The sequence below is a fragment of the Falco biarmicus genome, chromosome 3, assembly GCF_023638135.1.
Source record: "Falco biarmicus isolate bFalBia1 chromosome 3, bFalBia1.pri, whole genome shotgun sequence".
Taxonomy (NCBI): Eukaryota; Metazoa; Chordata; class Aves; order Falconiformes; family Falconidae; genus Falco; species Falco biarmicus.
Window position 1 is genome coordinate 54,917,328 of NC_079290.1, and position 107,025 is coordinate 55,024,352.

Genomic DNA, 107,025 nt, shown 5'->3' on the forward strand with positions numbered 1-107,025 from the left:
CCAAAGTTGTATAACGTTAGAATCTGTAGAAAGTGTAGAATCTTTTGATTGTTTCATGTCCTTTCTGCAAAGCAGAAGAAAATGAGAGGAATGGTGTTCTCTCTGAGGTTAAAATGAAAGGTAAACCTGTCATACAGGCAAGTGCTAGCTTGTCTATTGCCTATTAAAATAATCGTTTATGCATAGGATTTTAAGAAACTACTCTAGGGCCAGTATTTACCACCTTTGATCAAAAAATGTATTATTACTGATCTACTGTGTATAGGAGACTTGCCTAATATAAATATCATGGTGCTTACGTTCAAATTATGATAAAAAATGTTGTTTGACTTTTCTGAAGCTTTCAGAGGGTGACAACTCTTCTTACTTTTTTATTTCAAAATTTATTCTCCTATTAACCAGCAGATAAAAAAGTACAAATACTGTAAGGTTGCAGGTATTAATCCACCAACATATCAAAAAATACTGAAAAAGTATTTGGATTAGATATATTTGTTGTTTTAACAACCGTCACCCAGCTCTAGATAAAGCCTAAGAGATGGGACAGCCCTTCAGAGAGCATCCGTAAAACCAGAATTCAGCAGCCTGTCCCTCGGGTGGGCTTCTGAGCAGGACAGCAAAGAGGGGTAGTGACATTTGGCCATGGCATTAGGGAGAACCTTCATGAAAGCTCAGTGTTCATTGCCGGAAAACATGAAGAAATGAGGACCTGACAGACGTCCTCAATATGTAGGTGGTTTTGTAGCCTTTGTGTGTTACTAGTACTGCTGCTGAGACCTGAAATTCACAACATGACTTCCCAAAATAGTACCAGGCTTCTTGGACCTCACATTGCTTAAGAACCGGCAGAGAGATACCCCTGCAAGGGGCAATCTTGTTCTTTTGGGTGGCCAAAAAGCCTCTGGGCTTGTACTCTCTGTACAACAATATTTCAGCTATGCCAGTAGGTGAGAATGATTATAAAAATCCTGGGTGGACAGGTTAGCCCATGAGCATCCCATCATGTGTTTCTGCCTGATATAGCACCAGAATCATTTTCCCATGAGGTTTTGGATGTGGCCAAAGCCAGGAAGCACAGCAGGCAGGTTCAAGCAGATTTCCTGTCCATGAGTGCTAATTAGTGCTGCTGACCTCAGTGGGACACCAGGATTTTTCTAGTTTATTCAGCAGCATGTGAGGTTCTCTCTACCTGGCCCTAATTAGTGCAGGCACTAGTGGCCAAACTGGTATTCAGAAGACAAAATCCTGTCCCTCCCTGTTTGGGATCTGACGAGCTCATTTGAAGTGATGGGTTAACAAATTGAATCTAGAACTTCCTTTCAAATACAGTGCCTGTCCCAAAAACATTACAAGTTAATCCAGATACTTCGATCCCTTTAGCTTCACAAAGCTCCTGCAATCCTGCCTCTCCACTTTACATATGACTGAGATTCCTCAGTACTTAAACACCAGTACTTTCTGATGGAACTTTAGAGAACATTGCTAAACATTTTAGTGTAAGCCAAGCCCAATATATCTTGCCGAACAAAAGTAAAGCTTTAAAATTTGGGAACTTCAGTGAAAATAGAGCTAAAATGATTAAATGCTGTATCTAGAGTTGGGCAGAACTGCTGCAAATGCAGTGAAATAGTGGGAGCTTTCAGCAGAAGGATCCTGAAAGTCACATCTAGCTAGTTTTAGAGGGAAAAAAATGTGGTACAGAAGATGTAAAGCACAGAAAGGATGTATTTTCCTTCACTCTTCTACCAGTGTGCCAGAAAGACCAAAGGTCAGGTTTTCAGGAGAACACTGTGTTCACTAACTCTAATTTAATTATCTACCTAAGCAGCCATGTTTGCAAATGGCTAAGCACCAAGCTGCTCCCATGGAAACCACATCAGGTGCAAGCATGTTTAAAGGCACATCTGGCTTAAATACCTATACAACAGTTTTCGAATGCAGAGACCTTCTAATATTTGGGATTATTGGTTCTGAGAACTCGAAGAAATCAGCATATGAATTTCTTGCAGCAGTTCCTAGTGGTTCTTTGACTCTTCTAAACTTATTGCCAAAGAGGTGGAAAAACTGGCTTGCATAAGATTTGGATGGTGATTTTTTTGATAAAGAAATCTTGAGAGGAAAAGAAGTCAGTAATTTAGAGACTCATCCAGAAACCCAAGTCAGGTTACCAGCTCAGCGCTCATAGACAAGTTTTTTCTGGGAAATCCCAGGAGTGCCAACCACCATCTTCAGAATAAGAAGTCTATCTTAAAAATCACAGGGATTTCTTCTTCCTAAAATTACAAAACTGTGGTTCTCCACCTGATTTCCAGGTTTTTACAGAGCAGTAATTCAAGGTTTCAAATTTGTCTTCCAAACACTCATTTCCAACCCCTCCATTTCCAGCATACGGAGGAGGAAACTCCAAACGCACTGAGTATCATGAGGCTGTGAGAATTGGCAACCCTGTTATCAGGGTGTTGCTATCAAGGCCAAATCCATAGGAATGACCTTGAAATAAAGGCCCTATTGTCTCTCACCTGCTCTTCAGTCTGTCCAACCCCCCCAAAACTTGACAATTGGAATAGGATGCTGGGCTGTTTGGAAAGAGATTAAATTGTTCACAGCTGCCTGGGAATTAACAAACTTCCTCCTCTTTCCGGTGGAATGCAGCATATTTCTGAGCCAGGTGAAGGATACCATGTGAGGTTCTTGGAGGACCTGGAGTTGGCACAAAGAACAGCATTTTCAAGTCTGCACATATATCTGAGTTACCAGGGCTCAATAATAATTTTCTGGCAGATTAGTCCTGCCCTACAGCAGGTTTCTATGATCACTAAAGCCAGAAAGAAAGCAATGGGTCTGGATTTCACACTTTATATCCTTCCACACTGAAGCTTTGATTTTATAAACTGCTTTTTTTCCTTTGACACCAGTCAGCAAGAGCGAGTCAGAGAATACACAGGTAAACAGCAGAGTAAACTGTAGGGACGGGTCATTAACAGGCCAAGTGACACACTCATAACTTGGAGGATATCATTCAGAATAACTTGATAAACCTTTGCCAAGATTGCTGATGGAGAGACTGTGCACTGCAAATTGCAAATGTGACCTTGTTTTGTCCAAGGCAAAAGAAGAACTTACAGGGTTTTTCTTGTTTATTTTAACAGGGCTCATTGATCCTAAAACCCAGGGTCTTTATTAGCAAATAACTACCTGCTTGTAATTAAATAATTCAGTCCATGAATGTGCAAAGTGTTGGCTCTGAGGGCTTTAAAATGATTTTTCTTTATTTGATGACACCTTTAGTTCTGTGAAAAGAAACTGAATTTTAGCCTTGATCTTCAAATAAGGAAACATGGAATGAAGCCCAGCTTAATCTTTCATGGATGGGAAAAGGCAAGGCTATTCAAAGCAAAGTACAACTCGGGGATGGACAAAAAATTTTGCACTTAAGCATTCTTAACAGTTGTAGAAGAGTTTTTTTTAAATGCCAAACTCTAACAATATACTGATGCTTACAAGCTGTTAGAAGGTATTTTTCATCTGTTTTAGTATTAGCTGCTACTGAAAAAACAAGAGGTACATCCAATGCATCCAGTCTTTCACTAAACTGTGTAAGTTTTCTTTATCTTAACTCTGAACCATTTCAGGTTTTTCTACTTCTCCAGGCTTTACTGTCTATAACTTAAAATACAGGTGCAAACTGCAAAGAGACCTTTCAGGTCTCTTTTACTTCATGGCCTCTGGCTTTAAACCTCAAATGAAAGTCCTGACAATATCCTGAAGATTTCCCCACAATTTTTACCTGAAATCCCATACACTAGCAACATTTAGTTTATGAGAGGCCTTTTGCATAAAGGACCGGTCAAATAAAAATCAGTATGCAAATTTTCTTTATCTATTAATATTCTACCACATGTTCTACCACTTTTTTCTTGCTATGAATCAAATCACTCTCTGATAAAGGATGTGACAGGGGCTGGCAGTAAACGTGCTATACCTTTTTATCCCTGTACTCTTCTTCCATATGACCTATGAATTTATTCCCTTCTACTCAAATGCTGCTTTACAAGTGAGTGTAACCTGTGATGCAGATCTCATTTAGATGGTTTCTGTGTGTTCAGATCTCAAGGGATAACTAAAGATGCTTTAGCATCTCACACATAGAGAAGGGAATGTGGCATTCTATTACTAGGGCCAGAAAACATCATGACCAGATAATGTTTGAAAAGAAAATAGGTGCAAAAATTGCACAGGTCAGATTTGCAAACTTCATATGAAAGAAAATGGAGGGAGAATGAAGGGGAGGCGTACAAAAATTAAGAGAGTTGTGTTTAATTTTAAGTACTGCTTCAGCAACAGAAAGGTGGGTCTGGGTGACAGCCAGAGAAGGGCTCTGACACTGTTTTAACAGTATGGTTACACCCTCTGTGGGCTTCGTTTGAACTCACTCAGTTTTAAAGTTGCTTAAACTGGGTTTGTGTCAACCCAGCTGAGATAACTCAATTGAGAAAAGAAAATCCAAGTAGACAGACCATTGGTACTGGGGGTTTTGCTACATAAATACCTGAAAAGGAATTTCCAAATTCACTATGACACAGACATAATACTGGTGGAAAAGGGGAATAATCAGTTTATTTCAGTCACTAAGTCAAAACAAAAGTATATTGACAGTGAATTCATGGTATAAAGAGGCTTTAAAGCCACTAGCTGATGGTCAGTGGAAGATTCCTTTTGCAGGCTGCACTGAAGGCCAGCTGTTGCCCTATCCCTTAAGGACCCCCAGCTCTGAGAAAAGCCTGGTGTGAGTAAGTTGTGCGTGGTGTAAAGCCCTACCTCTGGCTCTACACGGCAATGGGCGCTCAGCATACCTCATGGCAACACAGAAGCTTCAGGTCACGCAGTGGGGACAGAAAAAGCAAACGATAAAATCATGCAGAACAGAAACAAGGTGGAAAGTGCATTTCTTCAGAATCTCATTACATTACATTTTCATTAAATTGTAAGAACTCCGGTTTTTTTCTTGCTTTTTTCTTAAAGGAATGTTTAAGGAGCCTTCTCAGCCAGACCCTGTTGTCATATAACACTCACACCTCCCTGCATTTCTAAACTTCTTCCAGGCCAGTGTGACTTCCAGCCTGAACTTTTAGTTCAAAATAAAGTTTTATAGGAGGATTATGGACAAAAAGTAGGATTTCAAGAACTACATATCCAATACAGCATTAATTTATGTAGTAATTAAGTATTTCGTAGTACTAAAAACACTGTATAAAGTGAAAACTTGTACTTACACAGACCTACACCACCTATAAACAGGGCTTTGTGGTTTCACAGGGATCTCTCTTTGGAGGTTCCCTTCTTGAGTTACTGGATTGGTCCTTCTAAATTTCCCTCCCCTCCATGTAGAATGTATGGACCCAGCTGAAAAGGACTAAAAACTAACTTAAATTGTCAGCCTGGATGGAAAGAGCTCTTTCTCTCCATACAGGATAAATGTTACGCAATTAACATGCCAGGTTGCTCAGTGTCAGTAGTTCATAGAAATGACGACAACTGCTACAGCAACTATAACCAGCTACTGCTGTGCCACCCGGACCAGCCAATTTGTTTCAAGTGCCCTCATCACCACAGAAGCAAAAACAAACATAAACTGAAACACAGCTAAATAAAACATTAATATATCTCCTGGCAACTTACCTCCAGCACATTTTAAAAGACCCTTGAAATCTTTATGCAGTGCAATGCAATTTATTACCTGTCTCTCTCCAAGCTGTCTGACAACATAGCTCTTCTATATTTTTGGAAGCAAAAATGCTCCAGCTGCTTGACTCTGAAAATAATGATAATTCCTGAAGTCTTGACTTTTAATTTGCCAAGCAGTAAACGCATGCTTTCTTACAAAGATGATGACTCAGTTTTTCTCTGGTTTGTTTTGAAAAAGGAGCAATCAGGAAACAAATCATGGCCTCAGCAACAAAAATATTGCTTTTGTAAAAGAAAAAAAAAAGCAGTCAAGTGACTAACGGCAAATACCTGTGGGGAAAAAAAGTATGAGCATACTTTGGAAATGCGCTTTCGATTGGCACTGTGGAGCTTCATGAGGGGGCTGGTTTGATGCTACCTTCACGTTTCACAACTTGTCAATAGCAGCTGGTGCTTTGATATGAGCAGTTACCGCTAACATTTCATAATATGACAATCTAAGAGGTGAAATAGCTTTTGTATTTTAAAATTCATTAAGAAGAGCTGCAACTTAGCACTGATGGATTACTTTCCTAAATCAATGTCTCCTCTGTTGAGTTATATAAAACCATTTAATTGCCATGCAGACAGGAGATGCTAACTTGAAAAAGCAAAATTTAAAATAAAAGAGATTTAAAATCTATTATAGCACATTATATGTCAGCATCAGCTGTCCCTAGTATCAAGAAGTGATGGAACAACTAGAAATATCATATACACAAGTAAAGGAATAAAATTAAAATTGAATTAGCATTTTGAAGCCACAGTTCTCAAATGCTAAAAAAGCTTATCTCAAAACTGCATGTTTCTGGGTGGGAGAAGGATTTCTAGGACATGCTTTTTTCCTAAGTGAATTTTCCAAGAGTCCTAGTGTTATTTGCCTTCTAGTTCTGTAGTGTCAATATAGATTTCTCATACCAATTTCGTCATAGCCTGCTTCTACAGCGAGAATATCTTGTGTTTGGAAAACATATTAACACATTTTAAGAACATGTTTATTGCATTTAAACTAACAGTAAAAGTATACATGGAGAAAATGTCATTTTCTTAAAAAGATGCCATGTGGTCAGCCTTAGGGTTAACCAACAAGGTTGTTTTAAGCACTGTTTTTAAAAATATTTTCTAGGTGCCTAGACTGGATCCTGGGGAGCAACTGGGAGAAACCCAGTGGATTCTCTTTGCTTCTTGGCTTTTGGGGGATATTCCAGTTTACTTCCTAATGAAGCTTCATGATGAAACACCTACCAAGAAACACCAAACCAGGAAGGCTTAGGTGTCTGTAAGTGAAATAACCTCTTATAGAGGCTACAGAAGTAGCCTATGTTAGTCTGAAGGAGAATAAGGCTGTGGAGACCTTTAGCACAATAGTCAGGTTGTCAAAGAGCACAGCTCTAGCAGGCTCTCTGCTTGCCAGGAAAGAGATGAAGGGCCAGGGGGAAGAATAGCTTAAAAAAGAAGTGAGGAAAGGCCTGAAATTATTTGGTAACATGGTTACAAGCATTACCTCTATTGTAAAACAACTGATTCATGGAGAAGGTTTTTTGGGTTTGGTTTTTAAGCTGGAATGTTTATTCTGTGGTGTATGAACTGATCTCCAGGTATACAGAAGGAAGGATAATCCAGTCCAGGGTTGCAACCCTAGTGGGGCAGGTGCATCATTAGTGTTCTGTGGGTATTACATCTTCTTTACTGACAGCAGTAATAAAATGTATTCTCCAAGTGTGGACAGGACCTATATGAGAATCAGCCAAAAACCTTGAGTCCTAGAGGAGAAGCTGTCTATGCCTGCACGGAGCTCTCAGCAGGATAAAACTTTGATTAGTGACATGGAGGGTGGAGTGGATGTAAGTTTAATGTTATTATGCCAGCTTGCATTAGACAGCCTTGTGCAACTCTGGCAGTTTCGGAATGCAGTTTGATTACCTTGTCTAGCTTGAGAGCCTGAACAATAGGATTTAAACTTCTGGAATACACCTGACTAGGCTAAATCTTATCTTTAGGAATGTAGGCAGGTAAGTTAACATATATATATATATGATTAATTTTCATATACATATATATACACATACACACACATATATACAGATAGGTTATATAGGTATATATACACCTTAAGCGGGTGGCTTCCCAGTTCTGGGCACCTGCAGCACACTGAACACCTCACTTGCTACTCTCTGAATTCCCCCTGGCTGCTGAGGTGCTTCCAATTGATGTGTGTAATATGGATGCTTCGTATACATTTTTCCCCTCCAACCTCACTGCAAGTTCTTTATGTCCTTTATACTTACTAGTAGTATACTGGGCTCCATATTCATCTCCAAGTCTGTCAACATAGTTCACCTCCTGTAATCAGGAAATGGTGATTAAATGAACATCCAAGTACAGAAGCTGTCAACCTGGTGTTCATCTTTTCTAAAGTTAAAAACCCCAAATGTTCAACTACCTTTTGCACTTATGTGGCTCTGAAAAGCTCTTCTTAAAAAAAAGAAAGTGGCTTCGTCTCTCCTATGATCTGAAGACAGAATCAAGTTCAAAGGTCAATACCAATCACGTCATGTTTAGCATTTATGGGAACAATAAAGAGGAAAAAAAAAAAAAAAAAGATCTCCGTTGAGAAGGTGTGTGCTGCAAGCTCTGCGGTTCTCTGTCTTCTGGGGTGGGTTGCTACAACTCCTAAAAGGAGCTTGTCTGGGGCGTTTGGATTTTAACCACAATAAGGCTTTGCTGCTTTTAGCTATGGTTCAGCATCTGGTCCATCTCGTTGGAAGCTCTTTGAGACTTTGTTTCAAAGTTGCAGATAGGGTATGACAGGGGAAAAATGTTATTTATATCCTCTTTATGTGCATAGGAAAAAATTATCTAGAATGAATATATATATGCCATTGACCTGAGCGGGAACATAATCCGCTCTCAAACTACAGAGTGAACACAACTTCTTTAGTGCGTGCAGCGTCTTTGACCTCCGTGTAATTACTTCAGGCTTACATCAATATAACAGTGCCGGGTTTCTTTTCAATTATTTTCTGGGAGTGGCAAGCTCTCTGCCCGGAGTGCTTATTTGTTTCGAATTGGCCTAATTTGCTGAACAATTTGCGCATCCTTTCTCCGGGATCCCACGTTTGCCCGGACGGCAAGGGCTGGGGCTGGGGCTGCCCCAGACCCCCGGTCCGTGGCCGCCGGCGTCCGCCCCGGGGGGCAGCCCGGCACCGAGCCCCCTCCAAGGCAGCCACAACGGCAGAGGCCCGGCACTGAACTATTGCCTACGGATGAGTAAGCAGCAAATGTGGGTTATAACTCCGGCCAGCAGCTCTGCAATTAAGGCGATAATTTCAGGTGTAGCCAGTAGTTGTAATGAATATTTATTTCAACGTACCAAATAAAAGAAATGGCCCGGTTGGGCGGCAAGGGGAGGTCTGTGGGTATTTGGTTTGTGTAGTGCGGGGAGCTGGCAAGGCACGGCACGGCTGCTTCGCCCTGTCCCGGGTGGGACAGGGCTTGTGCCCTCCGTCCGGAGCCCATCCCGGCAAAGGGCCCTTCCCGGGAAGGAGGGGCGAGGCGGTGGGCTGCGGCACCGCTGGGTACGGCTTCCCCGGGGCAGAGCCGGGCGGCGGGCAGGGGCTGTACGGCGGCGCGCACGGGGTGGGGGGCGCGGAGCCGACGGAGGGCAGGGCTGGGGCTCCGCGCCGGCTTCCTCGGGGGCTCCCCCTCTGCGAGACACCCCACAGAGCGGCCTCGCCGGGTCCGGCGGCTCCGGACCCCGTGCTCGCCGGCGTGGTTGCGGGAGACCCCTCGGTTTTCTCCCCGCCGCGGAAGGGGCTATCTGAGGGGGAAGCCGGGCGCCCGGGGAGGCAGCGGCGGCACGGGGGGCCGAGGGCCTTCCAGCTGCCCTCAAGGCTGCAGCCGCAGCGAGCCAGAGGGCCGCCCGCGGCGCCCGGCAGCCCCCCGAGTGCTAATTTCTCCCTCTCTGCAGCCAACCTCGCCGGCGCTCCCGCAAGCGGAGCGAGCGCCGCGGCTACCAACTGGCTCTTCCCGGGCGGGCTCCGAGCCGCACGGATGCAAAGCCCCGCGCAGCCGCCTCCTCCCGAGCCCCTCGACCGAAATCCAGGCGCCTGGCTAAAGGTGCGAGGCCGGCGACGAGCGGTGCCGCGGGAGCCGGGGCCGCCCGCGCTCCGGTAGCATCCTGCCGGGCTAGAGCCGTGCTGCCGGACAAGCACAGCCCGAGTTTTTTGGGTGGGGTTTTTTCTTTCCTATGCTTGTTTGTAAGTTACTGTGAAATGAGGACGTGCGAGGGTCCAGGAGGTGCGAGGCGTGCCGACCTCTGTCCCAGCTGCTTGGTGGCAGTCGGTCGCCACCGAGAGCGCCGCTCCGCACACAGAGTGCCTTGTTATTTTGGGGTTTTTTGGGGGGATGGGGAGGCGGGACGGGCGCCGGAGGCGGGGGGGAACCGCCGGGCCGGGCCGTCCGCCCCGGCCCGGCGGGTCCCCCCACCCCCGGCGCCCATCTCCGTTGCTCGACGGGACGGACCCGAGGTGAACGGCGGGCGCGGTAAGTACCGCTCCCTTCCCCGCGGTTCCCCCTTGGCGCGGCGCAGCCTCCTCCCCATCCATCCCAACCCCTCCCGCCCCTTCCCCGCCGCCGCCACTGGGAGCGCGGCCCCTTTAAGAGCCCGGCTTTGCCTCCCGGTAGCTGAAGGTCATTAAAACACAAAAGCGCTCCAGCGCTGCGGTCCAATATAGCGCATGCGCCCTGCCCGAGGACTGGCAGGGAGACGGCAATATGGCGAGAATGCCTGGCAGCGGCGGCGGAGAGTGGAGCGGCGGCGGGGGAGGCGGAGGCGGCGGTGGGAACAATGCGGGGGACCGGCCGCCCGGCCGCGGCGTCGCCCCCCGCCCGCACCGCTACTGCAGCGCCGGCGAGGAGGAGGAGGGCGAGGAGGAGGATGAGATCCAGGAGGTGCAGATAACGGGGTACGAGGAGGAGGAGGAGGAGGAGGACGGAGCCGATGGGGGGCTGCTGCTGGACGAGGAGGAGGAGGAGGAAGAGGACATGGGTCTGGAGTGGGACGGCGAGGAGGAGACGGAGCCGCTGCCGCCCGCCCCGGGCCGTACGCCGGGCGGCAGCGGCGTCGGCGTCGGGGCGGCCCCGGGGGGCGCTGCGGCGGCTGCCCCGGGGGGCGGCGGCGGCGGCGGCCCCGGGGGGACGGTGGAGGACGCGGAGCTGGAGGCGGCCCTGCTGCTGCAGCGGCCGGAGCGGGCGCGGCTGAGCGAGAACACGCGGCTGGCCACCCGCTACGCCGTGCGCATCTTCCGCGAGTACCTGAGCGAGAAGGCGCAGAGCCCCGACTTCGAGACGATGGACAAGGGGGCGCTCTGCCGGGTCCTGCGCTCCTTCTACGCCGAGGCGCGCTCCAAGAGCGGGCAGCTCTACTCCAAGTCCTCCCTCATCAGCATCCGCAGCTCCCTCAACCGCTACCTCAACGAGCCGCCCTACTGCCGCACCCTCGACCTCACCAAGGACCCCGAGCTCCGCGCCGCCAACCTCACCCTGGCCGCCGTCATCCGCAAGCTGGAGGAGCAGGGTGCCGGGCCGGTGGTGCAGAAGCAGGCCATCACCCCGCGCCGACCTCCGCAAGCTCTACACCTGCAGCGTCTTCAGCACCCAGAGCCCCTTCGGGCTCCTCAACAAGGTCTGGTTCGAGACCTGCATGTACTTTTGCACCCGGGGCCGGGAGAACCAGCGGGAGCTGGAGGAGGACTCCTTCGGGCTGGCCGTGGATGAGGATGGGCGCAAGTTTGTCTACTTCAAGGCGCTGGGGCCCTACCACAAGTCGCGCTCGTCCTCCTGGAGCAAGAAGCGGGCGGAAAGCAGCGATGAGGAGAACCTGCCCCGCATGTATGAGACTGGGACTGAGTTCTGCCCCTATGCCAGCTTTGTCAAGTACCTCTCCAAGCGCAACCCCCTCTGCAAGGCCTTCTTCCAGCGCCCACGGGACCACTGCAGTGAGGGCGATATCACCTGGTACGAGAACAAGGCCATCGGCAAGAACCTCCTGGGCACCCGCATGCAGATGCTCTCCAAGGCAGCCAAGCTCTCCAAGACCTACACCAACCACTGCATCGGCGCTGTCTCCATCGCTACCCTCAACAGCATCGCTGGCATCGGCACCAAGCTGGAGGGACCACAGCCACCACACCACCACCCCCCTCACCACCACCACCACCACCACCTCCTCCACCACCCCACCGGCGGGGGCTGCTACACCCCTGCTGCCCTGAATGGTGGACCACGGGCCCGGCCACCCGCCACCAACCCCTATGTGCTGCCCAAAGACGGTGATGCTGCGCCAGTGAAGGCAGAAGTGGCCGCGGTGGCCCCGGCCAAGCGGGCACTCTACGAGGCAGTGTTCCCGGCGGGGGCCGCAGCCGGTGGTGACGCATGCGGACCCTCCGCCTCCCCCAAAAGATTCTGCCGCCGCCCCGCTGAGCCCCTGGACGCTGCCGCGCCTGCCGTGGTGGTGGTCTCAGTGAAACACGACCCCCTGCCTCACCTCCTCCCCGAAGCCAATGGGCACAGAAGCACCACCTCACCCACAGTAGTTTCACCTGCTATTGTTTCCCCCACACAGGTAACTGGAAAAAGAAAAAAGAAAGAAGGAGAAAAAAACCCCAAACAGGTGGCACCCCTGCACCCTGTCCCACATAGCCCCCACTGCACCCCTCCTTTCTTCCCCACCGCTCCCAAGGCTGGCCACCGATACACACTGCCAGCCCCGGGGTGCCTCCTGGGGTGACTCACTGTTCAGGCACCCAACGAGCCCTGTTGCGAGTTATCCAACTTCCTCGCCCCCCAGTTTCCTCACCCCCCCCCCACCCCCGCCACCGGTCTGGTGGCCACTGGCTTGCCTGCGTGCCGGTGGGTCAGATGCGAGAGGTGCCTGGGTGCTGCCATGCGCCCCCTCGGCGGCAGCACTGATGGCTGCCCTGCAGGCTCTCTCTTTCCCTCCTTTTTCTTTCTTTCCCCCTTTTTTTCTTTATCTTTTTGCGGGCGATGTGAGTTACGGGCCAAAATCGTAGATAAGGGCATCAGGTATCATTAGTGTGTGTGGTGTTCTTGATGTGCTAATGAACTATTTGAATAACCTCAAATGCAGGAAACGGCCGGGAGAATACTCAATTACACACTAGTAATGAGGGTGTAATTTTAAACTTCAGAAGTTAACAAGAGGGTTAATATGGCAATTGCATTCATCTTGTATTTGTTTATTTAAAATTGCTCTGTTTCCTGGCAGTGATCCTCTTCTTTTTTTTTCTTTTTTTCTTTTTTCTTTTTTTCTTTTCTTTTTTTTTTTTTTTTTTTTTTAATAAGGCAAATTGGCTTTAGTTGCGTTAGTTACCATAGTGGCGAAATATACAGTAAGAGCACAATTAAACGGGTTTAGGTGCAGCTGAACTGTGGAACGAGCCCAAGTTCATTAGATGTGTTGCGTTGAGGTAAAGCAGTCTTGTCAAAAACGCGGTTGAGCTGTGCCTTAATGCGTGCCTTGGGGACCCCTTCTGCTGTGCGCCGGCACAGTGCTGGTGCCTGCTCCCCATCCCCTCCGACAGGACCTTCATCTTGGGGTGTCTGAGCGCCGGAGCTTAATCACTTCAATTAAAGACTCGCTGCACCTCTGCAATTGGCTTGAAGTTTGGATGTCATTCTAACTCAGTCTGTGAAGCGTATGCAGTTGCGTTGCGCCCCATAAAATACCACGTTTCAGGCAAGAACTTCACTGCTGGCTGCCCTGCACGGTTACAAAACTCTCCTGACATTCTTGTGTCAAGTAATAACAGGGATCGCGGCTGTCAGCCCCAGAGCGCGGCGCTGGGCGGGCACAGGTATATGACATGCCTGAGCTGTTTCCCAAGTGGAAATACCAGTTCTGGACAGACTGACCCTTTCAAAGAGTTTGCCAGCTAATCAACCCGCCTGAAGGCTGATTGGGGGGAGGGAGAGTGAGGCTTCCAGTGAATGCCTGCATAAACCTCTATGTTCTTTAGAATACCTGTGACCTCTCCTTTCTAGCAGGGGCTTTTTTTTTTGGACCACTTCAGTGCAGTACTGTGGTTTGATCTCTTGCTGTGCGTATCTGGTGTCTCTGAATGGCTTAGAGGCTTGATTATGTGCAGATAATGTTTTTGTTCTAGCTCATTATTTCAGGTATAAGCTGGCGCTCTTCGCTGTATTTAACCCTAGACTCCTCTTTGCCTCACTTTTAATGACCTTGAAAGTAATTTTGAAACTTCAGGCATAGTTTAGCACTTTTAGGGCAGCAGTGCACACGAATATGGGAAGGGGAAGAGCAGTTCTGATCCAGTTAGCGGTAGTGGCGTATGCGTGCCTTTAACCTGTTAAATGAGGTGTCTTGGTACCTTCAGTCACCAGGCTGGAGACCTTGATCTCTACCCCAGCCCACAAATCTCTTCACACTTGCATAAAGCTTAGGCGACGAGAAATCCAGCTGCTGTACTGTTTGTTGCAGAGCTGTGCTTCCTATGTGAAGCATTTGGAGCTGTAATTCTCATTAGTGGCGGACTGTGGGGAGAAAAGGAGAAATATCTGAAATAGATTACAGAGTACACAGGCATGCGCTGTTTTCTTAAGTGTATCAAGAAAATGAGCAATCAGCAAGGATACTAGACAGTGTGAGGTTTTTGCAGCAATTACATGGAAGTGTTCATTGCCGTTCACAGTTTAATGAGCAAAACAAGCTGCCCAGCCACTTTTGTAGTTGAATCTTGCCTTTTCTTCAAAACTCATTAATTTAAGTCTTTAGGAGAAGGAAAATTCTCTATTTTTTTTGTCTTTTTAATTGCCGATTCTTGTCATCAGTTTTAACTTACACACTTTTTCTGGGATGTGACAAAACGAAAAAAATACAGGCTGTGGAACAGATTTCCTTGGCAGAATGTTAATGCTAAACTTTCTCTCCTTAGCTACATTTTATAATAGTTACACTAATCGAGGTTCAGGGCATTTCCTGGGGAAATTAATGACTGGCTGGGGTTAATGGCCCAAGGCATTGCCTGAAGCCATCGACTCTCCCAGCCAGTCATTAATCCCCAGGAAATGCCCTGGCCTTCAATCGTTATTGCTTAATTATAAACAAAGACTTTCCAGGCCATTTTACTGAATGCATCTCATCAAGTAACGTGACACTAAATTCCGCTGTTGACAAATATTACTGATTCCTGGAAGACATGAAAGTCCTAAGTTTGTCGTTTATTGGTTGTCTTTGTAATTATTCTTCCAGGGAAGGATTTTGCTGACCTCATGAACTTGGTGAAAAAATGGTAGTGTGATGAGTGGTTTTCTTAGCATCTCTATACTACGTGCATGCATGCCCCCCCCGCCTCCCCCCCCCCCCCCCTTCCCGTTTTTATAGCATTGATAGCATTAAGCAAGGTATGGAAAAGGTTAAATGAGGGCACCAAATGGGATATCTTCGATTTGCAGTGGCTACAAACTTTAGGTGTAAAGAGTCTGAGCGAGGATATTAGTTTTATGCTTGTCTGTCGTGGTTGCTGCCGCCTTTTGTTTTAGCAAGATGTCTTTTCAACACTGGGTTTGTAGGAGCCTCCTCCAGAGCTAAGGAAAGGTACATTTAACATACTGTCTTGATCCAGCTATTGTTTTAGGTTGCAACCTTGAGACCAGCATTTATAGCAGGGGTCCTCACACTTTTTAACCAGGGGGCCGGCGCGCGGATGCAGTGGCAGGCAGCCATCTGCGGCTGCTTGGTTTCCCCCCACAACCCCCGGCGGGGGGTGGGGGTGGGGGTTCTGTAAATACCGGGGGCCGGATTGAGGACCCTGGGGGGCCATATCCAGCCCGCGGGCCATAGTTTGAGGACCCCTGATTTATAGCGTGTATTTTAGAGCATACAGCACTGTGCCACCATGGCACAACTTTCTTTTCAGTCCTTATTTGCTCTGAACTGTAGCAATTTTCCTGCTACTGACAGCAGTACTTCAGTTCAAGCTGATGACAGAGGGATGTAATTTGGCTGTTGTTTGTCTCTCACGTTACTGAAAGATGAACAATAGCTAAAGTTTAAGCTTTTGATGCTACAATGTGATGGTGGCTGTTGAGATTTATAGATGTGGTACATGCTGAACTTCCTACAGTAGTAATAACCAAAAATAGGTGTAGGAAAATACTGGCAAATGCCATGAGTGAGGAGAGTTGGCATGTCATGTGAAAATGCTTCTGTTACATTGGTTCTCTAGCTCAGTCAGGTTTCTCTGGGCTGCTTGTAAAGAGTTTCATCAGCTGTTATCTACCAAACACTCCGTCATTAAAACATGAGCCACGTGCATTTGTCTTAGCTGTTCCAGGGAATCCTTAAACATTTTTTCACTCGTGCTTTAAAGTCAGAGCTGCCCTTTCTGTTTTCTTTTTATCTGGCACATGTCTCTTCATTGCCTTCTGCTCTCTTTGAAGGGCTTGCTTTGACCAGAACCAGAAATCTACTTCTGGCTGCAGGTTTTGCAAAAGGAGGCAAAACAGTAGCACATGACAAATACAAGTAGACAGCAGGCACAACTGAGAACAAATCAAAGTAACTATTAAGTTACTCTAGCTCTTTTTACTCTTTGTTTTTGGAGGTGGATAAGAATCTTTCTACTTGATCCTTGATCTGGGGACATCCTGCACTTCCATAAAATGGCCACAAAAAGGGCTTCCGTTCTGTACAAATATTTGTAGTACTCTGATCAGAGTCATCGCTAGACTTTTTCCAAGTATACAGAGTAGGAGAACTCATCAGACAGCTTCAGGGAAGGGTGCTTAGGATGGCAGCTTTAGGATGCTAGGCTTTATTTCGATACAGATAATAGATGGGGCAATATCCTTATCTTAAAGGCTTAAAGTACAGTAGCTATTAAGACTGATGACTGCTAAGTGCCTTGTTAGTTCTTGTGACAGTACTTCTGTTGATCTAGTTTCAGAGGTTAGTACTGGCTGCCCTACTGCCTAGTTAGTGCCATCCTCTTTGATTAATGGATTATCCCAGGCTGCGAGAAAATCCAGGATTTACTTAGTGTCTTATTTAAAAGAATCACTGAGGCTGAAATCTTAAAATGTGAAGGTTAAAAGAACTTTTAACCTACAGTTAAAGAAACTACCTACCTTAGAGGCTACTGTTTGTTTCTTTGTGGTTGTTTGTGTTTTTTTTTAGTGGGAAAGGTTTTAGTCTTCTGCTAAGTTAGAGATGTGTAAAGTGATTAACTGTAGAAGGGACCTATTGTACCTGACAGTCATCAGAATTGCTTTGAAATCATCGGGAGGCAGGGGATAGGTTAGCAGGGGTGTCAAATATGGTCCCCAAAGACAGCTTTCTTATCAATCTCCATAGCGAAACACATGAATCCTGGCTATTGCTCTCTTCTGTAAAAGTCAGTGTTGTTTGTAACTAAGTGCTTCTAAAGATCATTGAACAGAGATGGGTGTTTTTTTGAAGACAGTAGGATATCCCGGGCTATGTTCCTTATAACTAACATGAGGTTTGGTAGGCATGTGAATGTTTCCCAAGATGAGTACAAGAAAAGCAGAACAGAGATTAAGCTTAGTGATCTCGTATACAGCTTTGGGAGCAGTGTATGCACTGGAAGGAATGAAGGGAACTGCTTGTTCTGTCCTAGACTGAAGTTTGTCCATTTTGGATCAGCTGTTGGGGAGGAAATTGATTTAATGTGACTCAGGAGAGTGTTTTACAGATGTGAGAATGGTGTTTCGATACACACGTTTAGAATTGTGGTTATGAAGTTTAAAGTCCAATACTGTCTTTGCAGGTCCTCTTAGTTGCATTGGCATGATATATTGGAGGTACCAAATTTTGTAACTATTTCAGATGGTGATTTCTTCCACTATTACTTTCATTTTCAATATATTTTTACTTTCTAGAAATTAAACTCCTTTCATTTGGTTGCATCATGTGAGCTAGTCTGAAAATTTCCTTGGTCCAGCCTTCGGTGACGGTAAGAATGCAAGAGGCGATCCATTTTGTATAACTCAAATGAAGATGACCTTTTTAGTACAATTGGGAGGAAAAAACAGCATCATTGAAGCACTGCTGTATTTTGACACTTTAGAAAATTCTATTGAATCTGAAATGACTATGTTGGTACTATTCCTCTGTGCACATCAAAGATAAAATGCACAAATGTAAAGGCAGCAGAGAGCTGCTTTTTTTTTTTTTAACAGAAAGTCTTCTGTGATTATCCTGTAAAAGATTTCCCATTGCCCACTGCTCTCCTTCTAGAGAGCAAGAGATCAGAAACTGTTCAGTCTAATTGGTGAGTCTGTATGACAGTGAGCTGCCTTATTTCATGTATGGTGTAGAAATAAATGAGTGCTTAAACCCTTTGAAACACACCACTACTGCAGAAGCCATAGGCTGTAATTAAATTGAATGTGGGGTTGTATTGTCTTGTGCCCTTGGCTATAAACTTGATAACATACCATGGTACACCCACTATTGTGTTAGAAGCTGGAACCTAATTAGCGATGTTGTAGATTTTCAGTCACTTTCGAAGCCCTTCTGTTCATCTTTTTCCCCGTGTCCTCTCTTTCTTATTTTGTTTTTCTGTTTCTGAAGCAATAAATGCACCCTTCTTTTCAGAAGGAAATCATTAAGGGCATGTAGCCAAATATGTATGTGCAAGATAATTTTTTATCCAAGGGACAAGTGTTGGTAACTGCATTTTATCTGATGTAAAAGAGATTTATTAGTGTTGTGATAGTAAAAATATATAATCATGTTTCCAGGGAATGCTTTCTAAGTTTCTTCCAGGCATTTTTAGGGGGGAGTGAGGAAGGGGTTGAAACGTCTCATAATACCTTGATCTAAAAGTAACATTGGAAGACATGGGATTGAATTCTGTTGTGGTTGTTTTTTGGGGATTATCCACAAGGAAAAATGGCTCTTCTGGGCTTTTAGAAATTCACATGCTTTTGCACTCAGCCAGTTTTATTTAGTTGATCTGAAAACCTTCAAACTTGCTAAAGACTTAATCCCTAATGAGAACGAGTGCCTTTGATGTGTTCTTAATGCCATTTTTAGTTTGGGAAATAATCAAAGTTGTGGTGCACAGATGCAGGATATACATTTTAATTGCTATGCTTACCTATGCATCTCTATACTTTAGGACAGATCATTTTAATTGAATTGAAATTTAGTGAAAATTTTAAGCCCTATTCGCTTTACCAATGTATGAAAACATTTTTTTCACTGTGTACTTAGGGTACATCTGCTCCGTATAACAGTCCTGTGCATGGATACCTGAGCTAGCACCTCCTCGGGACTTCTGACTTGCTTCATGTGGTAGCTGGAGTGGTGCACTGTGCTGATGTCATTTGCGGTGTTTGTGGTACTTAAACTGCGTGATGTGTTATCATGTAGCTTTTGGCAAGGGGTATTTGCTTCTCTTCAGTGACACTAGCAGTGTGAAACTGATTTTTCTCCTGTAATACTCTCCTGGTTTTCCATTGGGGAACAACAGGAGTCCAGGAAGACAAGGCTGATGGGATCTACAGGGAGGAATGGACTATAAATCCTGTGGTGAAGCTTCCCCAGGGTGAGGGTAGGAGAGGAGGTTTGAGAGTAGTTTTTTTGGTAGTGGGGGTAGCTCATGGGGGTAGGTAGAATGTTTGGTAGGTGCTGTTCAGGTAACACAGGCTGGAGGACTTGTCCTTGCAAAAGGAGGGCAGAAATCTCATAGGAGGTGAGGGGTGAGGATGAATTTTGGCTTTCCTTCTATTTTCTTGTCCCAAAGATCTTGTGGAGGTGCCAGGGTGATTTCTGAGCTGGCTTCTCTCTAACACAGTGCTTCATTTCACCCTCTTCTTAAAGTGCCCAGGAACTGGGTCTGATGATGCTGTCATTTGTTTTAGTTTGGTTTCGGTATGGAGACTGAAAGGAAGAGGATGCTGTGTAGCTGGGACTCATACTTTGTAGCTCCAGTGAAGGTGCCACAGTTCTTGGCTTCCCTGCAAATCAGCACCTGTGTACGCTGTTAGTACTTTCGCGTGTCCATCAGAAATGTGATGCATAAATGAATGACTTCCCTAAAACATTGTATTTTAAGCTCTTTTTTTTTTTTTTTCCATATGTGTGTTTATGTTTAAAATTAAGGCTTGCTGGGGAAATTTCAAGAGCAATTTCTCAACACCCTTCAGCTGAATCCTGAGCTTTTACTCACCGTAGTAGTATATGTAGCTGATTTTTTCACCATTATTGGTTTTTCTCTCTGTGTTTCTAGAGGCTTCAGAAGTGGCAGGGAGAGGTTGATCTGAAGTGAGGACAGCATACTGTGTCTGATGCTTTGACTATGAGTTATTAAGGTCCAGTGTAGTCATCCTGAGCTCTCACTCTGATCCAGGGTTCCTGGTTGCGAAGCCTGTGCTCGCTTTGCCAGTCTGAGCTGGTTGCGTGGGTGAGGTATCCGCAGTGCACCCGAAGGAGCAGCGCCGAAGCTCTCAGGTGCAGTAGGAAATCATCAGCGGTTAATTACCGAGCATCCTCTGGCTTAAGTCTCCCCTGGAGAAGCAGCAGCGGAAGCCTGTGGTGTGTCTGGCCAACATGGGGATGGGAACATGGGGTATGTGGGTTTAGCACGAAAGAGGGGAAATCCGGTCGTGTTGCCCTTCTCATCTCAGCTCTGCTTGGGGTGGGTTGAGACTGTTTCCTCCTTGTGCCTGAAATGTGAGGAAGAGGAGGAACGAGGAAGGTGAAGTAGGCTAACATAGCTTGCTTCCTTCCTTCCTTCTTGCAAGGGCTGGCTGTTACCTGTGACGTGCCTGATAAATTCCTTCTGTTGAAGTCACCCTCCTCAGAAGTATGTGAGTCATCCGAAGTGCTGTAATTAAACCCGTATAGTTTTGATGCCAGATTAGGAGGACCTAACTGTGAGAGTTGGATTGACAAATTGGAAAGTGTAAATGGGAACACAGATGTAACAGGCAAACCTACAGGTGTAGTATGAACAGTGTGAATGTCAGATAAAGAGGGGAAACTGCTTGATTTGGTTGCCTTTCTGACTGTTTCCCAGTGTTTCGAACAATTTTGTGATGAGCGGTGCTCATGTAAAGGATGCTTGTGTGCTCTTCCTCCTTTTCTCAGATACGACAGTGATAGCAGCTGCAGTTGTTTATTACAGGAGTTAGCTAGAAAATTATAGCAGACCACATTTGTGGTGATCGGGAGATGATGCCTTGTGTACGCTTTCATCAAGTTTATCAGTACTAGTTTCCATCTTGGGTTTAGAAAACATGTTGTCTTTTTCTTGTCCTCATAGCACTAGTTTCTGGAAGCTCTCCCTGGACTGTTGCAAGAGCAGGTTCACAATTCTGTTCAATTCTTCAAAATGCTTTTTAAAGAGGGGGAAAATATAAGATGCTCTAAGCATGTGGATTTTGGCAAATAACCTGTTCAGAAAGAACTGTTTAGCCTTTTAGTATATTTTACACTTTTTCTGGTCTCTTAATTTGGTAGTGCTGAATCTTGCTGAGTTTCTCTCTTTGAAAATACAGTTTATCTGAAAGAAAATTGAAGCCCCTCTCCCTCTGAAAATGCACACTAATCAGTGACTGGCAAACTTGGGAGTGGAAAAATAACTTCTTGGAGGCAAAAGGGATAATGTGAAGCTCTGTGGTCCATGAAACCACGTGAGGAGAACTAAGTTCTCTAGAACTGGCTGATGTTTGTAGGAATATGATTTCTTTCCAGCACAAACACTTTAGAAAGTTACATTCTTTAGCAGGGATGGCAATGCAAATCCGCCAGCCTTTCACTCTGACTCTTTTGCCCGAGTACTGTTTGAAAATAAAATGGGCAGAGTGGGACAAATGTGGTTTCAGTGTCAGACGCAAAAAAAAAAAACTGCTGCAAAATCGGCTTTCTGAAGCTGCTGCCAATCCAAAGCAGTATGTGTAACACAGTTACAGTTTGATTTTTAAAAAGCAGAAACAACTTTAATTCCTTTCAGAACTTTGTAGTTTTGCCTTCCTTTTAGGGTTTTTGACACACTTGCAAAGCAGCCTTATTTCTGGTTTTATCTTTGCAAGTTACCTTTTTGGGGAGAATGTTAATGTGTTAATTTTGAAATGCACCTGCATTTGTCAGCTGGTTTGAAAAAAAAAAAAAACCCAAACATTATGAGTCTTTCTGATAGGGCATTCAGAAGACCTGAATGCAAATGTTTCCACTGAAAGTACTTTTAGATACAAGCTTTTCCCTTCAGTTTTATGTATTGAAAAGCATCAAAAGTGAGGAAGTAAACAAAAATAAAAGCTAAGGAAAACCAGGTTCATTGTAACTAGCAAGTACAAATGTGTCAAAATGGATTTTGAGTTTAAAATGTACAATGAATGACTCAATACTAAATACAATAATTGATATGCTGATGCATTGTACTGGTGTATGGACATAGCACTACACTACTATGTAAATGTGTGTATGTACACTACTACGTATCCCCATGGTACAGAGGAGAATTCAACACGTCTTTGTTTTTTAAAGTTTACTATGATAATTCAGTAGGAAAAGAAGCCTCCTGTCTGTGCTAAAGTGGAATTTTAACCAGTCTGTTTTCCTCACACGGTATATTCATTTCTGAACGGCTAATAGATATCTTCAAGATCATGAATATAATAGTAGGCTACATTTGTAGAACAGGATAATGATGTGGTAGCAACTGTTGCTCATGTAAAGTGTATGGCAGACACTTTCAGAAGTTTGTGTAGTGTTTTAATTGTTGAGAGGTATCAAAGCATCAAGTCAAATCCATATCTTTCTAGGAAAAGATATAATAGCTGATAATTTATATTTTTTTTTTAGATTTTGCAAGCCCATGTCTGAATTTTTGCTAAAACAGCAAAACACACTTACCCCCTTCTGTGCTTAGTAACTTAGCTGAATATTCTTATTAAGGCATTTCTGTTTCTGTAAAATGCTGGATGGATTCCACTGGACACTTGTTCTGCCGCAGGGTTATGATCTTACCGGTTTTACTTGCTGTAAAATGCTCTGGTGTGGTTTTTTTTCTGGCATTCTTCTGTGAAGATTTCCAGTGACAGCTGCAACAACTACGCAGCTACCCTTACCTTCACAGCAGCGTCCCCTCGCACTGCGCGTGGGGTGGCAGAGTCCTGCGTGGCCCTGTCCTTCTTGCGAGAGGTCGGTTCGGGCTTCAGCACAAAGGAACGGTGCCGCTGGAACCGTGACCGTGCAGCGCTGCCGCAGGAACGCTGGGCACTGCTGCTGGCAGCCCGCGCCTCTGGGCTTCTTGGGTCTTCTCGGGCTTTTCTCCAAACAAGAAGACTGAATACTGCAAGGCAAAACTGAAATTCCTCATCCGTTCCCCCCCAGTTCTTTTGAAACCTAAAAGCTTCAACACAAGCCCCAGTCTGAAAACCCTTTGTTCTCTTTAACATTAATGACAGTGGTCTGAAATAGCTGTTGCCTCCTTTATCTGAAGGGAGTAGATTTTTAGGAGGGGAGGAGAGGAGAGCAGAGATGGGCTTATGAACCTATCCAGACGTCAGAAAGCAGGGGTTAAATAACTGTAGTAGCAGGGTTTTGAAGGCAGAACATACGAATTTTGTGAGAAGGAAAAGATGTGGAAATAAGTTGAAATGGAAAAGAAGGGGAGGGAAAGCAGGGTGAGCAAACTTTACCAGCTATCTTGCTACAGCACATCAGTTTGGAAACTAGATGAATTTCTGTATACAAATGTGCTTCTGCCAGATTAGTTCAATGGATTCAAGGGGTGGGAAATAATGCTTCTGTTTGGAGAGGGGCTAAAATTGGAAGAAGAAATTAGGATTAAAAAAATTCCTTCTCTTCTAATGCTAAATAACAAATGTAGTAGGTACACTGAAGAAAGATTTGATCAAGGAACAGACAGACCCAGAGGGATGGCAAAGAATAATTGTGGTTTTTTTTTTTTTTCTTTAGAGTAGAAATGCTAGAGGAAAATGTAAAAGAACACTGAAGGGGTGGGGGGGGGCAGGGAGTCTTGGTTTTCTTCAACTTTAAAGTTAGTTAAAAGAAAATTATTATGACTTAATTTAAGTACGTTGTATTATTGCCTCATATGGAAACGAAAATCTAAAGATTTTTTTCCTTAACCTTAAAAAATGTGACATTTAAACCAGTGGTTTCCTGTAGAGTTTTGTATCAGAGTAAGCATTGGTTCTTGGATATGTATCCCAAAAGAAAACCATTTCAGCGCTGTGGTAAAACAGCCTCTAAGCATTGTGTTTATTTTTATGCCTAATGGACAATAAACTGGTTTCCTCAAGCTACTTGAAATACTCCTTGTAAACTAAAGTGTCCGAATCAGTTTCTCATTCACATCTTATTAAAACTCAGTGAGGAAGTTGGGAAAACATGTTTTTGATCAAAGCGCTGTATAAACTAGTCATCTACTCCATTAATTTTCAAGCTACTTCATAAAATTTCTGAGCAGAACCCCGGTGGATTCCTGCTTTCAAAGACAGCTTCATCCCACCTGGATGCTAAACAGAGAGAGCAGCTCCGCTGCGTGATGGGGAGGCACGTGGGAAGTTTTCAGGGTTTAGAGGAGAGGAGACAGTTGGAGAGTCTTTTTTTTTTTCCCCATGTCTATCTGACTCGCAGTTTCCTAGTGGAATCCTGAGTTTGTTGAAGTATTTCCATGAATAGCTGTCTGCATCCGAAATGACTTGTGTATGCTAGTCTATTCTGTGTGCACTAGTGCCTGTATTTCTATTGTGTGGTCAGTTCATGTTACATATGACGACCTTAAATGCCATAGTGGCATGTTTGATCAAAACACATCTTTTTCTCTAAGGAAACAAATATAGGGTCATATCTCTGAGAAGTCAGGAATTTCTCATTGGTTCTGGTGGTAGGTGGCTGGATGCTAACTTTCAGTAACCCATTCTTGAGAAGAAGTCGTGCTGCTATCATATTGTACCCCACTTTTTCATAAATATATTCTAAACTTCTATACAGGCTCTTTTCAGGTCTGTTTCTATGAAGTTTCTGCCTCTGCATCTTAATGATAGGAGACCTCAGATCAGTATTTACAGCGTCTGCTTCCAAGCTTTATATATGCAGCTACATCAAGATACATGGTTACGCACTTTATAAGAAACTTATTCAAGAAGTGTTCACCTGATGAACAATATCTGCTTGTTGGCAGTGGTAGGGGGATACTTTGAGCACTGTTGTAAAAGCAGTAGTATTGTGTTTTGGAGAAACGGTCAAATTTGCTGGCTTTGTTTTGACTTGAAAATTAAACCTCTGTTTTATTAGGGGGTGGAGGGGTGGGGATGTATGTGAGAAGTGGCCACCACAAGATAAAGCCTCCCTGGAGCAAGCACTGTGCAGCCTGCATGCCAGCGGGACAATGCCAGTAGCGTAAGAAGTTGTGCTGCAAGAGATAGGCGATGGCAGTGTTGGAGATGAGGTACCAGCTGATTAAAGGCTATAAGGAGGAGACAGGCTACATGGCTGAAAAAGCTAGTAAAAGGTGTTAGTCTGGTTGCACCAGCATTCTAACCTGAGACTGGGGCAGAAAGTCCTCATCTTAGTAATGGAGAGTGGTTAGCTGTTCTTAAAGCGTTTGCTGTTTGGTTGGGTTTTTTCGGTGACTTGTGCAAGAATTAGTCTCAGTCTGGATCCTAGTGGACAAGTATCCTGGCAGTGCAGGCCACCAGAGCTGACACTGATTGTCACTCCTGTTGGCAGTCTGAAGATGAGGCGGGGGAAGAGCTGCCCTCACCCCAGAGGTGAGCTCCTGACTGTCAGGACAGGCTGATGGCCACGTGAGAAAGCTGGCTCTGCCAGTGGTACACTTGCTGTCTGGATGGTCTGCTGGGCTGTGGATGTGATGTTATCTAAAAGTAGCAGACTCCTGTATCAATTTAAGTGGAAAAACAAGACTAATGGCCAGTTTTGCACTCTCCGTGGCTCTCAGTGATTGTGAAAAATAGCAGTTTGCTTCTCCATCCTCCTGGCTTTACCGTCTTCTTCATATAACTGAACTGACTTTTACTGATGGCATGTTGTGTCTAATCATTTCTTAATGAAGCAGATGAGTATATCTTATTTTATCCTGCATGAGCTTCTTTTTGTCACTCGTTCTTGTTTCCCTCCACTCTGTTTCTGCTCCAGGCAAAAATTATTTCCAGCTGAGAAGGGCTGGATGCATGTCATTCCAGAGCAATTGTAAATGACCCTACAGATTCGCTACAGATTTCCCCTCAGTGCACACCCCCGTTTCTCACCTAGAATTCATGCAAGAAAGGTCATATGGGGCCAGACCTGAGGGGTGTCTGTCTCCGTACCCCATCCCTACATCAGTGGCCAAGAGCAGATGTCTGTTGAAGAGAATAGGATTGGACAAGTAGGTGATGCTTCTCGTGTGGGTGTTTTAAAGATGTGTGCCAAGTCCCCCTCTGAAGTGTAAGTGATGTGGCAGAAGGACATTAATCATTAAAAAGCAGCTATTAACACAATCACGTTGGGTCTGTGGGATGAATGGACCTTTTTGCATTTTCCTCTCAAACTGTTTTGATGGGAATGTTGATTACAGACAAGGTAAACTTGTTTGTACTTCATTCATTAATAACAAACTATAAGCTGCCCTGCCTCCCCTCCCCACAGGCAAGGCACTTGAGGAGATGCCAGGCAATTAAAGTACTTAAGACAGTAATTACAGTCAAATATACAACAAAAATAAAATCACTGCACATGATTTTTTTTATGCTTGGTTTTGTTCTCTGCATTTATTAAACCACAATTCTTGCCTCACAACTGAACAGGAATCTCTCAACTGGTAATACCAAAGTGTGTGACAAGCTTGCTTTGGTTCAACAGGGTATTTAATAACCTCTTTGACGGTCTTATTGCTGAATTCTTCACAGCTCTGAAACTCCTGCTTTTTAGATGGATGTTGGTATATAAAGCTCCTCAGTCTTGGCACTGATCATTAGGGAGGTTGTACCAACGCTCTCTTGAAACTGTTCCTTTCTTGCTAGTTTTCTTATTGTACAAGGAGTAGCATCCCTCCAGTTACCGTGATGCTTAGGAGGGGAAAACTGAAGTAGGCTGAGGTGTTCAGTTAATAATCCATAGTTGGCTTCAGATATTTAAATATTTAAATTTATCTGATGCATTTTAAACTTCAGAAATAAGTGTACACAAACTGGACTGGTTGTGAACCTATTTAATGAGTTAGCATCCTGCAGTATAAACTTGCGTGTATGCCAGCTCGACACATTTTTAAGTGAAATTCACAGTAACTTCAATATTCCAGATAAAGTACACTTTAAAAAGACAGAAACTTAGCTGTAATGAGATCCAGCTGGTGCGCATAAACCTTTCACATTACATTACATAATTAAGTTGGTAAGTAATGTATGGGGAAAAGTTCTTGTTGCTTATTCTTTTGTGTTGGGAGTTTTACAAGGCTGTATAAATACTCTGAGTATGTAATGGTGGAAATGCAGGATTAAAAAGCAGGAGACGTATGGTAGATGTATGGTAGAAAATGTCATAAATGAAATGTGTAATATTACCCTTTCATTATTTAATATTAAACAACTGAAACTTGACAGTGTTCTGCATGTCACCTGCATTACAATAGCTCTCCTAAGAACAATTTCCAATTGATTGATTTGATAAGTGGGACTAGTTTAAAGGTAGATAGTTTCATGCTGTAGGATATCAGAGCATGGATTCCTTCCGAGTAGTGTTTTGACTGGTCTTTTTATTTGGTAAAATCTACATCGCTGTGGTATTCAAAGCAGGGTACGGGCTCACGGACTTCTTACCATAACTTAACAACCTGTTCTCCTTTTAACAAGCTGTAATTACAGAAACATAAACTACATCTTCATTTATTTTGATGGTAGAGTATGGGAGAGGAATGTGGGAAGGCATTCTTTGTGCCACCATCAATTTAGTTGCCTACCTTGCAGTTGTTTCATAAACATCCTAGAAAGCTCCTGAAAATACCAAATGTGGAATGTGCCAAAATGGTTAAAATGCAAGACATTGTCCTCTGACAGACAAGCCCTGGCAAATCTCTGCTTGATGTTACTGCCCTCAGCTGTCCGCCTCCTTTGCAGAAGGCTTTTGCTCCCTTGCAGAGTCAGCAAAAGGTACCATGTGCCTATGCTTCAGCAGCTGCAGCAAACCTTGGTCAAGGGATAATTAATTTTTGGGTGCTGTCCTCATCACCAGCAGTTTGAGTTGCCATGTTTAGTCTGCGCATTGGAACACAGAAGGCATGGGCATATGGTCTGTTCTGCCAGCTCTGCAATGAGGGTGGTAGCCTTGGGGAGAGGAGTGGTTAAAAAAGAGCAGTCCTAAATGGCACAGCTATTTGCTGCATGATGGTGAGTCTGAGCCCTCAGCTGTCCTCATTTAAAGGGAACGGTCAGGCAGGTATCATAATGTATTTAAAGCTTAGGCTGTTGTTCTTGTCTCTGCCCACTAAATGTTAAAATGACAGTCTAATTTCAAGATGTTGTTACCAATGTAAGTCTATTGACCTTGGGCTGTTCGGGGAGGGCAGGTATTGTGGGGTGATTTCCATAGCAAAGGTATATTACGCTTAGGCTCCCTTCTACAGAAGGGAAACAGAATCTTTAATAGAAATAAACTTTCACTTGCCTGAGATTTATTCAATGAGAGGTGAAAGGAACATTCAGAATGTAAGTGAATAACAAATATCTTTTGGTTTTGTGGGTTTGTAAGTTCCCATAAATCAGTCAGCAAGTTCCTAGTTGTGACAACCACATGTCCTGTGTTCAACGCTCCAGCCACCGCAAAACTCAAGTGAAGAGTGGAATCAACCCATAATAAGAGTGGCAAGCCAAATGAGTGGCGTTAAAAAAACAGGGTGCTGTCTTGCAGATTTCTGACAATTTTTGCAGGCTGTCAGTACTCCGACAGACTCTTTAAAATCACCTCCCTTTCCCCTATGGGTCCCCACCTTGTCCCTTGCTACTTGGTAAAGCAGCAAGCAAAAATCCATTGTGGGACTTTGCAGGAGGAAGAATGGGCTGAAGGCCTTTGAGGGCTTGTTCATCAGGATTTGACTTGGCTCAGTATTTTGTGATCCTTGTTTTTAGGGAAACACGTTAATGAGCATTTCTTGTAAAATGTGGAAAAGGAATGGGTTAAAGGTTGAAGCAGTGTTGATGAGTGATTTTCTGTTTTTCTCTCTCTGCTCGGGGGGGCTGAGGTCCCCGGTGCTCCTGGCCAAGCCAGCACAAGGAGTGGGGCTGCACTGCTGGGTGACTGGTCTGTCCCAGGGTTTCCAGCAAGGGTGAGCCCTGGACACGCAGCCCGGTGCCACCCAAACATCCCAGATTAAAAAAATTAGGATAGGAAGCATTGCTGCCCAGCAGCCTCAGATTGCTTGACAAGGCTGCGCTTCAAGACTGCTTCTTGCTGACTATAGGACTTGTGAAGAGCCGACGGACCTGCCAAAGCGGTGGGAGCAGTGGTTGAAGGTGCTGGCAGTCTGTGAGCACCCAACACCTTGTGTGCTCCTACTGGGTGAAGTGGCCTCACTGGGGGCGAGGTGCGAGCCCCCCTCGGCCTCGGAGCAGCCCATTCCAGTGCTCTGCCGGCCTCTCTCCAAATGCTGGCCTGAACCAGCCCTGCTTGGCCTGAGATCCAGTGGGCTCACAGTGCAGCAGGAATAAGAGGCACTTTGTTCTCCATTGTAGATACACTGCAATTAAACTCGGTAGTCATGAGGCTAGACTTACTGCTGTGCTCTCGCTGTTTTGCATTGCACAACAGTACAAACATCCAGAGAGCAAGTGAATTTGATCTGTTTCCTAAGGATTGTGAAATTCTCCTTCTGTATAAATTTGCTGGCTGAATTTTAAGCATGATTTATAAAAGGAGCCTTTCCTCTTACAGTAAACATGATTTCCTCTCCTGTAGGATTGTAAGACAAATGTCCTTAGTCTGCAAGGTAACTTTTTCAGCGTTCTATCCTTAACGTGGTTTTGGCTCATCTTCCGTGCTGTACGCTTACTAACTGAAGCTATTTAACTGAGATGCAAAAGAAAAATACTGTTTCTTCAGCATTTGGACCAAATTCTGGCTTATGAGAAATGAGGCAGGCATTTGGTTTGCACTGTTCAGAAGCTTTCTAAAATCCTCTGAAGTGTGCTGTGGTTCTTATTTCTGATTCTTTTCCTCCGTCTGCTGTTAAGTAGACTTTCTTTTGCTAATCTGCTGCCTGAAATACTCTTTGTTCAGGAAAGCAAGTCTCTTTCTGTTGTAATCAGGGCTAGGAATTCAATTCAGCTGCAGGGTCACTCTTGGTGCTGTAGAGTTCACTGACCATGTTTTGCTTCTGGCAGTCCTAGCTTTGGCCCCTTTACACAGATCAATGCCAGGCTAACCCCATTTATTGCTACTACTGAATCAAAACTCTGCTTCTCCTATTTAATTTAGCTCAAAATAGACATAATGCAAACAAGCGTCAGCAGGGCAAAAGAGCCAGAAGAAAGGGAAGAAGAAAAAAATGCACTCAGGTTGTTGGTTTTTTTTTTTTTAATTAAATATACCAAATGCTGCCAGGCTTCAGATGGGATGAATTAGTTTGCACTGTATTGTTAGACCCTTTATAAAAATCAATCATCATCATTGATTCTCATTTGCACATGAGTATTAGAGTTTATCTGGTTGTCTTCAGTTCCTTTTTTGTGTTTAAAACCATTTCTGATGTAACTGTTACTACTTAAGGTGAGCCATGCATTCAGATTTCTTCTGGGTTTCTTAGTCCCAGATGAATCTCCTGGTTTGCTTCACTGTGTCCCTACTAGGTGAACCTCCATCCTTATTACTAGACGCTTTCCACCAGTTACCACAGCGTCAGCCTCCGAGAAACTTCCGGATTTGCTTCTGGTCAAGTAAAGTTGCTGTCAGCAAGAGTGTATTGTTCTCGGTGAAGCGACTTGGTGCTGACCATTTCATAAGGCTCATTCACCGTGAGATGGGTTAAGAGGTTTTGTTACAGCAAGTGTGTGGCAGGTGAGATTCCTGTGGCTATCAAACCCTGTGGCTGCAATGTAATTTCTTTCTTCTGTATCTGTGGCACACCTCAATATGAGAAAGTGTCAGGATCCTCACGACTTTACTTGCAGTTTAGATGACAAGACCTTCATGGCGTGGTTGGCGTCCAGCCACCTTTCCTGACCAGGGCTGGAGTTACAAATTCCTCTCGCCACACCTCATTCCACACTGCTTGTCAAATATGTGGAATAAGGCGCACACATACCCTCACCTGTTGTTGTCCTCTGGACTGAAGCTCTGTCATTGTGCAGGGCAGCACAGGTGGAAATCACGAGGTTTAGTGTTTCTATTGAAAAACAAAATGATCTTGCCATGCATCCCTCCACTCCACCCCTTCTGTTGCCAAACTATTCCCCTTTGGTTCTTCAACTCCAGAGTGGTATCCAGCAGAAATCACTCAGTCGAGTGTGTCTGTAATGGCATGGAAGATGGCTGCCATGAGACAAATCTGTAATTCAGGAATTGTTGCTGAAGCAAATATCTGCTACCTTCTACTAGATGATCACCATAAGATCCTCAAAACCTTTCCTGTTTGTTTCAAATGCTTTTTTATTTCTGACATTACAAGTCATCTGTTCCTGAAGGCAAGCTTTTTGAGTATTTGTTCCAGAGGGGAGACCAAAGCCTGTCATCTTAAATGTTTGTTGTTTTGTGTTGGGTTTTTTTTTTAATTTCACAACCCTTCTCCCCACTCTTTTAGATTAAATGCTGCCTTCTTCTTCTGTCTGCCCTTTTTCTTGCAGAGCTTTGTGGTTTCAACAGGGGATGCTTCAGTTTCCCATTCCCAATATGTGCTTTGCATCTCTGTTGCTGCCTTCCCTTGCCTCTTTCAGGAATGGTCGTGCTTCAGCCTCTCTGCTTTCCTCCCCTTCCATGCCAGAGAGGGAGCTGATGGTCTCCTGCACTGCTTCTCTGGGCAGGAGACAAGCACCAAGTTAAGACAAGAAGCTCTAAGACCTTCCTGATGTTCTCCTCAAATTTACCTTGTTCCAGATAAAATCCTTTGCAGATGTTATCTTCCCAGACTTTATCTGGAATTGGTTTTAAAGACTTGGGATGTGTCCCTGTGTATCATTGTCCCTTTATCTGCTCCTTTACTTGTCAGTTCCGCCTTTTGTGATGTTTTCTTCCACTTTTCAGGTCTCTACTGGCACGTGGTGGGGTTTTTGCATGTGATTTTTAAAATTACTGTGTCATCATAGTGGATATTTTCTCTACCTGACATCTTCACCTTCTTATACTTTTGATACTCAAATTCCTCTTTAAAGAGTTGTTTGGTTTTTTTAGATACTTCCCGATCTTGTACTCTTGATCCTTCTTGAAAGTTGTTTTTTCTCCATTGCAGAAGTCAGGTGTAGTTCAGAGTAGTTAGTTTGGACCTATAGAGGATGTTTCCCCTTATCGGCATGGTCTTACTTGTTATTACTACTCAAGATACTCAGTGGGTTTATTTTTTCTAGCTTTAGTTAGGTGAAGTCTTCTGCCCCTTCCACACCAACTCAACAAAATATTTCAAGTATTATTTTCAATGAGGATAATTTCATATAAAGCTTGCTGCCTCATCAACAGTTAAATTAGCCAAGCCTCTTGGCAAGAGCCCTGTTAAAGAACAGCCTACCGAAAGAGAAATTTCATACCTAAATGCTTATTCCATAGTGGTTGGTCCAGCTGTGGCAAGTGACAGTGTGTGACTTGGGTTGTCTCATTTCTCTATGTTTTAAAAATGAAATAACTGTATTTTGTTTAGCTTTCATTTTCTTTGTGAACCTGCCGTTTGTCTTTTTAATTTTGAGCTGTCCCTCGGAATCATCTAATGATGTGACTCTTTGTCGGTTTAGGTGTCATAACACAACTATATATGCTATCAGTTTATCTTAATGCATCTTTATTTTTTGCTTTTCAATTTTACTGAAATGTGTTGTACATTAGAGGTAATAAAAGCCCATAGCTAGAAAAAGTGAGATAGAAGTTTCTTGTTGATTGACAGACGTAGTCTTTTCTGCTTCTTTAAACATTTTTTTAGGTCCTTTTGTTGTCCAAGCACTGGTGCTTTGCATGGTAGTAATGAAAGAGAAGCACAAACGCAGACTTAGAAGCAGGTCATGCCATCCAGAGAAATGTATATTGTATAAGATTTCATCCACTAATTTAAGATTATGTGTGTAGTCTGTTGTGGTGTTGGGTCAAGTAAAAGCCTTCTAGTAAAAAATTAAGAGTTTGCTGAGCTAATTAGCAGAGGTCATTCTGTCTACAACTAGATAGTGGATTGCTGCTTCGTGGGGTTGGTGGTGGCAATGATAGCTTCTGTTAGCATATAAGCACGTGGTTACATATGTTCAGGGTTAATCCAACCTTGTGGGCAGAAAACACTAAAATTAGCTGCCAAATGGATGTTTTTATCATCTGAGGCACAGTGACTATTTGGAGATACCCCTACAGGTCTGAAAATAATAATACTAATACTAATAATCACAATTGTATTTCTTAGCCTTGGTTCCTAAAGTGTCTTTTACACATAATGGAATCTAATGAACCATATCTAAAATATGCTTTGTTCATGTGCCATACGGTCATCGTCTTGCCAAGCACTCTTCTTGCCTTCCAGAGCAGACTCCTGTGTTCTCCTTTCCTCAAATTCTGCTCTTCACACTAACAGAAAAAAATTGCCATCAACCCCCACAGTTCCTTTTCTCCCTTAATCCCTAAAAGATTTCCCAGCATTTAAGAAAACGTCAGACACCAGAAAAAAGGTAAAACGAACTAAAAAACCTTAATGTGGTACTGCATTGAAGGAGCCTTTTGAATTTAACCACAGCTGTATTTAGCTTAATTCAGGACTTCAGCCCCTTCGTACCAGCCACCAAAAAGCATACCTACTCCCCTGAGGGATTTAAAATCCAAAGATGGACACTTTTTATACAGGGCGGGGGTAAGGAAGTATCTGGGTCACTGATAGTTTTCGGTTCAGGTCCTGTGCGCCATGTGGATAGCCCATTTCCAGAGCTCTGGGGAGGCCCCTGTCATCGCGTACTGCCTCGTGTGTGTATTTTTAGCAGGAGGCAGTATCCTGTCCCCGCATAGGGAGCACCTCTGTGGTGTTATGCTGCCCGTCCTGAGGTGTTAAGCAACCCATGTGTGTTTTGAAATAGCTAATGATAATGTGATTTTTCTCATGATAGTGTTCAGGCTTTTTTTGTTCTCCTGCTTGTTATGAAATCTGTAGGCTGATAATTTTAATGGGACTTACAAGAGGAGAAGACAAAGTCCCAGCTGGCCCTGGAAATGCATGGGAGCATGGTAGAGCCGAGTAAACGCTCCCTATTGCAGTCCGTCTTAACAAGGTCTTCAAAAGAGCCTGTCATTTCAGTAAGTTCAGCTTTTACCCTTTCCTCACGCTGTCCTCCCACTTGGCAGTCTCTGTCCCTCTGGTGGGGTTTCAGTAGATGATAATTTTTGAGAGAGAGGGTCGTTGCTTTGCTAAGTTCAGCTTGGGAGTCCTGCTGAGAGGGAAGGTGGATGGGAGGGAGGAGGAGAACCCAGCAATGATGCAGGTCTCCTGAAAGTCAGTCCTTTTTGCCCACAGTTGCATTTATACTGGATCAAGGGATGTATAATTTAAGATTACGATTTCACACCTTTCACACCATATTTCTGATTCTGGACCAGCCTGAACTGTAGCTGTCAGTTGCAGTTCTGTTTGCATCTTCATCATAAATTAGGTAATTACAAATGTATGGCTTTAAAGCCCCTTTGTGCCTTTTTTCTGCAGTTAGGTTATAGATGAAGCTGTCTATTGGTTTTATTGTCTAGTCTCATAATTACTAAGTGGACACAGTGTCTTCGAAATGATGATTCTGTCTGAGAATATTTTATTATTGGTTGCTGCAAGAAACATCCGGAGAGTGCTTAGAGCTCTTGTGTTTACAGCATTTCAAAGACAGGGTTTTATTGGACCCTTATAATTTGCCCCTTTTTCCTCTTTATGTGGCAGGAAGAGCTAATAGAGGCTTTCTTGTGTCTGTCTTAAGCCTGGTAAGGTAATTCCAGATATAAAATTCTTCAGATAGTCCAAAGGTGGGTTTTTGGTTGTTTGCATGTTCAGTCTGAAGTAGATAACGTTCTGTTGATATGTCCAAAAACACATCTTCTCTAGATGGGCCAGTATTATCTTCTTCTGCTCCCAGGCAAATTAATAAACCAAATTTTAAAAGTGCAGAGGAAAGCAGGCGGCTGGCTGATTCAAAGGGAGAGGCTATGTTTTTCATCACCACTCTTTCAAAGCCTCTCTGAATCAAAAGAACCATTGGATTGCGAAGGCAAGACCTATGCCACACCAGAAGCTCCCAGTTCAGCAATTTTCCCAGGGTAAAATTATAACTCATGTTTCCTCAGCACAGGCTGTAACTGGCAGCGTTCCTTCTACTTCTAAGGGTGAAATTGCTGGGGGGGGAACAGACATCTAATGTGCCTCTGGAAGTTTTACAATGGGTGTTAGCCTCCCTTTGTGGAAAGGTAGATGTTCTTCTGGAACATACCCAAGGGCAGGTGCTATTCAAACTGGAGTGTAAATTAACTTCAAATAAGGCAGTACAGGCTTATTTTTGTTCAGTTTGTGAGTCAAATCTAAAGAAGAAAAAACCATTTCTCAAATTCTGACAGTTCATGATGATCTTCCAGTTATCCCACTGAAGTCTGCATTCTTATGGGTCTTTAAAATCTTCAGATAGGACTGCAATTCAAGATGTTAATCTTTATTCATGTATTACTGATAGGATCTTAACTCGCAAACAAAACAGACAGATTTTAGCAATGCTTTTCTTTTTGGTGTTGCTTCTCACCAGAAGATTGTTGGACAAATTGCAAACTCGGTCCAAGAAGAATGTAACTAGTTGGTTTCTTTCCCACTCAAATTTTGACACCATCTTTAAGGATTTGTTTAACTTTGCATTCAAATTGTACCAGCATGGTTCTGGCAAACAGAAGTCCTTTCCTTCTAAGCTCAGGAGGGAGTGGTGTTTTTTTCTTGTCCTTTTCTTATGTAAAAACTCTTACAAAATATGTGCGGAGGGCCTCCTAGAAGTGGATAAAAGGCAACAACACTTGAGAGAGAAATCCGACTAAAAATCACCTTGTTAATATATCTCAACCTACAAGATGTCCACCTGGGAACAGCTGGAAGATTGATTCCATTGTTCAGAGCTCCCCGATCCCTTCCCGTGTCTGTTCCTGGTCTGAACCCCAGGTACGTGCATGGGGTGGAGGTGGCTGTTGCACACCTGCCTGCACTGGTGCAGGAGATGAGCTGGGAGATCCCCCATCCCTCACGGAGGCAGCAGGAGCTCTTAGCTGCTCTGTGCTGGGCGATTCCCAAGGACTGGGGAAGCTCCCCGAGCAGCTGCTTCTTTTAGGGAGAAGGTATAGACTCTGGATGCAGCCCTGGAGTACGTAGGTACATTTATCTGCAACGGTGCTGGCAGGCCACACCTCTAGCGGCAGGGATGAAGTGGTCCAAGGTATTTGGATCAGTCGCTGGAATGAATGAAGCTTTGTACAGAGGAGAACTGGTCTGTCACCTCTGTCCCTTGCCAAAAGGTGAAACTCCCTTTGTGTGCTTGCTTTCCTGTGAAGTACAGGTAAATTCATGTTGTCTCTGCTACCTGAGGTTTGATAGAGGTAAGAGACAACGAGTGACCTATTTTCCAGGTTTAAAAGAAAGTAAATGAAACTGTCCTCGGGGCAGCAGAAGCAAAGACTTCTGTATCAGCTGTAGTGTTGTAGGCAGGGCTGCCAGACTGCTGAAGGTTCTTCAGATCTGGCAGCCGCTTTCCCAAGGACTGCTCATCTTTTTAATAGGGTTTTGGTTTTTTGGTTTTTTTGTTTGTTTTTTTTTTAAAGTGTCCACAATGACTGCAGCAGAAGGAGTTATGCTTCCTTCTGGTCACTCCTAAATCAATTTTATTGCTAGTTTGAGTAGAAGCTGGTGCAGAACAGACCAGCTTCTGGTGGAGAAAGTAGCCTGAAATGCCAGGTATCCAGTCCGCTCCTCTCGTAGGATGCCATTAAAGCAGCACAGCAGGTCTGTTGACCTTTGATCTGATGTCCTGCGTTTAAACACTGCGTCCTCCAGCATGGTTAGGGGATGTTTTTGCCTGCTGCATCCTGGGGTAAACACCCTGTGATTATACAGTGTCAGGTGGGCAGTGGTGTGCTGTGCGGTAATTGAGAGCAGCTTTCAAATCCAGTTTTGCTTGTAAACTAAATGGCTGCTTTTACCAAGCGAGGATCGAATCAGCACATCTGAAGACCATAGAAGTCATCTGTTTCCATTGTGAAACCCAAAGTGGCTAGTGGAAGTGTATGTGTTTGGGACTAGTGAATCTGGGCTGGACCCCCAAGTTATGTGTAGAATTTTTATTTTTTTTTAATAGTGCAATGGGTTGGAAATACACCAAAGATCCTGCTTGTATTAAGGGCTTAAGTCCGATCCTGTGTTAGCCACATTTACCACTTGCTTTACCAAAGCAGATGGGATGTGTACAGCAAGAAACGGGTAAGCAGTGCAGAACAGAGCTTCACTTGCAGGACTTGATTGTAGTAAATGAAAACATTTGGGCTGGCCTCAGCACTGCTTTCCCAAAGAAGCAAGGGGCTGAGTTAATCTCCCGTAAAGAGTACAAATTTATAGGATATCTTGGGGGAGGTATTAAACTTTTGTCTGCAGTTTCAAGGCTTAGGGGAATCTCCAGAGGAAGTTTATAAGGATTTGAGAAGATACGTCCTGTCTCTGTCAACTTGACCTATTCCAGGTTTTGGACTCACCTTTACTGCTGTAATGGTATAAGCACGGGTCCTCGTTTGACTCCTCCCTTACCCCTAAATCCTTTTTCTCCAGGTAATTAGACATTTTTCTTATGGCCTCAGTGGCCAGTTTCTGAGGAAGGTATGGTTAATGCTGTTCTGCTGAAGTCAGTTGTGCTCTGCAGACTCAGCTACTGGGCACTGGGATTCTCAAAGTGTCTTCAAGCTCTTGTCCCAGGGCATTCTTAACTGTCCTGCATCTCCAGGTAGGCAGCTCTCTCCATCCAGCACAAATACCTTGCTTCCTTCAACCCCTTGCCTTGCATTTGGTTCTCTGCACCTGTGGCATTTGTTCTAGGTCCTGATCAGCTCTGATGAAATCCCAGCAAGGCTCATTTTACCGAGGAAATGCAGCGACGATCTCTCCAGCACTTGCAGTGCTGAGCGGCGCCAGCATCAAGAAGAGGAGGAGGCTGTGAGTAGCCAACATGCAGGATGTGGAGCAAGGGACCCCCGTCTCTAGGGGCTGGATCGGTGCTCCACCCCGGGGCCAGTGCCTCTGTGGGCCAAGGAGGATGTAGCAGTTAAAATTGTCCTGCAGGTAAGTGCTCCCATCACCACTCCTGTAGCCACTCTAGTGTGACAGGAGGTCCATTACCACCTTTGTAGTCTTGATCTGTGTGTGGACTATTGCAGGATACAGAAGACAGCCTAGCACTGTTCCTGGCACTTCCAGGAAAGGGTGTCAGCCAGGTTTTAGCCAAGGTTCTTTTTCATGATGGCCTATACCTTACAAACTGACTACAATGGACCCCTCTGCGTACCTCTGCCTCTCTCAGGCAGCCTTGTGGCACCTGCCTTTCTAAAATACGTTGCTGCATGTGGTTCTGCAAATAGCAGAGTGCTGCAAGCATGGCACTTGTGGTGGGCGTAGTTAGCAGCTGCTTGGGATTACTAGTAGGTCTTCTGCTGTGCTTGACTGCCTCAGCATCTCAAGAACACCTTCCTACTTCTCAAGCTCTCAGTTGTATTTGACTGTCTTGCATAGGATTATTTGTCCTTCTGTCACATATTGACAGGCATTCAGGATTTAAAATGAAGCTTTTCCTCCAGAGGTCTAACATAATAATTGTAGTACTACTGCTGAGTCTCAGAGGACCTGGTGTCTTGGCTTACTGTGGCACTGCATTGCAGCTGATAGTGTTTTGGGCCTGTTTCTCATATGGCACTCAAACACAATTGTTTTGGAGTTTTCCTTTATAAACATAATTCGTAATGTTTGGAGTCAGTAATCCTAAAGCTTGCAGCTGCAAGGGAAAGAGCAGTCGGATTATATTGATGAAAGGCAAAACATGACAGTGCATCAGCATGTTTTCACTGGGGAAAATGATGTGCTATTTCTTTGTTTTGCAGACCCAGTGGCACCAGCACCGCCATGTCCTCAGAGAGATATTGGCCATCGGTGTATGGGTGAAGAAGCAGAAGAAAGGGCACGGATGTGCTCACATGTAAAGACCTTTTGCCAAAGATCTCAGCAACTTCTTTGTGCTTCTGGGCCCTTCAGAGCAAAGGAGAAGAGAAGGCATCACAAAGGCACGCATGTCTCAAGAGACCAAAATGCAGCTTGCATGCTCCATGTTGTGCACATGGTCATCTTCAACCACCTTGAAGGGCTCTGAGGGGCCAGCACAATGTGGTGTCATCTGTGGATGGAGCATACCACAGCCATAGCCAGAGAATTTGGTGTGAGGATATCACCAGCCCATAGAGCTGCCAGGATTTTCCCCTTCCAGCAGGACGAGCACCTGGGCTTCCTGGACATGTAGCTCTGTACCTCTGCCTGCTTGCTGCACCTTCCAGAAGTGCTGTTTGTACTGTACTGGTGTTGTTTATGTGGAATAAACACTTTCTCCAGCCTCTTTGTTGTGGCGACTGTTTTTGCTGAATTGAAAAAAAGCAGGGGGTACTTGTTTAAGCATTGTGGTGAGACATGATCGTGATTATTTTTTTAATCTTTAATGAAACGTTTGTTTTGAAAAAGTGCATCCTCAAAATGGGGACACTTCTATGGGAGCCAAACCTTAGAGTAGTCCTAATGTTCCTGGTTTGGATGCGGGACTTGAACTGGGCTTGCCTGTATCCCGCAAGCACCCCTAAGCATCAGTCTGCTGTTTATTTCAGTCGGGTGCGTAGCTCTCCGTGACACTTGAGTGATTCTGCTTTGTACTGAAGGGAAAGGGATTTGTCTCCAACTTCTGAAGTTTTTTCACTGTTTGGATTCATGCCCCATCTAGTGGGATGTATGTGGTCAGAGGAGACTTCTCTGCTGGAGGTGGCTGATGAGGGTGTGCTAACTGCTGTTGCTAGCTGTTCCTGGGCACCAAGGTTTTGTGAGAAGAAACATCTCCCTCATGGCTTTCTGTTGTGAAAAAAAGATAAGGAATACAGAGAGATTTTATGCTTTAGAATGAACAACTGCATGATTATTGTTTCTAATGTCTCAACTAGGTAAGACAAGCTTGTCCTCCCCTCCCCTCCAAAAGTCCAGGAGAGTGTGAAATATGTAACTTGGAGTTTCTCAGCAGTAATAATTGCTTGGACAGTGACAGGGAGCACCTGGTTTGTTTGGAATTTGATACAAAGGGTAGAGCTACAGCATACTGAGTAGCGCATATATATCTATATATACATATATACATACATCTATATCTATATCTATATATATACTCCTGCTTGAGCTGGACTGGCTGACAGGGAAGATGTTGGCTATAATAACCCTAGCCAGCAATGTCTTGACCTGCAACCTAAAATGATCCCCACAGTCCAGTGAATCAAATAGATGTTTTGTACTTGAACATTGGTCCTCCTGTGAGCGAGATGGGGTTGTCTTGTAGTGACGTGGTTTTGTCAGGGTTTCTGGCTTAAGAAGGGAACTGAAATGACTTTACTCAAGACCGCAGGGCTTGCCTAGAGCAGAAAACGAGAAGCAGGTTCAGACATACTGGGAAGGCCTAGGCCTATAAGCTGCCTGTTGTTGAAAGGCTCCTTCAAATAGCAGCAGCAAAGTGGAGGAGCCCCGAACTTCTCCAACAGAGCTGTGTTTCTGTGTGCTGAACGAAAACTGAAGTTTTATGTGACCTAAATGCCTTGAACTTGCCTAGAGCACAGATGTTAGCACTTTAGAGTATGTAATCTCCGTAATGCATTCATTCTGATTGGAACTCAGAACTCACGGAGTTTTTTAGAAGTTATTGGGGGAAAAAAAAGTATCATTGAATACTAATAATGATATTTTTTACGGAGTATTTGAATTATTTTGGTGCACAGGAACTGTTGTAAAACCTGGGATTTCCTGTTCCTATTTAATTTTTTGTAGGGTAAACATTAAAAAGTTTGAGAAGAAAAGGTACCGAGTGAAAAATGGGCTGTTGACAGATTAGGAAGGTCACTGCCAATCCAGCCTGTGCTTTGTATCCCACTTGTGAATGAAGTTGGTGCAGTTCCTGAGGCAGACAGCCACCTCTGTGATCTCCTGCGTGGGAACAGCCATGGCTGAGCTATAAACTCTGGGTGCAAGTCTCACCTGCCTGACACCAAGCACACCATGCTTTTGGAGAGCTTTTTGATTCTTCTTGTTGTCAGCTGTTCTAGATAGCTTGCTGGATCCCATTGAGTTCGGTTTCTATGACTCCTTTCTTTCCTCCAATTGTTTTGAAGGATTTATATTTGTAATCACTTCAGGTAGTAGAAGCTTAATATACCAGCAGTGCCTTGTTCTGACCACGTTTTACCTAAGCTTGTTCACCTCCATGTTTGCAATAATCCAACACAAGCCGTGTATTTCTGCAGAGAGGCTATTTGCCCCCGTGTTGTTCTTTCCATAGCTGAACCAACAGAGTGATTTAACTAATGCAGTGATTTAACTCTGATCTGTTAAATGTCTGAGTGGTCTTAATGCCATACACACTGGATGGTGATCTGTGCTGTGGCTGCGCTAGTGGGTTGTGACACATAAAAGAAACTGGGTTTTTTAAGCACCTGGTTCTCTGAATCCTATTTCTGCTTTAATTTCTCTGGGGCAGCTGCAGTAGAAATACCATTGCCTAATTTTAAAGTGGTCTCTAAAACAGTAGTGAATTGGTTTAATCCGGGGAAATGTGCTTTGTGAGCTAAGGCTGGAGCAAGGTTAGCATTACTGTATTTAATATCTAAACATGGAGCAGATGGGCATCGTTCCTTAAGGCACAATAAATACAGGTAACTTGAAGGGGAAATGTTGAAAAAGAGGAAGGTGAAATAAGATAGCAAAAGGTTCTGTTAGAAAGTGTTTATTTCCTGGGAGTTTTAGTAGGTAAACTGTGTAAATGGCAGCTTGGTTACACCTCGTTTTTGGAAACTGGTTTCCTTTTCTTATGTTTGTTGGGGGGTTTTGTGGTTTTTGGTTTTTTTCCCTTGTAAAATGCCCATGGTCCTTTGACCTGTCTCCCATCCTGGCAGTGATGTTTATACTACACATTCTTCTACCGTTTCATGCAGCCGGCACTATCACAGCTATGCTGAATGAGGTCCCAGCCTAACTACAATATTAACCCTGCAAATCTGTTCATTTTCTCCTGAGCAGCCCCAGGCAGAGTATACAGGAGAATGTGTCCAATTGAAAAACTATTACAGACTCGGTGGTGCTGCAGTGTGCTAAATTGCAACAGGGCTGTGTTTTTCTGCCAGAGAGGATTCGGCTAGGGGAGGAGGTGGTGTCTGTCTCATACTAGTTGCAGATTTTTTTGTTTCAGTCTCAGCCTTCTTTGATGATTTTTTCCCCCTCCCGAAGTGTTTGTCTGCTTTTAAGCACTGAAATGTGTTGCCTTCCTCACACCTGCTGCTGTCCTCCCGCTGATCGTCCAATGCATTTTTTCCCACCCCTTTGGTTTGCGTCACTCCTTGCATTCTTACTTCCACCTTTCCAGATACAGTTTTTAATTTTTTCTTCATTATTTTACTAAATTTCATACTGCAGATCAGTAGCATCTTGGGTGGTGGTTGTACCACATAGCATTTATAGCAGACATTAGTTTTGCATAGCGTGTGTACCTTATTTTGTCTGGACTTGTCTTCATTGTGCTGCAGGCACCTCCTCAAGCAATTGTAGTGATTAAGCGTGGTATTTCTGCAGATTTATATTAACTTCTGCTTAAAAAGAAAACGAAGTAACCCAACCCTCCCCACCCCCAACGTCTAAACTAGATGTTTTTCTTCATCCTCTTCATTTTTATCAGGATTTGACCTAAACTTGCTTTTGTGTATGAAGGAAAATTAGTTAAGTACCTTGTGGTTTATAGATGCCTTTTGTTACACGTTACTTGGATTTATTGTGCAACATTGTCCCGTAAATCATTTCAGTTAGACGTTTACCTGGCTTGTGTTGCCTTTAAGGTTTGAGTCTTTTAACAGCCGTGAAAAATGGAGAAATTATGTTTTTGGCAGCGGAGGACTTTGCTGGTCCGAATACCGGGTAACATTGTTTCACGGCCATGCTGTGCTTCTGTAAGGTTTTCTGCCTGGCTCTGTGGAGATGTTTACAAGGAATCCATTACCTTTTGCAGCTGAAAGACGTGTCGAAAGAACAAAGAGAGTTTTGTGATGAAGTGTATCTGACTTCTAGCTGCTTTGCTTACCTTTTAAATGTAAAAACTGGTAATTTGCAAGGGCTTTTAGTTCTCAGGGCATCCCTGTAAGATTCCACCCCGTGTGGAGCTTTCCTTCAGTCGAAAGCGGGGTTGTCTCAAAACCGCTCTGAAATGCATTTCTATTTTAATCCCCCACTTTGAATGCAGCCTGCCTTACTGGCTCCAGCGGATCGCCCTGCCCTGCCCCACCCACCGCGCGCGCAGGCTGCGTCTGCTGCTCGCTGGCGTTACATCTCTCCCTTTGTGACTAAAAGTTGGTTTCATCAGCAAAGCATCGGCTCCCGCTCTGCTCTCCGAGCTCGCCTGCCTGGGGAAGTCGCTCAGACCTGCAGCCTATGCGGGGCACGCGGGGGCATCTGTCGCCATACGTATAACTTTTAAATGGAAAATGTCTTTCTCAAAGGCTGTCGATGTCCAGTGGTCTGCAGTCCATGAGCAGTTGACTAGTCCAGGTGTTTCTGCTTCTGTTTCCGTGCTATGTGAATTGGGAATTCGAGAGAAGAGTGTGCAGGATGGAGGAGTTGAGGGTTTGTATTTCTGTTCTGGCTGTACGGCAGTGATGGAGGGCTTGGGAAGGAACAGAAAGTCTACCTGGGGCCGTCTTAACTAAGGAAAACAGGAACTGTTCTTGAGCTTTCTGTCTGCAGCTCTTTCTGTCAGAGCCTTTATCAGCTCTTAAATTCAAGAATGACCTTTTTGTTTGGTATGGATTGTCTGTCACAAGCAGTGTTCAGGAGGAACTTGCTTTATTGCACATGATTTCTACTTTGTGGTTTTTATCACTGCATTTTGCCCCACTTATTTAAATAGTAGCCAGTTAAGACTCTCAGAGCTGGATTGATTTGAAAAACTTGCCAAATATTTGTCTGTGCTTTACTAAGATAAAAGTCATAATCTGAGGCTTGTGAGATGGTGCTGTTGACTCAAGACTTTGGGTTTCTGTGAGGTTTTTAAGGAGATCATTAACCCAGGTCTATCTCTTCACAGGACAGTCGGCCCAATATGTCAAGACCTCTCATCACTAGATCCCCTGCATCTCCATTGAACAATCAAGGCATCCCCACTCCAGCACAGCTCACAAAATCCAACGCACCAGTTCACATTGATGTGGGTGGGCACATGTATACCAGCAGCTTGGCCACGCTTACAAAATACCCCGATTCCAGGTAACTTTACAAAGCTTCTTCTGCATGTCTTCGGCAACTCCTTCCATTTCATGCTTGGACGTCCTGGGGCTGTCTTAGAATGATAAATTTAGTTCCTTTTGTTTCAAAATCAAATTAGGCTTCTTTGTTTGTAGGAGGTTAGACTGAGTTTCCTTTCCCTGCTTCGCTATATTTCAGACAGATGGAACTTCTGTAAATCCCTGTGTGTATGTGCTAAACCAAAGTTGATAGTAAAGAGCACTTACTTTCTGCCACCTAGAATTGTGGGTTTATGCCAGGGCACGCATCCTGTGGTTTATTACATTCAAAAACTGTAGCCATACTGCATTTAAGTCCCAAGGTGGGGGTGTTGGGGTATTTGTTTTGTTTCTTTTGGAGCAGTAAGGGCTCTCCTGTACTGTCAACAGGTAATCTCGGATATGTCACTTGAGGTGAAGGCAAGGTTGAATGTAACAAAATATAGGACAGCATAAACTGAACACTTTTTATAGAATCTTAGGATATTTCAAATAATTAGGCTTTTAACTCTGGCCTTCTGAATGAAGCATTCATCACTGTGATAGCTTACTGATATTAAGCAGTTAGAAAACTTCTGCATGCATGGGCAAATAGTGTATGTACAGCGGGTGCAATAAGAGTGCAGCTTTGAAAAAACAACAGTGCATTGAACACAGTGTGTGCAGGAATTACATGGTGGTGATGACAGATAAGTACTGTAGTGATGCTGTAATTCTAAGAGCTGGTTATCAGTTAGCAGGTGTTGATTGTGTCCGCAGTGTTAGTCTGTACCTTGTCCTTCGCCACCCAGTCCTGCTCTAGAGGTAAGGTAGTGTTATCTTTGTGGTCTTTACACCATTTGAGGGGGTAGTTTTGCATTTCTGGATCCTGTAGCTCTGACTTGCCCTTCCAAAGAGTACCAGGCACACTTCATGGGATGTGATTTTGTCCTAAGCATGGTTTCACTAGCACTACTGCCTCTGCAGCATTGCCTGTGTAGGTTTAGGTGGGACTGGAGTAGTGCTTCTGACACTAGGAGCTGAGAGGGCTAGAGGAAGGGAACAGTAGATAAAAGTGTATGAAAGAGAAAGAGCTGGGCACATGGACTTTCTTATGACAACCTTCTCAAGGAAGGCCAGGCAGAGGGAACTAATAGAGGAGTGCCAAAGCACAGGCCTGCCAGGAGAGATTGAAGAAGTTTCTGGAAAAGCTTGAACTGTTCTTTGAAAACCAAATCTATCGTTTTGGGGAATTTTTTTTAGCACCTGTTTGTGTTCAGCTACTAGGAGTTGTGATTACTTAGCTTTTTTTTTCAGTAGTTGGAGTAGTGATGGTGTCTGAAACTGTTGTGTATGCAGTATGAGAGGCTGCTGCTGTTAATACATGCAGCTTCTGTTTTCATGTTAAATTCACTGGACAGAATATTACTTTAAGTGAAGAAATGCTAAAATGTCTTTCATAAGTGTGTATGGCGGCAGTGGAATTTAAGTTTAATGTATTCTATGTTCAATTGAGCCATTGTAGCACTTGAAAGTGGAAGCTATGCCTGTAGTATCAAAGCCTGTTTAATAAATTAAACATTTTAAAGCTCTTCAAACATAATTTAAAGAAAATCCAAACTCTGAATTATAGTCATTCTGTTTCAAGTTGTTCTGACATGCGTTTGTGTTTCAGTTCTGACAGTAAGTGTCTTTTGAACCCCTTGATGAGTGAATATTTCCAGCATAGCTGTTAGAACCTGGAATTCCCAGCCACTTCCAGAACTTGATAGTTTTAGGTGGTTTTTTTTTTTAACATTAGCAGCTTCAAAAGAGCAATTATTAAACTCCTTTGGATGTCAAGACAATGGCATGAAGCTATAATGCAATCACGATGCAGTCATTTGGATTTTGTCTGTGAAATTTTTACCTTAACATTTTTTTTCCAAGCGGAGAGTGTGTGTGCACGTGTGTACATCTATATCTATATCTATATCTATATCTATATCTATATCTATATCTATATCTATATCTATATCTATATCTATATATATATGGTGAGCACTGGGTACAAATTATCCAGTAATATTTGGACCTTAACACAAATTGTTCTTTGGGACCTGACGCAGTCAGTCCATGTCTACGGTCTAACTTTGTTAATTAAGCCAAGGTTTTGGTCGACATTGCTTGAATGTTTCTTTTTCTGCCAATATCATGTGTGTGAATGACATGAAATCTAAGGCAGGGTCTCATTGATATCTTTGGGCCAGCTGAAGACTCCTGAGGCTTACTGCCATACAAAGTACTGTCTATGAAAAATAAGGTCTTGATTATCTTGCCTGAAAGAGCACTGCTCCAGGGATGAGTCAAGGCATAGGTTGCAGGCTCCAGCATCTAACAGGTTGAGACATGAAAGTCATTAGGTTTCTGACTCGTATTACATGTAGTCTAAGGGCTAGAAGCCTAAAATGAACCTTTCATCTGTGGGCCAGGTACCAGAGTCATCTTTCTTTGTGAGATTGAAAGGGTGATATCCAAACCAGCAGCTCTGGAGTCACTGTGACTTGCTGCTGTGAAGGAGACCTATCCTGATAGAGCAGTCTCAGCTTTGAAGCAAGTGTACTCTTTCTTCTCTTTTTGGGTTTAATAGCACCTCATCTTGCACCTCTCTATTTTCTCCTTCCTGAACAGTAGAGTAGGAATTGGAAAGAGTACTTTAAAAAAGGGTTCCTTAAATTATATCAGGTAAAGACTTGTAGCTTGCAGGGCTCATTTCCCATAATTCTTTTGTTAGATCCCTCCGCCTGGTCTGTGCCTTGATATGTAACGTGCCTACTGACACATATCTATTTATTCCTCCAAAGAAACCTAGGTGCAGCTATAAAAGTGCCTGGCTACTGATGCTGGGTCCCTGCCTTTTGCTATGGAAACACCACTGAGAGCTTCTCTCAAATGCTCTTGTGACTGAAGGAATCAGAGCCTGTCTGTGTTTTGGCCAAAGGCTGACACAGTGAAGCAATCCCAACAGACAAGCAGTTTATCTAACAGATGCTTTGAATTGACTATTCCTAGAATTTTAAATTCTGAAGCTGAAATAATGCTGAACCCCTCCCTCCCCCAATTAATTTAAAAATCTACTAGCATAGAAATCAAAGGAGCCCAGTTATATTCCAGACCAGGGAGAAGCTACTGTTTTCACAAGGAAGATCCCGTGTTATTTTATGTCATCAACAGGCTTCAGGTTCTTCCAAGACACCAATGAGACCATGCCTCAGACATGATCTCATGCAGCTGAATAATACAATTTGCCAGACTTAGGCTTCAAGAAGAGGCAATTTCAATCAGTATATCTACCAAGAAGAACTAATGTAAGGTCAGTCTGCTGAAAGAAATAGTAATTTTCTTTAAATGCCTGAAGAGAGGGCAGGTGTCCTTCTGTGCAGCTGTCGAAGACCGTAGACCTTGATGCATACACCCATATACAGATAATTCCTCCTGATTTTGAGTTGCTGACTGACGGTTATTCATATGTCCATGTGAATGGACCAAACAAATAATTTCTATTCTGTGAAGTCTTATGGTTTTGGAATTTGTTCTGTTTTGAACTAGGTCATGACCTCCTCTTCTCAACAGCCTTTAGTTTAAGTTACCAGATTTGCAGGATGATGCTTGCCAACAGTTACCTGTTAAAGATTTGGGTGCACTATTTTTTTTTTATTTATTTTGGTTTTGCAAGTGAAGATTTTAAAAAGTAGGTTTGCTTTCCACTGCCCAGAAAAAAACTCAATTTTTTTATTCCAGGGAAGACAGATACAAGATGAGGGTCTGCTAAAGGAGCCTTTCTCCCCAAGAGCTGAGGCACATGCATGCTGTCCCGTTGTTCCCTATGGTCACCAGAGAGTCTGAGGAAAATGGGTTGAGGTTTTAGCATTTATGATTATGAGTAGAGGAGGCGCAGGCCTGTTAGTTCTGATATTTGAACCTCAGCAGCCTACTCTTCTTCTTGCAGTGCATTATCATCTTGCAGTAGGATGGAACCCTTTGCTTGGGGTCGGCATTCCTACATCTCTCAGCCTTAATGCTGTCTGTATGGCATCTACCGAAAATTATTGTGCACCAGGCTAAGGCAACCTCAACTGACTATCAGAACTAAATGGGAAGATGTTTAACTTTGATCATATGAGCATCAGCTGTCTGATATCTCTGATATCAGCAATATCAGCAGTGTCGTCTATCTCATACGCTCAAAGCATCTGGATCATTAATAAGTTCTGTCCAAGTCATCTGGTACAAATATTTGCATAACCCCATGGTATTTGATTGCCACATCCTGTATTCCCACCACAGAATGGGAAAATTTCATTAAAACCCTTGTACTTCTTTGTGGACCCTTTTGGAGATATCTGTGTTGCTATCTTACATCTTGAGTTACTCCCTGCATATGAAGATGGATTCTTTTTACATGTTATTTCACAATACTTCCAGATTTCTGCCCAGGGCTGTTTCAGGTTTTCATATGAACCAATCCATTCATGTCCCAGTTTTCTTACCCAATCTTCGCCCTCAGCCCTCAGGGAAATTAAATTTCACACACTTGGATCCAGTTAGGACACTGGTATTTTTTGGTTGGTAAGGGTTTCCTTTGTATCAAGAGCACAGAATTACTTAGGAGAGTGCCCAGAGTATCCTTGGCTTTTTTTGACAGTTTGTGAGCGAGACTTACCCTTCATGGGTTACGTAGGTAGATCTCCAAGGACATGCTATGAATTAGGCAGGTTAGGACTGTTCACCTGTTTCAGAGTTTTGGCATTTTGTGGTCTGCAGACTGTCCTCAGTTCCAAAATAAGACACCAACGTGGCCCTTAGTTCAAACTTGTGCATGTTGCCACACCATGCTGGAGACTTCTGGTTCGGTAGGAGATGGGTTGTGATTAGGGTGTTCTGTGCTTTGCATAGGGCTCCCTTTGTAACATCTCCACTAGAGCAGCTCCATTGCAAGTTTCGTACTCACCTTGGATAGTATCTCTCAAACTGCTGTAAGTGATGCCAATTGTTTAAAGAAATAAATCCACAGTTTTCTAACTAATGACCATTTGGGGATTTATTAATTTATTTTTTTTTTTTAAGGAAAGACTGACAGAGTGGGTGTCAACTGTATCTTTATGTCCCCTCTCCTTGTTTGGATTCATTTTTCTGAAATGTACATCTCTACCCGTAGAGGTATTTGGTGAGCTTTCTAGAGTAGCAACATCAAAGCCTGATGAGGTGGTAGGTCTTAAATCACTGCGACACTACAGTAGTTAGACTACAGTAGGCTTGCACCTTCTGAGAAGAAACATTGGTTGCAAGTTGTAAAGAGCAGTCTTCCTTGGGAGTTTTCAGTATTGCTGTATACTAGCTTCGTCTTCTGCGTTAGCATGAATGATCCAGATTGCAGATTTTTAATACTTTTTAACGTTCTGGCAGAGGAGGAAAAGGCAAAAGAGGTTGGCAGAGGCTCAGTTTAGTCTTCATTACCTATTGGCTTGCTTATCTAGTTATTCACCTTTTATATTTTGTCATTTGATTGCTGCATGGTCGTGTGGCAAGGGTGAGGGAGGGCTTGGGACAGGGAAATACACCGACTGTCTTACTGCTGTGCTGTGACCCAAGATAACTGATTTAACTTTGAACTTTGGTTGCTTCCTACCAAGGTTAACAAAAAAACAATTTGTACAATGCTTTGGGATGATGATTGAAATTTTAAAAGATTACTATCTTTAAGCATAAATATTTGTAGATGCCAGTAACTGAGACAGAAACAGTTGATTGTGTTGGTAATCATCAGTAACTCGTATGTAAAAGTAAAAAATGAAATGTTGATTCATAAGGACCAGACTCAACGCAGTTAGGCATTACAGTTGTTTTGGCTGATGTAACCACATATACAAACTTGGGAGAAAAATAGAAACAACTGTGAGTGACAGTGTCCTTTACGTCTATTTCAAGAAATGCAGAGAATTTACACAACTGGTATTGAAAAGAGAAATACTTTGTAACACACATCTGTCAATAAAGAGCAATAAAGGTATTTTCTGGTCCTGGCTGAACCAAGATTAATTGTATCTCTTAAGTGTGTATATTGAACTTAGGGTATATATTGACCTCATTTTGCCTCAATTAATGATCACCACACGTCAGTCATCACTGTTGCCTCAGTAGAAGTGAGTATTTTCTGAATCTTAGTCCTGTAATGTGTCTGACTTGCAAGGTCAGCAAGTCATTGCTGTTGCTTGTGGCTGGTGACTAGGTGAAAGAAATAGCACGATCAGATTAGCAGGTTCTCACATCATGTGGTCAGTAACTGGTGGTGAGTCATCACTGAAAGGGGCCACAGAGTTGATGTCTTCCTGTTCCGAATGTCAGTGAAAGTGGTTTTGTGTATTATTTATTTGGAGGATCAAAACCAGTGTTTTGTACTTGTTCAATGCTTTTATACTCGAATGTGTAAAATGACAGCACAATCAAGATAGTGGGTTGTTAGGGTACCCTGCACATACGCAGACCCAGAGAAAGTAGATGTGCAGACTTGATATCACAGGGGTTCATGCCATGCGTAATTATGTCTGCACGGCTGTGACTGTATAGATGGAAACACTCAAGGGATTAAATGTCTACATTCAGGAGTGTTACAAAGCTAAAGGCTTCAGCTCCTTATTTCTGAGTCTAGTAGTCCTCTGAAGTAACAAATGTTTTTCTTGAGGGGAAAGAAAATCCTTGTCATCAGTATGTCTCACAGATCCCTTTCCCAGTAGGTTTATGTGAGGTTATGTGGGCTGGATCAACCTGTAAGTTAGGAAGAGGGAAGTTGTCAAGAACTAGTTGAAGGGTCTGTGCTCTAAGAAATTCTTATATTGCAAAGGCTGCATGATGCCAGCTCCGTGGATGGAAATTTGTCAATGAGAAAGTTTGGTGGTGTAGTGTTTGCACTTTTCTACCCAGTAGCACGGCTGCTTAAACCAGGCTGAAGGCATCCAAGCAGTATTTCTCATTCTAACTGACCAATACTTGGGAAGGAAAAAAGGAGTGCTGAGTCTGTGGATCTTGCTGATCTGATAAGGAAAAGCCCATTAGAAACTGCGGTGGTGCTGAAGTATTCTGCTTTGAACCATAGTCCTGAGGTTCAGTGGTTTGTTTTGCCTTTTGCTGTACTCGGTCATTGCGCTCAGGAACCTGTCTATGTTAGCACTGGGTTCTTGTCCTGCTCCCACATAAATTCTTTGTACTTCATTGGTCTTTCATAAATTGCAATGTAGCTGCTAAGCAAATTGGCATCTAGTACGGACATAATTGCAGAAGTAAACATTTGGCTTCCAGTTTTACCGTCAACACCCGGCCATCTCTTGGGTGTGTTTGGAGCTTTAGGATATAGATTCCAATTTCTGGCTTACTTCTTTCTGGTAATGATCAGCCTTCTGGCTGGGTTTCACATATACAAGCCTGCTTGCCATTTGGGGATATATTTGCAAAGGTTGCATAGGAAAGGGTGAAAACTGCTTAGGACCCAATGATTATCTGCATTCATTTTAATGCAAATACTGCATAAATGCTGTGTTGGCCCAGGAACATCACCAGTTCCTGTTACATGGGCATTTCCTCTAACTTAACTGGTCTGCATTTTATTCAAATGTCATCACCATACAACTGTCATCTGGCAAGCCTTATTTCTCCTTTGTCTTTTGTTCTCAATCATTCTTTCCTCTTAGTCTACAACTCTCAGGATGTTGCTGTCTCATTGACTCCCACCCTTCAGTGTCTTTCTTCTGGCCCCTTTCCACTCTGAGCATTGACCCTACTTCCATCATCTGAATTCCCTCATTGTTTTGTCTTCATTTCTTTTTCATCTACACTTTTCTGTCTCTCTTGGAAGGAGTCAGAGCTCACAAAGGTCACAAGTGATCAAAGATCCAGGCACATTGCTTGCTTGCTTGTTCTCTTCTCCCCACACATCCTTGGTTTCTGGCTGCTGTTAATGGTGAGCTTTCTTTAAGTAGTTAAGCAGCCAGCGTATTTTATAGATATCTCAGATGATGCTTTCACCCTTAGAGACATGGGTTGAAAGGATGCTCTAAGACTCATTGATATTGATCTCTTTCATTGAGTCGAGTCTTTGAATCAGTAATGAAGTAAACTATTTCCAGCTGTGATGTGTATATTAGCTTGGGTCTGTAGGACTCTTACAGCACAGTTGTCTCTGTATCTCATTTGGACAGTTTTCTAGGCATTTTCAGGGAACTTTCTGCCTGCTTCAGGGAACTGAGGCTCCTGCAACAGTTTGAAAGCATTTAATCTGAGCTCATAGCTACTTCTCGTGGCACACTTTGTAGAGACACACTTTTAGGAAAGCAGTGGGCTCACAGTCACCTTCCCACCCAGTATTTCCACTGTGTAGTGCTATGTGCATAGACACTTGGGCTAGCTCGGGTGCTCAGAGCAATATAGCGCAACACTCCACCTGGACTCGTTTGTCCTGCTTCTAGCTAACTCAGCTGTGCTGCTTCTGGTACCCAAGCTAATTACTGAAGACTGATCTTTTATATTTCTACACACCACTGCATTTTGCAGAACAGGCACTCTGTAAAGGAGAGCAACACTGGCAATTCAGTTTCTGTGAATCAAAAACTTTCTGTTTGTGAAGGATAAAAAAAGGTGGAAGGGGAGAGTAATAGAAAGATTCAGGGGTTTTGTTCATGAGATGAGATGCTTGAGCATAGCGGTGTGAAATGCAATGGGCTATACTTCAGTACTTCATCAATTTATAAAGATTAATTCTACCTCTTAGACCCCAGTGGGGGTTTCATGTTAAAATGTGACATGCCTATCAGTCAAATGGTAGACGTAATTGTTCTTTAAGTGACCTATTAACATCCTATTCCTTTTTAATTAAAAGTTGTGTTTGTGTTCTCATGCAGGCCATATTTGAACAGTAAAAACTCCTTTCATACAAGGCGTGTTGCAGGCAGAGAGCTGTCACAAACTGTGTGACACACATGTGAAACAGGAGGAGTGATTGAAGTCCCAGTGCAGCAACATGTGGCTTGCCTTCGGCTGCCGCTGACATGGAGGGAGATGGAGGGATAAGCAGCATCTCCCAGGACCACACCCAAACCCTTTGCATTCCTTGCCTAAGAAATGTCTTGTAGTTGCTTATTGTGGCATAGAAAGTTATAATATACAGCATTTGCCATAAGTGTGTCACTTCAGAGCAAATGATGGATTACGTTCTTCCACACCCCAAAAGTTGTCTTTGTGCTGTAATTAAAAAATAAATGTTGCAATGTTGAATTGGAAATATTTTCTTCCATACAATGAATTTGTTTTGTTAGGTTGCCTGGATGTAATTGCAACAATGTCAGTGTATTAAACCCTTGTCACAGGGTAATGGTTTCCTGCCGCTACGCCAGTGCCAAGGACTGCTTTGCTTAACAGCTCTGTTGCTGTTTATCAGCAGTAGCGATTATTTTGCTTCTGCAAAACTTTTTTTTTGCTTACTTCGTTCCCTGTGTGCATACTATAAATTACAGTTCTGTGCGAATGCTAACCACAAATCCTAGACAGTAGGAAGCACTGCCATGCCAGAGAGCAGCTCTGCTGGGAGCTGGTTTTAGGTTCACCCAAACTTGTCAGCGATCTGAGGGGGGAAAAAGGTGTTCCAAACCATGAAGGACTGCTGGGCCCTTTCTACCATTGAAAATTGATCCCTCTTAAACAGTTTAGAGGGCCCTCGGGGTCTTACAGCTTACATAAAAAATGAAAGCCCTTCCTGTCTTAGAGCAGCGCAAGCAGTCAATACAAAAGAGAAAAATTATCTTTTAAGTGTATCCCATTGAATCCATTATCTTGAGGGCCCATGTGTGATGCTTCATCAAAGCATCATCGTCTTGGTGATACATAGGAGAGAGGGTGAGGTGGCTTTCAGGGGATTTCAGAGAAAATGCTGCAGTACTGTCAGTGCCACAGGACAGGCTAAATGTGATACAAGCCAGAAAATGAGAGTTGCAGAAAAACTGATCTGTTCCTCCTTATAACAAATTGAATTCATATTTTACATGTTTGAAACAAGCAAATTGTTCAGGAAAAGTTTTCAATGTTTCTTTTGTAAGTATGAAAGTCCCGTTGGACATCTCACACAGTAATTGCTTTGCTTTTGATCAGAATACGAACTTTCAGATTTTTTCTGCATTACAATAAGAAAGAGAATAAAGGAGGAAAGAAAAATCAGTGCTTGTACCATCAATGCGTTCTAGCCTTGTTTTGGGAGGTAGTGAAAGGACTGGATTGATATATCATGAGTGATTTGGTGTTGAATTTCTGGTTCTTGTGAGCGAGTGTCAGAACTGTTAGTTTTTAAACACTGAATTCTTCAGTCTTTTGCATGCCAGTGCTAATGTTTTGTATGTTTTTCTTAGACTAGCATGAAAGGAAGATCTTTGATTTCTGTTGTTCTGAGTTGGCAGTATTTACTTAACAGCATAGTGGTGTTTGCCAGATCATGTGGTTAGGAGCTGATCTTTTGCTGTCGGTGTTTCCTTACTCCAAATAAGTAAGGATGTTGCTCTTTGACAGATTATATGCAATAAAATGGAGAATAAATCAGATTTGTTGCCAATAACCAGTAATATCGATAATTCAGAAGTGCTATTGAAAAAATGCATTTTTGGGGGGCAAAAGGAAGAATGAAGAAGCAGTATTTTTGAATGGAGTGGTGTTGTCAAACACACATCCTTTGGGGTATCTTTCATTTCCTTTGGTGAAAGGTTTGCTTAAATAAACTGAGCAGTAGGCAGTGGGTGTGTGGCTTTGCACAACAACATACACCCAGCTGCTTTGCTGGCCAGGGTGATCCTAAAGGCAGAGCACTGTCAACATTCCTAATGGGTTATTACCCAATAACGCACACCCTCCAGTGTCTTGGGACTACGAAACACTTTTTACCTAGCCTTCCTACATGAATAATGAAGCATTTCAAATATTCATCCAATCACAGTCAGCCTCTCTCTTGACTAAGGGTTGCCAAATGCAATTGGACATACTTCTGACATAGAATTTCAGGCTATAGCTCCGTTGGAAGAGTTTAGTCATATTTCTCAACTTCTGGGAAGAGATGAGATTAACGCCGTGATGGTAATTTCTCCAAGCTCAAAAGCTATTGTTTGTTTTTGCTATTAAATTCTAGTTTACCAGCAATATAATTCTATAGTTTTAGAAAACTGTGTTTTATTTTAAATTTATACTTGTAGTTTGTCACATGAAACGGCTCACATTCTGTTTGAAACAGTAAGATGATTGGCTTGCTCTCAAAGTGCTGTGGATACACCTGCACATCACTGAAGTCACCACCAAGCATATGAAATGCAGTTAGCATGTATACTTTTGAAATATGTAGACTGTATTTGTTTTCCTCTTCTAGTTTTTCAAAACATTTTGCTGCCCATCATGATTGTCTCCTGACATGCCAGTGTCTGACTTTTATATAGGTTTTTCTCATGTCTTGCTAGTGTACTCAAAACCAACATCCTCATCCTTTGCAAAATATTAAGGTTTAATTTTACTTTACTAGCTTCTCCTGTGAATAAGTTCCCTTGAATGCTAATCTCCCCTCTGGCCTCCCAAAACCTGATGAAGGTGTGCCATGCTCCTGCTGGTGGAAGTTGCCAGCCCCTCTGCAGTAACGCCGCAGGGAGTCACGCTGGCTCCAGCGTGCTGCCTCAGAGGAAAGCCCCGTGCCAGTGTCTGTCTTTTTGGTGCAAAGGAGATACACAAGTGATGAAGTGGTGGGAAATGTTGTTTTAGGAAGATGTAAGCTGGAGGAATGGTGGCAGGAAAGATGCCTCACTGCTTGTATTTCGCCCACGGAAGACCTAATTTGCGGGAAAGGGAGAGGAGAAAAACTGCTGCTTTTATGTTGCTGAAGCGTATTTGGAGGCTCCACTTTTAGCGGGCATTCTCATTTTCCCAGTTTCTAATATTGCTGTCTTATAAAGCTGGGCCTTGGGCCATGCCTTTCCTACCAGCCTTTTCTTGCTTAGTGGCTGATCGCAGTAAATTCATCAGCAGAGCTACAATTGCACTTTTCCCGCTTCTGCTTCGGATTAATGGTGTAGCTCTCCAAAACTGAATGAATGGATGCTGCTTTCCAGACTGCAGAGGTCTGGTTCCAGGTGTGCATTTAATTCCCTGCTTGGGAAGAAGGATTAAAAGCCTTCATCAGGTTTGTTTCATGCTTCTCTCTTTGGTAGGCTTAACGAAAGGAGGGCTGAAAGGATGCTATTCGAAGTCACTGCTTGTCTGGTATCACTGCAAGACAAAAAGCATTGGTTTAAAAATAGAAACAGCTAGTATGGCTGTAACTTCCAGTTGTGTTTAGCTTCCATGTGGGTCCCTTTATTTCCTATTAAAATGCTAAGTAGTTAAATCAGAGGTGTGAGTCCTTCTTCCTTCCCTTTATTAATGAAGTCCTGGAAACATGACAAACATGAAGGGCCCTAGGAGTGCTGGCGAACGTGTAATAGGCTTCTGTAACATGCAAAAAGCATAAAGCTGGTAGCACAGCTCTCATTCAAAGAAGAAAAATCAGTCATGTTGTTCTTCCAACCTGTCCCCAAGCCTGCAGAAGCTCTGCCTGGGCATGCCAGGCTGTTCCCCATTGGGACAGGTTGGCTGCATCTCTTCTGGGAGCATTTCTTCCAAGAGTCCTTTCTGTTGCTAGGAAGGACTGTGGGAAGGATTCTGTCCTTTGACTTTGCATGCCTGAATATTTTTCTTTGCAACATGGTTCCGCTGAGAAATGTGAGCAGTGATGAGAGCTTTATCAGCTGGAAATTGCAGAGGCTGTGGACAGAACAAAATAAATGGGGTGAGGTCCCCAGAAAACCCAAAAACCATTGTCAGTGAAATCTAGTCCTGATAAAGTTCAAGTTTGTTGTAGTGCATGACTCATTAAATGTACGTCTGAAATGAGGGCACTTCCATCATAACAGAGAGAGTTTATTTTCCTCATTGCCATCCTAATATTATTCTGCTGTAGTAACAACTGTAGTGGTGGAGTGGGTTGGAAGGGTGGATAGTGCAGGGGAGAGCCGGTCCCCCGTGTAAGAAGTGACTCCATACAGTTCAGCCAGCAGGAACGTATTCCTGTCAGCTTTCCCCGCTTCAGAGGTTGAGTGGAAACCCCTTCTTTGTCTTGTCTAAACGTCCGGTGATAATAAATAATAAGCCAGTGATGTGCTCCCAAAATTAGATTTGGAATTTAGTTTTGCCCATTTTCACAGACTCTAAGGAGCAAACGTGTCTTGTCTGACTTTGATCCTGCAAAGAAGCCTGAGCTGCCATCCGCAGTCATACACTGGCTGTTTCTGTACCCCTCAGTATTGTTTAGCAGAGGATTTTCCACAAAGATCAACCAGCCCTTGAAGCACAGTGGAGGAATACCCCTTCCTATTGACAGTCTGCAGTGAGGCTTAAGTCTTGGTCAACACTTCTCACTGATCACTGCACATCCGTCACTAACTGCCTTTGCACTACCGATGTAGATGTGGCAGACTACTTCCTTCCTTACAGCAGTGTAAATCATAGAATCATGTAATGATTTGGGTTGGAAGGGACCTTAAATATCATCTAGTTCCAGCCCCCCTGCCATGGGCAGGGACACCTTCCCCTACACCAGGTGGCTCAAAGCCCCGTCCAACCTGGCCCTGAACACTTCCAGGGATGGGGCATCCACAGCTTCTCTGGACAACCAGTTCCTGTGTCTCGCCACCCTCATGGTAAAGATTTTTTTCCTAATAGCTAATCTAAATCTACCCTCTTTTAGTTTAAAGCCATTACCCATATCCTATCACTACATGACCTTGTAAAGAGTCCCTCTCCAGCTTTCTTGCAGGCCCCCTTTAGGCACTGAAAGGCTGCTGCAAGGTCTTCCCAGAGCCTTCTCTTCTCCAGCCTGAACAACCCCAACTCTCTCAGCCTGTCTGTCCTGGGGACTTATCCCTGCCAGAGATCTTTTAACGTCCAAGCAGGTAGGTAGTGGCCAGTGGCAATTAGAGGCAGCAAAGATCCACTTGTGTGGTTGTGCCACTGCTGCCCACTGAGGCTGGAGCTCTGGGTGGGCTGCTGGATGCAGGGATGGAGTAGGGCTTATGGGCAAGCATCTGACAGGGGCAGCTGCAAGCAAATCTCAGTCATCTTGCTGCTTTTCTATTGACTGTATCACTGCAATATCCACGGTCATATCACAAAGACCAATTGTACCTCAGGTGCCTTCTCCCTCCTGTTAAAACCTATCACGAAGCTGGGGTTCAGCAGCAGGTTCTGCCTTCTGCTTCACAACTGGGTCCATTTCACCTCCTGTGATTTTTTTGGTAGGCATCTCATGCTGTACACTGGGGGAAGAAAAGCTGTGTAAAAGTGAGTGGTCAAGGACTGCGCCGTAGGTGTCCATTACAGGACTGCTTGGTTGATGCAAATAAATACAGACTTCCACTTACATCTATGCCTTGTGGTGGTGCAAGCAAAAGAAAATCAAAAATCTACCAAAACACCTGGATTTTTGCTAAATTAAAATTTTATTGCATTCAGATACAGAGCAAGAAGTATTAAGTAGCTACACAAGTGGAAGGGGTAACGAGAGGTTTTTGTAACATGTTTTATCTTCAGCAAGCACAGAGCAGAGGATAACTTTTTGAAACAGTTTTCTGCCCCTGAAAATGCGTGCATTGGAACTTGCATTATTCTAAAAAACTGCAGTTTTGAAATTTTCAGGCTTTTTCTCACTGAATGGTTAACTTGTTTTCTTCTTGTTGGTAAGGGAGTTGTGGCCTTTTGGCATACATAGCTGTGTTCATCGTTTCTTTGCAGTATGAGTGCAAGCTGTAACTTAATCTCTTGCTATGAGAGTTGTGCAGTAGTACCAGTGTCTGGGGACCAGGGCAGACGCAGTATGGAAAGACCCTTAGGGTATGGCTTTTTTCCCCCTCCTTTTTCATCCAAATGTAGTTAAATTTGTCTCTGTCTTTTTAGAGAAAGTTAAGTGAACTTCAAAGCGAAGTGAACAAAATAATGAAAATGTACAAACTCAAGTAGAATGGGATGCTTCATTATCAACATCTCTCTGCTAGTTTAAAAGCAGTGCTCAGCTTGGTAGGCGACTTCTTGTTTATTAGCAGCCTGGAATTGCCACAGGGGAATTTTGGCTGTTGGGTTGTGCTGGTTTCTACCAAGAAGATCCCAACAGATGTGAGATATATATCCTCACTATTGTAAATCCTCCAGACTGGTGGAGTTATGCTTATTTGACTGTTTCTCCACAGATCATTTCCCACTTGTTTGTCTGCATTCAGAATTTATTAGTTGCCACATGACAGAGCTGTCGTAATTTTTCAGCTGCATGATCACCAGTGCAGTGGTGCACAAGACGTATGTGGAATGAGATCCAGCCCTGTGTAGGTGGGCTGGGCTGCCCTCCATAAGTGTCTGTGGCTGTCCATTGCCTGTAGCTCAGTCCTAGAGTCAGCTCACTTCAACACTCTGCTAAAATACTTGGAAGTTGACTGCCTGCATTTAGGAAATGGGGATCCTGACACACGTGCAGTGTAATACTTCAGACGGCACAAAGAACAGTCAGCTCCTCCATGTGAGGATAACCTGGACTGCAGGATAAAATAGCTCTTAAATTAAAAACATTACAAATTCCTGCACGTTTTAGGAGGACTACAAACTGTCGCTTGCAATATCAGATCGTATAAATTTGTTATTTTTTATTTAATAAAGCCTGATTTTCTACAGAAATGAATATGTAGGAAGAATAGTGACTTTGTTTAATACATGGATTTTGCTACAGTTAGTGTCTGGTCATTTTGTGACTGGGATATACTTGCCTTAACATGGGCAGCTAGTGCCTATGCACCCTTCCTGCTTGGACCCCTGTGGCTGCTCCAGGAGAGCACAAGTCTTCAGTCACGTCCCTGTGCCATCCCCCAGCCCTTTGGGAGTCCCAGAGATGCCCTAGAGCATCTTGAGTGGCACCAGACACCTGTATTTAGGGAGCTGAATCACATCCTGGCTGTTGTGTATTAAAGGCACCATGATGTAACATCTAGTTTTGTCATGTGGCATTTTTGATTATTTCACTGGCTGCAATTATAGTGTCTGTTTTCACATACATGGATTAATTATTCTTTATGCCACTATTTATGGGGGCTATATTGCTTCTGTATGGTATCTCAGTTCTCCTGCTTTCTTCTCTCTCTCTGCCTCCTCCACAGAAATACATCTGACATACTGTTGGGTTTGGTATGGCTGCAGGGATGATTACACCATGACAACGTCTAATTTAATAAACAATAAAGCCACTGTTTTGTATATGTAAAGTTTTTCAATGGAAATAATGTTATCTGTGTGTTTTTTATCACCCCCACCACCAGCAGAATGTGCAGGTGTGGCTTTGGCATTTCTAACCTGTGCGTTAAGCATTATTTATTGCTCAGAGCCACTGTCTAAGCTGTTTTAGGTGGACTTTCCTGTCCTCTTAACTGATTAGCACACAGGTTTTATATGGACTGATTTGGTTAATGGTGTGATTTTTCTAGTTACTGAAGTGCTTAAATAATTTCAACCTCTAGCATGGAAGCAGTTAAACATGTAAATGTATGGGAATGAGTTATACGGGTATAAACTCGTCCCTCTGTGTAGGCACATGTGTGTGTCCACACTAGGGAATCACAGCAAAGTAATTGTAATGTATAGAAGTTAATCAGTGCAAGGGCAGTGTACAGTCCTGTGTTTCTCATGCTAAATTCAGTGCTCATAACAGCTGCATCTTTGTTGCCTCTTTGGTATGCTCTCATGCTGTCTGGATTGCCTTTCTCAAAGAATTTGTAATTTATGATATTAGCCTGGAAGTACCATTTTTGGTCTAGGTGGAGGAATCTGTAGGCAGGTGAGCTAAGTAGTAAAGCTGTCCTGGTTTCAGCTGGGATAGAGTTATTTTTCTTACTGGTAGCTGGTACAGTGCTGTGTTTTGGATTTAATATGAGAATAAGGTTGATAATGCACTGATGATTTCCCTTGTTGCTAAGTAGTGTTTATACGAAGTCCAGGACCTCTCAGTTTCTCAGGCCCTGCCAGCGAGAGGGCTGGAGGGGCACAAGAAGTTGGGAGGGGACACAGCTGGGACAGCTGACCCCAACTGGCCAAAGGGATGTCCCTTACCATATGTCATATGCTCAGTATGTAAACTGGGGGGAATTGGCTGAGGGGACAGATCGGTGCTTGAGGACTGGCTGGGCATCAGTCAGCAGGTGATGAGCAATTGTATTGAGCATCACTTGGGGTTTTGTTATTGAGTTTTATTTCTCTTTCTCTTTTTCTTATCTCCCTTTTCATTACAATTATTAGTATTAGTATTGTGCTTTACTTTATTTCAGTTATTAAACTGTTCTTATCTCAGCCCATGGGTTTTACCTTTTTCTGATTGTTCTCATCCCACTGGGTGATGGTGGGGAGTGAGCAAGCGGCTGCGTGGTACATAGTTGCTGGTTGGGGTTAAACCATGACAAAAGCAAACCAAAAGCATTTGAGAGAAGTAGAATAAATGTGTTATTGTGTAGCTGGCGTTCACCTTCTCTTGCTGCAATTGACATCAGCTTTGTAGGAAAAGAACATTATTAGGGCAATGAGAGCGACCTTAGCTTGTCGTCTTCATGGTGTATGAGTGGTAGTGCCATGTCCAATACATGATTGCCTGCTGCTGTGCCCAGAGAAATGTGGTGCTTAATTACTAAACAGGTCATCAGCATCTCCTGTTCCTCCTCAGTTCAGCCTGTGTCCTTGGGCTGTATTTTCTGCATATTATTTGAGTACTGCTCTGAAGAGTCATTCTTGCATGCTTTCTTTGCAGCATTCCTTAGAGTAGTACCTTCTTGCTTCACTCAAAGTAGCTCAAACAAATAAGGCAAGCATTCCTGGTGGTAGCATCGTACAGATCTGGCACACACTTAGACAGAGCTCATTTCTCCAGGGCAGCCCCCATGTGCCTTACCTGTGTTCCCTTTCTGCAGCCCCTTCCTCATCCATTACACCTTTTCCTGCTTCTCCAGCAGATGAAGCAGGGGTCCTGTGGGCAATAGTCTGCTGCGCTGTATGACCCTGGCTTATCCCCAGCTTGCATGCTGGCTTGAGTGTGCTGTGGGAAAACAGCAGGTCGTTGAAGACCAAGTCTAAAGTGTTCCATGCAGAGGAAGGTTTGCAGATGAAAGTTGCAGGGGCACCTCTAGTATCTGACATATCTTGTGACGCTTGTTTTGACTACCTCAATAATGTTCTTTATGTGTGGGGGTTTTTTTTATCTATTCTTGTAGGGCTTTAGAAAAGCAGTCTGAACACCCTTTCCACCTTTCCTGACAAATTTATCTTGTGACAGTCCAAGCCTGACTTAAGCAGCAGGGTTTGAAACCTGTTAATCTTTTTTACAGGCTTCTGCTGCACAAGCTAGCAGTAGCAAATTGTTGTCCTCTGCATGAACTGCATTTGAGAAGGACGTTACAAATTTTGCAAATTACTTTCATGGGTATTTATTGAAAGCCGAGGAGCAAGGATGTTAGGGAATGCTTTAGTCCATTCTAGGCTTTGGAGGATGATCTTTTCTGGGGACAGAGGCTCGCTCTAGTTAACAGCTAAAGGTTTTAGAAGCACTTTCTTTCCCATTAATGGGAAGCTTCTACTGGGGCTTTAATGTAGAAATGTCCTCTTTCTCTCTTGAGAAGCAGTCCCCGTAGGATCCCTGTACAGCACGCAGAGGTTAGGTGTACAGTCTCTTGCCTTTATGGGCTGCAATGCAGGAGGAGTTTGTGCAACTCTTGCAAAGGGAAGGGCAAGTGTGTTCTTGTCCTGTCTATGGAAACATGTTGTCCTTTCTCATAGAGGAGGCAGTATTTGACAAAACAACATAGACAGGATTTCTGGCTAGCTAGTCAGAGCTGTGAAGATCTTGGAAAGCTTGATTTGTTACAGTCTCATGGCAATTCACAGGCGCACAGGCTCCAGGCACATGAAGAGCGATGCCTGGTTCCCCAAGTAGCATCCTGGAAAGGGGCAGAGTTAGTGATACCACAGCACTTCTTACATAGCGTGTACATGCTTAACTAGCGTATCTATTGGTTATGGGTCGAGAACTCATTTTGCTGCTACTTTTCTAAGGGATTTCATGGAGAATCGCAGAGTGTTTCCTAATTTCCAGTGATACATACTTGGAATATTGATGCTGAGTCTTCTCAAGGCCACAGAGGAAATACTGAGAGCTAAGAATGGTTTGAATGAAATTCATAAAAGCTGAGAGGCAAACTTGATGTACGAAGGAATACATCAAAGAAATTCCCTCATTCTGAGAAGGTTTTTTTTGTTGGTGGTTTGGCTTTTTTTCAACATCCAGATTTTCAAAAGGGAAATGGTGCTGGTGGCTTTTGCTAAGTTGCTTTAACAGTGTTCTCTCTTTGTGGAATCTGCATTTACAGGTTTATTGATAAGGATTTGAAGGGTATTGCTAACATGTCCTTTTAAGAAAAATTGACAAGCACAAAGAAGAGTGGTTTTGAGCCAATATGTTTTTGACTTTAACTTAAACATGATCTTAAGACACAGGTTCTGCTTTTTCACATTGCTGCCTGTAAAGGGGCTCAGTGTTCTCAACATACAGATTATCATGGCCTTTGGGATGTTGTGCATGCACTGGTTTAGCTACTTTCTGGCTTTTGGTATTGAATGATAAAGACTCGGGTTCTGCTCCTGTCCTTTATTAACTGTACTCACAGCAAACCTGACCATCTTAAACATGATTAAAATATAATTCAAAAGTTATTAGCTAATTATGACGCAAAGTACTTAATTTGCCATTGCACCCTAATAACTTAAAGGTACTCCTGATAACTTGGTAATAACCGTATCATAAGCAAGAGGACACGGTTGCTACTAACTTAATAGGCAGCTACCCTCAAGATAAAACATAAATAATGTACCTCAATGAAATCGGATTCAAGCTTAGTAAAATTATCTTGGCAAGCAAAGAGAATATTTGTTAATTTTTCTGTGAAATGTTATCATTGCCAAGAAAACTTGGTTACAAAAAACAGAGATGGAAAAAGTATTTGCATGAATAATTGATTTAACATTTCATTGGTTTAAATGATTTTAGGAAAAGTGGTTTTGATATGCTCTGGAAAACTAAAAAGTTTTTAAGGACTTATTTGCAAGATACCAAACACTGTAGGAGATGTGGGGCTTAAAGGCTTGCAGTCTGCTCTTCAGTATATCCAGTGCATGAATGAGCGTGAAAGAAAACAGCAAGGAGAGATGGCATTGTAAAGCATAAAACGCCTCTCGTGATTAGAGGGACGACGGCAGGGACCTGCAGCCTCCTCCCCTGCTCCAGATCTCCCTGACTTGGCATGTGGGGTGGGTCGATCAGAGAGCTGGCCAGTTGGAGAGGTGTCTCAGGTTCCTAGAGGAAGGGAAGGGCTGTGGTACTGCTGTGTAGATAGTGGTTTGGCTGAAGAAACAGCCTGTTTTGGGTTTACAAGACTTAAGTTTTCTGGAGATGGGCCTGTATGGTAGCAAAAGGGCTTGAGGGAGTGCTTGGCATCCGGAGACAAGCAAAACCATGAGGCTCAGGGGTTGGCATGCTGTCTTGTGAAGTGTCAGCAACTTCAGGATCTGTCAGGTGGAATAACCTCACTTTGTCAAAAGTGATGGGGATTGTGGGGATGAGGATCCTGGTTTTGTGTGGGGGAACAGCTGGAGAGCAGAGGACAGACCCCTCTCAGCCACATCTGAAGCCAGTAATGCAACCTAGAGGTTCAGGAGGTTTGGCTGCCATGGTATTGAAATTGCTTTTTAAACACTTACTTGCCCAGCCTTGTGTGAAAAGATGCAGATTTGGGTTGCAGCCTGTTCCTCTTATCTGTCTGTATCTCTTTGGTGTACCAGAGGAGAGAGAGAAGTACATGGTAAACAGAAACTCCCTGGCCCATCATCCGCAGTCTGGGGATAGTGCTGTCCTGGCCTCACCCTTGCTGCCGTCGTGCAATGTGGGAGATGGTTTCCATCTGCCCACATATATAGTTTTCTGGCCGTGAGTCACCAGCTCTTGAAATCCCATCCCAACTATTTATTCCTTTCTTTTCTAAAATGTCAGCATTTCTCCAAGTGTCATTTGGTCTGGTTGGATGATGGTCCTGAGTTTGGGAGCGGGAGGTTGACCATCCCGGGAGAAGGCTGTGACAGAGTGTATTTTTTTGGTCTGCTTCTGTTAGACATTTGGGCACCCTGCACCCACCGGTGAGGCTATCAGCCAGCATGTTATGTACATCAGGGGAGTTACTGTATTAGCTCTGCTTCGTAGTGTAGTTATTACTTCTGGTGTGAATCTCCTGGGTAGCTAGATCCCCTGTTTAGTGGGGAAAGTACAGGTTTTCATTTTGCTTGGAAAAGCTTCCTTTTCAGGCAAACAGGTTAAGGTGTTGCTAGTGACTTCTGGAGCCTTTGCCATCCATTTTTTAACTCACCCCAATGTTTCCTGTGACCCACATATCCTCTTGTTCAACTGTCATTTAGTTACACATCTCATCATCTCCATGCTCATCTGTGGCGTAGAAAGCTGTAGTTCACTCTCGTGTAAGTAGCATTCCTGCAACATGACTACACAGTGTTGTGCAATTTATTCTTTTCTAGTTAACGTGTCAGTTTGTCCATGAGGGTTAGATCCAATGACTATTAGTTCATTTTGTAATATGTCTCATTTGCTTTCATCTCTGCTGCTGGTGCTGCCTCTGATCAGGCAGGTTGTAGCAAATCCCATGTTTCTTTTTTTTTTTTTTTTTTTTTGTCTCTGATGTGCTCTCTGACAATACCACCTCACTCATCGTTTCAGATCCTTCCTGTCTCCTGCTCAGCACTTCTTGTCTATCTCAATTTCTTCTAAATGTTTTATCAGCCCTCTGAGCTTGCCCTTACCTTTTCTTCCATGCTCAAATAACAATCTTAAGCTGTTTGAAATGATCTCCATGTAAATGATTCAGTTCTTTAATCTTTAGCAAATATTTCCATAAAAGTTTGACATCCTTCTTGTCAGTATCTGGGATTTATCTGTTCTTTAAAATGCTGTGTAACATTTTATTTTAAATCTCGTAAGAATCAGTGTTTTAATACCTCCTTCCGTACATACTTCTGGCTCTGTCATTTTGGCTCCTATATAAATATCTTTTCTATAGAAGGCTTAATGAAATTGTAGGTTTTAATACATTTTTCCCCTGTTACCTTTGCTTTATAATCATTGTATTCATGCTTTTTCTCATAATGTAGGAACTGTCTGTGCCAAGGAATTCCTGAGACTCATGGACACAAAACCTTAAATTAAATGTAAGGAGGAAGAGATAAGAACAAATTATAATAGCACTGAGAGCAAGAGATTACAACAGGGTATTTGGTTAAAATGCGGTTTTCATAATATATGTTCCTGAAAATTGCAAATGTATTCTGTTATATCATGCTTATGAGCCGACTTTTGTTATGCAGAGGTATAAAGGTTGCTATGTATTCAGTCACTGTGGATCCAAATGATGTGAGGTATTCAAAAAAGAAGAGCAGGTTGTTACTGTCAAAGCGGTCCTCTGAAAAAAAGATAGAAACCTTGTCATTCTCCACTTAGGATAGCATTTCTCCTTGGTGTGGATGCCTCTTCAAATGTACTAGCTTCTAGGGGACAGTGCAAAATTATGTAATTTAGATGTACGAGGAAGTAAAATTAAATAGCCATGAGATGAGCATACCATTAAACAGATCTAATTTATAATGGGCTCTTATGCAAATTGCCTTTGAGCACTCAGTAAAAGAAAATGAAAAGAAATTAATAAGGACAATGTGGACTAAGAAGTTACAGAGGAAAAAAAAAAGTAAAAGCCTATTCCAGCTCACTCTCCACACACCCAGAGTGTTAAATAAGCGTTCCTATTAGCCACTTAAATATAATGATGTGATAATAAAACTTGCATTCACTCATACTTTTAAGAACCAACTCCCTACTCACTTTTGACATAGTGGCTCCAACCAGGTGAGTAAGATTTTGACTGAAATACTTTTCCTTTGCCATGTGATTCATTAGTGGAGGGAGAGAGACGTGTTTTCATGAGCACTTTGCCCCTTGCCAGCCACTGAATATCCGACCTCAGCATAGTCCCAGGCAGTTACTTGCCTTGCTGTTAGCATGGGATTGCGGGTGCCAGGGTATTGCTGATGCTCCTCCTGCTGCACAGTTCCCTCTGCCAGGTTATTAAAAGGGATTCACACCAGGAATTTTCCTCCCTTTTTGTTGTTCTGCGAAAGACACAGACAGCGGGGAAAGCTTACAGCTTAGAACTGGTAGGAATGGTTTATTGCAGAAGGTTTTCAGTTAGTTTTGAGTTCATAGCGTCTGCTGATAAAGATGATAATACGAGCAATAATATACCGAATATATTCAATAATAAGAAATCTATATTTTCTCAGAGAAAAAAAAAAGTTTATTTCTACCTTAGTCTGAAACTAATGCACTGTTCTGCATGCTTGCACACATAAAGGCTTACAGTTTTTCCATGTTCCTTGATCAGTTTGATTACAAAAGGGAAGAGGTTTAGCTGTGTCCACTGAAGCCGCTAAAACAATCTGCAGACCCGTGTCATTTTTCTTAAGAAAGTTGTGCAGTAGTTTACTTGTTTAATTAATATTGGCCATCTTGTTCCTAATTATTGCTGTTTTCCCAAACTCCCAACAGAGGCAGGATATACTAAAGGGCAGTCTTTCTCTCTATGTGTATAGTAATATATATAAATATTTATACACTGAGAGAGCAAGGTTATAAACACACGATGTATACAGTTTTGCTGCAGACTGAGTATATTTTTATGGTGGACAAACAGGACTTGTTTCTGAAGAATCTGAGAAATCCTGTGAGCAGTGTCACCTTCCTGTGCCAGCTCTTTGGTCTAGCAATGCTGTTACAGGTCAGTGGGGAGAAGGATCCATCCCTGTAGTATTTTATGGAATTAAAACACTGTTCCATGTCCACATCCCATTGTTTTCTTTCCCCACTAAAACCAGGCTTGAAGCTGTACCTGTTTTGTGTCCTTAAAGTAAAATTAAATTCTCTGAGAGAAGCAGAGTTTTCCACTGGTTGTATTTTCAGCCCTTGAAGCATTCGATTTCTGACAGTGGAATATGATACTTAAAGCCACAGACATTAATTATTACCCATTGGAGGTCGCACTTTCAACCCATGGGACATTAATTTTCCTGATACACCGAAAATTCCAGCCTGTTAGTTTTAATTAAATATTTCAGAAATACATTTTCTTGTAAATGGACTATGGTTTCTTATCCTTTACCCTTGATATTTGACTAATTCTGCATATAATTATCAGCTTATTTTCAAGCCTCCTTCAAAGCACTTTCATGTTTGGAAATCCATTCAGCTGTTATGCATTTGTCATTTAAAAAAAGCAAAAAGTTATCTTTGCCTATCATAGACCAGTGTTGTCAAGACGGAAAGGGGGAATAATAATAGTTCAGGTTTTCTTGGGAAGTGAAATTATTATAAACGTGCCTTAAAAGTCCCTTCTGGTGCCAGCAGGCTGATGGGTCTTCAGCATTTATAATTGCAGTGTGAGACCAAGCCAAAGTAACAGCAGAGCTATGGGTGTCAGGGGGGATGGTTACTCAAATCGGATTGTATAGAGAAGTTGCCAGGGCACAGAGAGCTTGCCACGGTGCTTCCGGGAACCCAGGAGTACAGGGAAGGGCTGGAAGGTGAAGGTGTGGGTCATTCCCCAGGTGCTGGCATAGCCAGGTCTCCTCTCCTGGTGGGTGTAGCAAATGCAGCTTAGGAGAAGGACCAAGCCACCAGATTTGGTCCTGTATTATCTCAAGTCTTTCCATGGAGGCCATGTGAAAGAAGCTGGAACCTAAGTTTTTCCATCTGAAAAGGAAAAAGGCTTTAATTTTGTTTACAGAAGTCTCTCTGCTGGGGGTCTGCCCTTCCAGAGCTGTTTTAACATGTGAAAGTGCAGTTGTGTATTGCAAAGTGATCCTGGGAGGGGAATGGGAAGGGAATTGGGACTTTGCAATTCCTTGGGTTTTCCTGCTGCTGCAAAGCAGCAGTGCCTTTTGCGAACTGATCCAGCCCAGACCCACAGCCCTTCAGGTCCCAGGCAGACCCCTGATGGCTGCGCGCTCTTGTCAGCATTATGGTTTTGTCAGAAGGCTCCATCCTCTGATACTATCTTGTTCGTCTCCTAAACAATTAATAAAATGAAGACAAAAAGCCTAGAGGTTTAAAATATGTAATTATAGTAGTAATTTAGAACTAGGAAAATGCTGCAGAAACCAATTACAATTATACATTTCAGTAATGACTGACTTAGCCAAATATATGTTTTGTGTGTGAATTCTACAATGGATTCCAAGATGACATGCTTGAGTATAGGGGAAAATTAATTCTAAGTGCCGAGTGCATCCATATTAGACATAAATGTTGCTCATCCGCCTAGTGAACAGGAGTCTTGTCGCAGCTCAAATTTTGAGCAGCAGGGCAGGCATTAACCAAGTATCCAAGGAAGAAAGCTTGAACAGTTCTAAGGGATGGCTTTGAAAAAAATTGATACCTGATCATTCTGCAAAACACATTTGATTCCTTACATGTTACAGATTTCGTGCAACTTGAATTGATTTAGACATTTCCTGCAGAATTGTAGATGGCCAGCTGAGGTTAATGAGGTTTTATTTCTTTCCTGGTCTTCATCTCTCCCAGCTGGTGAGAAAGAATAGATGAGACTTGTAGTCTGCTCACAGCTTCTTAGTGGGTGTACTGCTGCTGTGGGTGCAGACGTCGCTCCAGACTCCATTGGGGTTGCCGTTGTCGAAGGGAGGTGGTATGGCTGTGGGTGCGACATGGTGTGTGGTCACCTTGACCCCTGTCCCTCTGCAGTTCCCCAAGACCCTGCTGCAAATCCTGCTGGCTCCCCTTTTTTGAGAAGCACATCTGTTTTTTGCCTCTTGAACCTTTCCCTGGAGATCCCCTTCTGCTGGCTGATGAATGGGGCGTCTCTGAGCCTGGGATGCTTCATGCTGGAGGAGGGCTGGTTGCCTTTCATCTCGGGTTTTTTTCCCTTGGTGGTGGTGGGGAATGGTTGTTTCTTCATGTCTTTTAAAACAAAAATAGTGTGCCATGACTGTTTGTTGTGCTCACTCTATCCTTTTCGTGAGAAGACAAACTTGTACCTTAAGTATGCCACCAACTGAGTGTGGTCTGGGAATAAAAGTGCCCGTCGGTCCCCTAGCTCCATGCTGATGTCTGGGGATACTGTTGTGTAACCTGCAGAGGTTTCACTGTGCTGGGTCCCAAGCCAGATTGGTTCTATTAAGATAAAAACTACATATAAATGAGCCTGTTAATTAAAATACTGAAAACACAGTATTGGCAGAATATGGCAGAATGTAACAGGTTGTGACAAGGCTCTGAAATCTCATCCCACATTGTCGGTAATATTTCACATGGAGTGTCTGTATGACATATTGCAAGTGAGCTATTTCAAGACCATTTTGTTTACAGTTCAGATGTTGGAAAGGATCAAAAAGTACTTCCACGTTGCACGTACAGATGTATGAACAGGAACAGAGAATCAAACCTACCAGTCGCTCCTGCTGATTTCATTGGGAAACGACCAGTGACTCAGGAGTGTTTCGCAAATGCCCCAGCGCAGAAACAACATATATTTCATGTTGCTCTGGTGAGGGTTTTGTTCAGAGTTATCAGCCCTTCCTACTGCTCTAACTAAAGCTGGTTTGTGAGGCGCACATCTAGAAAATGTGTGTGTGCACACCAGTTGATGTTGCAAGAACTGTTGGCAAGCGGAGGCTCTCTAGGTGACTGCATGGTTCTGGTGGTCAGTGGGTGGTCTCTAAAAACCAAGGCATTTTTCCTGATTATTTTAGAGTGTGGTAATTGATAACCTGCTACAAACAGTTAATTATTACTGTGAAATCATTATCTTGCATTGAAATGTTACAACCTTTGTATCCCCAGCTTCTTTTTCCCCCAATGTGCTGCCCCCTCAGCTGTACTTGTCCAAGTATTGGTTGCAGTAAATGGCATCCAAAATATGAACTGGCTTTAAAAACACACAAAACCCAAGCAAGCAACAAAAAAGCCCCCTGTTTCCCAAGTGCAATTTCCAAACTAAATTAAGTCCATCGCGCAATCCTGCGGAAAGCAGAATGGAGTCAATCAAGGGGTGCATCCGGGGGGTTGGGGTCTGCTGATGGGGGCTATCAAGAGAGGTGTCCAAAATGATTGAGGGGGTGTCATCTCACACGACACGCGTTTGGACAGCCAGGCTGGTGCAAGAGGCTCCTGCCCCAGCTGCTTCCCCTCCACCTCCCCAGCTGTGCTACTTAGAAGTTTCTGAGGCCACGCTAGAAAACATGCAGCTTAAACTGTGGTTTGAAACCAGCCCTTTTCTCATGGAGCGGAGCCACAGAGCTGCTTTGGTGAAGTTGGCGCGAGGGGGTTTTGCAGTGTCAGGCCGTTTGAGCAGCTGCTGAGCCAAGCTTGGTCTGACCCTTGCTGCTTGTCTCTTCTTTCCTCTCCAGAATCGGACGGCTTTTCGATGGCACGGAGCCCATTGTCCTCGACAGTCTCAAGCAGCATTATTTCATTGACAGGGATGGGCAGATGTTCAGATATATCTTGAATTTTTTAAGGACATCAAAACTCCTCATTCCTGATGATTTCAAGGTGAGATTTCAAGGGACTTGGGTGTTTTGCACCTACCTTGGTAAAGCCAAGTATCTGGTGTGTAGTCAAAGCAGAGCCCTAGATGGTGGAGGTGGGGGAGGGGGGGGACTCGTGGGGTATGTCTTTAGTTTCAGGTACATGGCAGAAATAAGCATGGGGGTGCAAAAGTGGCACCTGTCAGCCTTTTCTAGAGTGGCATCAATATTAAATTTTCCCCTCCTGGCTATAGCGTAATGGAGCAACCTTGCCATGTTTGACCTAAGGAAATTAAATATCGTAGGATGCTGATGGAAACGGAAAGGATGTTACAATCTGCAACCGACTGCTCGTGAGCTTTGCTGATTACTTGTCCTCCTATCCACTTTTATGCTTCCCCTCTGATCGCAGCAGCGCTGGCTTCCACTCCCACGCTGAAATTCAGAGAATAGTGTGGGAATCGAAGTACTGACAAAGTAAACTGCACACATGGTAATATTTGACCATTAAGTCATAAAATATTTTCTCCCTCAGACTCTTGAATGTATACTGCAAGCTTAATTTTGGAGTTTTAGAGAAGTCAGGGATGAACAGTTCTACATTTATTATTTAAACTTTATTAAAGAGCCTGCCTTTTTTTCTTTTTAATAACAAATTAAATTTGTGGTAGTTCACCACATTAGACATTAGCTTACAGAAGCAGAGTTTCAGACTCCATGTGATGTTCTGTGTTTATCTGCTTGTAGGTGTGTGGGTGTATGTGTGGTGTCAGTGAAGAAAGCACTGGAGACCGCGGCTGCAATCAGAACAGATCTTTATCATTACTTAATGAATGCGTATCAGTGTAGCTGGCTGTGCCATTAGTTCACATAGGAAATGCAGCAATTCAGATTAAGCAGGAGAGGGGATGGGGAAGGGTTAGAGCAGCTCACACTCGTGTACAGTCTTTTATCCCTCGTACCTAAGAGATTTTCTGAGATCTGAGAGAGGGGCGTATTAGCTGTGAGGTTGAGTTTGAGACCCATATTGCAGCAATCTTTGAATCATCACCTGTAGAGGCATACTTAGTTCTCCTGTGCATGATTATTCAGATCTACCTGAATAATGTGGGAGTTTGGAACTAACCAATATGCATCGTGTCCGTCTTTTGAAGCCTTAGCATGACTTTGCGCTGCTCTCGGCACTTGTCCTGAAGGTAATCAGAAATACAGGAAAAGGAAACGCCACTTTCCGTGCAATATTAAGAAATTATATATGCAGAGCCTTTTAAACACATAAATATACTGTAGCTATGCTGAAATTAAAAATGTAACTCCTGGCAAGTTCACCCGACCAACATGACGTTCAAAGGGGTGTCTTTCCCCAGTTATGCTGTAAGGTGTCCAAAGATCAGTGCTTAAAACGAACAGCAGTCCTTGTTTCATATGGAAGAGGTGACTTCTTTGTTACATGTTAAATGTAAGCAGTATTTTGAACATGACTTAGATGTCCCATTCTCACAAAGTATTTGGTTTCTAGCGCAAATTCAGGGCCGTATTGACTGTTAGCAGTCTTCTCATGTCATTCTGTTCCTGTCTTCCCTAATTCTCATGTATCGCTTTTCTCTGTATAAATATTTTCCAAATGGTCTTATGCTCTTAAACCTAGAAAAAAAAGATATTTTTTTTTAATTTAAAAAATGGCAGTAGCAGACTCCAGATCATCAGTTCTAAATTACTTTTGTACTGGGTATGCTTAGAAATGCGTTTGCTCTGCTCTGGCATTTGAGATGATGTAGTAAACAATACTGTTGGCAAAATGGGGAGGTATTAAAAAATACTTAATTTTTAAAATGCAGTAATATGTGCAATCCATTATGCAAATATCTGAATCATTTTACACTAAGAACCATTGCAGGCTCCCTCATTTACATTCTTATACCTGTTACAATGCCTGCTAGTAATGCTGTAAGACGTGATGGATCCTAGTGATGAATTTTCTGAGTCCTGATTGAATTCTGTTCCATCTGTTCAATGAGGTCATTATTCTATGACATCACTATGGGGATAAAGTATGGGGAAAACTAAGATTTATTTTTTTTTTTCTCCCTGGATTATTCCATAGCAGGAGGGAGTTAAGCAAGCATAGCCTCCCCCTCCCCTCACTAGTGCTGCTATACCCAGTCTGTTTCAAGTGGCTGATGGTTACTTTTTGCTTGCACTGTTGTTTTATTACACCTTCCTACACAGTAATTACAAACTATGTCTGAAGGGTTCCAGATCTAGAGCAGCATTAGCCTGCATAACCGTATACATTAAGCGGTACATTAGCAATGCCTCTTTCTTAATTGTGCACAGTAATATATGTGTCTTTCAGGACTACAGTTTGTTATATGAAGAAGCAAAGTATTTCCAGCTTCAGCCCATGCTAGGAGAGATGGAAAGGTGGAAACAGGACCGGGAGAGTGGCCGCTTCTCAAAGTCTTGTGAGTGCCTGGTGGTGCGAGTTGCCCCAGATCTTGGAGAGAGGATTACGCTGAGTGGTGATAAGTCATTGATAGAAGAAGTGTTTCCAGAAATCGGTGATGTGATGTGTAATTCTGTCAATGCCGGCTGGAATCATGACTCGACGCATGTCATCCGATTTCCACTGAACGGATACTGTCACCTCAACTCAGTTCAGGTAGGAAGTCACGTATGCACTTCTTGGAAGGGAGCCTGCTGGCCAGCTACCAATGGGTTGACATTCTTCCCTGTCACTGGGAATGTTTTGGTGAACAAAGCCAGCTGGAGGCTTTGAGCTAGTTATTTATTTCTGTGGGTCGGGGTTGCTTTCTCAACTTAATTTACACATATCATCACCAAATCTCTTTGCAAGCAAACTACAGTAGCGTTAAAAACTTGCTTTAGGAGATACATGTGTGCCTCAATGTAAAGACATTGCATATTTGGAGAAACATTTTTTTTTGACATTTGAATATAGGGCGAACATTCAGGCCTGCTTCCAGTCCCTTGCCCTGCTTGTTACAAATTGTCTTCTGGCTTGATGAGAGGGCACAGGGACATCTCAAACCAGGGAAGGAAGAGGCCACATCCCCACAGAACCTGTTGTGAGGACATCAGGAGCTATTCCTTCACCTGAGAAAGGCAACAGAGATGCTCTGATTTGCCGGAGTTTATAGAAGCTCTGAAACTAAATAGGAAGAATGGAGGAGCAAAAAAGTGAAGCCCCAGTCCCTTATTCTGGCTGTGAGACCTGAGGGGGAAGAGGAATTAATGTGAGAAAGAGATGATGGGACAGTAGCGTTGGCCAGCTACTGAAAGGAGGGCCACACTTCCACAAAGGGAGAACACAGCCAGCATACTCCTTCTTCCTCCTCCCTCCTCCTAAAAGAGGACCCAGTATTACTGGAGAAGGGAGCAGTTTGCAGCCACAGGAGAAGGCATCTGTTGAGTTTTTACCTTCGTAGAGGGGACTTTGTCTCAGCCTCCTCTGCTGTCTTTCAGACTGGGGCATCCTAGGAGGACTTTGACCCTTCCAACAAGACTGTCAGGCAAGGCATGTAAAAAGGGGAGAGTTACCATAGATGTGGTTAAAAGCTAGTTGTGTCCTTTTTCCAGCGTTACCCATGTCTTCCATATGCTTTTTACTTTGGATAAAGAAAACATGTTCAGTCTTCCTCCTTGCTGTGGTAACAAAACCAAAGGCATGCCTGCTTATTGCAAATAGGGCCTGTCCATTTCTGTGGTCTCAGGGAAGCGCCTCCTTTTTCACTTTCAGCAGTTTTTCCTGATTTTTTATGGCATACTAGAGGCCTGTTGCAGTAGGACAAGGGGTAATGGTTTTAAACTAAAAGAGGGTAGAATTAGAATAGATGGAAGGAAGAATTTTTTTACAGTGATAGTGGTGGAACACTGGAAGAGGTTTCCCAGAGGGGTGGTAGGTGCCCCATCCCTGGAAGCCTTCAGGGTCAGGCTGGATGGGGCTCTGAGCAACCTGATGGAGTTGAAGATGTCCCTGCTCATTGCAGGGGGGTTGGCTTAGGTGACTGTCAAAGGTCCCTTCCAACCCAACCCAATCTATGATCTGATGTAGCAGTATCTAAAATCAATAGCTCTTATGAAATGGATAAGAAAAAATCTGGGAGACAAATGCAGGTAATTTCTGGAATAAATATAATAAACTTAATGAGTCACACTGTTAATGGTTTTATCCTTCGGTAGTTAAAAACAAACATCACACACCTATCTTTGCCCAGTTAGCGCATCCTGCACAGACAGCACTTTGGAGTTAGAACACTTCTTCACATCTGGAATGGTCATTAGCACTGTTGATGCTGTTTGGTTTAGGTACACCTCCTAAATGCTGCAGGCTCAGGAGCGAGTTCTTACGCAGAAGAGACTTGCAAGCTGAGCTTGGTGTCTTTCCATCTGCCGGGCCCTGCTGTCCAGGTAGAGCAGCTCTGCTGTGCTCCCTCCCCAGAGGAAGGGAGCTGAGTGCCACAGTATGCACTGAAGGCTCGCTGGGCACTCCATACGTGCCAGCACTTAACCCAGGAGTCTGGACAGACCTATTTAGACCTACCCAAGTCTCTTACTGGCCTTTACTGTCAGGCTGAAACATTAAAGTTGTTTTGTTGTAGTGACTAACGCAAATTTAGACCAGCCTTAGATGTAAGATTGCAACTGAAAAGGGATGGGACTTTCAAGGAGGATGGTTATTTAGCCACATGTCATGTGATATGATGTCCCTGTTGTATCAAAGCAGTTGTAGCCTCTAACCGTTTATCACTTACTCTGATGCTTACGTTTGTGTCACATGAATAAGAATTGTCAGACATATTTATTGATGTGAAATACCCAAGTCACGGCGACAAAACATGCACAGGCTTCAAGAGAGGTTATGTTGCCACGTTGGTAATGCTGCATCTTCCATTTCTGAGGTCATAAGCATCTCCCAGTACTAACAACAATGTGGGGCAGGACAGGGTCTGCCAATAGACCCAGAGAGTGAGGTACAAATGGTTTGTTCAGAACTGGGCTGGTTTCCTGACCAGTTGCTTCCCCTGGGTTTTTTCTCAGGACCTAAGTTCTCCTGCTCGACTTTTCAGTAGCTTGCACCAAGACATTCTGGGGGCATTTTGGTTTATATTGTTAAAAGCTGAAGATCAGGATAAATAAAAATTGCACAGATGTTTTCATGGTTCCTTCCAAGTCTCTTTTCCTACCCCCTCCTTTTTGAGATTTGTCTGCTGTGCAATTAGCCATGCTCAGGTATTTTGGAAAGACATTTGCCGACCTGAAGCAATACGTGTAAAGACGTGGCATGTCTTGTTTTAAGTGTTTTTAACCCACAGTTCGCTTCTCCCCACACCCCAATCCGCTGCAGCCTTCTGCCACCCTGCTTGCCCTTGCTGTCCCAGCACACACGCAAGCCAGTTTGCTAATTGGTGAGATAGCTGGGAAAGACTTGGTCAGCGCCTGCTCCCAGCACAACTCCAGTGAGATCTGGTCACGCTGGACAGAAGATCCCATGTCCTGTGGGGTGCAGGAGCATCAGCCTGTGCCTTGGGGCTGGTGGCCATCACAGGTGACCCTGGTGAAGCCGTGGAAGAGTCACCTTCACAAGGGAGGTGAAGGAAGCCCAGGCAGCGGAACAGATAAAGACGATGAAAGAAGCAACAAAGAGTATAAACAAGGGAAAGAATACCTTAGCCCTGCAGTTACAGTAGACCTGCATGAACATGGGCAATTAAAAAAAAATAAAAATAGTGGAATAGTGGTGTGGAAGGAGACCATGTTCTTAGCAGCCTGGAGCTGGTGTTGGGAGCTGAGGTCTTTGCAACATCATTTGTTGGGTGAGCTGTTGGGCACATACCCCTCCTGCTCCGAGAGTCCTGCCTAACTCTTCTTTTATCCTTGTGGGGTTTTTTTTTCCTTTTTTTTTTTCATTTTGCCATCGTATTTCCCACCGGAAGCAACAGTCAGGTTGTGAAAAGGGAGGGAAGAAGGTGAATAGCCAGAACTCGTTAGTCCCATAATTAAAGTTAAAAGGTCCCAGGTTTAACCACAGGTAACTGTAGCCACAAACCTTCATAGTCATGCTTGTTTTTTTCTAGAAAATTTGATGGTAACTTTTCTGAAATTATGACCGCAGTATCTGCATTGTCACCATTTAATTGAGGTGTCTGCTCAGTGTCTTGCAGTATTTGCTGTGCAATCCTGTATTTGCCCTTTTGCATTGTAAATTTTGTGAAGCAGAGAATGTGTTTCTCCACGCATGTTTCTGTGGCTAGACTAATAGTGGATTTGCTGACAGTACTAAAAAATAAATAAATATCTTTCTTCTTAGTGCTCAATGGCCAAAGTCAGCAGAAATCAGTCCAGTACAGTGAAGATGAAGGAACGAGTTACAGGATCTTTGTAACCACTGCTGTTTCCTAGCTGGATCCATTTGAAAGCAGCAGTTATCATCCTTGGACAAAACCCAGTCTATTTACTTATACATCGGTGTTTGTCTCCTCTTTTTTGCAGGTACTTGAGAGGTTACAGCAAAGAGGGTTTGAGATTGTTGGCTCATGTGGAGGTGGCGTGGACTCTTCCCAATTCAGTGAATACGTACTGAGACGAGAACTCAGAAGGACATCTCGTGCACCCTCTGTCATTCGAATAAAGCAAGAGCCTCTGGACTAAAATGGACATGTTTCTTTATGACGAAAAAAAAAGGAAAAGAGAAAAAAAGGGGGACGTTTCATGTGCAGTTTGGACTCCAAACAAATCCTGGAACTAAAATCGAATAAAAGACACATTTATATCAAATATAGAGACCACACCTGAATTCATATGGGAACATTTGGAATAGTAGTAATAATAATAATAACCTCAAGGTATAAAAGAAAAGACACACACACACACACACACATATATATTAAAAATATGTATGTATATGTATGTATGTACATATATATATGTATATATATGTCAAAGGGTAGGAAATGCAACAACAAAACAGTGGTAGATGAGGTTGGTGCTCTGATGGCCATTAAGTGTCCTAGGCCTTACTGGGGCCCACTTAACGGTGTACAAGCCATTACCATTGGGGGATACATCGACTACTCTTCACCCATTTTCCATTGCCAAACAGCCATCCACTTTTTAATGTGTACACACCTTGACTCAACTTTATTTGCATATGGAGGTTTATGGTCTTTTTTAGAGGTGGATGGGCAGGTGTTCAGGAGACGACCATCCATTGCATTGGAAAGCTAGTTGACTGAAATTTTTAATGTAGTTTGTACAGAAGTCGCACACTTTTTGTCTGCCCTCACAGATGTGAAAGGTTAACTTTTCTTTTGAATGAGGATTTTTGTCGTTTTTGTTTTGTTTTGTGTTTTTTCAAAGGGGGCCAGAATAATTAATATTTGGTAGAGATGCTCTGGTTTGAATCTGCTGCTTTCCTACAATTTTTTCAAATTTTATAATGTATTAAATAACAATAAACTCTGTTTAAAATACTGAGGGTCTGATTTAAGCCAACAGGAGCAGAGAGGTGGGATTTAGCTCACTGCACTCCAGTGCACGGAGTGGCGGCCACTCCGGCAGGCAGTGGGCAGGCAGCGCTGCCCACACACGGTGGAGTGAGTTAAAGGCAGCAGACGCCGTTGCGCGATCTGTCTGGTGTGCTGCACGTTGCTGGTCTTCCTTCAGCGCTATCCTTTTTAAGCTTTGTCCCTGTTTGAAGAGGGGCTGTTGGTCAGGCTTAAAAATGACACCAGCTCAGCCCAGGGAAACCTGTCAAAAAATGGCACCTGGTTCTGTAACCTTCAATGTCACAGTGAATAGTTGCATCCTTCCCTCTTGACTAAGGAGTTGGCAGCTCCAACTCTCCAAGCCCTTGCCCTACTGTGTGTTAGTCAGCCTGTTTGTTTTTAATGTCGTTTATTTCCCTTCTAAAGCTAGTGTTGTTCTGCCTAGAGAGTGAGATGGTCAACCCCTTGTGCTACACCATTGGCTGCATTGCTCTTGGTAGCAGGCAGTAAGCTGATGTCCTGCATTAGATGTCCTGCGAGTTGTTCTCTTGCAGAGTCTTACCGAGGCCACCTCTGCAGCTTGGTTCGGGCCGGTGAGATTTTGCAAAGGCGCCACATCATGATAACACTGCACAGATTTGTTCACGGGTTGATGCTTTCACCACCTAAGATGCACCAGCAACTGCCACCTTTCCTCCAAAGTATCTTTTTATGCAATATTCCAGAATATGACTGTGTATTCATCCTAGTATGGAAGTTTCTATCAACGCAATGGTGCCAGTGTTCCATTCATTTTGGTGACACTTTGCTATTTATTTAAGAAAAGAAAAAAGAGAAATTGTTAAATACATGTAACAAGGTTTTTAATATAGTCTGATAATGAAAAAAAAAAAAAAGCTTTCTGTTTTTTATTAAAAGATGCCCTCTGACATCTTTTAATAACTTTCTGCCAGCACATATCAATGGTTTTGAAATTACTGAAATGTGGAAATGGGTGAGGGAGGGGGCTCTGAAAATTAAGGTTCATTAGCAGGTTATTAGATCTTCAATGTGATGCTGATCTGTCTATTCACAGTACTGAAACAGCTGCCTCATTGAAAATGCTTGTTTTCAATTAGCAGCAAGTAGTCCTCTTAGAAAATAAACAAATGCTTGCTCTTACTGCCCACAATTTGGTTGTTAGTTTGCAAAGAATTTGGAAAGCTAAAACCCTGGGAAATAAATATTTTTAACAGATCTTCAAACTCTTGGAAGTGGTATGAAATTTGTGATGTCAAAAAAGATGCCAGTCCCCATGGGTTGAGGGTATGTGGGTACCAGTGTAAGGCGACGTGATGTTTCAGAGACTGTTTGCTGCAGAAACCCTCCCTGTGCTTCCAGGTGGAGCCTCACTTTCTGGGACCTCCACAGTGTACCTGGGGATATGTTTACACTGTCTGTTAAGCCCAAAGGTACTCTCACGTCCAGACCTGTCCTGCAAGCCACGGTGTTTACGTACAGGCATATGCTCCGGTGCAGGCTGGAGCCAGGGGTGCTGCAGCTCCGCTCCCTGCTGCTTGGCCAGCAGGTACCCCAAGCCTGCCTGGCCAGGAGCATCAGCAGCCTCAAGATTTGTCCCCCGGCACTGGCAGTGCCCACACCACCCACAGCCTTTGCGTAGGCTGGGTGTGGAGGCCAAGGAACTTTGCCGCTAATGCTTTTTGTTGTGTTGCTCCCAAAGCCAGCAGGTTGTGCTCAGCTGGTGGTTTTGCTTGCCCAGCGCATACCCCTCTGACTCAACGACACCGAGGATACCTCTGTGCTCCTCCCAAGTCCCCAGCTGGCTGACCACCCTCCCACCGAGCCTGTGTTCGTTGTTGATGGAGTCAAAAAATCACTTCGAGACCCCGAATGTAAATGTCTCTGCCATTATGATGTAGTCATGGAGTAAGAGGTCATGAATAAACAAAGCAATGGCTGATGAAAAATATATGCAGGAATAAGCTAGAGAGCAAATGAGATTAGTCCTGTTTGCAACTGAGGCTTGTAACCGTGTGTTTTTAAAATGTTCTTTAGAAAAGCTGATCAGCAGACAAATGAGCAATATATCCAGGAAGGGGAGAGTGGGGAGAACCAAGAAGGACCAGATTATGGTCAGCTCGTTTCTGGAGGTTAGTAATTTTGACATGTACAATAGCTTAAATTTATCTAATTTTGTATTAAAAAGTATGACTGCATTTCATGCTATCAGTGGTACTGTATTTAATAACAAGAGGAAGAGCTGCAGTGAACAGTAGCTGCCAATATTGTACTTCAGCAACTTGGTTAAGCCGATGCCAGGAGAGCTGCTGTGGACATGCAGAGATTGCAGATGCCACCTAACACCCCTTCCCACAACGAGACGCAGGCAGAGGACCTGGGTCTTCACCTTTTCTTTTGGTAATGTGAACACTGGATTGCTGTAATAACCGCGATCCCAGGGTTTAGTTCTTCCTCTGTCGCCTCCCTAGCAGCTACATAATGTAAGTATGGATCCTGGCACGCTTGGATGAACCTTTGAACAGCGGGTGTCCCATTGAAGACTGAGTTAATTAACCCTGTGCTGGAGAAGGTGAAGTCCTGCTTAGTCACTAGGTTAATCTGTCTTTCCAGAAGCACTACTTGTAAGTATATGCTGATGATTTATTCTTTCTCCAGGTAGTCTGGCCCGGTGAATGTTTTTCCTCTTCATTGCCACGTGTCCAGAAGAAAACTGATCATTTCATTGCTTAACTGGCACAAGCAGGTGCTTGTGATGTTTTGATGCTTTTTGATACCCAGTAGAATCCATGACGAAATCCAGTGGGGACAACGTACTACCCTCTGAAAACATGAAAGTTGAGCCACCCATTCAGTTATTTTTCTTTATGCTAAACAGGCACTCATTTCAATTTGAAGAGAAACATTTTGTTCGTGAGTGTAATTTTTTGCAGCAACCTTTAAAAATTGATTGCTATACTAATTACAGGGTTTTTACTGTCACCCAAATGACTTGTCAAGTGTTATTTTTCTTTAATGTTCAATTTTTTGGGGACTTGGGGGAGGAAGGGTTTGATTTTGGGGGGTGAGAAAAGAATTTTTATTGACCAATGGTCGGTTTTTCAGAGAAATAAAAACATTTATTTCCATCTGTCATTTCTTGACTGCGGAATTCTATATTATGAATTATTTCTAGGGACAACTGGTATTTGTATGTCGGCATTCATGCTGCCTGAGGTTTATTTACAGTGGAAATGAAACCAAGACATCCTTAGGGCTGTAGACCAGTTGCTTTTTCTCAGACTTCAGTTTGAGTAGTTTATTATTTCTTGAGGGTCTGGAGGGATCGCCACCACCAAAAATCAATACGTTGTATCAGGTCTCTGTGTTGGCTTTGGCTACTACCGTGTTGATGTGGTTATTGAAGACCCCAAAACTGACTTAGCATTTGGGATCCTCTATTTGACATGGAAACCTCTAAAATTGTATTCGTACTCTTGCAAAAAAAGATGCAGGCACATAGTACAAAGGTTCATCCCCTTGTAAGCTGAGCTAGCTCTGCTAGTAGTAACCAGCATGCTAACATCGATGCTGGGGGGAAACACTAGTGCCTACCTGCTGAAGCATCTTCTGTTTGTGCAGATGAGCTCCAGAAATGGAAGTGTCCTCTGACAGATGGGGGAAAAGTCCACTTTTTTCTTGAATCCGCGATTTTTTTTTACATTTGTTGACTAAGGGCTTATATACGTTACTGAGCTCTGTGACCCTAAAATAATGAAAAGCATATTATTTTTTAGCTAATGTCAGATATTATGGGCCACATCCCATCTTCTGCCCTCTGTATTCATGGTGAACTTGCCTCACACCCAAGTTATGAGCAGAATTACAGATTAGTGTAATTCAGGGATTATGAGAAGAGGCATGGCCTGGTGATCGGCTCTCAGTATCATTGCATCAACAGCAACAGTATGTCATCTCTGTTGCTTGTTGTTGCTTCTACCAAATACACCATTTTCCACTGCAGGTCAGAGGAAGTGTGGTTTGATCAGACCCGTCTCTTGGCCCCATTGAAACTGTATGTCCGTGAGCTCTTCTCTCTGGAGAGGCTGTCGCTGGTGTGAGCAGGCTGGGTTTGTGCCCCTTGGGGAGTGTGGGGTGTTGGTGGCCTTGCCCAGCCCAGTAAGCCCTGTCTCCTGGTCCTCAGAGCACAGCTGTGGCTTGCTGGTCTGAGGAGAGATGGAGGGAGGGAGATTTGTTTCTGTACTCTGGAGTTTGGACTGAAACGATCTCATCTACAACCCCAATGGTCATCTAGTTTCTGTTCTATTATGTGGCTTGTCAGTGTTATTAATTTTCCTCAGGAAAGTGCATAACGTGGGATGGCTGGCCTTGCCTGCTTGCTGTTAGGATGCAGTCTAAAGGGCAGGGCAGCGACCTGTTGGGTGGGCATTGATTTAAAACAGAAACTGCATGGGCTGAAGTCCCTTAAATGCATGTACTGCACTTGTTCTGTCTCCAGTTCAAACCAGAGGGCTTAGCGAGTATCACCAGTGGATGTTTGATATTTCAAGAAATACCAAGAATGCCAAGAAATTGCAAAAACAAAAGACAAAACAGGCAGTGTGGACACTCCTTCTGAAGATGTGGAGCCATTATTTCACTAATCCCTGCTGCTTCTGAATAAATACTTCAGCTCTGAGTGGCTCACAATAAAAACACTTATTACCAGAAAATAACAAAAGTAGCTGTGCATTTTTGCCTTGCTTTCTCCAGTTCAGGAAGCTTGGGTTTTTTCTGCTTAGGGCTGTGTCTGGGCAGCTCAGGAGTGAGAATGTTGGCCATAACAGTGCTTGGTCTCTTCAAAGCATTGTACAAACCTTCAATTAAGCATCTTTCTGCCTGTAAGGGAAGAAGGTAGCAATAAGCTCATCTTGCAGCTGGGGAAGCTGAAGAGGCTCGACTTCCACCCAGCTGGGTGGCAAGCTGTGCTTCAGGAATCACGCTTAGCTGCCACCCTCTTTCACAACCCCTCTCGTAGTATGGAAAGAGGTTGGAATCAGTGAGGTACTATGACACATGGGTTTTTATAAGCCGAGGCTTGCAAGCTATTTGAGCAAATACAAGGCGTCCCTGAGATGTCTGAATAAGCTTAGAAAGCAACACTACAACTGTGTTAGGCTTGATGTACCTTTGGGAATTTTTTTCTAATTCCTTCCCAAGTGAGAGGAAAAATAAATTAATTAATATTCCCTTCACCTTTCATGTTTTAAGTAGCGTCTACTGATGTCTTCATCTCCTTCCTCTGGCTCAGCTCTTCAGTAGTGACTAATTTTCTGTTTATGATGTTTCGGTTCCTTAACACAAGAGTTCAGATATTACAGGGGAGGAGGGGAAATAGCAACAAAAAGCTCCAGTGCATTTTATGAAAAAGGTTTGGTCATTCATGTAGTGGTCACAATAAAATTCTGATGCATGCCAGGATGGTCAGTGACAGGATTCTTCAGGTGTGGTTGCTGAGACAGGGCAAGGCACGTTGGGTCCCAGCTTCAAATGCTCCAAAATAAAAAAGACAACAGCAGAAAACTAGGGATCCAACCCTCACAGCTTATCTTCTGCCTTAAGCATCTGCTCCTCTTTCTTGCAGTTGTAGCCTTTAGATGAGTAGTTTAAAAGCTGTGCTATCATCTCCAGTGTAACCAGTGCAGCTATTCCAGGAGAAAGCTGCTTGGCTCAGACGGCTGTTCCACAGAAAAATTCTCTTCTGATGCATTATTGATAGATGTAAGTTAAAGCCATAAAGCTCGCAGCTTTATCGGGCAATATCTACTAAATCCTGGAAGCATGTAAGATAACCTAAATGTAATCTACTGCATACCAGCTCATTCAGTGATGGATAGCACAACAAAAGCAGAGCTAATGAAAAATTAATGAAAACAGTTACTTCCATAAGAAAAATGATCTGTTTTCTCCCACCTTTGTATTGATTTTAACTGGCCCTGTAATTGGAAGTGTATAATTTTTTCCTAAGGTAAAGAGGATTGAGGGCCAGGGAGAGTGAGCATATAATTCTATTCATGTTTGTGACATACTTTCAGGCTACAAAAACAAAGCATTTTCCTTAGGATGTTGAGGCCGCCTGTGAATGCAGACTTCAAGCATATTTTCTCAGCTCAGGCAAACTGCCACGCTGGTTTGCCTGAAACCAGATACTGCATGAGCAGAGTACTTGCAGTACTTTGAAGGCTAGCGAGGAAGTAGAAAGAAACTATGTTTGAGAAAAACCAAATATAGTGCATGTAACTTGGTAGTTTTAACATGTTTCATGCATTCAAGTTCATTCCCTATTGATCTGCCACTTTCTGAAAAGGAAAAATCCTTCAGTCCCTCTTTAGAGAGTGAATGGATGTTAGGCTCAGAGGAAGGATCTTCTGTGTTGGACCAAACCCATTGCACCACCTTTTGTGCACTGGTTTGGCAGTGAATTGGCTGTCACATGTAGTCTCACCGCCTTCTCACTAACACGTTTAAACACAACTGTCTGTTCCTCTAAATTTAAAAAAGCATTTCTGTCTTCTTCACCATACAGCAGCAGAAATCAGTCAGACCTGTGACCGCTGTAAGCTCTATTTAAAATTATCCTTGAGTCTTTACCTGCTTAATGGTAATACATCCACTGAGCCCAAAGGGCACTGCTGAGATAATAAATTAATCAGAGTAGTGTATAGTTTGTTTTGGAAGGGAAAAATTGCATTTCTCAAAGTGTTTAGGAAATGTTTCTTTCCTGTTCCCTGTTGTGCATGGGTCTTTTTCTAATCTCTTCCATCAAAGACATGATATGGGGCCATATTGTGATGACAAGCTAAGAAGCAAGATGTTTCTGCATACACTGGTAGTAAATGTTACTCTTTGTCTTTTCCTAGCATCTTTTAGCTACCATGCCTTCATTTAAAATCTATTTTTTAACTTGAGAGATTTAGCCACATCCTTGTTGTTGCTTTTTTTGTTGTCTTTCTCATTGGCATGATAACAGCTGCAACACAAGATGAAACTCCTCTTTCGATGCATGTCATTAAAAATTAGAGCATTTCCTTGTCCTCAGTGTTTGGCTTGGCTTTATTTTTGTTAGCAGTCTCAGCTGGCCCAGTCTCAGCTGGTGCTCCACACAGCAGATGTGGTGACTGATTGGCACGAGCGAGCAAGGGCCCCTTTGTAACGGTGCCCTCCCCGGCTCACTGGGCCTTGCTGCATGAGTGAGTGCTGCAAAGGCAGCACCAGGGAGGAGAAACCACGGCTGTAACCATCCAGCAGCGAGGGAGGGCTGCAGGCTGGGTCAGCCCCTGTACCTGCTGCTGGGGTCTGCCCAGGCTGCAGGGGTGGGAGGGGTGCTGCTGGCAAGGAGGTGTCCCAAGTGCCCAGCTCCCTTCTCCCTGCTCCACACTCAGGCAAATCCTCCAGGTGCCCTGGAGATACTCAAAAGCTGTCTGGACACAGTCCTGGGCAACTGGCTCGAGGTGGCCCTGCTTGAGCAGGGGGGATGGACAAGATGATCTCCAGAGGTCCCTTCCAATCTAAACCATTCTGTGTTCCTGTCATTTCCAGGAAGATTGGACTGACTGGGATGTGGAAGGTTTGTCAGGGAGAGTGCAATGCAGCCCTACCCTCCTACTTGGTGCCATCAAGGTCCTCTTCTTTTTGCAGAGTGATGCACCAGTAGTGCAAAAAATTTCCAGAGAGGCAATGCTGCTGGCTACAGAAGTGTGTGGCCAGGCTAGGAAAAGCACTATCTGCATGAAACAGCATTACTGTAAACTTGGTGCTTACAGCACCTTGAATAAACCAGCAAGACTTGTCTCAAAAAATTACACTGGGGAAAGCAGGCTGGAGAAGGGTATCAAAGCTTGTTGTGGAAAGGTGCGGGGGCTCCAAGGGTGCTGGGGAAGCACTTAAGGGTGTGAACGGGGCATTACTGGGACAGGCCAGCTGTGTCCCCGAGTGACAATTAGTGCATGCTTGAGTAGTTGGCTGGATGGAGGGCTCAGCCCTGGGTCCCACTCCTGCCACTCTGCAGGGCAAGCTCAGCTCTGCAGTGGTGGAAGTAGCGTGTGGAAGGAAGAACGCTGTGAAAACAGGGAAGGGTCTTAGTGTGGGAAAACAGAGCTGTAAGCCAGGGGTCCTCAAACTACGGCCCGCGGGCTGGATACGGCCCCCCAGGGTCCTCAATCCGGCCCCCGGTATTTACAGACACCACCACCACCCCCCCCGCCGGGGGTTGGGGGGGAAACCAAGCAGCCGCAGATGGCTGCCTGCCACTGCATCCGCGCGCCGGCCCCCTGGTTAAAAAGTGTGAGGACCCCTGCTGTAACCCATCAAAAATGGTTAACAGCAGTGTCACAAGTGAAGCATTTAGGATCACTGGCAACTCTGGTATTAGGTCTGTATTTGGTGTGCTCCTTGTTAATTCAGGTTAGCGATGGCGAAATGTGGGAAAGATAAAATGATGGCAAGAAAAACGCACATGCAAGGTAGTGATTAGCACATACTTTTCTCGTAGCATGCCAGACAGAGAAGGACAGTAATTTGAGTGAAAGTGCATGGAGAAGATTATCTTGCTTGCTTTCATTCTTTGAAGAAGAAGAACTTAACTGTTACACCTGTTACTGCAGTAAAAAATAGAGGCCAGCCACCCTATGCTGGGCAAAACGGAAGAGACATCCTGAAAAAGACTGTTCTGCTACAGATGATGTACTTAGTATTTTCTGCCATCATCTGTATATTAATTACAAAGTCAGTCTTCTGCCTGGCTGTCATTTTGTTCTGCCTTGCTCAACATGTGCTATGGACTGTAAGAAAGTTCATCAAAAGAAATAGAAACAATATATATATATATATATATTCAGAAACATTCATTATTTACACTAACACCTGGCTGGTTTTCTTAAAAATGTATATGCAGTCCATGTCTGTCCATTCCCCGACTTTGGCGTTCACCTGAGTTTTGAGAGAACCTGGGCAGGGCAGAGCCTGAGTAAAGGTTTGCTTTGGGAAGCGTGGGAAAGGAGAACTTCTCTGCTCCACGCAGAGGCATAAAGTGGATCCTCACTTGCAGGAAGAGCTCTTCTCCCAAGTGACAACTAGGAGCTCTCATGAAACAAGCATAAATAAAACCATAGCCTTTTGAGCAGCATCAGAAACAGAATAGTCTGCATGTATTCCCTCAAAAATAAAACACCAGCAGGGCAAAGGGCTTTCATGCTTCCTTGCAATTCTCAGAGACCCATAGAGGCCACAAAGGCATCTCTTCCCCCAAGTGTCACTCTTAAGTTATACTGTTTATTCTTTCTGGAGCATCACAATTGTCTTGCATCTTCTTAAAAGTAAGATATCACTTCATTCTGCTTTCCTCCTCTTGTCATATGATCAGGGGTTTTAATTCTGTCCCCTTGTTTATTTCAATCACGATAAATCTTTTACAAATTTTTGTCAGTGGGGAACAGAATGGGAATTCAGTCCTAATGGGGGTTAAAAGCCATTGGGTGCCAGTGATGAGCTGGATGTAACAAACTATATTTAACATATAACTCATAGAAATTCTGTGAGCAGTGAAGCTGCAGTTCATAATTACATGACGTTGTTGCTGAAGAATGAACAAATGAACAGCAGAGCTCTGAGAAAGGTAGACCCAGTGCTCCTCACAGTTCCCTTGTGGGGCCCTCATTTGGGAAGGCATTTCAGGGTGTCCTTAGCCATTGGTGTGGTAGAATTTTAGTCTTCAGTTCAATGGGACACTTGCAATAATGAAACAGAACACGTAATTCCATAACTCACCAAGATGAGACACAGATGCCTAAAGGAAAGAGGGGTGAGAAGACCCCAAAGTTCATTCCTCCTGATTTTTTGTTGTTGTTTGTTTTAATGATTGTAAGGCTCAATATTGATTTTTCAGCTCTGAAAAATTGAAGACATAGCATCTTCTTCTGCCATGTTCTCAATATGCTTAAAAAGAAAAATCACTCCATGACCACGTTTTTTCCCTATAAAAATGTGAGCAATTAACACAGCAGGTTCTCAGTTCAATATGTATAAGTTCTTGTAAAATATATATAATTGGTTTGGCAGACAGCAAATGCACCAACACAGGCATAAACCTTTTTATGAATCCATATGTAATACTGGATGTTGATGGATTATTACTACAGCAAGATGTCATGTGAAATAACTGATGCAGATGTACAGTAGCAAATTACTGGGTTTGCCATTTTCATTAAAAAGGGAAACAAACAAACAAAACCCCCTATTCACATTTCCATTATTTATTGAAGAACTTTTTAAATGCACTCGCTGCTGGAGCATCTGGGTGTATTAAACAACTGAATTCAGTATCACATTAAGCTAAATTGCCCACAATGGGCAGCTGCCTCTTTTCACTGTTCTTAAAAGTCCAAAATGTGTTTTCTGAACCCGAGGCATTTGTCTCCTTGCCGAAGTGGTGTGCTGATGAGTATTCCACTGAAGGGAGGGGGAAGCAGAGGTGAAGCATGTCGCTCTGCTGCTAAGACCCTGCCCAACCTGTGGCCAAAAATTTCTGAGTGCAGGAGAGAGGACAGGAAGAGGAGGAGAGGTCAAAACTACACTCCCAGCTTCATATGCATGGACCTCGTTTAAAACCTGGCAGCCAAGGAGCATCGCATGTTGTCACTGAGCTGCCCTGCAGTTATGGGGCTGGGGCTGCGTGGAAAGCTGCCCTCCCGGGTTAGCTCAGCAGCATCTCGAGCCGAGAGGCTCCCAAATACCTATGTGCTGTAGGGGTGTAGAGGCAGCACAGCGCTGCAGCCCCTCAGCTGCCCCTGCAGGCCATGGGTACCCCCCGCCACCGGCGCACAGGCTGGGAGCAGCAGGGTGCTGCAAAGAGGAGTGTGCATGTGTGGGTCAGGGCAGGGGAGAACATGGTGGAGGAGCTACTTGGGTCTGCCCGGCTCACCGTGCTGCACACACCTACCCTGTGCTTCTCAGTCCTGCAGGAAGCCCTGAAGTCCCTTTGGAAAAAAGCAGGGCCTCCCACAGGACCTTCCCAGGCTTGGTCCCTGGGGCATGTCCAGCAAGGTGGACAAGAAAAGGGGACCCTCATCTGTTCCTTCCCTGCCCCGTTACCCTTGTGTCTTTTTCCATAGAGACCACAAACAGCTCAGGCATTTTCCAGCCTCGCTGAAGGCATCAGTACTCCTCAGGGGTGTCTCTTTCTGTCATCGATGGGTCTCAGACCCTGATGTCAAAGCCCCTGGGTCTGTGTCCACACAGAGGATTTCCTGTGTTTCACAATGATGTTCCTCCACTTGTGTCCTCCTTTCATGTCTTCTTTGGCCTTTCCCTCATCCCAGAGTGGATTATCCCATTCATTTTCCCACCTTTTATATCTTCCTCCTTCCTTAGCCCATTTTTCATCATCTCTTTCCAGTCGTCTGTTTTCTTTCTTCTCCTATAATCTTGTACATTTGGATAATTTTCATTTGGAGTGTTTAGCATAACCACTAGATTTGTGTTTTAGCCTTGTTCAGCAGGTTAAAGGCTCCATTTTCTGTCTTAAGTTCTGCATTTTCCTCTCCCTCTTAATATGTCAGGGGTTACAGACTTGGGATCCAGCTCAACTTCAGTGGAAAGCATCACCAGTGATTTCCATAGGAGCAGGGTGAAAACATTCAAAATGTTCCAATCTGAGAGGTTAAAACTAAGTGTCTGGGTTTGTCTATGGACAGATTTCCCAAACTATGCCATGCTTCTACCTTTCTAGCTCCAAAGGGACCTGTAAGTAGAAAGACCAACGCTTCTGAAAAGCAGGCCACGTTTCCTTAGGTTACAGATGACAGAGGCAGCATCCCACCTGGTTTGATCCAACACATCAGAGCAGGGACCTTATCTCCAGCAAGCCTCTGCTAGGCATCATGCCCAGTCCTTCTGACACATTTCTATTTCCCAGTAGTATATCTGAAAGGAAGGAGAAAATCCTTTTTGCTCTCCAATTTCTTTCTGGAGCAGCTCATAGAGGTTCATGTGTTTCAGGCAACCCAGAAATGTCTGTCCCACCACCCAGCTTACCCACTCACACATGCCCTGGTTGTGGTGCTGCTCCACGGTAGTTTTTCTAAGCACGTGTACCCGGTAGACATGCTGTGGCCATCCCAAACCAGTGGGCTATGATGGGTGAAGCCACGCATTCACATAGCTAATCTAGCAAAAAACCCTGTAATGTACATTCAGTGATTTGAATTTATGCTAGAAAATATGCTTTTGCTGGTGGATTTATTCCATGATCCTGCTCTCCTCAGTCAGCGAACCAGGGGTCGATGCGAGGGTTGCCCACAGGAAACCCTCTCAGTCTCTGCATAACCTGGGATGGCTGCACTGGCAAAGCACTGCTAATGCAGCCCTGGAAATAGGCAGCCCTGGCTGTTTCCAGCCTTGGTGTGTAGAAAGAAAGACTCCCACATTGTGCTCACATTCATATGTTCATATGTCAATGAAAAACATTCAGATGTTTTTTATTCTTCAGTTGCAAAACACTGCAGAAAAATAATCCAGACTGAATCTCAGGAGTGAAAGAAAAATGGAGCGGCAGCCGTTTTTGAGCGAGGCTTCTTTATCAAATGCTATCTGTTCAAACCCCTTCTGTTCAGTAGGAAACATCCCACTAGAAAAGGTCCCCCATTTCCAGCTTATCTCTTCTGCAGTTGTCATTGTACTGCTCATCGTTTGTGAAGTTACCGGCACCTGTGTCTCCCCACGATTCGATCTTGAGGCTCCCACTGTTTATTTCAATGTAAATATTTTTTTGTTGAGAAACAAAAGGGCTGGAAAAAAGGAGGTTATGGGAATATTCAGGATGAGATAAGGAATCTGAGGCAGAAAAGAACACACCAATTACCTCAGCTCACACGCTCATCTGCCAGATGAAACCAGTTTTACCGGCTGTTGCCCAAAGGCAAAACACCATGGGGCTTCTGATGTCATGTTGGCCTTTGGTTATGAGCCCGGGTAAATGGGTACCTGGCAGAGAGAGAAAAAGGGTTGTGCTGCTTAATGCCAGCTTCATCTATTTATGTTCGTCTAGCATCAATTAAAAACATCTCTGTCTCATTCTGCCTGCCTTCCTGCCCGCCTGCCTGCTAGTGTGGTATTGGTTTTCTTTCCATAACACTGTAGATTGCCTTGCCTCACAGTTTACAACAGCGAGAGTTGGCGTTCGCCTCTGGCAGGGCAAAGGACGAGAAACCATTTCACTCCCATACTACGTTTCCTCTGCTCTGTCTCCGCACAGCACAGTGAAGGTGTTTGATGTGCTGGTTATCGTGGAGGGGTGATATACAAGGCCAGGGCTGCTGTTAATTTGCAGTGCTTCAATAGCATTAGATTTTCCTTAGGATTTAAATTGAATTGGTGGCATTACTGGGACAGTATAGTGCTGTAGATCTGAACTGTGTTCCGTGCATTCATCTGTCTTTTTTCTTTATTATATTAACCTTCTTTTTCTTCCCTTTTTTTTTTTCCTTTTTATATCAGCAAGACCCAGTGAAGCAGACTTTATGTTGCAATAATTCTGCATGTTTTGGTTATAAATATCCTGAAGCAAAGTTAAGTTTTTTTTTCATATAACTATCAAAGCAAGTGTCTGCTTCAGCACAGAGTGAAAGGGACGTTTTGCACATAAAAGCTCATCAGTGGGTGGTAAACAGCTTTCGTCCTAATACATATTGCAAATATTCTGCTGCAGCACAGACTGATGGCTTTGGTGAAATTGGTAGCATCTGACTGAGATGCAACAGTTCCCTGTGCTAGTTGCTATCGTGGGAGCCTAACCAGGGTCTGAGCACTCAAGGAATCTCAGGAAAATCAAGTCTTTTGTCTGTAGCACTACAAAAGGCACCTCTCGCGTTTTAAATTTCCAGTTGTCTCCTTGAGAGCAAATAATGCCACAAAGCAATTTAAAAACAGAGGAGGTAAAAATCAGTAACTTCAGCAATAGCAGCACAGACAGTTTCTTCCATCGCAATCTCCCATCTAGATTTTCTGAGCAGACTTGTGATTTCAGCGGCTGCCTTGGCAGGTGCCCAGTGTGATGCACCTGAAAGCAGCCAGGCTGTCTGAGCTGATGCACAATGGTTTCAGAAAATCAGAGCTCTTCAGGAGTTCTCAAGTCGATCATCAAAAACTACTAAACATTTCACATTTTTCTTCTTCCTCAGTATTGCACACCCTCAGAACAGCAAACGCTTTGAGATCTGAAGTCAACACAACGTCACTGGTGTATCACTGGATTGCGACAACATATATTTGAAGGGATGTTTTAAAGCAGTCTGCAGTGCTGGAAGGCGGCTTTTTCTGTACTGCTTCTAGCAAGGATGTGCTGATCTGAGCACTCAGTAGCATGATTTATTTATTAGAATTTCATACCTTTTTTTTTTCTCACCATTGACACAGGATTAAAATTAAACATCCTTAACTGCATGAGATGAAAGTGTAGCTTAGCTCATTCAGGTACGTCTGTATTAGATACATGTGCAAGCAATTGCTCTCCACTGGCTTGGTCTCGCCTTCGTGTACAGGCAAAACTCCTCCAAGACGCCTCGCCCAAGTCGGAGGTTCAGATGAACCACGACTGTGCCTGGAGGTGGCAGCGACTGGACTAGGCCAGGGCAAACCTTTGCAGCCTTCGATTCCCCGAAAACCGCAGCAATAGCTGTCACTGATACTAAGGGGGGATGCCTTTAAGGCTGAGGTGCGGTGCTTGGGAATGCATCGTGTTCATGGTTCCGGCACTTCACCTGCTGAACAGAGTGCTGTGCCAACAAGCATTAAAGCTTGATAACTCACCTCATTGCACACTGGTGAAGAGGAGATGTGTTTTTGGATCATGCGTGGCTGCTGAGCGCTGCTCTCCAGTGCTGCCCAGAGGCCCCGGGAATGCCAGTGCTGGAGAAGCCTGGCCAGGCAAGAGGCACCTCCACGAGTGACTGTGGTGCAGTGGGGGTTTTAAAATCGTAGGAGCACTGAAGCAAAACTCAATGCATTGGCAGAGAATGGAGTTTGAGTTCAAAGACCTGTTAGAGGTGTGCTGAGCCGAGGACGACGCTTCAGCACGCGCAGATTTTGCACAATCTCCCCGGGTTAGCATGGGAGTGCCAAGGAAGGCTGTGCTGGAGGCACAAGACAGCCACTCGCAGCACAGCCTGTGATCATTTGGGCTGACTCTACTTCACATTAAGACGTTGCTCATAGCAGTTACTAAGTCTTAGGCTGAGGGAAATGGTGGTACCTTACAGTGGTGTCATTCCTTGGTGCTGTCTCCCCTGCAGACAGTCCAGGCAGGTGGAAAGCATCTAACTGGGTGTCCTACTGCTGGTGCACAGCGACACCTCACAGGATGACATTGTGGGAAGCCAAAATGCTGATAGCAGCCCTGGAGACACACAGGACCTGGGAGAGGGAAGGGAAAGCATCCCCCACCAAAGGTTCACTGTCAGGGAGACACCGCTGACTGCTTTGGGTGCTGGGAAAGGAGCAGGCACATGCAGAAACCTGGCTGGCAGGGAATGCATCAGATGTAGAGTGAAGGGTCTCCTTGCCTCATGCCACTGCCATGGGGACCCAGTGAAAAACACTGCTGGGCCAGACTGTGCTGCTGCAAGCAGGTTACATTCTACCGCTCTGTCATTGAAGTATCTCTTGCTACATCGAGAGCACCTACTTGAGCGTCTGGGCTTACAGGCGTGAGTTTGAGTTTAGGGTTTGAATAGGACAGATCGGGGAAAAGGTCTCCAGGAGATACCACCTGCTTTCCAGGGAGGTGGTTTGCCTGAGGCTCTGCTTCCCTTGGGGCTTCTGCCGCCCTTGCAGTGGGGGAGAGGGGTGGGAGGTGGTCACCCATCCTGGCCATGGGTCAAGTGTTCTGCTAGTCTTTTGCTGATGGATGTGGTATGGAGAAGTTGGAGTCAGGCAAGCTGGTGTAGTGGTTTGTGATGTACTACAAGCACGCATGGTGCAGAGTTACTTGGACTAAGTAGAGTCTGAAAGGGCCTTGTCAGGGATGTAAAGTGGTTTTTTTGGGGAAAAGTGTTGCCTACAAGGGCCCCTAAGCTTTGCAAAGCATGGAGGTGAGCACAGTGCTCTGAAAGGAGCAGGAGGGACTCTGGTGGAAAGTGGGCTCTGCTCGCTCTGCCAGGGGACTACACAGCATCCAGCAGACCAGTGCATATGTGGGCATCAGGGGAAAGCCCCTGTAGCATTATCTAAAAGCTGAATGCTTCCCCAGCAAGGATGATGAAGGAGAGATGAGGTATACTTGCTGGAAATATCATTGAATGCACCTTGTTGCCTTTTACACCAGCTGCTTTGAAACACAGCCTCCTCTTGCGTGCAACCAGCTATAAAAGCAAGGTCTGCTTTATCCTTCAGACTGCCCAGTTTCCCTTCTTTTGAGACAACTAACTTTGTCGATTGCTCTCTATGCATATGTTATGTGGTGACATGTGATGTAGTGACAGCACTGAAACCAGCTGCCCTGTTCTCAAGGTTTTCCAAGGTTTGGAAAAGTGGCCTGGAATGAAAGCTATTGTAGCAAAGACCTTCACACATGGGTTGGTTGGTTGGTGGTTACAGAGTACGAAGGGACGAGCTCAGGCAGTTTTATTGCAAACGCTGTGGTCAAGGTTATGGTGTAGATGTTGAGGTGTCCTCGTACATGAAGCACAAATCACACAATAGGAGAAGCAGCCATGTTACCAATGCTTGCAGAAGCGTAATGTATATGAAAGTACTTCTAGTGCTTCCATCTCCGAGAAGTAAACAGAAAGTAAAATGTGCTCTAAGTTTACACACAGAGAATCATTAACTTTGTATAGTTAGGGACTAGGGGGAGGGAGGGAAGGGGGATTTTTGGTAGGGTTTTTTTTCTTTTTTCTTTTTTTTTTTTTTTTTTTTTTGCCCTGGGCAAAATTTTCAACATTAACTAATTAATGTTTATAAAGCACTTTGCATATATAGTGCCTTTCATCAGGGGATCTCCAAGTATTAGATTATATTATCTTGAAGGCCCCAGGCCTGTGCATACTAGCCCTATAAAGTATTAGCCTTATAAACTTCAGTAATTCACTTTGGGTTTTTTCTGAGATATTTTTTTCATTGGGTTTTTAATCTTCCCTCTATGGAAAATGTGCCGAGCATTTTGGCTGTGTAGGTAAAAAGGCGGTAGAAAGGGTGGTGTCAGCCAGAATGACCATATGAAAAACCAGAGCCCCATAATGCACTTCTCAAATCCTCTAATTGCTGGAGTTGGGGAGTAGCAACCGTGCCAAGCTTAAACTGAACTGTAAATCCCACACGTCAAGTAGGGATCAGCAGAAGGCATCATCACTGGTGGGGGAAGCAGCTCTGATATTTGCTCTGTATTACCTGGTAATGACAGCTGGGACAGGGAAAGAAAGGGAGTCCTCTGATCTCTAGCAGCATCAGGAGGCAAACAAGCTCTGGCATGGGGGCAAGCTGGTGGTTCTTCTGTATCGCATTAAGATTCTGTTAACTGATGGCTGGGAGCTGGGAACCCAAGGATGGGCATGAAATTGTCCATCTTTATAGCCCATCTGGAGTGTCTCTGTTGCTGTCACCCTCCCGGGTGGAGGCAGAACGCAGAGTACCCCAAAGCCACGCCAACAGGAGTGAATCTCCCATGTGTTAAATCTCAAGAGCCTGCTTGGGCGTGGGCTCAGTGGATGACTCAGACAATTACTTAACAATAGCTGGTTGCGTGAGTTGGCAGGGATGTAGCCAGGTTCACAATGGAAAAAATGTGTGGGCATCTCGGCTTCAGTGAAACACATGGGGAGCAGACTTGCTGCTGCATGCAGGAACTACCAACAGAGAAAGCAGGGCCTTGGGGAGCAGAAACTTGACTGGGACAGCCTTGTCTTTGCCCTTACTTGCACAACTTACAGGTGGAATTCCCCCAGCTGAATTTAGCTGGGTAAGGGCTGCTGCTCTGAGGGCAAAGACTGAGCAACAAATCCAGTCTTTCGAAGACTCAGCGGTATTCAGAAATCAAGAATGGAGCCTTCCTCTCCAAGGCCATCTTGCCCAGACCAAAGTACCCTTGTGAGCAGCAGAAGTTCACAGCGAAGGGTGGAAAATCCCTCCCCTTCAAAGGAGAAGGAGAGTTCAGCAAGCCGATGGCACATGTAGCTAAAACCAGATAGGTATTTATTCATAAAAACAACCTGAGAGCTCTTCCAGAGCCTGCACACATTGAAGAGCTTGATGGGAAGCTTGGGCTGAGTAAAAGCACTCCCTGCTCATAGGCTGATATTTGGAGTTCCAAAATAACCACTGCCTGTGACTCCCAGGGAAAAGGCAGCTGGGAGAAGTGTGCAAGGGGGCTGCAGGGAATGGCTCACCAGCCGGGCCGCGGGCAGCGTCTAGACATGGAAAGTCATACCAGGAAACTGAGCAAGTAGGGTTCACTTGCCAGGCTTGTAATGCGGACAAGAGGCTTAGGAGGATAAGCCTTGCAGCCCGCACTGTGCACTCCCAGTCCTGAGGAAGAGTGGGAACCCCCGGACAGGTGCTCACTGTGCTGATCTAGAGCAGCATTTGGATGGAGATGCAGCTGTAGCACAGGTCTTGCTGGTAGGGAACAGCCAGAGATGGCTTTGCCGTGGAGCTCCACATTCCCTATCCCTGGAGAGCGAGTGCTGTGAGAGACTGGGAGGCCCACATGTTGTGTTGGCAGAGCTCCTAGGAAGCACGGTCCACGTGGACTGCTCTGTTGTGGCAAGCAGGAGAGCGTTGCGAGGGCCAGCTGTGGGCTGAGAGTGAAGAGAGAGCTAACTTTCCCCCTATGGAGACACCACAGCGCAGAGTTGGCCTGGGAGCAACCAAAGATCTTGTCACCTTGCTCCAACCAACAGTATAGGTTGATGTACCATATGTGACCCCAGTGAGCATTAAGAAGGACTTCTGGTCTTCTACCTCCCTCTCAGTCAGCTGTGGTTGAAGAGAAAATGGGAGAAGCAAGAACTACGTTGTGGTATGGCTAGGTCTGTCCTCTTAGGCTTTGATGGTGCTCTTTTCCTGGGCTCTTCGTATGTGCTGGGCTCATTTTTTTCCTTTAGCTTCTCCTGCACTACACACACTGTGTTCGTCTCCCACTAGCAAGTGCATATTTATATTGGCAAATGAGGCCATCTACCAGATAAAGGGCCTCTAACAAGGCAAGCAGGCACATTTACAAAGCGCTGCTGCTGCTGGCTGTGCATGTACGTGTTATTCTCACCTCTTCTTTGATGTAGACAATTCAGTTATGGGTCAGGCTAATATGCCTGGTCCTTTGGGCCAGGATACTCCCACGCTTGCTTGCTGTGCAGCAGGAGGGAGTGCTTGGTGCCATTGGCATTACCTCCAGCCTAGGGCAAGAGTGGATTAATTCATGCTCATCAATAGGGAGCGGGACATCTTTTCCCTTTCACTAAACTCAGGAAGCAGACTTTGCTGCGCCAGGCCCCGGAGAGCCTGGAGCTGGGCATGACAGCTTAGTAGCTATAAAGAAAGCAGCCGTGAGTCATTCCTGCCTTGGAAGCCGACCTGCTCCTGCTCATGAGCTACCGTTGCAGGAGCTCCTGTTAGACATGAGTGGTTTCACTGCCCTCCGATTGCTGCGTCTGCCCATCGGGTTGGAAGTCACCTGCATTCCTCTTCCATGGGTGTGTGGGATAAGTGCTTTGGAGCAAAATACAATGCTTGGCTTTGAAAGAGGAAGGCTGTGAGGTCTTATCCGCTGCACAGCCGCAGCTCCACCCCTCACCAAAGCAGGTGCACTGCCAACTGCAGACTTCAGCTTCAGCAGGTTTGGGAGAACTGGGGCTCTTTTGTTGCTCTTCCCATTTGCATACAATTCCCTCCAACTCCTGAATCCTCTCCCTGCGACATGTAATTTGCCTGCCTGACAGGAGCTTGGGAAATGCCATGCAGCCTGGGATTTCCCCACGTTTCACACTAATGAGCCCTGATGGGTACACTCCTATAACTGTGAGCTGGGACGTAAAAGCAGCAAGGGGGCAACACACAAAGACGAGAGTGGCTTCTGCTGAAGCAGAAGAGATGTTGGTCCAGTGCAGGGAGGCAACGCTAGTATGCATAGGCTTGGGAAGACCATCTCATGGTGCTGTGTAGGCAATCATCCTTGGGAGTCCTCTCCCACGGAGGCCATCCTGGTGGTCCTGCAGTGCGAACAGCTGTAGCACAACCAAAGAGTTTTCAAGGACCAGCCCTGTGGCCCTGACAGTGTCTGAGGGACTCCAGAGGGATAGACAAGAAAGGACTTGCAGCAAAGCTGACTCTGCAAGGCTGAGTTGGGCAACAGCAGTTTAGATCAGCTACAGATCTAGAGGCCCTCAAGTGAGGCAGGAGACAGGGGAAGCTTCCCTCTCCTGCCAGCACACCCGTATTTGGAGGTGTGGGTGAAGGCTGTTTGCTGCCCCTAGGGGCTCAGGCACCAACAAATGGGGCGACTTAGCACTGGCGAAGTTCGCCACAGCACTCTCTTCTCAGGTTTTGGGTGACTCTGGGGGGAGAAAGTATGAATTTGTACCCCCCAGATAAAACACCTTCAGCTCTGTCTTGTAGTGAGCTCTTGCATCATGTGGAAAGCAATTCATGTCCCTCCAAAACAGACGTTGCGGGCAACTCTCCCTCCCTCTGGCAGCGCTGCTTTGGCTTTATGGCCTCGGCTATGTACATCTTTGAACTATTCAAAGCAGTGGTTCTCTCTTACTAAAGCCTCTGGGACAAAATAGAGATGCCACTTCCTCACCATCTATCCATGGGGAAAAGACTGACCCTGGTGCAAGTGGCTGCTGTTCTCCACTGTGGCAAGATGAGCACAGGGGCTTGGCCATCCTTCCAGGCAGCTCAGCAGGGATGCGAGGGAGCGGCAGCGATGCCCCACAGCATGGGAGAACACTGCAGTGAGGCAGCCTTAGGGGACTGGGAGGGTGGGATGGCTCCAGCACAGGGAGCATGGGTTCCTATAAGCATGTGTAATCCTCGACTCCAGCCGATCAGCGCTCTATCCCCAGCGGAGGGCATGCAGCTTCCCCTAGAGCATTGAAAACACGGAGGGAAATACCCTTCAGAAACTGTCGAGATTCCATATTTGAAATTTAGACCACCAGTCTTGTGATTCCTGGAGATCTGATTCATGCTTTTTGAACATGTGGGTTTGGCAGTCCTGTGCTTGCACTTACAGCCATTTCCCAACTCCTTATTTTCCCCAGAGGTGTTCTTACTTTTCCCTTTTTCACTCTTGTATACATGAAATAAACTGCTTGGGGGTTAGGGGAGTTGTTACCAACAGCAAAACTCATCTATTAAATTCACAGTGAGCTGCTCACTAAACAACAACAAAAAAATTCCATCACAACTTTATAGTCTAAAATAACCACAGCAGATTGGAGCGACTCCTCCCCGCTCTTGCTTTGCCTTGGGGCAGGACGGGCTGGGAGAGGGCTCCTCTCCCCAAGGAACAGCAGGAAAATGCTGTCCCCCCACTGCAGCCGTGCTGGGGGTGGCGGACAAGCATTGGGCTGTTACGGTGAACATGACCTGTCTGTCGCCATGTGTTTCTGGGGGAAAGCTGAGCTTCTGCCCCATCAGCTGCTCTGGGGAGGGAGGTCTGGGGTACATGCAGGCACATATGCCCTAGGAGAGCATCTAAGGGCCTCTCCCGGGGTCACTAAAAGAAGATGGTTTTGGTTTGGGAAATAAAGTGTGATGGTTTTGGACCCATATTCAGTCAGGCAGCAAAAACCCCTGTTTTTACTTCTTAAAGACTTTCTCCATCCAGTTGTGGCAGGGACTGTATCTTTATTGCTGTAGATATCTATCAGGGGCATAAGTGCTACCTCAGCTCAAAGAAAGAGTATTAATTATCCAAAGCCTGTGCTAAGCACCATTTGCATTCCCATAGACAGCCTGCTACGGGCGCGATAGAAGGCAAAATCCCACACCCATGGGAGTGGAGACTGTTTTCCATTCCCTGCAAGGGATTCCTGCCCACTGGAAGGCAGAACAGCAGTCAGGGAGCAAAAGGGAGTCCCACTGCGAGGGAGAGGGTTTGCAGGGTGCCAGCCCTGAACTGGGCAGCAGCATGGTCTGAGCATGTAGGGCCAGGCACAGGAGGTGCTATGAGGTGTGGCCATGTTGGTAGGTTTGGGACTTGCAGCCAATTTCAGGAGAGGGCTTCATTATGGTAACTATTAGGGAGGTATAAATAGCCCCGGCTACTCTGGGACTCCACTGATTCAAGCAACGTGCCAAGGAGATCCCCAGAGGATGGCCTATCAGGAAGGGGAACTACCAAAACTAGATGAAGGGAAATCCCCAGGGCTTTAGCTGCTGAGAAGCGAGGGGTTCCTTCTCACAGCATTTATTGTGATGCTGCAGAAGCCCAACAACAGCAAGTTTTTACTGGCATTGCGGCAAAGGAGGCATCTGAAAGGGAACAGCTTAATAACCTAAAACCACTGCAGCTGCCTGGGACAGCCCGCCTCCTTTCTGCAATAGTCACACACAGGGGTCTAGGAAAGGAAAACCGCTCCACACCAGCTGTCCTCCCCTGTAGAAAAGGGAACCTGCATCTCCAACACCTTAGGAAGCCAGAGATGATGGTGGAGCTAGCAATCCTCAAGGCTTTCCAGAAGTCATGTTCACGATTTGGAAGCTCTTGAAAGGGCAAGGACAACAGGAGCAATGCTGCCTAGTCATAAATAAAGATCAAGGGAAGAGACAACAACTGAGCCCTATTTTAGCCCTGTTGAATTTGATTTAATGTCTCAGCACATCCAGAGGGTCTCCAGGTGCTCACAATTTCTGCCTGTGTAGAGGACAACAGGTTTGCAATCGAGATCTCTGAGCTATTAGCCCACACAAGTGGCAGCTGAGGAGCCGTTTGTGCAGGAGATGTCTCCTATGGAAGGCAGTCAAAGCAGTGAACTTGAAGAAGGCTGGGAAGAGATGGCAGTCATCTAAGGGAAACAGATTATTTGAGCGATGAGGAGGAGAACCGGAGCAGCCATGGAAGCTGAAGAGGAAGGCCAGCTTTTGGGAAGAGCAGAAGTGCCCAACAAGCTGTGCAAGACGAGGGTGGGAGCACTCGGTCTGGACGTTGCTTGGCCATGAGGACTTCACTCGGGTTTCACCTGAGTACAGAAGTTAAAGCCAGACCAGAGGGTGCCTGGATGAAGCAGATAGTTCACTCCATGTTTACAAACTGTTCCCAGGGCTTAAAACACTGAGAAAGGGCAGTGGCCAGGGAGACCAGCAAGGGAAGGCAGGAAGTGCTACAGTGTACATTTGCACAAGCATGGGGGCAAAACGCAAAACTAAGGAGGCTGGGGGGTAAAAGGGAGGTGGGAAGGAGATCCAACACCACAGAAACCACTGGAGGGGATGAAAGGCAAGAGTGGGAAAGATGAACTGGGCCACTACACCTGCACCTCAGCCAGAGGCATCCAGGGATCTTCCTTCAAAAAGCCAAGGAGCACTTGTGCTACATCTCAGTGTCAGGAGCTTGAGCGCCTTACATGGCCCATGATGGAGACTGGCTCGTGAAGGAGACCTTCTCAACATGGGGCACATCTGAGGAGGCTGACCATACAGTGCCATGACAGATCAAGGAGCACTCAGGGGGCTCGGTCAGCCCAACAATAGCTCGAAGCCCCCACAGCCAGGCCTCCCACCCACCCGCCTCCAAGGCCACCCTCTGGCCAAGGGCCACCGGACCCCAGCCTGGCGCGCCGGGCAGTCCCGCAGCAGCTCGGTGGGCCCCTGGCAGGCTGGGCTGGGCCAGGCATGCCCGGCGGCCCCAGGGCAGCAGGGCGGTGCTGGATCCTCCGGGCCCTCCGCCAAGCAGGAGGCTTCCCAAAGGCACCTCTGCCAGCGCAGCCCCACCGCCCTTCCCGGCACCAGGTCCCTGCGCAGGGGCCACGGGCAAGTTGCCGCCAGCTCCCACCAGCCATTGCCCCCATGCCACCCACCCTGCCCGAACCCTATGCTGCTTCGACTTCTAGGTGCTGAAGTGCTGCCCAAGGCAGGTGGCCCCTATACAGAGTTTTAAATCCCTCCTTGAGCAGAAACCTGTGTTTCTCAGGGGAGGGGGAAATCACCAAAAGAGGCAGCACCCTGTCCCTGGACCCTGCAAGGGCTGGGCTGTGTCCCCCTGGCTTCCTCCCTTGAGGGATGCTGACCCTGAGGTCAGCTCGGCTTCCCCGCTCCCGGCTGCCGCCGTCAGAAGCACAGCTGCAGCTCAGGACTGCAAAAGTGTAGCCTGTTACAGAAAAAAAAGCCTGAAAAGGCAGCTGTCTACCTCAGGAGGTGGAGGAGCCTCACCCAGGTATAGGGAGGTCTGGAACAGTTGGGTCCCCGCAAAGTTTTCTGAAGTTTTGACTTGATCAAGACTATAGAGAGAAAAAAAGAAGAAAAAAAAAGAAAAAGCCTCCTGACTCACTCTCTTCCCAACACTGCCCTAGCCCAGGGCATTTTCCCTGCCTTGGGAAGTGTTGCAAAATTTGAGCTTGCCCTGGAGGTATCTTTCACTAATTACTGGATATCCTGGTTTTGTGTAAGGACACAGGCAGAACCTTCCCACAGGTTCTTCTTTACGGCATGGGAAAAAAAACTCGAAACACTGATTTCTGTTTCAGCATCCCCAGCAGACTGCTGTGAAGGGCTGATGGCACACTCGAGGGGATCTCTTTCTGGAGCCATCCTCCCCAGCTCTGGGGCATCACTCACCAACAGTTTCTAAGAAGCAAGAAATTTCAAAGGCAAAACCAACCTTACTTTTAATATTTGCCCTCTGTGCCTGAAGTTTGGGTCACTTTCAATTTTTTTCCCCTGTAATAAAGAAGGTTAAAGCTTTCAAATTAGAAGCAAAGACGCTGTGTGAGATGAGGCCTGTTTGAGTTCGCACCACCTGCCAGCCGTGCTGCAAAGGGCTAATGAATCAGCTGGTGAAAGGCAGGGCACAGAAAATTACAGGCCTGGCCCTGACAAGAGGGAGCACAACCCTGATTACCGTATCGGCTCGACACAAGGCAGGTGCTCACACGGCCCATAAGCCTCCATCCGTGGTTTATTCACATTGGTAGCGGAAAATTGCTTCAGCTCTGAGATGCTGAATAGCCCATGCTGTATCTACGCAGCTGCTGGTATCTACTGTATCTACACAGCTTCTGCTCATTCCAGCCTCTTCTTTCAGCATCAGTCAGGCCACCGACTCCTGTGGACAGCACATGTGCCCCTGTCCTGCATCCCGCAGTGCTTCAGCGCTACGGCTGGACCTCAGTAGTGGGCTGCAGCTGGCAATAATCCTTCTTGCCACCCCTTCAAAGAGAGAATGAGCTGATTGCGGAGGATTTCTCCAAATTTTAAGAGACATGAAGTTAAGAATGAAAACTGCATTGAAAAGGCACCAATGATTCCAGGATTTCTTCCTTAATAAGTCTGCTTCATTAAATACATAGCATGCATACACATACCCACCTACTTTGATGGATTTCTTTTTTTTTCTAGAAGGGCCCTTTTTTGTAGTTTCTGTAAATGAAAGCCTCTGCCAGAATGCATGTAAAGGTATCACTGAAGCTCCTGGAGAAAGGAGCAAGCTCTGTCTTCGACCCTCCGAGTACCTTCTTCTTTTCCTACCCTCCCTTCTTGAGAAGTCCTGCTGATCAGCTCTTCAAGGGAGTCTTTATTCTCTGCCCAATTTTGCACAAAGGTATCAAAGGATTTTAAGATATTAAAACTTGCAACCTCTTCAGGAATTTGTCTTCTTCCTTCCTCTCTGCTTGTTGCTGCAGTTTCACACCTGGGAGCTGTTATAACTCAGTCTTTACAAGTGCTGTATTACTTTTTAAAAGTTACTTAGCCATTCTTATACACACAGAGTACACATACATTCATTCATAATTACTTGAAAAAAATACTCCCCCCTCCTCCTTTCCAGCTTCTAAGGACAGAAATAAGAAACACCTTCAAATAACTGTAAATACTAAACCCCATCATGCTAAATACTTCAAAGTGAAAGTGCAAATATCTCAAGAAGCTTGGGGAACTACATATAATTATGAATTAACTCTCAGATACAGATGATCTGTCAGATAATTCTTCCTTCCAAATAGATTTAAAAATAATATACCCTGTGATCTGGTGGAGAGAGGAACTGCTTCCCAATGACTGCAGTTCTTCAAGTAAAGCCTGTGGAGCAGGACCACGCATGCCAAGCTGCTGAGATGAAGATGACTTTTTGCCTTAGCAGTACCCACGTAAGAAGACCCCCTTTGCTCCCTCCCACCAAGGCTCAGACCCAGGGGGAGCAGCCTTTCAGTGACAGTACTGAGGGGCAGAGCCCTGGAGAAACAAGTACTGGCACCCCAGTGCAGGTCCTGATACCACCGAGCGTCCACCTGAATCACGCAAGACACGGCTTTACACCCCTTCCTACTTCTGAAGAAGAAACAGACTGAAGAGGAGATACCTGGAAGAGTTGTGGGACTGTGAAATGGGGGCTGGGGAAGAGAACACATGACTGGCTCTGATGAGGTCTCCTGCAGAAACCCTTAGGTGGCTCTGACAGTGAAACATCCCTTGGAAGGTAGGAAGTACCTACTGCTGCAAGGACCTTGCAGAAAACTCTTGACTGAAGTAGGACTTAACAGTAGAAGTCTTGGCCACAATGAAACACAAACTGCCTGTGAGGATCTGCTCCCTGCACAGAAAGTAGCAACCTCAGGGCTGACGTGACCTGCACTACCACCACCTCCTTCCACTCCAGAATAGCCATTCAACTTTGAAGTTCAGGATGGAGATCCTCCTTTTCCTCCCTTCTTCATAGCAAAAACCCTTTCAAAAGCAGGCTGCCTGGAGGCAACCTGTGAAACGTGAAGCAGGGGATCCTGAGGAGAGACTGGGTAGCAAAGTTAGCAGCTGACACACCAGAATAGCTACAGAGCAGGCAAGGAGTGACCAGCTCATGCCTGTAGAAGAGGTGGCAGGAACAAGGGCTATGTATTTGGAAGGAAAAGACAAGGTGTCATGGTTTAATCCTGGCTGCTAATTAAGTACCACGCAGCTGCTCACTCACTCCCCCCTCACCCAGAGGGATGGGGAGGAGAGTTGGAA

General features: G+C 44.4%; 1 protein-coding gene across 1 annotated transcript; it reads left to right on the plus strand.

Annotated features, from left to right (window-relative positions):
• The first annotated feature begins 10,368 nt into the window (after positions 1 to 10,368).
• KCTD1 (potassium channel tetramerization domain containing 1) lies at positions 10,369 to 82,968 on the plus strand. The gene is given in 6 exon segments (XM_056332183.1): positions 10,369 to 11,337; positions 11,339 to 12,349; positions 44,326 to 44,504; positions 72,188 to 72,332; positions 74,664 to 74,969; positions 78,821 to 82,968. Coding segments are annotated over 6 exon segments (2,637 nt in total). The 5' UTR covers positions 10,369 to 10,500; the 3' UTR covers positions 78,980 to 82,968.
• Positions 82,969 to 107,025: the final 24,057 nt, after the last annotated feature.